Here is a 144179-nt window from a genome sequence, read left to right as displayed (position 1 = left end):
GATAGAGGCGCAAGAGCTCCGTGCACTGTGCATCGCTGCCGCTCGGCATGGCTCGGATCAACGCTTCGTCTCGGGGCAACTCGGCTAAGCTCGGCTCAACTCGCCTATGCTCGGCTCAAGTCAGCTTGGATTTGGAGCGCTACGGCGCAAGTGGGGCAGAGGGAGACAGGCGGAGCGAGCGAGACAGGCGTGAGGAAAGAGAGAGTAAGCGCTATTGCTCCAAATCGAGGAGTGGGGGGTCTGCACTCTGGTCAATCAAGCCAAGTCGTCTCTTGCACCGTGCACAGTGCATGCACCACGCGCATGCACCCTGAGAGGCCCTGCTATAAGGTATAACATCATCTGCAAATAGTCTTATCTGTGACTCAAGTTCTTTACTCATAAAACGTAAAGGTCCAATTATACCGCAATGCAGGACCAAAAATCTAAATTCGTGAATATCTCTGTTATCATAGTCGGTACGGTAAAACTATATAAGACAAATGATTTTAAAAGTTGCATTTTCTATAACTTTCGTTATGTAATATTTATCGAGTGGACCACTAATAACATAAATATTTGAGAATAAAGTTTCAGGCCTTCCGCTTAACTACCATTTCAACTAGCGTGAATACAATTATTTATAACCTACATTGTAGTGACTTATTCCCCGACTTTACAAACCCGTTTTCATTACACTCAGCCGTTTTCTCGCGATACGCGTACACACACACACACACACACACACACACATACATACATACATACATACATACATACATACATACATACATACATACATACATACATACATACATACATACATACATACATACATACATACATACATACATACAGTAACGGTTCAAATCCCGTTACAAGATGATATCTGTATTTTTATTATTATTTCATCTGTGATATTATTATTATTATTATTATTATTATTATTATTATTATTATTATTATTATTATTATTATTATTATTATTATTATTATCATTATTATTATTATTATTATTATTATGTCCATAGTATTATTATTTTATCTGTGAGATTACTATTATTGTATTATAATTATTATTCAATTCAATTCTGCAATGCTTGTCGCTTGCGTGATTGCAGTTAAATGTATGCATATATACGTGTGTGTAGTTTAACACTAAAAACATGTACAGTAAAGATTTGCTGTATATCAGATGTGGATATGACATTGCTACATTGTGCAATACTGCTGGAGTAAATGCAGAGTCATAGCTACGTCATGGCTACGTCATCGTGCTTATTTAGCGATGCGCTCACTTTCTTTGAGTAACCTAGGGAGCCCCGGGCGATTTCGCCATAGGGTGTAATATTTGTCGCGAGGTGGGAGTAGATCATAGTTATTTCTGGAAATTACGTAGGTGCGTCAACCAACGTCTATAAAAGGTGGCTGTATCTTGTAGCGTCAGTCATTATTCTACTGGAAGGAGAGGCCACAGTTGGCCATTAAGTGAACGAGATGGAGTGGCCTCAGTCAGTCAACGGTAGTCATTAGTTAAACGGAAGGTGAAGAGAGAAGAAGCAAAGTGGATGGTGAACAGTGATGGAGTCATAGAAGGATACACTTGCAATGAAGTCATACCGTGCAGACTTACCAATAAGTCACATGACATAGAGAAGAAGCAGTCACATGGATACATCACCAAATTAGGAGTGACACGTCTACAGTAAACACCAGATCTAAGGAATACGTCGTAATTACATTCAAAGTGTTGAAGGTACAGTCAAGTGAACCAGTGAGGGATATATTTCGTATAAATTTTTAAATGCCCTGTCAAGAAGAATTCAAATTCATGCCTATTTTCTTTCAGTTGCAATGCCATAATTTCATATTCTCATCTGTTTTATCGGAACAAGACCTACTATTTTTATATACAATTTCAAAAATATATTTTGTTCTATCAAATTAATCTTTCGTTTCATTTATACAGTAAAATTTCTTAACCTCAAATTTAATGGGGAAACCGAACGCCAATCCCCTTTTCCCAGAACTTACATGGTATGTTGTCAAAAGTAAGCTTATTACCCCACACCCTAGTGATAGTCAAGATTCTCATTCTATTATTGCTGCACTGAGTGGTAGCTGGCGCCCATCAAATAACGTATGTGTAAGTAAGCAGGTAAGAAGTGTGAGCACAAGGTTCGACGATTGTGTATTTTATTTAATGAATATTAATTTTCATATTTTCCATTTTAAATGCAGATATTTCATATTCAATGTAAATGCAGTTTTATATGTTTCAAAAGTTAGTCTGCGAGTTAGGAACTTCTCAATACATACATACATACATACATACATACATACATACATACATACATACATACATACATACATACATACATACATACATACATACATACATACATACATACATACATACATACTTACATACATACATACATACATACATACATACAGATGATAACCGGGCGAGTTGGCCGTGCGGTTAGGAGCGCGCAACTGTGAGCTCGCATCCGGGAGATAGTGGGTTCGAACCCCACTGTCGTTAGCCCTGAAGATGGTTTTCCGTGGTTTCCCATTTTCACACCAGGCAAATGCTGGGACTGTACCGTAATCAAGGCCACGGCCGCTTCCTTCCTACTCCTAGGCATTTCCTGTCCCATTGTCGCCATAAGACCTATCTGTGTCGGTGCGACGTAAAACAAATAGCACAAAAAAATAGGTAATGACGGAATTTTAAATGTTGCATTTCCTTCTTACTGTAGAAGCGACCGATGCAGAAATACCTTTTTTTTTTTCAATTCTGAGCAATGTACAGACCGTGTCGTCTCAAAACTCACGAGTCTCAAAACTCACATATTCCAGGAAGAGGATTAGTGAGAACAAGTTTCTCTATCTAGGCCAGTCTCAAAACTCACGAATTCCTGGAAGAGGATTAGAAAGAGTAAGTTTCTCTACCTGCGCCAGTCTCAAAACTCACGAGTAAGGCCAGTCCTTCTTTGAATGGTTAAATGTCCACCCTATTAGTGATGGGTTAATCGAATACTTTTAATAATCAAATAACTTCTATCCGATTATTTAAATAATCGAATAAATAATCAAATAAAATAATCGAATGAGCTTCAAATATCATTCAGTTATATCGCGCAGAATAATAGGATGCGACACGGATATTCTTTTCGGTTTGAATGTGGCTGGTAGATAACCGATTGAAGTAAGGGAATAGATGAACGCTTACGAAAATTAGAAATACGCCTTTTTGCAAATGAATCTCCAAATGTTGAAACTAAATGAGTGAATTAACTGGCTTAACATCTAATATCTCTAAATAAAATTCCTTTTGGCGCATTATGGAGCTAAGCCGCAGTACTAACAACTGACAGTTTCCTTTAACTAGCAGTGGGAAATATACCTACTTTAATTTTATGTCGTCCAGCTGCATGCATAAATGGTTAGCATGCTGGCCTTTGGTCCAAGGGGTCCAGGGAGTCCCGAGTTCGGTTTCCGGTCGGATGGGAGATTTTAACTTTCATTAGTTAATTCCTATGGTTCGGGGACTGGTGTTCGTGCCGTCTTCTGCATTAGACTTCATCTTAGATGGGGCCTTATCCTCACAGACGTGCAGGTCACCTATACGGCGTCAACTCTTTTTTTTTCTTTGCTGGTTGCTTTACGTCGCACCGACTCAGATAGGTCTTATGGCGACGATGGGACAGGGAAGGGCTAGGAGTGGGAAGGAAACGGCCGTGGCCTTAATTAAGGTACAGCCCCAGCATTTGCCTGGTGTGAAAATGGGAAACCACGGAAAACCATTTTCAGGGCTGCCGAGAGTGGGGTTCGAACCTACTATCTCCCGAATACTGGATACTGGCCGCACTTAAGCGACTGCAGCTATCGAGCTCGGTAGACGTCAACTCTAAAGACCTGCACCAGACCACCCCGGAGGCCACATGCTAGTATTATAAATTTATGTGAAAGGTAAGAAATGCATTATATTAACTTTAAGACAACAGCAAAATATTTTTAAAATAATGAGACTCATTAGAATGTTTACTTTAGCTACCAGATTGTAGTCGTGAGTTTTGATACTATTTGTTACTAATTATAGCCCGTGAGTTTTGAGACTCGTGAGTTTTGAGACGTAACCGTGCAGACAAAACTCAACACTTCTATAAAGAAATGGGAAACCATTGTTTGGACCAATGGCGGCTCGTGGACTTTTGGAACTATGAGTCAATGTGATCCTTCATGTCTCTTAATATTTTGGTATAAATTCCCAAATCTTCTATTCCAATTTTGGTCCACCCATTATCTTCCCCCCTTAACGAGAATCGGACATGGAAATCAGTACAATCTATCCCTTGTGACAGAACCCGTAATTCTTGCGTTTCTGTCATATATTCTACTTCTGAGTACACACGTATAATCGCTTTCGTTAACAGACTACTACCGCGTTGGGACAATGAGGGCTTCGGCTGGCCAAATTGTTTATATTTGTCATCGATCTTCCAATGAAAATCTAGTGAAGTCAGTCTCCAGAAAAAACTTCACGCTGTTCATTTTGTTTTATAAAGGTAACTTACATGAAACACAAAACGCACAACTACACTACAAAATATTTCTTCTTCTTGCTAGGGGCTTTACGTCGCACCGACACAGATAGGTCTTATGACGACGATGGGATAGGAAAGGCCTAGGAGTTGGAAGAAAGCGGCCGTGGCCTTAATTAAGGTACAGCCCCAGCATTTGCCTGGTGTGAAAATGGGAAACCACGGAAAACCATTTTCAGGGCTGCCGATAGTGGGATTCGAACCTACTATCTCCCGGAAGCACAAAATATTTCAAACAATTATATTCACTCAACATAAAAATAACACTGACTGGGCGAATTGGCCGTGCGGTTAGGGCGGCGCAGCTGTAAGCTTGCATGCGGGAGATAGTGTGTTCGAACTCCACTGTCGGCAGCCCTGAAGATGTTTTTCCGTGGTTTTCCATTTTCACACCAGGCAAATGCTGGGGCTGTACCCTAATTAAGACCACTCCCGCTTCCTTCCCACTCCTCTTCCATTGTAGCCATAGGACCTATCTGTGTCGGTGCGACGTAAAGCAAAATTGAAGACCTGAGTGCAAGAACTAGCTAATAACCAAAAGTTAAGTTCTGAGAAAAACGAGAAAAACATTTAAAACTATATAAATCCTATAATTCATTAAAGGTTTCAGTTTAATGTGAAAGTATATATGAATATACACTACTGTTTCAATTTTTAACCCTCTACTCCATTTAGAAATAATAAAAAAACGAGAAAATGTGTGATGGAATTATCCATTTCTTGCACTCAGATGTTTTAAGGAATGCGAAAACGGGATTAGAAATTGGAGAATGAATGCCATTACATGTTTTAATGTTTTAACTATGAAATATTGAGTTTTAAAGCCCAGTGTATGACATACATAATAAGTATTAAGTAAAATATGGTTGAAAACTGTTTTTAGAACTCGTGGTATGATGCCTCACTTTCAGAGCCATATTCTTCATCCTCGCGTTCACATCTGAGGTCGGAATACCATTTCATGTGTGCAGGAGGAATATACTTCTGTGCCAATTTCATCACATCTCTGTACTTCTTGTTATTCAAAGGCAGTGGAGTTTGGTACAACTTGGCGGGATGTAATATTGGAGTACGTTTCGTCTTGAACAGACGAAATTTTATATGAACAAAAGTGTTTTGACCAGCAGAAACAGACAGCTCTCTCCCTTCATAAACAAATTTATAGTACCTACTTATTCTGAATGATTCAGTACCATTCTTTATTATTTCCTTAAAATGTGACACCAAGTGATGTTTAAAATCAAATACCATGTCCTGGTGTACTTTCACCACAGCAAATGTTTGGGAAGCAGATGAAACAATACCATACCATTCCTGAGGGACAAACACATACTCTTTCTTGCGTTTTAGCTTTTCAATCTGTGCGAAGGTACGATCACAGGGCATGAACGAATTTCCACGTTCTGGAAAATGGTGATATATTTTGACAAATCTGCCCGAAGTCGCTAGTGTACTTAATTACTGAACCATCAAAATATTCTTGTTTTGCCCTGCACAGTTGTCAGTAAAAATGTGCAGAGTTTTAATTTCATGCGGAATGTAGTTCTCTACATAATGGCTCTACACCTATTTCATCCTCATCTTCACTCTCAGTTGCATTGTTTCTTGCAGCAAGCTTCTTCTTCCTTCTCCATTTAATGCTGAGATCAGGGTGCCTTCTACAACAAAAATATATTGCATTGTTGTGTGTTCAATGCTCCTACAAAATATATGTCTAAAACTAATATTTATTTAAAGCTTACCTCTGAATATTATGTGAGGTTATTAAGCCCATGAGGTATGCATCCTGAGCATTATTATCACTCATTTTGTTTAAATTCCTAAGAATTCGTTCTTTAATATCTTTGGAGAAGTTGGCTGTACATTTTCTCTTACAAAAACAATCTGGAGCAACTGTCTTTACAGGCACAAGTCTCCCTGTTGATATATATTCTTCTCCATTTAAAATATTTCGTTTCCTAACATTCCTTTGCCAGTTATCTTCTTTTCTTGTCCTTTTCTTACTCTTTACTGGAGAGGAATCAGTAGAACTTCGTAGCGGTATCTAAAAATGACAATAATTTATAAAAGCATAAAGTGTGGGCTTCAAACCTCCACATTTATTTGAATATAATATTTTGGTCTAAAATATTGTTGTATAATAAAATGTAACATTAAACTGAATATTCTGTAATATACATTCTATACATTTAGCACTAAAATGCAGCTCTTAATGGAAGCTACCTCTGAATTAAAGCTTGCATTTGCAGCACACAATAACTCACTGCATTCAGCCACCTTCCTTACTCTTCTTCAGCACGAGGGCAACTGAGAGCAAGAACTGGATAATTCCGGTTATTATCCAAGTCTTGCACTCAGAAAGGAACCAGATGAATTTTAAAGGCCATCTAGCGAGGAAAATAGGCACTTTCTGAAATTAACTTCTATAGTAACTGATAGAGGGCAGTTATGGCTACAAATAGAAGTCAAAAGCTAATTTTCGCTAAATGTGGTCATTATCTAGTTCTTGCACTCATGTCTTCAATTGTAAATAATAATAATAATAATAATAATAATAATAATAATAATAATAATAATAATAATAATAATAATAATAATAATAATAATAATAATAACACTGCACGGTAGAATGACGTGACTATGAACTTCCCACAACTCTGTTGACGGGTCGGGTGTGATACGACCAGCAGACCAGCTCGCTGCAGTGTCGCGAAGGATCGGAGAGGATGACTTTTCCCTAGTTTTAATTTTAGCGGAAAAATCGGCTTCAGCCGCTTGCTTTCCCCTGCCTCTCGACCTCAACTTACCCAAAGCTTACCGCTTGCATGTGTACAGAGAAGAAGCAGAACCCACCAGAGAAATGAGTAGGCCCATAATTAATGTTATCCTTCCGAAATATTTAAAGGTGGGGAAAGGGGATTTACATTTTGAACGATCACATTGACCTTATAAAATTTAATTGAAATTATTAATCAAATTTTTCGCCACTGTGATGTAGTGGTCAGCGTGATTAGCTACCACTCCCGGAAGCCCGGGTTCGATTCCCGTCTCTGCCACGAAATTTGAAACGTGGTACGAGCACTGAAACGGACTCCACTCAGCCTCGGGAGGTCAACTGAGTAGAGGGGATTCTATTCCCTCTTCAGCTATCGTCGAAGTAGTTTTTCGTGGTTTCTCACTTCTCCAGGCAAATGCCGGGGGGGCACTTAACTTAAGGCCACGGCCGCCTCCTTCCCAGTTCATTGCCCATCCCTTCCAATCTCCCTATCCCCCATAAGGCCCCTGTTCAGTATAGCAAGTGAGGTCGCCTGGGAGAGGCACTGGTCCTCCTCCATAGTTGTATCCCGCAATCAAATGTCTCAACCTGCACGACACTGCCCTTTAGGCGGCAGAGGTGGAATCCCTCACTGAGTCCGGGTATAAACCAACCCTGGAGGGTAAACGCATTAAATAATAATAATAATAATAATAATAATAATAATAATAATAATAATAATAATAATAATAATAATAATAATAATAGGGACGATGATTTTCGATGTTAGGCCCCTTAAAACAACAAGCATCATCAGCAAGCAAGCAAGCAAGCACAATAATAATAATAATAATAATAATAATAATAATAATAATAATAATAATAATAATAATCGTCCGACTCATCGGTTGAATGGTCAGCGTTCTGGCCTTCGGTTCAGAGGGTCTCCGGTGCGATTCCCGGCCGGGTCGGGGATTTTAACCTTAATTTGTTAATTGGAATGGCCCGGGGGCTGGGTGTTTGTGCTGTCTCCAACATCCCTGCAACTAACACCACAATAACACACAGTTACCTACAAATGGCTGATGCCACCCACCCTCATCGGAGGGTCTGCCTTACAAGGGTTGCATTCGGCTATAAATAGCCACACGAAATAATAATAATAATAATAATAATAATAATAATAATAATAATAATAATAATAATAATAATAATAATAATAATAATAATAATAATAATGATAATAATTTCACCGGAAGTACACCAACTCCACATATTTCAAACGAGCGCCTTTTAAAAGGCCATTTGTGATATGAACCATGAAACTTCTAGTGGAAGAAGTTTGAACGCTAATCGTCAGATGTCTCCACCGTCGATTTATGTGCTCCCTCTGGTGAGAGGATGAACAATGAATTTACTAAGAAATTTCTAATTTTGAGGTTCTCAGCACTGAAGAGTTGTAAATTCTTTCTTGTGTTAGGTTATTAGCACTGCTATCCGTTTCTTCTTCTTCTAAATGTTCAACCAAACAGGAATTTTTTATATTTATTTGATTATCCAATGATATTTGTGGGTGTGTCTAGGGCTTTGGCCCAGATAATTCTGGAACCTTCCTCTCCGCAATAAAAGCTGGGACCTTTGGAGCCATGTTGTCTTTTGATCGCTCCAGTTCGGCAGTAGAGTGTGTTCGTAGAGGAGGCATGGGAGGTGGTGGTGGTGGTGATTATTGTTTTAAGAGGAAGTACAACTAGGCAACCATCCTCTATATAACACTAATCAGAGGGAAAAATGGAAGGGATCCGATACTTCGAAAAATGAAGATATCGGCCAAAGGAAGACAAGGGCCACGAAGGGCGTGAAAATGAAAGACTCCCTAGCCCTCGCAAACCTAATAGCGTCGGGGTAGGAAAAGAACAAGAGTTGACCAAGGGAGGTCGGATAGGATAGATTAAAGTGAGGAGCCTGGCACAAGTAAGTGGAAGCAATGCCAGGACTCAGCTGAGGGCCCCGTGGTCGCCAACCCACGCTCCAAAGTTCAGAGCCCCTAAGGCCAGGCATGGGAGGGCTTGCCTCGTCCATCTCCGGAAGGTCCAACATCTCAGGGTAATGGCAGACATCTTTTAATCATGTAATAGTCTCAGAAAGCTAACTTGAGGGGAAGGTTCCAACATTTTTTCTTAATGTAATCCGGCCATGTAAATTTTCAATCTGGTGTAAGATCTTTATTTAACTTAGGGAATAAAGAGTGGGAACCCTTCAGCTTGGTCTTGAGGTGACTATGACTTCGTAATCTTAAAAATTTATCTTTACCTTGTAATTTAAACTTTCTCTCCATCTAGTCACCTCCGTAGTATAGGTTTAGCCTCTGTAACTTAGGGTCATCAGCTCAAATAGGATTTTAGGTATTTTTCAAGTGTTTTTCAAAGGAGTGCAAGTGTTCGCCTCCTAACATTTTGATTTATGGCCAATAACTTTAACCTTTTCCTTTTACTAAGGCCAGGTAGAATGGGGACTTACTGCCCCTGTTAAATATTCCTATTCCATTCTCTCTATTTATTGAAATGTAGACTGTCGAGCGAGTAAGGCAATTGGAAACTGGTTGTTGTTTACCTGATAGAGGTCTGGATCGTGTCAATTTTGGACAATAGTCTCCTGGAGTGTAATTGTGTGGAGCAAAGATGCACTTTTTTCTTCTTCTTAAGACGCCGTCTCCGAGCGGAGGTTGGCGATCCACGTAACTAGCTCTGATCTTGACAGCGCAGAATGGAATGCCATTTCTGAAGTACAGCAGTGCCATCTTCGAAGGTCTTTCAGCCATGAATTTCTTCTTCTCCCAACAGATCTCTTCCCCTGTATCTTCCCTTCGATAATAAGCTGTAATAACTGATACCTCTCACCTCTCATGATATGTCCTAGATATTGCATTTTCCTCTGTTTTATGGTGAGCAGTAGTTCTTTTTGCTTTTTCATCCGACGAAGGACCTCGGCATTTGAGATTTTCATTACCCAGGATATCCGCAAGAGACGGCGATACAGGAACATTTCGAAGGCATCAATACGTTTTTCTATGATTGGATCCAGAGTCCAGCTTTCACATCCATATAGGAGAACAGAAAATATATAGCAGCGGATCATACGAATTCGTAGTTGGAGACTGAGATCTGACCTCACAAAGAATTTCTTCATGGTAATGAATTGTTTCCTGGCCTGCTCAATTCTAGATATTATCTCCCGTTTGGAGTTACATTGGTCATCCAAGATGGTACCCAGATATTTGAGAGAAGACACTTGCTCAACTATCTTTTATTGTGAGATTTGTCCGAATTGTCTTCTTAGAGAACACCATCAGTTTCGTCTTTGAGGGGTTAACATATAATCCAAACTCTTCACTGTGCTGAACTAAGGAGTTTATCATGCACTGAAGGGCAGGCATGTCATCAGCTATGACAACAGTATCATCTGCATATCTGATGTTGTTGATGATTTTCCCGTTAATTTTGATCCCACCATAGTCTTCCAATGTTTCTTTAAAGATTGCCTCTGAGTAAATGTTAAACAACAGAGGTGACAGTACACAACCCTGGCGGACGCCCTTCCTGATCGAAGCAGTTTCTGAAGTTCCTTGATCAGTTTTGACATTTGCAAACTGATTCCAGTACAGGTTACTGATTATACGTAAGTCACCGGAGTCAATACCTGTTGATCTCAGAATCTCTATCAACTTATTGTGCCTGACACAATCAAAAGTTTTTTTATAGTATATAAAACAGGCATAGACATCAACATTCATATCTCTGCACCTCTGTAACAACACATTTAACGAGAAGAGTGCCTCACGTGTACTAACGCCATTTCGGAAACCGAACTGATTCTGATCCATGTGGGATTCACATTTTTTGTATATTCTAGTGTGAATGATTCGCAAGAATATTTTGAGCACGTGAGACATCAAACTTATCATACAATAATCATCGCACTGAGACGAGTTAGGCTTTTTCTGTAGTGGTATGAAGGTTGATTTCAGCCAGTCTGATGGTATTTCTCCTGATACATATATTGATTGAATAATGATGTTAAGATATTGAGGCCGGTAGATTCCTGTTCTGTTATTACTTTGAGAACTTCAGCGTACACACTGTCAGGTCCAGCTGCTTTAGCCTTCTTTTGAAGTTTTACGGCATGTACAACTTCACTTTTTTGTTATTTCAGGGCTATTTTCATTTATTCTCTCGTCAGGTGAAGGAGTATCATTTCTGTCATCTTTGAAGAGATTTTCTATATATTCCTTCCATCGTTTGAGTTTCCCTTCCACACCCAAGATGATTTCATTATTGGCATCTCTCAAAATTTGACCATATCGTCTCCGTTTCAAACCAGCAAGTTCTTTCACTTTCTTATGCAAGTTAAAATAGTCGTGCTTCTCTTGAAGGATCTCAATTTCTTTACATCTGTCTGTCATCCATAATTCTCGGGCTTCCCTGCACTTTCTGCGTACAGCTTTGTTTAGAATTTTGTATTGAATGTGATCTGTATTTTTGTGCTTTCTCCTTTCATCCATAAGTTCTAGAATTTCATCTGTCATCCAGCTCTGTCTTTTGATGTTGTTGCAGTGTCCAATTTCATTTTCCTGGATTTCAATCACACTATCTTTAATGGCGTTCCATGTGTATTCTACCTCTGATGATTCAGTGTATCTTATTAATTCCATCTTCTTTTCCAGTGCAGTTCCAACATTAGTTCTTACTTTGGGATCCAATAGTTTCTTAATATCTATATGCTTGGATAGTTTAACATTTCTTTTAATTTTTCTGAAACGTACCATTTTAAGGTCCATTACAACTGGATTGTGGTCACTATTTATAGGCCTATCAGCACCGGGATACGTCATGGATGTCACATATTTCTTTAGTTGTTGTTTTACCAAAATGAAATCAATTTGATTTCTTACGATCTTTTCGTCGTTATCGGCGGGTGATATCCATGTGTAAAGCCGCCGAGGAGGAAGTTTGAAGAATGTGTTAGAGACAAACAGACTGTGCTCCATACAGAACTGAACAAGTCTATCTCCTCTTAAGTTACGTTCACTAAGACCATGGCTGCCTACAATATTGCCTTCAATGCCAGCCCCTACTTTTGAGTTGAAATCACCCATGACCAATGTTATTTCTCCATTCTTAGTTATTTTCATAGCTTCCTCTAAGGTGTCATAGAATGCTTCTACTTCATCATCATCTTTATCGGCAGTTGGCGCATGGACCTGAATAACGTTCATGATCCGGTGTGATGTTTGTAACCTCAGCAACATTACTCTATCACTAAGTGGTTCAAAATCCAGAACTGAATTTGCGATCATTGATGAAATAAGCACAGCAACTCTATATCTGTGATTGGTGTGTAGAATATAAGAATCCATTATATTATCAAATTCTAGTATATTTGAAAATGCTTGAGAAGGATCAAGAAAAAAGAATTGGAATTTCTCCACCTACAGATAGCCCTACAACTTGTTCCTCCTCAGTTGAAGCTATAGGTGACAGCAAGGAAGTTCTTGACACACCTATATCCCCCGCTCCTCCTCCTCCTCCTCAGGTGCAAGAACAAGGAAGAACGCATCATCAATATTACACCCGGCGCAAAACTGTGAAAGAATGACAGGAGTTACTGTTCCAAAGGAAAGCAGGCTTAATAAGATTTGACAACTAGGAATTAGTTATATTTTCATCTACATTAATAATAAGAGCCGCACTGTGATATCAGGATTTCTTCATTTCGATAATTACTTATAAAATGTATAATTTTTAATTTATAAATTGATCTTTTTTCATGGATTATTAAGAAAAGAATATTTATTAGGACAATTTCTCTATGGAATATTGTACAAGTGTTTCCTTGACGACTGCTTTCTATTGTAGAAATAATTTATATATTTTCTCTTGAGTTATTTGTTTGTTTTAATCTTGTCAATCTTATGTTAATTTCAAGGACACTTCCTCTAAAGCATTACTTTGTCAATTTTTATATTTTTCATCTAAACTGTGTTATGTGGCTGAAGATGTTGATAATATACGAAACATGTACCACTTTTGACCAATAAAAATTGCCTTAGGCAATCATTGTATCGACTAGGTGGAAAATAAATAAATACTTCATTGTGAATCTATTGAAGTGCGATACGGACCATGAAGCTGATTTTATGTAATGATATTTGGGTGATACCAATGCGCATCGTACCCGTGATGTGGATTCCTGTTCGTCGAAGCGGTTAGTCAGATTAACTTTTTATGTGTCTTTTTATGTGATTGTCGCTTGTTCCATAATCTAGTATTCCGTTCCCTCATTGAGAAAAATTAAGTCACCATGGAAGTTAGAAAATAGCGCCTAAAATATCACACAGTTCGTGCTTATTCTTTCCTGGTTACTAACCTTTCAACTCGTGGTCACATTTTTAACCAAACAAAATCTATCAGCAGAAATGTCACAGAGTAACATCTTATGGAAAATGTTGTATGCTCATAGTTATATTTCTATATAAATAACGTATTTGTCAGTTAAGACTTTACGGCCAACAACATGGCTACTAGTTATCTTCGCTTCACTACTTCCACCTTTCAGCATTACAATATTACTTTACGGCCAGCATCATGGCCGCTAGTAGGCCACAGAGATAACTTATATTATTATATAAATAAGGGCTTTCCAGTGATGAGGAAAAATCGAGGGTCCATCTGGCTCCGGATGGTAGCACCCTCTAAAGGGCCCCATACATGCGCAGACTTCTGGAATACTTACCTGCACAAACTTGCTTCCGGGAGGTAGGTCGGAAGTATGCAGTTGCCCATACACGCTCAGACTAAATGATTATTTGCCGAGGAAGATGAATACGACGCGCTCAGCTGTTTTCTGCTTAAGATTGTGCGATTCGGTGGTTGAAAAGTATATACGGATTGAAATGAATTAGATAGTCCGTATGGAAGATGAGTTATTTGGACATAATGTAGCACTCTGCACGATGAAGAGGCACAAAAAAATATTTCAATTTTCATATTTGTAGGTTACCACGTTTACATTCATTGCCGTAACTCTGATTTAGCGCTTTCGTCGCAAAGTCTCTGGCTGAATTCAAACAGCGCCAGAGACTTGCCTGCATACTTTTTGTCGGCAGACTTATCGGCCATACACACAGAGACATGTCTGAAGAGACTGGTTTGCGCAGACTTACCTCCGACTAAGTCTGCGCGTGTATGGGGCCCTTAAGGGCCCCTGCCTAGGATTACTAGGTGAAATCTGGTCAACGGTCTCCAAGGCGGAAGAGAAATCCGATTCCCAACGGCGGAGAGAGTGGAAGAGCCCAGTGGAGTTCACCACGAATTAAAAATCAAATCAAAATCCAAAAGCGACTGTTCCCAACTTGGGCGACTTTTGGTCAGCGTCTGTCTCCATGTAAGGGGCGGCTGTAAATAATCCTGCGGGGTTAACAACCTCGGTTGTAACAAAAGGTGACTCTAGAAGTCACCCCCAGAATTCAAAGAATTATCAATTATGGAAAAGTGTGATGTGAAACTAATCACCCCAGGTGCACATAAGTGCACAAGCAGACGTTCGGATTCTGGGGAGTCTGCAACGTCACGCAAAGACGAATCGGAGCGCCTTGGAAGCTCAAACAAAATAAAATACAGGAAAGCAAACTACTTAGCCACTTTTAATGGAAATTCGCTTTTGAAAGTGGGAAAACTTAAGACTCTAATAGACACATTAAATGAACATAGAATCCTCTTAACGGCTGTGCAAGAGACCAGATTCTTGGATGAGGACAGCTTTGAATCGGGAAGATTCAGTATACTTAAGAGGAAGATGGGGACAAGAGTTATGAAAAATTTTCCCCATCTTGGGACAGGTTTCGTAATCGACAAGAAAGTATTAGACTCCATTACAAGCTTTGAGTCTACATCTGAAAGGCTGTCGGCACTCACGTTTAAGTCCACCAACAAAGTATATACAATTGTGAATGTTCACGCCCCTATAAACATTGACAACAAAAAGAATGAGGAGAAGGTGGAGCTATTCTGGGGTAAACTAGATGACACTGTCCAGAAGATACCCGATAAACATAACGTCATCCTTCTAGGGGATTTTAATGCCCAAGTGGGGAGAGATAAAAGGTTCAGGCATAACAGGACCAACCAAAATGGTGTCAGTCTCATCGAATTATGCCAGGCACACAATTTGGTCCTGAAGTCAAGTAGCTTTAAGAAATTGCCAAGAAAAGAGAAGACGTGGGTATCACCTAAACCTCTCCTGGGAGAATTCCAGTTAGATCATGTTGCGATAAAGCGGAAATTTCTTAAGGAAATCCAAAATTTTACGGTTCTCGGAGGGGCCAACTTCGACTCGGACCACTACTTATCCACAGTGAAACTGAAGATCATCCCCAAGAGTAACTTTCAAACGAAAAACCTTACACGAAGGAGATATGATCCGGAAAAATAAAGGAGGACTGGGATAAGTTAACCAGCGACCTAGGAGGTCAGGAGTGGAAGCAAATGGAGAAGAGTCTTATAACCAAGGCAGAGCAGCTTGCGCCTGTTACCAGGACGAAGACGCACAAATGGTGGAACGAAGAGTATGATAGACTACTTGATATGAGGAAGAAGGCCTGGCACATCTGGGAAACAAAAAAGGACGGGAGTGCCTGGCAACACTTTGTGGAAACTAGGAAAATGATGTACAAGGGGATTAAGAAAGTTAAGAAGGAACAAGGAGAACAACTACTCAGGAAGATAAATGATGATAAATGATGATAAATGATGACTTTGCAAAGAACAACATGAGAACCTATAATCGGATCTTCTGGGAGAAGCTAAACAGATACGACCACCCAACTCTCCAATTTCAGGACAAAAAAGAGAACATGGCTTATAGTAATAGGGGCAAATGTAAGATACTAGCAGAGGTATTTCAAGGAACTTCTGAACTGCGAAGAACCACGCCAAAAGATGGCGTTCGATGCTGGACCGAAGTCATCCCCAACCCTAACTCTAAACCCCCATTTATAAGCGAGATCCAGACAATACTAAATCATATGGAAGATAACAAGGCATCGGGGAAAAATCAGATAACAGCTGAATTATGGAAGTATGCAAGCAAAAATGCAATTGTCTCACTCCAAAATTTTTTGAAGAGATGTGGAAGAATGAGGTTATTCCAGAAGAATGGAAAATGGCCCTGATACACACTTTTCACAAAAAGGTTCGAAATCGGATCCCAACAACTACAGGAGGTTTTCACTGGCGGAGGTGACATACAAGATAATGTCCAGAGCATTACTGTAAAGAGCTGAACCTCAGTTAGATCGCCAACTTGCGGAGTATCAAGCAGGATTTAGGAAAGGAAGATCTTACACTGAACAGATCTTAAACCTCAGAAACATTTTAGCATACCAGAAGCAGACGGCGAAACCGTATATAGTGACTTTTGTAGACTTCCAAAAAACATACGATAGCATAGAAAGAGTCGTTGTTCAATAATTTGGAGTAGTTTGGCTTGGATAGGAAAACTTTAAACATCATCAAGGAAACGCTCACGAATACGTCCTCTAAAGTCAGATTCATGGGCGAACTATCAGAATCTTTTGAGGTCAGAACAGGGGTCCGGCAGAGAAAGGAATAGCATTAAGTAATTTAATAGATATATATTTACCAGATATTGTAATAGGAGTTGAATCATGGCCGAGAAATTATCTAATGGATGCAGAAATTTTCTCACGGACCTGGAGTGTGTATCGTAGAGATAGGATAGGAATGGTGGGAGGGGGAGTATTCATTCTGCTGAAAGAAGAATTTGTAAGCTACGAAAAAGTTAAAGATGAGACGCATGAAATTCTAGATGTAAGGCTCATTTCTAAAGATAATATATATGGTATATTTGGAGTGTACAGACCGGGAAAGGGTAGCACTGACACGGATTCAGAATTATTTGATAAGATAATCAGCTATGTGGGAAACGACATGGAAATGAATGTGATTGTAGCGGGAGATCTTAATTTACCAAATGTCAATTGGGAAGAAAATGCAAACGACAGAACGCATGGCCAACAAATGGCAAATAAGCTAATATGGGAAGGAGAGCTGATTCAGAAAGTGACGGAACCAACTAGAGGGGAAAATATCCTGGACGTGGTGCTGATAAAACCAGATGAGCTATATAGATAAACCGAAGCAATACATGGTATTAATGATCACGAAGCTGTTTTTGTCGTAGTTAAAAATAAATGTGACAGAAAGGAAGGTTTTAAAAGTAGGTCTATTAGGCAGTACCATGTGGCTGATAAAGCAGCCATGAGGCAGTTTTAAAAAAGTAATTATGATCGGTGGAAAACGGTAAATACGAATGTAAACAGACTCTGGGATGGGTTTAAAGAAATTGTTGAGGAATGTGAAAACAGGTTTGTACCATTAAGGGTGGTAAGGAATGGTAAAGACCCACCTTATTATAATAGAGAAATAAAGAGACTAACAAGGAGGTCCAGACTGGAAAGAAACAGAGTTAGAAATGGCAGTGGAAGTAAGGAGAAATTGAAGGAACTTACTAGAAAATTGAATCTAGCAAAGGTGGCAGCTAAGGATAACATGATGGCAAGCATAATTGGCAGTCATACAAATTTTAGTGAAAAATGGAAGGGTATGTATAGGTATTTTAAGGCAGAAACAGGTTCCAAGAAGGGCATTCCAGGAATAATTAATGACCAAGGGGAGTGTGTATGTGAGTATCTTCAAAAGGCAGAAGTATTCAGTCAGCAGTATGTAAAGATTGTTGGTTACAAGGATAATGTCGAGATAGAGGAGGAGACTAAGGCCAAAGAAGTAATATAATTTACATATGATAACAATGACATTTACAATAAGATACATAAGTTGAAAACTAGAAAAGCGGCTGGAATCGATCAGATTTCTGGGGATATACTAAAGACAATGGGGTGGGATATAGTACCATATCTGAAGTACTTATTTGATTATTATTTGGGTGAAGGAGCTATACCAAATGAATGGAGAGTTGCTATAGTAGCCCCTGAGTATAAAGGAAGGGGTGATAGACATAAAGCTGAAGATTACAGGCCAGTAAGTTTTGACATAAGTTGCATGAAAGCTTTGGGAAGGCATTCTTTCTGATTACATTAGACATGGTTGCGAAGTTAATAACTGATTCGATAGAAGGCAGTTCGGTTTTAGGAAAGGTTATTCCACAGAAGCTCAACTTGTAGGATTCCAACAAGATATAGCAGATATCTTGGATTCAGGAGGTCAAATGGACTGTATCGTGATTGACCTGTCTAAAGCATTTGATAGGGTGAATCATGGGAGACTACTGGCAAAAAATGAGAGCAATTGGACTAGACAAATGACTGAATGGGTTGCTATATTTCTAGAAAATGGATCTCAGAGAATTAAAGTAGGTGAAGCTTTAGCTGACACTGTAATAATTAAGAGGGGAAATCCTCAAGGCAGTACTATTCGACCATTATGTCTTCTTATATGTATAAACTAGCAAGATACCCGTGCTTCGCTACGGTATTATACTGAAATTTATAATTGAATGCTTATTGTTTCAGATACATAATCCGCCGAAATTCGCGATCTCACTCGTTTTCTGCGAGAATCCACCAAAATTCCAGATCTGACTCGTTTTCTATTAGAATACGGCACGTTTCCTCCCATTTATCAATCTTCCTTTCCAGCAATCGATTTCGTACTTACCGGGCTAGGCTCAGGTATTCCTCCCGGTCAGTTGGGTCCGTAAAGCTTTGCCATCTTTTCCTATAATCATTTTTAATATGGATAAAATCCTTCAGGAGATCCGGCGTGGTGTCATATTGGGCGCCTTGGCGGCACTGAACCCGCGGCCGGACTGCATTCTTAGTCATTACCCGTCCAGGAGCCGTTTCCAGCGCGGTCCGCACATTTGACGACGGTCCGGAACATTATTATTATTATTACTATTATTATTATTATTATTATTATTATTATTATTATTATTATTATTATTATTATTATTATTATTATGTGTTGCTGGAGTGGCTGATGACAGGGAAACCGGAGTATCCGGAGAAAAACCTGTCCCGCCTCCGTTTTGTCCAGCACGAATGTCACATGGAGTGACCGGGATTTGAACCACGGAACCCAGCTGTGAGAGGCCGGCGCTCTGCCGCCAGAGCAACGCAGGATCCTTATAAGCACATTAAGAACAGTAATATCAATTGGTCTCACCTCCTTCTACACCGCACCGCCGTTAAGTTTATTTACCGCCCCCCTGCCCCTCCCCCCCAAAAAAAAAATTAAAAGAAGGCTTGTTTCTTTATGTTTAAGGGAGATTCCAAACACCAATGTTCACGTCTATTACCTTCAGTTTTGAGATATAAGTATCCCCATAAAAATAATTTAATTTTTTTCACTTCAGTTCACACTATCCCCCCCCCCCCTAAGTGAATTTTCCCGCAAAAAATACTTGTTTCTTTAATAGTAAAAGATCATCTAAATATCAATAATCACGACTCTAACTTCTTCAGTTTTTGATTTATGTGTCCTCATGAAAGGAATTCAACTCCTTTACACTCCCGCCCTCCAAGATGGTTTCCCCCTCAAAACGCGTTTTTCTTTGTTTTTAAAGGAGATCCAAATACGAATTTTCACGTCTGTAACAACTTTAGTTTTTATTAGATGTATTTATTCTCATACAATTAAGTCAATTAATTTTTCAATTCTTTCACTCCCCCCCCTCCCTTCATTGGATTTTCCGAAAATACGTGTTTCTTTACTTTTAAAGCAGATTGCAAATATCAATTTTCACGTCTGTAACATCTTCATTTTTGAGATATCAGTAGCCTAATTAAAAGAATTCAACACCATTTTCAGTCACTTTTACCCCCCCCCCTCCAATCAAGTGGTATTTCCGAAAACTAAAAATACACGTTTCTTTATGTTTAATAGAGATAAAAATACCATTTTTCACTTCTGTAACGTGTTAAGTTTTTTTAGATATACTGTAAAAATTCTCATTTTAAAATTTCACCCCTTTTGAGTTCCCCGTAAGTTGAGTTTCCAAAAAAAAAAATCACCTATGTTTCTTTACATTTACAGGAGATTCCAAACACCCACTTTTTACGTCTGTAACATTTTACGTTTCCAAGATATTCTGTAGATATAGTCTTTCTAAAAATTCACCCCAATTTGTCACTCCTGTTTAACCGCCATTAATTGGATTTTCCAAAAAATAAAAAAACGTGTTTCTTTATTTTTAAAGGAGATCTCATATACAAATTTTCAGTTCTGTAATATCTTTCGTTTCTGAGATATATGTATCCTCATTAAAGGCATTCAACCCATTTTTCACCCTTTTACACCCCTCCTATTGGGATTTACAGGAAACAAAAAAATACGTGTCCCTTTATTTTTAGAGGAGATTCTAACTACCAATTTTTACATCTGTAAACTTTAAAGTTTTAAGATGTAGACACACTGATTTTAAAAATTTCACCCCCCTTTTCACCCCCCAATATTTGGATTTTCCAAAAACGAAAAAATACGTGTTTCTTTACTTTTAAAGTAGATCCCAAATACCAAAATTCAGGTCTGTAATATCCTCAGGTTCTGAAATTTAAGTAGACTCATGAAAGGCATTCGAGCCCTTTTTCAACCTTTTCTACCCTTCTTATTAGGATTTTCCGAAAAAAAAATATGCGTGTTTCTTTATTTTTAAAGGAGATTCTAAATACCAATGTTCACATCTATAACCTTTAAAAGTTTTGAGATATAGATACACTCATTTTAAAATATTGCCCCCTTTTCACCCCCCTTATTTGGATTTTCTAGAAACAAAAAAAAATACGTGCTTCTTTATTTTTAAAGGAGATCCCAAACACCAATTTTCAGGTCTGTAATATCTTCAGTTTCTGAGATATAAGTAGCCACATTAAAGGCATTCAACCCTTTTTTCACCCCTTTTCACTCCTCCTATTGCGATTTTCCGAAAACAAAAAAATACGTGTTTCCTTATTTTTAAAGAAGATTCTAAATACCAATTTTTACATCTGCAAACTTTAAAAGTTTGGAGATATAGATTCACTCATTTTAAAAATTCACCCCCTTTTCACCCTCCCATTAATTGATTTTTCCAAAAACAAAAAAATACGTGTTTCTTTATTTTTAAAAGAGCTCAAAAGTACCAATTTTCAGGTCTGTAATACCTTCAGTTTCTGAGATATAAGTACCGGTATCCTGATTAAAAGCATTCAACCCCTTTTTCACCCTTTTTCACCCGTCCTATTGAGATTTTCTAAAAACAAAAAAATACATATTTCCTTATTTTTAAAGAAGATTCTAAATACCAATTTTCACATTCGTAAAGTTTTAAAGTTTTGAGATATAGGAACACTCATTTTAAAATTTCACCCCCCTTTTCACCCCCTTAGCGACGGAATATCCAAAAATCCTCTCTTAGCGAGCACCTACATCTTAATATGAATATATCCCCAAAATTTAATTTCTTTATGTCCAGTAGTTTCGGCTCGGCGATGATGAATCAGTCAGTCAGTCAGTCAGTCAGTCAGTCAGTCAGTCAGGACAAGCTATTTTATATATATAGATGATTTGAGTAAAGGAATGGAATCAGAGGTAAGGATTTTTGCGGATGATGTTATTCTCTATAGAGTAATAAATTAGTTACAAGATTGTGAGCAACTGCAAAATGACCTCGATAATGTTGTGAGATGGACAGTAGGAAATGGTATGATGATAAACGGGGTTAAAAGCCAGGTTGTGAGTTTCACAAATAGGAAAAGTCCTCTGAGTTTTAGTGTTTATGGAGTGAAAGTTCCTATTTGGGATCATTGTAAATATCTGGGTGTTAATATAAAGAAAGATCTTCATTGGGGTAATCACATAATTGGGATTGTAAATAAAGGATACAGATCTCTGCACATGGTTATGAGGGTGTTTAGGGGTTGTAGCAAGGATGTAAAGGATAGGGCTTATAAGTCTCTGGTAAGGCCCCAACTAGAGTATGGTTCCAGTGTATGGGACCCTCACCAGGATTACTTGATTCAAGAACTGGAAAAAAATCCAAAGAAAACCAGCCCGATTTGTTCTGGGTGATTTCCGACAAAAGAGTAGCGTTACAAAATTGTTGCAAAGTTAGGGCTGGGAAGAACTGGGAGAAAGGAGACAAACTGATCGATTGAGTGGTATGTTCCGAGCTGTCAGCGGAGAAATGGCGTGGAATGACATTAGTAGACGAATAAATTTGAGTGGCGTCTTTAAAAGTAGGAAAGATCACAATATGAAGATAAAGTTGGAATACAAGAGGACAAATTATGGCAAATATTCGTTTATAAGAAGGGTAGTTAAGGATTGGAACAACTTACCAAGGGACATGTTCAATAAATTTCCAATGTCATTGAAATCATTTATGAAAAGGCTAGAAAAGCAACGGATAGGGAATCTGCCACCTGGGTGACTGCCCTAAATGCAGATCAGTATTGATTGATTGATTGATTGATTGATTGATTGATTGATTGATTGATTGATTGATTGATTGATTGATTGATTGATTGATTGATTGATTGATTGATTGATTGATTGATTGATTGATTGATTGAAGAGGATGGTCTTTCCCCTCTGTTTTTCAATTGTGCACTTGTAAAAGTTGTGAGTGAATGGAATGCAAGAACGAGAGGGGAAATAAGACTTGGAACAAAAAGCAAAGAAATCATGATTAAGTGCTTGGCATTTGCTGACGACTTGGCGCTGCTCGTAGAAACGTGGGAGGAAGCAAAAGAACAAATCGCCGAATTACAAGAGCAGGCGGGAAATACAGGACTTAAGATTTCTTTCGAAAAGACGAAGATCATGACGAATATATTTGACACTTCTAAGAGAATTAAAGTAGGAGCTTAAAAAATAGAGTTGGTGCAGAGTTTTAAGTACTTAGCGGAATGAATTGAATGGAAAGCAATGGAAGCGAGAAGGACCGAAATAGAACTGGCTTTCCAGAAAACCAAAAACACATACAATAAGAAAGCCCTCTCTTTGAACACTAAAATAAGGCATTATAACCCAGTAATTAAGCCGGAAGCACTCTGTGCAGCAGAGACACTAGTCATGGGGAGGAAAGGGCAAATGGAGAAACTGGAAATCAAGGAGAGGAAAATATTGAGGGAGATCATGGGTCCCAAATTCCAAAATAACAAACAAGATTTTTATAGAAACGAATCCCTCTACATAAAGTCGAAGAGACTCTCGGATACCATGAGGAAAATGAGGATTGATTTCTGTGGACCCAGTGGCGGCTGGTGTTATCTGAAGCTGGGTGTTGCACAAACATTTTCAGCGTCACATTTTTATAGCTTACAGAAATAACAAGAAACTCTATTATCGTTAAGTAATGAACTACATTCCAAGCTAAAACTGTGATATATCTGGCAATTACTACCCAAGAAATAAGAGGCTAATTATACACTGTAACTACAGTTACACTTAGGCCCGGTTTCATCAACACATGTTAAATATATACTAACAAGTAGTTAGTTAATACGGAGTTAAAATTTTAACATCTTGCTAGGTTTCTTGCGTTTCATCAAACGTTTCTTGTGAAATGTTAACTAATCGACTGTTAACTCTCCCAATATTGCGAACTGGTGCGAATCAAGGAGGCAGTGGTACGAACATTCTGTTTTACAGCGCGCTCCGATGCGCTTTTGTTTGCGTACAGCTGTAAAATATGGCGCGAGAAGTGAAACGGAATCGTAGTTCTAATTTTTTCTCCTTCGAAAAAGAGTTGTTAATTGAATTAGTTATTATATGTATATAAGTTATTGAGTGCAAGCGCACGGATGGCTTGACGATAAAACAAAAGGACGAGGCGTGGGAAAAAGTCCGCGATGGTTTCAATGGGGTTAACAGATACTTTTTAGCGGGTATCCACTGTCACCTAACAAAATCAGTTCGTTAATTGTCCAACTTCAAACTGTGCTCCGATATGGGAGTTATTAAATATTGTATTGTCGTGTGCAGAACCAGACCACCTAGCAAGTATATCCCTGATTTGGAGGTTAGGCTCATTAATCACCTGAACATTAACGGAGAAATATCCCTTCCGATTACGATATATTTCGGCCCAATTGCCTCCAGGTGATTGGATTCTTTCATGTGTGTAATCCATTGCACCTAGAACAAACACTAGGAAAACGGCTTATTTCATAGAAGTCGCGGATAATTTGCTGACGCTCTTCTACCGAAGGGAATGTAATGTTATATGCCTCCTCCTCATGGATGCTATTGCTGCAGACACTCGTCAAACAACTCTACTAACAGTGGCTTTAGAAATTCCAGCATTGTCTCCGACCATTATGTGAAAATAACCAGAAGCAAAAAATCGTAATATTATATGAATTACCTGCCATAACCAGTAGCAAAAAATCGTAATATTACCAGTACCTGCAACATTGGAGAAAGAGGTTAAGTTTCTCTTCGTAGGATATTCTAACCTCACTCGAATTTCGTCAACAACCTTAGCAACGACTATTTTCGATAACCTGTATCTATGAAGAAATTCCGCATCCGTCAAATTTTCAAAAGTCATTACGTCGCTGAACTCTTCTTCGATCAGGATTGTTTGTAAAAGATCTAAATAGAGCAATTCCGCATCGAAAGCGAGATTCACAGCAGCCATTTTGGAACAGGTTGCTAAATGCTAATGTTAGCCATTTAACATTGGAAATGGCTGATGTTAACTTTAATACGCAGTTTAACATTTGTTAATGTTAACAGTTGTTGATGAAACGCAAATTTTCTTAAATCGTATGTTAAAATGATTTAACACCTTGTTAAGTACTAACATGTGTTGATGAAACCGGGCCTTAGAATAATGTTATTGGCTTTACGTCGCACCAACGACTTTTTGCGGTTTTCGGAGACGCCGAGGTGCCGGAGTTCTTTTACATGTCAGTTAATCTACTGACACGAGGCAGACGTATTTGAGCACCTTCAAATACCACCGGACTAAGCCAGGATCGAATCTGCCACGCTGGGTTCAGAAGGCCAGCGCCTCAACCGTCTGAGCCATTCAGCCTGGCGCAGTTACTTTTGCCTCACTGAACTGAACATTTGTCGTCATGTTTTTCATTGAAGCATGATGTTGGTAATATTGTGGGTAGTCTGGTATGGCGTGGAAGAAAATTACCCAGCAATTTTGCCGTGCTGTTTGGGTCGCGTACTGTGAGCTTGCATTCGGGGTAGAGTGGGTTCGAATACCACTTTCGGAAGCCCTGAAGATGGTTTACGACGGTTTCCCATTTTCACGCCAGGCAAATGCTGTGGCTGTGCCTTAATTAAAGCCACTGTTGCTTCCTTCCAACTCCTAGTCCTTTCCTATCCCATCATCACCGTAAGACCTATCTGCGTCGGTGCAACGTAATTTAAAATTTGAAAAGTTACAAAATGGAAATGAATTACCTTTGCGAGGGGAGAGAAAATAGGAATGAAGTAATCTCCGCAGAGCGGCGCAATCTAACGGGGACAATTGGAACTGTTTCTGGGTAGGGAACTTGTAGTCTCGTGCAACTCCCTGAGACCGATACAAGCATGCTACCTGATACTATGCAGGCTTACCCACGATGGACACATATTCCGAATGAATCCTGACAGATTAACTAAACAGATCTTTGACTTCTTTTACAAAAAAGAGGCTAAACCCAATTGGTTTAAGGAAGTTGAAAAGGATCTGAGAGATCATAAGATTACCGAGCTCATGTTAAAGAATGGCACAGCCATAACCGTGACCAAAGACAAAACTAAGAGGTTCCAAGTTAAGAACAACACCAGAAAACCAATTCAGATATCAGAGGAGGAAAGGAGGAGGAGATCAGTTAAAATGAAGAACTATTTGGAGAAGAAAAGAGCATAAGCATCTAAGAAGTGATTGATCTGACGTACCCAAAAGATGGGTGATTCGAAATGAATAATAATAATAATAATAATAATAATAATAATAATAATAATAATAATAATAATAATAATAATAATAATAATAATAATAATAATAATAATAATAATAATAATATAATGGGCTTTACTGTCTAACAACCACTTTCACAGTTTTCGGAAACACTGAGGTGCCGAAAATTTGTCCGATAGGAGTTCTTTTACGTGTTTTTTTAACCCAGCGATCTCAGGGGTTCATAAATCGAACCTCCAAAAATATCCTCATAAAGAAAGTTTCATCTCAAAATCAGTACCAGTACCTGGTGAATGGAGTAGAAAAACACTCCCTTACCTAGTAAGCCTACGAGGGTGAAGTCCTATTTCAGGGTATAAATGTAGAAAGCATATCCCAAGTTGTTCTTCTTCAGAAACTGAATGATACCAAGAATGTCCAGAAATATCAGCCAATAGAATGAAGAAGTATTTCGATGTACGAGTACAGGGAACTCAAGTTACCGGGCTCGATCCCGGCTTAGTTCATCGGTATTTAAAAGTGCTCAAATATGCCAGGCTCGTGTCGGTATATTTACTGGCACATAAAAGGACTCCTGTCGAACAAAGTTCTTGCACCTCGGCGTCTCTGAAAACTGTAAAGGTATTACCCAAGCGGGACGTAAAACTATTATTGTTGTATGTATGTTTCATTTTTCTTTCTTTCTTAAAACGTGTACCTCCAGGTTTGGTTTTTCCCTCGGACTCAGCGAGAGATCCCACCTCTACCACCTCAAGAGCAGTGAGACTTTGAGTCGGGGCATGGCCGTCGGGTGATACAGCTGGGAAGAAGGACCAGTACCTCGCCCAGCCAGCCTCACTTGCTATACTGAACAGGGGCCTAATGGGGGATGGGAAGATTGGAAGGGATAGACGAGGAAGAGGGAAGAAAGCAGCTGTGGCCTTAAGTTAGATACCATCCCGGCATTTGACTGGAGGAGAAGTGGGAACCACAGAAACCCACTTCGAGGATGGCTGAGGAGGGAATCAAACTCCGCTCCCTCTCTACTCAGTTGACCTCCCGAGGCTTAGTGGACCCCGTTCCAACTCTCGTTCCACATTTCCGGAGGAGGTAGCTAATCGCACTAACTGCTAAACCACGGAGGCGGACATGTATATTATTATTATTATTATTATTATTATTATTATTATTATTATTATTATTATTATTATTATTATTATTATTATTATTATTATTATTTATTTATTTCGATACGGCCAACTTTGGGCTACGAATACACCAGCTACCTACCACGTTTCTTCCTAAACGTAATACCCTTCTCTTTACATTCTCTCCAAAGGTTCTTTAACCTTTGGCTCCTCCTTTGCCGTTCTTCCACCGAGATGTTCCGTGGTTTAGTAGGTCGTTTTTCTGGATTATCCCTCAGTTCCGCAACTTTCTGTCTGAAGATGTTTCTATTTGAATTTCTGCGGGCGTGACACCTCCTTCGTTGAAATCTTTATGAACTTCGTCCAACCAGCGGGGATGAGTTTTCCATTTTTTTTGAAGAATAATTAATTTATATGCCAGTCTGTCTGGGCTCATTCTCTTCAAATGTCCATAAAATGTAAATCCCCTCCTTATTTTGGTGGTTATCTTCTCAATCCTCTCATACACCTCATTGTTTGACCTCAGATGGAAAGTAAATTCTCCAGCGACTTTCTTTGGTCCTAACATTTTTCTTTTTTCTCAATTAATGGGTCTTCTATCTTAGATAGTGTCTCCGCTGCATAGAGACATGCTGGTGTAACTACTGTGCTGTAGTGTCTCAGTTTTGCCTCGAAAGAGAGGGATTTGGATTTGTAAGTATCCTGACTCAGTTTAAAAGCCAATTCCATCTTCCTAGTCCTTTCCTTCAGTGCTTCATTCTCATAAACTTGGGGGTAAGAAGTTCACCAAGGTACTTGAATTTCGTAGTTCTCTCGGCATCTCCATATGGTCCCACTATCTTACGGGTAGGATCAATCTTCACAGAGTCCATGTACGGTATTTAGTTTTCTCGAACGAGATCTTTAGACCAGTCTTAGCAGTTACTTCTTGGAGTACTTCAATCCGCTTTGCTGCCGTTTGTAGATCCTCTGCAAAGAGCACATCATCAGCAAAGGCCAGGCAATCAACTGTAATACCGGTAGCTTTACAACCAATTCTCACTCCGTTTTGATAGTTTCTCTTAGCCAATTCCTTTCTCCATTCCCGCACGACTTTCTCCACACGCAGTTGAAAAGTAGTGGGGAGAGGCCATCCCTTGCCTGAGCCCTGTTTTGATCTCAAACTTTTCTGAGTACCCCCCATAAAATTTATTCGGGAGTATGTGTCCGTGAGAGTCTGTTGTATCAGAGCTACGGATTTATGATTTAATCCGAATAAGTGTTGCACGGTCTACAGAATCGTATGCTTTCTTGAAATCTACAATAGTCATGACCAACCTCTTTCGTCTCATCGCCCTTATCTTTATCAGTGATTGGTTCTGTACACAAGCGTCCTTTTCGAAATCCTGCTTGGTATTGTAACCGTTCGTAGGTGTTGATGTTCTCCAGGTTCGAATATTTTCTTGGGCTACCGGCTGGTAATCAATCGGAGTACACGAAATTCCATTCAGGTGCGTGGCGTATCGACGAGAAATCGGTTACTTTTCTACATCACAGGCCATTCATCGTATTAAAATACTAACATCTTATTGACTAGTGACGCTATCGCTACGATTTACAGTTAGAAATGATAACTTCCAAATTCAAGCTTATTTGGAAAAATATTCCACATTTAATCAATTAATGTGATCGTTAAAATGATAAAATTATTCAACATCAACATGACTGACATGAAAATAAAATAATAAAAAATATTCATAATAACTAAAACATGAATTTTGTTGGCTTCTGTGAAAATACATGGTTATGTTGGTGCCTAACTCACTCTTGTCTCCAAAATTATTTTCAAAATCCAAACATAACAAGTGCTGAAAGCTTATTAAAATTAATTCCAGTTATAATTAATAATTTCACATGTTTCCTTTCTGATATATCCGTCGGTTTTATCGAAAATCGTATCCCACGCTAGACTATCTTTTCTCTTCATCGTCCTAACTAGCTGCCTATTTTGCAATCTGAGTATCATCAATGTCTAATTTGCATGGTATATCAACCATGACATCCATCTCAAAATATAGCAATCCAAAATGATCATTATAAGGAAACATTCTCTGCAACAGGTCAGCATCTTACTTCCATTGCGATTGTAGCTGAAATAAATACACCAACTACCACACATCTACCTACATATATTCAAATAATGCACTGGTTTCCAGCTACATCCGTAATCCTTCTGAAACGATGAGTTGCAATTCCTATCTACCAAAATCTAGCCTCTACAAGCATCTACGTAACAAATTAAAAGTTGTGGTTTATTTATTAAATGACTCTGTCACGTCACGAATAGGACATGCCTATATACTTGTACTCTTGTCTCATGTCTGAGGAACCCTACTATTTATCTGCAATATCATCCCTATTATCTCTACGAACTCGTTGAACCCTTGAGCTTACCATTCCATCGTTGGTCGGTCACAGCTGCTGCAGTAGAGCAATATCGAACACTTAAATCTTGGGGTCGTAGCGGGAACAACTTAATCACGATCTTAACCAAACGATAGGGTTCAGAAGAGAGCCTAACTACTTGAAATGAGGAGCAAATATGTGCTTACTAACTTTTATTGAATCAATTAACTGCACAAAAAATCATTTATATAAAATCCTTGATCAAGAAAAAAATTAATTATTTAATATTTCAAACGCAGTCACATTGGATGGCGTTAGTTTTATTAGTTACGGTATCGAAGACTTTTCTTCGGAGACAAGTAGAAATATCACAGATTAGTGGACGGCGAAACTGAAAAAGTGAAAAGAAAACCTGAAAATCGGGCACCTATTGATCCAAAAGATAACTGAGAATTAATCCACACGATCCGTGGAAAAGCTGACCTTCAACAAATAGAGTTCCCGATTTACTCTTAATTAAGGGTATCCACCAGTCAAATACCCTGTCGGATATGGAAACACCCGCCGAATGGACCCTTAATCGAACCACATTGACTATCAGTTGCTTTGGATAGGTTGCGAAATATTACTGGAAAGCATGGTGTTCATTACAAGTTAACAGCAGCATTCACAATTGAAAATAAAATTCCACCACGTATTGTCATCTAGTGACACCTTTAAGTTATAAAATAATCCCGATGCTGAAACGTGCATCACCCAAACAGCTGTTCAAAAGGAACCAACAACAACACGATCCGAGAGGATCTTACTTTACGTCGTTCTGAAGGAACAAAACTGCGAAATACAGGAAATACTTATTCATCACGCATTTAGAAGAAATGCCAAACACTGAAGTTAAATAAAAAAGTGGTAAATCACTTGAAAAATATTATTACAAAACCACCTTTCGTGTTATAAACGGTTACGTTAAGTTTAATAAATTTACAAGTCCACATGGTAAAATAAAACCAAAATTTTAGGAGTTCTTTCCTTTACAACAACGACTACCATTACAGATCAATCTACTTATTGTTTATCCCAACAAACTAGCTACAAAGTTATCGATCGACCACAATCAACTATTATATAAAAATGAAAGAACGACAAAAATTGAAAATAAAATATGTTACCGGCTGACGAATCGAACCCGCATTCGTAACTCAAGTCTCACACAAATATGCTGAGTGTCAACACGCACACTACCAAAGCAAACGGACGTCAGAACGACAAAACAATTAAGTCCGTAACAAAAACAAAATACTGAAGTTCGATGAACTCAAACACGCGTGGCGAACTGCAATAATATTCAATCACGGTTAGCTCAGTACCCTATATTGGACAACCCTCACGTTCATGCCACTAGTGGTTCCATAATCTTAGGTAAACACCTTCCAGCTGGTAAGGGCTGTGCGCTAAACATGGTCTCAATGTTACTTAACTAACACTCTTCGCATTGCAAACACTACTGCAGACACTACCATCGCTCAAGTCACTTCGCAAAAACATCTAATCTAAGACTTGAGTATATACAGCCGACATCCTAAACGTATCGTCGGGCCTACCTAATGTCTGAACCCTAACACTAACCTATATGTACATACACACACCTTCCTAAACCTATCGTTGAGCGTGTACTAGGACGTCTCATCATCAGTATACTCCTAGGGTAACATGCGACGTCCTAAATCTATTGTCGAGCGAAAATTGGGTGATATACGCTTCCTCTAGAATGTCAGGCGAAATCGTAACTTCAAACACACTCTTAGATATTTTAGCTGTAAACCTTGTCGAAACAAATAGCACACAATGAAACAAATCTTGCCACAGAATGAACGCAAGTTGGGAAATGCAACTAAGCCCCTATCTTGTTAATAAAACGTGAAATTGAAAATGAATAACGCAGGGCAAGCAATCCACAATTCAAACACGATCTCGACCTACGCAATGAAGTTTGGAAAGATAATAATGACTTTCAACACACGTCTACCATTACGTGAAGATCGCCAAAACAGTAATCATCACCACCGCAAAAATCCACACTGTAATTCTAGGGTGAGGCCCTCGAATCGCCTACCACCTCATTATTCCAAGCAAATCGTATCCATAACTATCCAGTGAAGCGAAATTCAATGAATCTACACAGCCAAACTATCGCTTTAATAACCTCCAATATCTCATCCCACAATGTTTCCGATTTAATGATAAATTATCGTCTCGTAATTTATGAAGTTTTCTGAGTGGGAATTTGTCATTACAGTCAAATAACACCAACCGTGTATTCAGAATGCTCTTCTACCCTTGAGGTCGTATACTATAATATCCATTATGCTGATTTTACGTAAACTAGTAACTTGGATTTAACTGTCAAGAGCTACAATCTTCACAGAAATTGTTTTTCATTGGGTATCTTAACTTGAAATCTTACTGTGTATCACACAATACTCATCTCGAACCAACCCTCACTCGGTCAGCTGTCCCGGATTGTAAGCGGAATATATTACAGCCTGCCTCAGAACTATCACATTTAATATACAGCCTGTCTCAAAAATTCTTCTCCATCAGCAAATATAGCCTGTCTCAAAATTCATTCCCATCGCCTCTCACGGCGGTATTACACATGAAATACAGGCTTCCTCTGCCTTCAAAATCTATACAACCCTTATCTCAACATATAAAAATTCTTCGCCATCAATCCATTTCTTCTGTTTCAAGACTTTTCAAACCTCAGTCCATTTATGACAAACAACTTTTACAAAAATCCTTTTTCATTTTTTTCTTTTTACTACAACTTTCGGACCTCGGGAATACAACAACACACCGTGATTTCCCATATCACCGACATACACGATGTCACAAAATTATCTTCCCACGAAAAATATAACTTTAACAGACTTCACTGGATTTCTAGACGAACGAAAACCTTATTGAACATAACTGTTAAATACACTTTTAACATGGAACATTTTTATCCCGCGGTAAATATTATTATTATTACTAGTAGTATAATAGGCGGGTTCGGGCGCCACCGCCACCGCAGGCTCCCAGAGGCCACCTCCACCGCCACCAGAGCCAGAGGCCTCCCAGATGCCTCCTCCACCACCACCACAGCGAGAGGCCTCCCAGAGGTCTCCTCCACCACCGCGGGAAATTTGAATTTGTAAACAAAGCCACGTGCTTTTTGACAGCTATCATCGACAACAACGCATCGCTAACCTCAGTACTGCCATCTTGACGGGCCTAAACCTCAGTAGTACCAACTCAACCTAACTAGCGCGAGGTAAACAAATCCACGTGTTTTTGACAGCCACGTGATTTTTGACAGACAACAACGCATGGCTAACCTCAGTACTGCCATCTTGACAGGCCTAAACCTCAGTAGTACCAACTTAACCTAACTAGCGCGTGGTAAACAAAGCCACGTGCTTTTTTGACAGCTGTCATCCGCCATCTTTAAACTACAGAGCACCGTGCTGCCCTCTTTATCGCAGTAGCTGCAAATTCGTCACCTGTCATCCGCAGTGCTGCCATCTTGGCGGGCCTAAACCTTAGTGCTACCAACTTAACCTCACTAGCGTGAGATAAACAAATCCACGTGCAGCTGTCATCCGCCATCATTAATCCATAGAGCACAGTGCTGCCCTCTTTAGCTACTTACCTTTGAAATGTGGTACGTCACAGCTGTCATCCGCCATCTTGCATCCGAAACCTCAGTGCTGCACTCTTTAGCTAGATACCTTTGAAATGTAGTGGTGGCGATTTGAAAAATTCTTTATGCTCTTGTTTGGAAACAAAGCTTTGTGCTTTTTTGACAGCTGTCATCCGCCATCTTTAATCCAGAAAGCACAGTGCTGCCCTCTTTAGCTATTTACCTTTGAAATGTGGTACGTCACAGCTGTCATCCGTCATCTTGCATCCGAAACCTCAGTGCTGCACTCTTTAGCTAGATACCTTTGAAATGTAGTGGCGGTAATTTGAGAAATTCTTTATGCTCTTGTTTGGAAACAAAGCCACGTGCTTTTTTGACAGCTGTCATACGCCATCTTTAATCCAGAGAACACCGTGCTGCCCTCTTTAACTACTTACCTTTGAAATGTGGTACGTCACAGCTGTCATCCGCCATCTTGCATCGCAAACCTCAGTGCTGCAATCTTTAGCTAGATACCTTTGAAATGTAGTGGCGGCAATTTGAAAAATTCTTTATGCTCCTGTTTGGAAACAAACCTATGCGCTTTTTTGTCAGCTATCATCCGCCATCTTTAATCCAGAGAGCACCGTGCTGCCCTCTTTAGCTACTTACCTTTGAAATGTGGTGGTGGTAAATTCTACACGCTCTTGTTTGGAAACAAAACCATGTGCTTTTCTGACAGCTGTCAACCGCCATCTTTAATCCAGAGAGCACCGTGCTGCCCTCTTTATGCCGGTGGCAAATTCCACGTGCTTTACAAACTCACGTGCTTTTTGACAGCTGTCATCCACCATCTTGCATCACAAACCTCAGTGCTGCACTCTTTAGCTAGATACCTTTGAAATGTGGTGGCGGCAAATTCCACGTGCTCTTGTTTGGAAACAAAGCCACGTGCTTTTTTGACAGCTGTCATCCGCCATCTTTAATCAATACAGCACTGTGCTGCTATCATGCGGGTAATTTCGTCAGCTGTCATCCGCCATCTTTAATCCACAGAGCGCCGTGCTGCTCTCTGTAGTAGCGGGCAATTTGAAAAGTTCTGTTACTTGTCATCCGTCATCTTTAATCAACAAAGCATCGTACTGCTATCTTTAGCTACATACATTTAACATGTGGCGGCGGATAATTTGAAAAAACTTCCGTTAGCTATCATCCGCCATCTTTATTCAACAGAGCATCGTGCTGCTATCTCTAGCTACATACATTTAACATGTGGTGACGGCAATTTAAAATTCTATCTAGATGCCATCTTTAATCAACAGAGCACCGTGCTGCTATCCCTTTGAATTGTGGTGACGGATAATTTGAAATTCCGTTAGCTATCATCATTAAACATTAGTGCATTCGCTAACCTAACCTCTCATCTACTATCTTGAAGGAGACTATACGACACCTCCTCTACCTCCTGCTCTTCCTCCTCCTCCTCCCCTACCACCCCCGCCTCCTCCTCCTCCCCCTCCTCCTCTGTCAAGGCATAACTTTATCGAACACGCATCGCGAAGGCAAGAGTGTGCGGCGATATGCATGTTTAGACTTGCGGATTACGAAAGAAACATAACAAGACTTGAATCGAACACTGCACTCGATGTCGTTAACTTCAACATGTGATTAAAACATTGTCTGGTGTGTTCAGAACACTACATAAGTGATCAAGACTAGAATCGAACGCTGTACTTAATACAACATGTTAGGGGATACCTTTGTTCTAAGAAGATCAGATTGAAACATAACAAGACTAGAATTGAACACTGCACTCGATGTCGTTAACCTTAACATGTGATCAGAACATTGATTGATGTGTTCAGATCACTAAACAAGTAGAACCGAACACTGTACAACATGTTAGGGGATACCTTTGTTCTAAGAAAATTAGATTGAAACATAACAAGACTAGAATCGAACACTACACTCGATGTCGTTAACCTTAACATGTGATCAGAACATTGATCGATGTGTTCAGATCAGTAAACAAGTAGAACCGAACACTGTACAACATGTCAGGGGATACCTTTGTTCTAAGAAAATTAGATTGAAACATGACAATACTAGAACCGAACACTGTACTCGATACAACATGTTAGGGGATACCTTTGTTCTAAGAAGATCAGATTGAAACATAACAAGACTAGAATTGAACACTGCACTCGATGTCGTTAACCTCAACATGTGATCAGAACATTGATTGATGTGTTCAGATCACTAAACAAGTAGAACCGAACACTGTACAACATGTTAGGAGATACCTTTGTTCTAAGAAAATTAGATTGAAACATAACAAGGCTAGAATCGAACACTGCACTCGATGTCGTTAACCTTAACATGTGATCCGATACAACATGTTAGGGGATACATTTGTTCTAAAAAAGTTAGATTGAAACATAGCAAGACTAGAATCGAACACTGTACTCGATAAAGCATGTGATTAGAACATTGTTTGATGTGTTCAGAGCAAAAGTACAACTTCAATGATTTACCTAGTGTAAAAATCAAAAACACACACTGTGCACATATCGCATAGCTATCTCGCCTATCACTTGCCCAGTATGAAAATCAAAAACACACTGTGCACATATCGCATAGCTAACTCGGCAACACTTCAAATGATTTGCTTAGTACGAAAATAAAAAAATCTATACCGCGTAGCTAACTCGTTCATCGCACTGCTAAGACGCTTAGTAATTGCAAATACACTGATATATGTCATACGAAAATCAAGAAAGCACACTGCGTAGCCAACTCGCTCGGTCACTCGCTTAGTAATTGCAACACGACTAGAACACTGATACACGTTACTCTTTTTTTCTCGAAACACACATACACGGATAAGAATGTTGCGAGATACTACAAACTTACATGTTTTAAAAAAAATAGGGGGATGAAAGATCATAAATTATATGTACACATGTTGTCTCCTCCAAGTTGTAAGACGAAATAGACGCAGTACTGCGAGTTTCCGCTATAGCTGGCGAACGGAAGTAGCATGATATCTCAGCAAAAAATACGCGTGAGCTTGCATACACGCAAGTCAGACACAATGATGGATACCGCGATTCAAATCCTGGCAACTTATGCCGTCAGGAAGGGCATCCAGCTAGATCATGTAATTACACGCTATGACGATCGAGCAGGTCCCTCGCCTAGCATTTGCTATTTTTTACGGCTTCCGACAGTAGGAGTTCGAACCCGCTATCTCCCGAAGTAGCGAGAATGATTGCGGGTACAAGAGTGTTGAGGGTGATTCATTTGTAGGATGGAGGTGATAAGCCTTGTGCAGGCTTCTTCGGTAGGAGTAGGCTATGTGCCGGTTCCAGGACATCTAGTTATAAAACCCGCTACAACTGATTTATCGCGTATACTGCGATTTAAAATCCTAGTCCTTTAACGTCAGGAAGGACAACCGACCGTAAAACAATACTGTATGATGTATGAGGCTAGATACTAATAGTTTATGCGTCAAGAAGTGCATGTAGCTATTAAACAATAGTTTGTGGTGTGGGACACAATTTAAAATCTTGTTTCTCTCATCAATAACACCCGGCTGTAAAATTAATTCTTGTGATTTAAAATCTTAGTTCTCGCGTTAGGAAGGGTATCTAGCAGTAAAACAGATTATCGCGAGTTAAAATCTTAGTTTTGCGTCAGGAAGGGCATCCGGCCGTAAAACAATAGTTCATGATACAGCGATTTAAAATCTAAGAAGAGCATCTAGCTGTAAATCCCCGATTCTCGTGTTAGAAAGGGCAACTAGTTGTAAAACAGATTCTTAATCCCAGTTCTTTGACGTCAGGAAGAGGAACTGGTCGAAAACAATAGTGTATGATGTAAGAGGCTAGATACTGCCAGTTTTGCGTCAGGAAGGGCAACCAGTCGTAAAACAGATTCTTGTGATTTAAAATCTCGCGTCAGGAAGGGCAACCGGCCGTACCGTAAAACAATAGTGTATGATGTAAGAGGCTAGATACTGCTTTTTAAAATCTAAGAAGAGCATCTAGCTGTAAAACCCCGATTGTCGTGTTAAAAAGAGCAACTAGTTGTAAAACAGATTCTTAATCCCAGTTCTTTGACGTCAGGAAGGGCAACCGACCGTAAAACAATAGTGTATGATGTAAGAGGCTAGATACTGCTAGTTTTGGGTCAGGAAGGGTATCCAGTCGTAAAACAGATTCTTGTGATTTAAAATCTCGCGTCAGGAAGGGCAGCCGACCGTAAAACAACAGTGTATGATGTAAGAGGCTAGATACTGCTTTTTGAAATCTTAGAAGGGCATCCAGTTGTAACACAGATTCTTGTGATTTAAAATCTCGCGTCAGGAAGGGCAATCGGCTGTAAAACAGATTCTTGTGATTTAAACTCTTGCGTCAGGAGGGGGCACTCGGCTGTAAAACATATTTTTAATCCCAAGAGAATCGAACTGGAGATTGCCGGGTGAGAGGCAAGCACACTAAACCAAACTGTAGGCTATGGGTTACATTTTTTTTTGTTCCACAGTCTTTGAAGTTGTATCGGCGCAGTCAGTCAGTCAGAGCGGAGTGTAGAATGCATGTGTTGGCTGAAATTGTACACTCATCTTCCGGCTGTAGTAACCTTGAACGAGGACACTGCGTGCTGATAAGCCACTTGTAACTCAAAGAGCGTTTTCTTAGCTGTGTAGCATTTAGCACGTGTAAGTTCCTAATATAAAATATTATGATTGTACGGAGAGGTTAAAACCCAGTACCAGCACATAGCCCACTCCTATCGAAAGAGCCTGCATGGCGCCGGCATATAGGCTACTCCTGTTGAAGGAGCTTGCACAAGGATTAACGCCCCCATCAACAGCCCTTACTTAATGCTGGCTTTTTGCACACCCTCGAAACTGCCTAAGAATGTAATATACTACAGTAGGGAGAGGGTAACCCGGCGCCGGCACATAGCCCACTCCTACCGAAGAAACCTGCACAAGGCTTAACGCCTCCATCCGACAGATGAATCACCATCAATATCTTATACTCACAATCATTTTTCGAAGTAGCCTGAGCAAGGATTAACGCCCACATCAACAGCACTTACTTAATGCTGGCTTTTTGCACACCCCGCCTCTTAGATCATACACCATAGTTTTACGACCGGTTACCCTTCCTGACGTTAAAGGACTAGGATTTTAAATCGCAGTATACGCGATAAATCAGTTGTAGCGGGTTTTATAACTAGATGTCCTGGAACCGGCACATAGCCTACTCCTACCGAAGAAGCCTGCACAAGGCTTATCACCTCCATCCTACAAATGAATCACCCTCAACACTCTTGTACCCGCAATCATTCTCGCTACTTCGGGAGATAGCGGGTTCGAACTCCTACTGTCGGAAGCCGTAAAAAATAGCAAATGCTAGGCGAGGGACCTGCTCGATCGTCATAGCGTGTAATTACATGATCTAGCTGGATGCCCTTCCTGACGGCATAAGTTGCCAGGATTTGAATCGCGGTATCCATCATTGTGTCTGACTTGCGTGTATGCAAGCTCACGCGTATTTTTTGCTGAGATATCATGCTACTTCCGTTCGCCAGCTATAGCGGAAACTCGCAGTACTGCGTCTATTTCGTCTTACAACTTGGAGGAGACAACATGTGTACATATAATTTATGATCTTTCATCCCCCTATTTTTTTTTAAAACATGTAAGTTTGTAGTATCTCGCAACATTCTTATCCGTGTATGTGTGTTTCGAGAAAAAAAGAGTAACGTGTATCAGTGTTCTAGTCGTGTTGCAATTACTAAGCGAGTGACCGAGCGAGTTGGCTACGCAGTGTGCTTTCTTGATTTTCGTATGACATATATCAGTGTATTTGCAATTACTAAGCGTCTTAGCAGTGCGATGAACGAGTTAGCTACGCGGTATAGATTTTTTTATTTTCGTACTAAGCAAATCATTTGAAGTGTTGCCGAGTTAGCTATGCGATATGTGCACAGTGTGTTTTTGATTTTCATACTGGGCAAGTGATAGGCGAGATAGCTATGCGATATGTGCACAGTGTGTGTTTTTGATTTTTACACTAGGTAAATCATTGAAGTTGTACTTTTGCTCTGAACACATCAAACAATGTTCTAATCACATGCTTTATCGAGTACAGTGTTCGATTCTAGTCTTGCTATGTTTCAATCTAACTTTTTTAGAACAAATGTATCCCCTAACATGTTGTATCGGATCACATGTTAAGGTTAACGACATCGAGTGCAGTGTTCGATTCTAGTCTTGTTATGTTTCAATCTAATTTTCTTAGAACAAAGGTATCTCCTAACATGTTGTACAGTGTTCGGTTCTACTTGTTTAGTGATCTGAACACATCAATCAATGTTCTGATCACATGTTGAGGTTAACGACATCGAGTGCAGTGTTCAATTCTAGTCTTGTTATGTTTCAATCTGATCTTCTTAGAACAAAGGTATCCCCTAACATGTTGTATCGAGTACAGTGTTCGGTTCTAGTATTGTCATGTTTCAATCTAATTTTCTTAGAACAAAGGTATCCCCTGACATGTTGTACAGTGTTCGGTTCTACTTGTTTAGTGATCTGAACACTAGTGATGGGACATTCGATTCATTTTACTGAATCGATTCATTTGATTCCGTTCACGTTACTGAATCGATACAGTGATCCGATTTACGGCTCATTGGTCACCGCTCCTACTGCATCTGTGTAGTATGTGCTGGTAAGACAGCAGCAACAGCATTCAGTGCTCGCAGCTGCCATCTTCATACTATGAACTCCTTTCTTAGAAAAAATGCTAGTTACTCTAATACATCGAAGGTTTCCGGCGACGCAGGGTGGGAAAGGTTAGGATTAGGAAGGTAGCAGCCATGGCCTGAATTAAGGTACAATCCCAGCATTTCCTGGTGTGAAAATGGGGAAACTACGAAAAACCATCCTAACGGCTGCCGACGGTGGGATTCGAACCCACCATCCCCCGAATGCAAGCGCATAGCCATGCGATATTAACCGCACAACAACTCGCTCAGTCATTTTTGAAAATATGTATTTTTCTATCAGCTGAGGATTTTTTTTAAATCGTCATATTTTGTATAGGCTACCCGAGATGTACAGTAGCCCACTGGTTTTCTGATTCAACATACTGTTATTGCGTCTGTCCACATATGATTGAAGTCTTGTGCAACGATGTGACATATGAACTGAAAAAATACTGAGCCGTTCTTCCCAATATAAAACAGGTACTTTTGAGTGGTCATGAGCATGACTCATAGTCATAGGGCAGGCTAGATTCGAGTTTAATTGTCAAATGTCAACTAAGTTATAATACTAAGATTCATTAAACTAATAAATACTATAACCTAATAGCCTACCTACTTACTAGCTACTTCAGAATTATGTTGTGACTACCTTTTTAACACTGCAAATAAATCCATCTATTATTTAAATCTTCCTGTAAGAAGAGGACAGTGAATGTAAATGGGTATTATTTTCAAATGAGCTGAGCTCGAGAGTCCATTATAGCATACGATTATTTCAGTGTAGCATGGCTCACTGTATGTCTCGCTACAGTGAGCCGATAAGGAGCCGTGCGTATCTCGTGTCTCACTGAGCCGTTCACGATTCTTTCCGTGTGCCATGGCTCACTGTATGTCTCGCTGCAGCGGAAGCTCGGCTCTCCGCACTGTCCCGCTGCAGCGGAAGCTCGGCTCGGCTCTCCGCGTGTCCAGTGAGCCGATAAGGAGCCGTGTGTATCATGTGTCTCACTGAGCCGCGCTCGTTCACGATTCTTTTGATGTGCCATGATTCACTGTCTCGCTGCAGCGGAAGCTCGGCTCCCCGTCAACGTCCAGTGAGTGCACCACGCAGCACTGTCCGCTGGGAGTAAGCTGAATCGTGTGCCGTGAGCTCGCCGTTCCTGTGAATCGATTCACTCGGACACTTGAATGAATCGATACACTGCTTCGAATCATGCATTCAGTAGCCAACACTACTGAACACATCGATCAATGTTCTGATCACATGTTAAGGTTAACGACATCGAGTGTAGTGTTCGATTCTAGTCTTGTTATGTTTCAATCTAATTTTCTTAGAACAAAGGTATCCCCTAACATGTTGTACAGTGTTCGGTTCTACTTGTTTAGTGATCTGAACACATCAATCAATGTTCTGATCACATGTTAAAGTTAACGACATCGAGTGCAGTGTTCAATTCTAGTCTTGTTATGTTTCAATCTGATCTTCTTAGAACAAAGGTATCCCCTAACATGTTGTATTAAGTACAGCGTTCGATTCTAGTCTTGATCACTTATGTAGTGTTCTGAACACACCAGACAATGTTTTAATCACATGTTGAAGTTAACGACATCGAGTGCAGTGTTCGATTCAAGTCTTGTTATGTTTCTTTCGTAATCCGCAAGTCTAAACATGCATATCGCTGCACACTCTTGCCTTCGCGATGCGTGTTCGATAAAGTTATGCCTTGACAGAGGAGGAGGGGGAGGAGGAGGAGGAGGAAGAGCAGGAGGTAGAGGAGGTGTCGTATAGTCTCCTTCAAGATAGTAGATGAGAGGTTAGGTTAGCGAATGCACTAATGTTTAATGATGATAGCTAACGGAATTTCAAATTATCCGTCACCACAATTCAAAGGGATAGCAGCACGGTGCTCTGTTGATTAAAGATGGCATCTAGATAGAATTTCAAATTGCCGTCACCACATGTTAAATGTATGTAGCTAGAGATAGCAGCACGATGCTCTGTTGAATAAAGATGGCGGATGATAGCTAACGGAAGTTTTTTTTCAAATTATCCGCCACCACATGTTAAATGTATGTAGCTAAAGATAGCAGTACGATGCTTTGTTGATTAAAGATGACGGATGACAAGTAACAGAACTTTTCAAATTGCCCGCTACTACAGAGAGCAGCACGGCGCTCTGTGGATTAAAGATGGCGGATGACAGCTGACGAAATTACTCGCATGATAGCAGCACAGTGCTGTATTGATTAAAGATGGCGGATGACAGCTGTCAAAAAAGCACGTGGCTTTGTTTCCAAACAAGAGCATGTGGAATTTGCCGCCACCACATTTCAAAGGTATCTAGCTAAAGAGTGCAGCACTGAGGTTTGTGATGCAAGATAGCGGATGACAGCTGTCAAAAAGCACGTGAGTTTGTAAAGCACGTGGAATTTGCCACCGGCATAAAGAGGGCAGCACGGTGCTCTCTGGATTAAAGATGGCGGTTGACAGCTGTCAGAAAAGCACATGGGTTTGTTTCCAAACAAGAGCGTGTAGAATTTACCACCACCACATTTCAAAGGTAAGTAGCTAAAGAGGGCAGCACGGTGCTCTCTGGATTAAAGATGGCGGATGATAGCTGACAAAAAAGCGCATAGGTTTGTTTCCAAACAGGAGCATAAAGAATTTTTCAAATTGCCGCCACTACATTTCAAAGGTATCTAGCTAAAGAGTGCAGCACTGAGGTTTGCGATGCAAGATGGCGGATGACAGCTGTGACGTACCACATTTCAAAGGTAAGTAGCTAAAGAGGGCAGCACGGTGCTCTCTGGATTAAAGATGGCGTATGACAGCTGTCGAAAAAGCACGTGGCTTTGTTTCCAAACAAGAGCATAAAGAATTTCTCAAATTACCGCCACTACATTTCAAAGGTATCTAGCTAAAGAGTGCAGCACTGAGGTTTCGGATGCAAGATGACGGATGACAGCTGTGACGTACCACATTTCAAAGGTAAGTAGCTAAAGAGGGCAGCACTGTGCTTTCTGGATTAAAGATGGCGGATGACAGCTGTCAAAAAAGCACAAGGCTTTGTTTCCAAACAAGAGCATAAAGAATTTTTCAAATCGCCACCACTACATTTCAAAGGTATCTAGCTAAAGAGTGCAGCACTGAGGTTTCGGATGCAAGATGGCGGATGACAGCTGTGACGTACCACATTTCAAAGGTAAGTAGCTAAAGAGGGCAGCACTGTGCTCTATGGTTTAAAGATGGCGGATGACAGCTGTACGTGGATTTGTTTTCTCACGCTAGTGAGGTTAAGCTGGTAGCACTAAGGTTTAGGCCCGCCAAGATGGCAGCACTGCGGATGACAGGTGACGAATTTGCAGCTACTGCGATAAAGAGGGCAGCACGGTGCTCTGTAGTTTAAAGATGGCGGATGACAGCTGTCAAAAAAGCACGTGGCTTTGTTTACCACGCGCTAGTTAGGTTAAGTTGGTACTACTGAGGTTTAGGCCTGTCAAGATGGCAGTACTGAGGTTAGCCATGCGTTGTTGTCTGTCAAAAATCACGTGGCTGTCAAAAACACGTGGATTTGTTTACCTCGCGCTAGTTAGGTTAAGTTGGTACTACTGAGGTTTAGGCCCGTCAAGATGGCAGTACTGAGGTTAGCGATGCGTTGTTGTCGATGATAGCTGTCAAAAAGCACGTGGCTTTGTTTACAAATTCAAATTTCCCGCGGTGGTGGAGGAGACCTCTGGGAGGCCTCTCGCTGTGGTGGTGGTGGAGGAGGCATCTGGGAGGCCTCTGGCTCTGGTGGCGGTGGAGCCTCTGGGAGCCTGCGGTGGCGGTGGCGCCCGAACCCGCCTATTATACTACTATTACTATTATTATTCCGACCGAATTTTCTGACCTCATGCGATATTCGAAATTAAGACATTCACCACGAATACATTATCGTTGTCACCTTCCTAATTTTACTCAATTTGAACAATATCGCAAAGAATATTAAAACATTATTTAAACTTCGCATTTTATACTTTCTTGGCGTGAATTTTACAGCCCTGAAGAGTTTCACACAACGACCAGAAATATAACACATTCGCCTAATCATTATTAAATATCAATTCGACATACGCACTGAAAATTTATTAGGACAAACAAATTCTAACTACAACATTGATACAAATATATTTACAGACCTGTAGTCGTAGTCGTTATCCTGGTTTTCTGGCTGCATTTATCCAGCTTGCCTCGTGTTAACCTTCCAGGGCTAGATTTGACATCATCTTCTTATATGTATATAAATTAAGCTATAGGTTTTACACTAGGTGTCGATTACCACCGCAAATACGGCACTTTCTTCGTATTTAACATGTGACGAGCACGCTTCTCAAATGGCGACTGCCACAGTTTTCCCAGGACCCTGCTGTCGTTCCCACTACTGCTAGCCAGGTGTTCCACACAAATAAGAATATCATACCTCGCGGCCAGCCTCCAGACTTCATTTTTGACAAATATTAAACGCACATAATTGTAATACGGAGAGAGAAACTCAGCTACGTATTTTAACCAAATACCTAAACCTTCAAAGTTTTCATCGGCGGCAGTTCAGGAAATTTCTATCGCTTTCTACTTTAATATTCTACTTGAACCATTGACACGAATATGAAACAAGTTACTTTGAGAACAAAACCCCGTACTTTCTTGCAGACGAATGACGTGAGCTTCGCCGTTCAGACCATCAGACAGAGTGTGTAAAATAGGCTGAGGGAGGTTTCTTTTATACCCTCTGGGAGAGACGCCACCCTCTCCACGAGGCTCGGTTGCACAATTTGTTAATTCCACATCCACTGGACCAATTTTCTTGAAATTTATTCCATAACTTCGGACAGATTTACAATTCACCATGGTGTTAATTTCATATTTTCCCATACTTGTAACGGGCGAAACGAATTATTTCTGGCCTGGAGTTTCGCGGGATTTTCTTCAGGAATTTTACCTTGCCACGTGTCGCCGATCCGCGAGCAAGAGGCAAACTTTCCTCCGGGATTAACTGCATTTATGTTTACCATGGGGATTATAACTTCACATGCGGTTTATAAATAATTTAGATCCCTTATTCCTGGATTTACCATGAGGCCAAAATCTCTCGTTATGAAGGATTTCTCGAAATGGACAAATTTTCATTATTCGAGGTCCACCAAAGTATCCCTGCATTTCACGAGCTCGCGGCTCACTCGTCACGGAGAATTCGTTCCCACGAGACAGAGAGGCTCTTGAAACAAAAACATGGCTACTCTCAAAAAGGTGTTTGTTGCTGAAATAAATATTTGGATTTTTTCATCGTAGAATTATTGGTTCATCGTTTCTGACGACCGTCCGCATGTCTGGCCACTATTCTCCAAATTGACTTTACTCAACAACGCTTGTGTACCTTAGCACCAAACGATTCATAATTTGTGATGAACCAAATACCTAACTACCATTTCATAATCATTATTACTTCGAAGATACATTGCGCACATTATACTCCAAATTCCAATTATCATCAACCGCATTCAATATTATTATATATTCACGAAGATTCGATACCCTTAACGCACACTTATACTCATCCTCATCACCATATCATTCAAAGCAACACAAGCTACACACTAGAGAGTCATATCATCACACTTACACATGCGAAAACAATCATATTTCATACTATTGCGTCGTCATTCTACAGAAATAATATGCAGAAAACACCGATTCTAAAATAGAAATCCTATTCTTAATACATGAATATCATCAACTACCGCCAAAACATTATTATTTATAATTCACCGTATAAATGGAAGATGGAATTTCACAACACTTCGGACTAAGTCAACGTAACTCCACAAGATTATAATTAAATGAACACACACGACATGGAGAACGCATATAAATTGGAAATATCTATTCAAAATAAACGACAGATCGATCACTATCCTGCGACGGTATAACACTTCATCGCAACTGTTGATAATACTCAAGTTGTCATACCACAACATGTTGAAATTGAGAAGGTCTACTCTACACTATGCAGCTACTAAATAGAATAGATAGGATACCATTTCGATATTTTTACTTATCATTTTGCTGGACAGCTCATCTTCGGTTTTACTGAGTTTGTTGGATCGTTTTGCTCCTTCATCATTTCCAGGTATTTCAGGACACCCTGTCGTGTTTATGCTTGCATCTGGATTATTTTAAACATATCCTTCGAATTATACAGAAACACAGTTAACTCCATTACCTGAAACTTAGAAATGACAATTAACCAAGAACCATAGATAGATAAGAAATGGGTGAGCCCTGTCTTCGCAGAGCTCCACACGTAGGTCTATGAAGACCCTTTGTGCCCCTTAAACAGGTTTGCCTAGTCCAGCCCTAGTGCTCCTATAAAGGATACTAGTGTCCGGATATTGGCATTTCTGATGTCTTCCGGGCTCACAAAATGTGAGCCAAGGTATCGATGTCTGGTGCTTGCAAGAACCTCGCACTGACATAACACATGCGCGGAGGTCTCCTCCTCCTTACCGCATCTTCTACACATCGGATCCTGGGTGATTTTCATAATGTGTAGGTGTCTCTGTAAGGTATTGTAGCCTGTTAACAGTCCAACTACCATTCTCATTCTGGTCCTATTCAAATTCATTAGGACCTTTTTATAACTTTGGCTAGGCCCTTTGATAAGTTCACGTGCCTGCCTTGCTATAGTTAAACTCTTCCAAATATCTAAGTGAGACTGGTTTGTCCTCTGGGATATTACCAGTCTCACACTTCGGAGTGAAACTCCCAGGAAGGGTTCTGATCCTGTGAAAGAACCTTTTGACCCTTGTTTCGCTAGTTTGTCAGCTTCTTCATTTCCACTGATACCTGTGTGCCCAGGGACCCATAATAGGGTAACTGAGCTAAATTCACACAGCTGATCTAACATCCTTTGGCATTCCCATACCAATTTTGATGTTGTTTTAACTGCACATACTGCTTTTAGTGCTGCCTGGCTATCACTGCAGATAGTGATGCATCTTCTGTGTCCAGGCATATTCCATATACAGTATATACAGCACAGGCTAGTATTGCGTATACTTCGGGCTAGAAAACAGTAGCATATTTACCCATAAGAAGGGAGAGCCTTGTCTTAGGCCCCCAGACCCCGGCGCCTGTGCCCGTCTCCGTCCGCGAGCCATCTGTGTACCATGTACAGCCCGCAGACTTAATATGGGCCCTAGCATCCGCGGCCCACTCCTCCCTTGTGGGTATCACCACTGTAAATTTATAATTCAAATTAAAGCTAGGCTTCATCAGATCCCCGATCATCATTGTCATAGGGCAAGTCTGGTGGGGCCTTGTAAGAATAGAGGCATGACCTCTATTCGGGTTTTTGAAGGACCATCCTCTGAGTGACCAGAGGTGATAGGCACTCATTTCCGCTATTACCTTAACATATAAATGTAAGGGGGGAAAACCTAGGATGGCCTCCATTGCACATAATGGCGTAGTATCCAGTGCCCCTGCTATTCCTAGACACGCAAGTCTTTGGACACTGTTTAACCTGGTGGTCACAGTTTTACTCTCCGAGCCTGGCCACCAGACTAAAGATGCGGTGACCGTGGGCCGTACAATAGAGATATAGAGCCACTGGACCACCTTAGGTCTTAGGCCCCAAGTCTTACCGACGGCCCTGCGACAGGCCCACATAATCTTGCGGGCCTTATCCACCTTATGATCTATATGTTCCTTCCAACTCAGTCTTGCCTCAAGGATTACCCCTAGGTACTTAACTGAGGTTGTCTTAGCTAATTTTTTCCCAAATAGGAAAGGCTCTGACAGTCCGTCTAGCCTCCTCCTCCTGGTAAATACCACGAGCTCCGTCTTATCGGGATTAACCGACAAGTCTGTCTCGTGGCATCATCTTTCCACCCTACGTAAAGAGCTCTGTACGAGCTCGGAAACCGTGCTGGGGAAATTTCCTACCGCCATCGGGCTTATGTCATCTGCATAGCCTTGGGCGTATATTCCTCCAACATTTAACCTGGTAAGTAGTTCATCCACTACCAGACACCATAATGTTGGTGATAATACTCCTCCCTGTGGACACCCACTGTCTATATTAGCTCTCAACATTACAGCGTTGAGGGTAAACAGAACTTGACGGCCCTGCAGTGAGGCCATAATCCATTTTATGAACATACTGCTCACTCCTCTTCTCTCTAGACTACGTTCTATGGAGCCCAAAGAGGTATAGATAAAGGCCCCTTCTACGTCTAGGAATACAACCATAGCAAGTTGTTGCTGATCCAAGGCACTCTCCAACCTAGAAACTAGCTGGTGTAGTGCCGTCTCAACCAACTTCCCTGGTTGATATGCATGTTGATGAGAATGCAGGGGAAAGTTCCTTAATACTTTCTTCCTGATATGTCTATCCACCAGTCTTTCCAAGGTCTTAAGTAGAAAAGACGTTAGACTAATGGGTCTATACCAAGAACCATACAAGTATTTGTATTCCTGCTATTTTCGTAAGACCCTCGCCTTGTCTCTTTCCGACAATCTTAAACGTGTTTACAATTGATTAATACCATATTCTTATACAATTATCCACTTAAGATAGAATTGGATCTGAAACTTTTACAATTCCGCTTCTTGGCTTTTTAACACGTCCTTTCCAATATTCAGTTCAGACAGTTCTCCTTCTTGATGGTGTGGGTTGGACTCTATGAATTTCGTCCAGTCACTATATCTGGGGTGTAAACACAAGTGTCTTGGGTACGGAATTTTATTATATGCCTTTTATTTAGAAAGTGAGATAGATAATATATGTTATGGGACCAATTATTGTAAATATTTCACACGCTTTGTTATGATTTGCTTGTATTTACCCGTAGAGGTTGGAATAAATTTTACAGTGGAAACAAGAGGCATATTTTGATTATATGAAGAAGGGAATAGCTCATCTTTTACAACTGCAATTTGGACTCATCAATAAACTTATTTAATGTATCAATTGAAGTGGAAGTGAGGGTTGACATTAAACAGGAAACACTAGTAGGAAGGGGAATGGATAAATTTAGAAGGCGTTGCATAAATTGACGACGGGGAGAATCAAATTGTGGACACTGAAATAAAATGTGATTACTGTCACCATGTGGGTGGTCACACATGCAGGTAGAGTGGTTAGAATGGTGGAAACGGCACTTATATTGCGGTGTAAGTACGTGGTTGAAATGAAGACGTATGATATTTGTGATATGCCGACGTGTGTATGATCCATAAAAAACCAAGTTTTATGATGAATTTTCGGCTGAATTTGATAAAAAGTGCCTTTTGTATTAGTGGAATATTGCCAATTCTCTTGCCACGAACTATATGCTACATGGTAAAGTTCAGGAAGGATGTCAAGGGGAGGTAGGGCTACAAGAATTGGTGCTGTATTTCGAGTACTTGCTGCCTTAGCTGCAAAATCAAATCGCTCATTTCCATAAATACCAGAATACCCTGGTATCCACACTACTGTTATGTACACTCCTGATTGTTCGAGTTGATACAATAAACACTTCACATTGCATAAATACCAATTATAAGAGACCTTGGGAGAGGTTAATGCATAAAGTACACTTTGAGCATCCGTATATATAGTTGTTCGTTTATAATGCTGTTGCTGAACATGGATAAGTGCTTTTCTAATTGCAAATAATTCTGCAGAAAATATGGAAAAATCATTTGGTAATTGGAAGGTTTTAATTATATTGAAATTGAGAACAAAGAATGCCGCTCCTACGCCTTTTACGGACTTATAACCGTCACTGTATACACTGATCTCGTTAATAGATAAGAAAATTCTATTTTTTTGATTCGGAAGGACTATGAACAGCATTGTGTTCTAAAGGAGAAAGATGAGTTGTAGAGGATATTATGATTTTAGGTTGGAAAAGTAGGCTATTATAAGGGATAGAATACATAGGAATTTTTGGCAAACGTAGAAATTTATCGCTCTGTGTGCACAACTGTTTGTATGCCTGATAGATAGCAGGGGTTCGTTCACATTTTGGGGGGGGGGTCGTATAATATTCATGTAGAAACTGAAATTTTGGAATTAATGGTGACCGGGCCAACGCAAATTTCTTTAGAAGGTATTTACCTGCTAGAGTCTTTCTTCGAATCCGCAAAGGATATTCACCTGTTTTTACAAGTGAGGCATTCGTGGGAGTAGTTTTTAATGCACCTCTATATATTCGAAGCGCTTTGTATTGCATGGTATTAAGGTGTGCTACTATGGAAGGTGCGACAGACGACGACATACCATTATTTGTCAAGAATATGGAAGCCTGCTTTTTCGTGATCTGCTCGAATATACATATTATAGCCTCTTTTCATTAGATTTCTGACATTTGAGAGTTACATATAACTAGGTTATAAACATCGAGACTGAAAGTAAAGGAACACGCTTCATATACTGTTTTATCTTCCAAAACTGTTTATAATCGATTATTTCGTGCCTGCTAGATCACAGCAATATTTCCATTTAAGCTATTCCATGGCCTTGCCAGTACATGACTTGCTAAACTCGTATATCATGTGGGGAGACACATTTACATTTCCGCCATTATACTGACCTTCACATTGATAGAATACATTCATACTACTTATATCCATTAAAAGAATACCATTATTCAACTACCACAAGGTCTCGAGTTTGGCAATTTATCCTCATGTGTAAGCTTCATTCTTTTTGTTATTTAATTTGAACAATTTCCGTAACTGTTTATTTCACATAACCTTCAATGGCTCTTTACAGTTCTATTCCGGAGACCATTGGAAGGTTAGAGTATTCACCTATCTGTTTGTCTAGATGAGGCTCCACTCTATGCTTGAGTGTTTTTGAAAATATCTTATATGCGACGGAGAGAATTATTAACGTTCTTTTTTTCCTTTCTTGTGTAGAGGGTGAATGAGCGTATTCTTCCACTCTTTCGGAATCTGTTCTGTTTCTCAAATATGTCTAAAGAGTCTTTCCAACTGTTTCACCATGTTTTAACCACCATATGTAAATAATTCAGACGTGATGAAGTCTTCCCTACGTGCCTTGTTGTTTTTCAGTCCCTCAATTATAGTTCTTATTTCCTTTCTATCAGGGGGACAGCAGTTCTGGACAATTTCTCTAGGTGTTTCAAAGCATGGTCCTTGCTCAGGGAGATCACAGTTCAAAAGTTTTTGGAAGTACTGAGCCAAATTTTCATTGTTGTTCTTGTTGCTTATGATGAGTTTTCCCTGGTCATTCGTGAAACAGATTTCTACGGGTGAAACCTTTAATTTTGTTCTTGAAAATGCGATAGAATTCTCTGGTGTTATTCTTCTGAAAATTCTCCTCAATATAGTTCAGTTGTTCCTCCTCGTATTTTCGTTTGGCATTCCTGAGGTTTCTGGCTGTGCATATTCTCTGCTCTTTAAATTCCTCAAAATTCTTACGGGTAGAGCACCATCTGTTCCATGCTTTCGATCTTCCTTGCAGTGCTTCTTCGCACTCGTCATTCGATCAGGGGTGTTTTTTCTTTTTTGCCAAGGATGTTTGTTCAGCTGCTTCTTGTATTTTTCCAGCCATTTCATTCCACTCATACGATTCCATGGCTTCAAGCTCTTTCTGATACTTCTCTACGATTTATTGATTGATCCTGAGTCCATCTATCTTGAACTTTTTGCTTTTTGGTGGAGTTCTCTTGGTGTTTCGTGGGATAAACCTGATCTTAACTCTGGTCAAGTAGTGATCAGAGTCTACATTTTCTCCTCTCTGGACCATGACATTCATTATTTCTTGAGAGCTGGAAGTTGCCACAGGGTCGATTTGAAATTCTCCAAATTTCGGGTTTGAGGATCGCCATGTCATCATCTTCTGCGGTTCTTTCTTGAATCGTGTGGACATTAGTTTCAAGTTGGACGAATTGCAGGCTTCAATCAGTCTTTCTCCATTTTTGTTGATTCTCCGGTGTCCTGGGTATCTCCCAACTATCCCCTTGAATTTTCGTTCTCTCCCAATCTGTGCGTTAAAGTCACGCATTAAAATTGTCACTTGGTGATCTGGCACTAGCATCAGTTCCCTTTTGAGAAGAGACCAAAATTCCTCAACTTTATCTGTTTTTTCTTGTTGTCCTCGTTGATAGGGGCATGGGCATTGAAGATTAGATAGTATTTGTTCCCACTTCTCAAGGTTAAGACTGAGAGTCTAGGAGATCATGAATTAATTCGATAATGACATCCACTAATGATTAGTGAACAAAGAAAGCTGTTCCCAAGATAGTCGGAGACATTATCTTCTTACCTGGTTTATTTTCTCTGATTGCAGGTAATCCTTTCAATATTCTTAAATTGCCCATCATGGCCACTTCATCTGAAATAAACCTTGTTTCTTGGACGGTCATGGGCTTATTTGATCTCCCTCTAATACTTTAACCAGTTCCATTTGTTTCCCAATCCTAAAAAGGGTATTCACATTGAAGGTGCCAAAGAAGTGTTTCTTCTTCGTTTTCAGCTTGCGGGGTGAGGGATCCTCCAACTGATCCCAGCATGATGGTGCAGGACCCCCAAAATCCGATGTCCTGCTTAGACCAGACGCTTTTTGGCCCCGGATTGTGCCGGCTGGGGTAGTTTCAAATATTAGTTTCCCCACCATGGTAGCTTGTGTGCAATTATTCACATGGGGTGGAACCCAAAGGTCCCACCGCAATTAGAACCTGACTGATAAGATCTGGAGCGTATCTAAATAGCCGACCCTGACGTGGGTACAGACGCTGACCACAACATCGCCCGTTGCGGGATCAGACATGAGTGGATTTGTATTACCACCATCTCTGCCGTTATGATTCGCAATCCTCATCCGCCGTTGAAGCTTTTGACCACCTTGGGGTCCACCAACACTGATCGGCTCACCAACCCAGTTTCCCGCTGGAATTGGTTACCCAACCTTTCATTGGGTTGCTCGGCTTAACAGGGGGCACCTCTTGTAGGTTACGTGTTGGGGTTAGAGTGAAAGAGGCAAGCTGGATTCTCTTGTTGATTCCAATATATTGCGCATTTCACTCTCGTTTGCCCAGACTCACACGGACTCCTCTCGGGTTGATTCCCAACTCCACTTCTTCTTCTTCTTCTTCTTCTTCTTCTTCTTATTATTATTATTTCTCTAGTATACTAAGCAAATGTAGGCTGTATCTCCGAGCTCTCTGGTCTGCGTCTGTGAATAAGTACAAAGAGTGAGATATGCCTTAGTACCAGTATCTCATTGAAACCACAAAATTAGCTTGCCTCTATGATATTATTATTGTCGTTTTTGTTATTGTATGTGTAAGGCATGAGGCAGTTTAAAAAAAGTAATTATGATCGGTGGAAAACGGTAAACAAAAATGTAAACAGACTCGGAAATGGGTTTAAAGCAATTGTTAAGGAACGTGAAAACAGGTTTGTACGTTTAAAGGTGGTAAGGAATGGTAGAGACCCACCTTATTATAATAGATAAAAAACAGACTAAGAAGGAGGTGCAGATTGGAAAGAAATAGAGTTGGAGATGGCTGAGGAAGTAAGGAGAAATTGAAGGAACTTACTAGAAAATTGAAACTAGCAATGAAGGCGGCTAAGGATAATATGATGGCAAGCATAATTGGCAGTCATACAAATTTTAGTGAAAAATGGAAATGTATGTATGGGTACTTTAAGGCAGAAACAGGTTCCAAGAAGGACATTTCAGGAATAAGTAATGAACAAGGGGAGTGTGTATGTGAGGATCTTTAAAAGGCAGAGGTATTCAGTCAGCAGTATGTATGTGGAACTTACTAGGAAATTGAATCTAGCAAAGAAGTCAGCTACGGATAACATGATGGCAAGCATAATTGGCGGCCAAACAAATTTTAGTGAAAAATGGAACAGTATGTATAGGTACTTTAAGGCAGAAACAGGTTCCAAAAAAGATATTCCAGGAATCATTAATGGACAAGGGGACTGTGTACGTGAGGATCTTCAAAAGGCAGAACTATTCAGTCAGCAGTTTGTAAAGCTATGCAGTAATTAAAACTGAGAGGACTTTTCCTATTTGTGAAACTCAGAACCTGACTTTTAACCCCGTTTATCATCATACCATTGCCTGCAGTCCATCTCACAACATTATCGAAGTCATGTTGCAGCAGTTGCTCACAGTCTTGTAACTTATTTATTACTCTATACAGAATACCATCATCCGCAAAAAGCCTTACCTCAGATTCCACTCCTTAACCTTATCATTTATATATATATAAGAAAACATAAAGGTCCAATAATACTGCCTTGAGGAATCCCTGAAAACAGGAAAAATCCAAAGAAAAGCAGCTCGATTTTTTCTGGGCTATTTCTTACAACATAGCAGCGTTACAGAAATGTTGCAAAGTTTGGGCTGGGAAGAATTGGGAGACAGAAGACGAGCTGTTCGACTAAGTGGTTATATTCCGAGCTGTCAGCGGAGAGATGGCGTGGAACGACTATAGTAGACGAATAAGTTTGGCTGGCGTCTTTAAAAGTAGGAAGGATCACAATATGAAGATAAAGTTGGAATTCAAGAGGACAAATTGACGAAAATGTTCATTTATAGAAAAGGGAGTTAGGGATTGGAATAACTTAGCAAGGGAAATGTTCAATAAATTTCCAAATTCTTTGAAATCATTTAAAAAAGGCTAGGAAAACAACAGATAGGGAATCTGCCAGCTGGGCGACTGCCCTAAATGCAGATCACTATTGATTGATTGATTGATTGATTGATTGATTGATCGATTGATCGATCGATCGATCGATCGATTGATTGATTGATTGATTGATTGATTGATTGATTGATTGATTGATTGATTGATTGATTGATTGATTGATTGATTGATTGATTGATTGATTGATTGATTGATTGATTGATTGATTGATTGATTGATTGATTGATTGTAAGAAGAATGTAGGCTATATCTCCGAGCGTTCTGGTCTGGGTCTGGTCTGGTCTGGGTCCATGATAAGTATAAACAGTTTGATATGCTTTAGTACCAATATCTTAGTACCGAAAAAGAAGAATTATCTACAATCTGTACAAAAATCAGACTGTAGTCATGAGGATCGAGGGCTTTGAAGAAATAAGCAGCAATCCAGAAAGGATTGAGACAAGGCTGCTATTTGTCCCCTACCTCCCTCCTTTTCAATGTTTATACAGAACAGGTATTTCAGGGATTTAGAAACAATATTTGCCCTCAAACCTACCCAAGGACAGGTGGATTCTAAATAGGTAGTAAAGGAAAACAAAGAGGAATTTGGAAAGGGAATCACAATCCAAGGACAGGAAATCAAAACCCTGAGATTTGCCGATGATATTATTTCATCGGAGACTACACAAGACCTGGAGAAATTACTGAATGGTATGGACGGAGGGTAAGGAGTACAAGATGAAAATAAATAAGTCCAAAACAAAAGTAATGGTGTGTACTCGTACGAAGTCAGGTGATGCAGGTAGGTCTAATATTAGGTTAGGAAATTAAGCATTTAAGGAAGTCGATGAATATTGTTACTTGATAGTAAAATAACTAACGATGGCAGAAGTAAGGAGGACATAAAGTGCTGGCCAGCAGAAGCAAGGAAGGCTCTTCTTAAGAAAAGAAATTTTCTCACTTCTAACATTGATACAGTAATTAGAAAGACGTTTTTGAAAACTTTCGCCTGGAGCGTGGCATTGTATGGAAGCGAAACATGAACGTAACTAGCTCAGAAAGAAATGTGGTGTTACAGAAAAATGGTCGAGGTGAGATGGATAGATCGAATCATGAATGAAAAGATACTGAATCGAATTAGTGAGAAGAGATCGCTGTGGCTAAATTTGACGAGAAGAAGTTATAGAATGATAGGACACATTTCAAGGCACCCATGACTTGTTCAGTTGCTTTTTTGAGGGACGTGTAGGGAGTAAGAATGCTCGAGTTAGACCAAGGTATGAATACGACAAGCAGATTAGAGCAGATGTAAGATGCAGCAGTTATGGTACGTAGAAATGAAAAGGTTAGCATAGTCGTTGCCTACGAGATATACAAGGCCGGGAAGTGTGCGCTACTTCTGAGCATAAAAACCGTCCCCAACCAGGTTCGCATTACCGCCGCCAGATGTCTCGACTTCGTGCTATAGTTTGCATTTGCTGTAGTGTATTAACATATGGAGAAAAATGTTTTCAATACGTTTACGTATAGATTTCCCTTATTGTTAGTGTTCGAATGTACGCCAAGTAGATTTCATATACACTATAAAATATGATATATTGTACTGAAAGTCCAATTCGTCAAAGAAAGGAATTTCTACCGTTTCCTTCCGATCCAGTTTTAAAGGAGAAGTGGAGAATTGCTATATCCTGACTGGGGGCAAATTAGGTTCTCTTTGGTCGCCTGGGACGTCATCCAGAGTCTGTAATTTACATTTTAAATATTGAGACGTCAGTTTATGGGCTACTGATTCATTAGATCACTTCACTGCCTCCGACTTCCGCATCAAAAGACACTTAAGGATTATGTCGGCTTTTCGAATGGAGAAACTGGAATATCATCCCTCATTAAAGAAAGGCTCCATTACGAAGCCATGAATTTGACATGCGTGGAGGAAACTTTAGGATCCCTTATCATAGATGAAATGGCTATCAAGCCCAGAGTACATTATAATCGTAATCTTGACCAACAACGGTTTTGGAATTACTTGATGAGATACTCGATGGTAAGCTAACTAATCAATTCGCGATTATTGTATTTTCTTTCAGACGTACCGGTACTATTTTTAATATGCCTAAGATATCTGCAATTTTTATATTATCTTAGTCGAGCAGATGTAGGATGCAATAGTTACGTAGAAATGAAAAGGTTAGCTCAGGATAGGGTGGCATGGAGGGCTGCATCAAACCAGTCTATGGACTGATGACTCAAACAACAACCGTCGCTATTGATATTAAGAATGACAGCATGCCTTTTCAGAGAAACCTGTCACTCTGGGGTTGTCTTCCTTGGGCATGATAGGTGGTTATTTTGTTCGATTTGCGGAAGAAGATTCCAATTGTGAATCATGCTTGGGACAGATATCCTCGGCCACTACTGACGGTCCACTGATGTGCCTCATTAGGATGAAATATCGTGGAGCATTACGCTACCCCTCAAGAAAATTTGTTTACTTCCTGCAAACTATGTTGAATTTCACGCGTCACTCCTTACGTTATCTGGGCAATACGAATTTAGGTTAAAAACCTTAACGTTTTTATTGTTCCAAAGTTCAATGAGGAATTCAGATGTGACGAGTGTGATCAGAGAGCACTGACTGTAACTTTCATTACAAAACTTTTAAAACCAATAGGCCTACTCGACAATGAACCTCATCAAATTACAGATGCTTTTGACTTGGAAAAGAACTTCAGGACAAAGCATTTAAGTTGGAAGATCTTAAAAATGTGAGTGATTCGAGCAGTGATCATGGTAAGTCATTTTAATGTATTGCTTTTATTATGTATTGCACCTTACTTCGCCTAAAGTAATTCCAAATATCACTTAAATGTGCTCTACTTTACATCCAATCACTCTAAATCCCATTTAGGTGGTTCTAACTTCATTATTTGTAATGTTTTTGTTCAAGATGTACTATTAATTGAATGTATTTCGCGCGAACAACATAGCACAATATCTAGACCTCTAGCGGACGTTCGTAAAACTACTTGCGACTCGCATTTCTATCGGTCCTCTTCCCGGCCTTGTATATATAGTAGGAAACGGCACAGTTTAGAGTGACATAGAGAGCTGCATCAAAACCGTTGCCTACGCTATGATACAAGGCCTTGAAATGCACTCGAGGAAACGGTTTTCTTCCTAGTTCCCCATTCAGCCGCTAGGATCGTGGTCTTGCCCCCTTGTATTCGCATGGCCGTATATGTCAATAAGTAAAGTATATCCTAAATAAAAAGAACTGAATGTTTTTGCGAGTATTGACAGTACTTTGTTTATAGAGCGGTGCTGCATTGGCTCGGATATGTCATTGAAGTTTCAAAACTTTCCTTCTGAGGGCTTCTTATCAAGTTTCAAAACTTTCTCTCTTCTACTTGAGTAGCTCAAAGCAATATTGTCTAACAGAGGTCTCAGAAATTTTCATAGTAGAAAAAGAGGTGGTTTGTCGCCTTTACACTTTCCACACTTAATTTCACTGTTGAACATGTCTTTCGAAAAAATAAACGTACACCTCTTAGTAACTCTCTTCGGGACAAGTACTGCGTAGCAGAAGTGACAAATTCCGTCGTTCACTGCAGAAGTGCCACAGACGATTTTCGGTATCTGAGGGCTCCTCGATCTTGAAAACGAATAAGACACAATGTTGGACTTTGAGTAGCTGGAGAACAGATATGTTCTAAACAGCCTTTACAGTCTGTTTTTTCTTTTGCCACACGAACCATAATGTCATTGCATTCCGCTTGGCGTCTTAGGTAGCTGAAGAAGAGCTCGATGTCATATTTCGTTACGTTCCTTATCAATGCATAATGCAAATGTATACTTATGAGGTATTTTACGCAGGCCACAGTGGACTGGGTAGTCAAGATCTATGCCTGATACATTTCTCTCATAATTCTTTTATATTTTCTCTGAATGCATTTTAAGTTTCTTAATATATGACAGGAAATCATTAATTAACCAACTGAGGAGTTCATCTTCAGTACTAAAAGAGGTTTTTTTTTTTTTTTTTTTTTTGCTAGCGACTTTACATCGCACCGACACAGATAGGTATTATGGTGACGATGGGATGGAAAAGGCCTAGGAGTTGGAAGGAAGCGGCCGTGGCCTGCGCATTGAACAATTTAATAAAATGCTCCATAAAACAAATGGTTTATTTTAAACTGTATTTTATGCTCTCGGGACAAACCACCTCCATACTTTACAAACCAGAGATTGTTTCAGGGTAAAATACAATATTTTTAGCTCTTGGTAGGCCACATTCATTTTCGTGAAATTTGTTGTTCAAATTATTTTCCTCGTTGGTTTCCTAATTTAAGATTTCTGAGTTTGAAGATGCCTCTCAAATGATTGCCGGTAACGGTAGCATAGTTTTCAAAAAGTCCAGTGACAAATTTTGGGATCGCCCGATTCTTATGACGTAACTCGGAGCAAAACTTAAGAACAGAGGCCTACTTCGATCGGCTTGAAGTCGTATCTCATGCGTAATACTTCCTCTGTTTAATGTTTCGAACATTGAACATTCACTGGAGACTTGTGAAACGAAATTCCACTACCTTTAATTTCTCGTGAATAAACCATGACTGGAACTGTGAATGCTCAACATCAGACGAATACATAATACATTCACAACCAACTCAGTTAATGAACACGCTTAAAGGCGCGAGCCTGGTAGACAGGGGGCAAGATAGCGATCCTAGCGGCCCGGCATTGAACTTCAGTGTAACCACTTCCATAGCGTTTTACGGGCTCTATTTCCAGGCCTTGTATTATAACGTAGGCAACGATCAAAACAATGTATGGACTGATGACTCAAGCGCACACTAATATCTTAATCAGTGAAACCGTTAAACCAGCTAGCCTCTATGATGTTGCTATCGCGTTACTTTAAAAAGATGAAAGTTTTCTTCTTCTACTTGAAATGTTGTGTTGGGCTCCTTGTAATTTTCGCCCAAGATGAAAGGCAATGATAATTTAGTCTGGCTCTCGGGCTGTTTACAGACCACGTGATCATAGTCCTCAAAGTTGATACCACTGTACCGTCCACTGCGCACTGTGAAGCGCCGAATACTGAAATGGCAACAAAGGAGGGGCATGTGCGTGAAGTAGAAGCGCGTTAAAAGTGACATATGCTAACAGGTGGTTCTCCTTAGTTTAAACATTTGATGATATAAAGAAAGGTAATAGAGGAAAAGGAAATGAATCATTGGAATTTCTCCGAGGTAAGTAGTAAGAGTGAAAGTCAATCATTTGCGCGATGTTATTTTGTCTTGTAGCTACATCGGGTTTACTGACGTTTCCTGTCTGTTTTGTAGAAAGCTGTGAGCAGATAACAATCACTAATTTCTCCTTTTAATAAATGAAGAAGTTTAATAAGCTTTGGATGGGGATAAAAGCTAGAAAGGTACGCAAGCCGGTAAAAGATGAAATGAAACAAGAAGATGTGGTCACAAACGCAGACAACCAGCATTTGGAGGCAGTAATACTTCCTTCTGAAATTCCATTGTTTCCATTGCCTCAACAACACCTACAGGAACATCCCGTGAATTCACTAGAAGATAACTTTCACACAACATTAACTGTGGACACCTGTAAAGTGTGCAGATTGAGAACTGACGTAATGAAGCCGATCGGTAACGAAGACATTCTCCCTGTTGAGTTTATTTCTAGTGTGGACGAAAAAATTTCCCATTTAGTTCCAGTTCAAGAACGTAATGAAATTCATAAAGCAGTCCTTGAGGACGTAAAGATCCAGTTCCCTTCATATTATGACTTTTGTGTAATTGCCAGTGACGATGATTACTCAAGAGCTAATCAGTTTAAATTGTTAGTTTGCAATGCTTTTTCACTCAGAGGGTGTATGTTGTATGATGGTTTTGCAAGATTAGGTTCTGATATCTTTCAAGCTTATGAAGAAATGATCGAGCATAGTACAAAGGTTTTCTTTTTTATTACAGATTCATTTAATGCCAATAATTTTTGTCGTCGGTTACAGAGTGGAACAGTTTTCAATTCCCTTATGACTCGTGCAAAGAAAGTACGTGAAAAGTGTGTCCCAATTTTCCCTGACTGTTCATATCAAGTACCATTAGCTCTTAGCGGTATTGCAGGCATTAAACCTCGCGATCATGATATGTTGGATCAGAGTATGCATACAACATACACAATTAGGATTAGGCAGGAGCTTGCACTGAAAAATCAAGAAAATAATAGGAATCGAGCTCTTAAATATCTTGAACTGTTCAAAGAGAGGATTGAGTATCGTAAACGGGAGCAAGATGCCCTACAGGATAGGATTGCCAACTTGGGAATTGGTGAAATGGATGAGGGTGAAGGTCAACAATTGAAAATTCCTGGTAGTTCTATTGAATCAGAGCTAGAAAGTACTTCATTTGTCAATCAGACTGGTATTGTAAAGAATTGTGTCGACCATGATATAGAGACAGTATTGCAACCAAATCTTGGCAATACTCCCAATGAATTATTGGGTAGAAGTCCTGAAAATAGAAAACGAAAGCCTGAAACTAAAACTGATGGTGATAGTTCTGTTATTAGTGAAGTAGTACCAGTACTTGAGGAGATTATAAAAGCTTTTCCTAGTGATTATCCAACATATAATATTAGCGGTAATAATACACGTATTGGTCATCAGATTACAATTAATATTTGCAATCAGCAAACTTGTAGTTGCATTGGCAGTAGTAATGCACACTGCTGTGGTAATGGAGAAAATGAAGACGATTCAAGCATTGATCCCAATGGGACAGATTCAGAGTGCAGTGCTTCAGCTGATTCTGATGTGGATTTAAATGAAAGTGTTAAATTACCTTCTAGGAAGTCTGCTGTAGAAACAGATCGAAGTAGTTCAGGTTCTGAATGCAGTAACACGTTTAGTTCAGAAATGAACAAAGTAAGGTCATGATGTGTTGAAATAGATAAGTGAGTTTTAATGTGAAATAGTTGCTTGACTTGATGGAGACCAGGGTTACGCTGTTCAAATATTCCAGTTTGGTATTCTGGAATATAAATTTGTGGTGTATTCTACCCGGGCTTTCTTACTTGTTCGGTAATTGCTTTCCATCTTTTTGCTATACATGCTCTCCATTCTACTCCTTTTAGCTGTCTTACACAAGCATTTCCTTTTACAAGGGTATTTTTTTTTTTTTTTTCCCCACCACCATCCTAGAATCTAAGCTAGGGCAACTGGCACCTTAACTCTAAAATTATACAGGCTTACCTTGCACAGTATTCACAAAGCCTCCTAAAGTCTTACTCCGCCTTCATAAAATTATCATATTACTTGGAACTTGCTTATATGCACTGTAGGCGATTTGCTCACTCGCAGCACACTTCTACACCTCGACGCTCATTTGTTGCTAGCAGCTTAGTTACTTGCATAGGTCTATACATCTCTGTCACACTTCCAACTCTTAATGACATGACTCCTGGTGGCAATTCATCGGTCTGGTCAGACCTGGCTTGTAGTTATTCTCCAGTCATGTAAAAGAGCCTCTGTGGTTATTTCAGTCATTGACTTGACTTGCTTGACTTATTTCCTTTAATTCCAGGTGGAACATAGAGCCTCGATGAAATTTCTCCAGCCTGTTCTATCTGCCGCCAATGCTTTCACCTCCCTCCATGTCTTGTTAACTCCAGCAATCTCCTTGTCTATGGTTCTCTTCCAGGTAATCCTTGGTCTGCCTTGTCTGCGACTGCCTTGTGGATTCCAACTCAATGCCTGCCTTGTGGTCTTCTCAGGGTGTGCCCGATTCATCTCCATTTTCTTCTCATTATCTGTTCCTGTATGGGACTTTGATTTGTGGCCTCCCAAAGATCTTTGTTTGAGATGGTTTTTGGCCACCACATTCTCATAATGTACCTCATACACCGATTTATAACCTTGTGGTAATGTCTTTGGTCACTTTCCAGGTCTCACTTCCATACAGTAACACAGATTTAACATTTGAGTTGAATATCCTTAGCTTCGTTTTTATACGAATATGAGGGGATCTCCATATTGGTCGTAACTGTGCAAAAGCTCCTTTGGCTTTATTTATACGACTCACCACATCTCTAAAAGCACCTCCATCCTGGATTACTATGCTTCCTAAATAGCAAAATTTCTCTACCCTTTCTATATCCATTCCATCTAGAGTCAGGCTACAATTGTTACAATGGTTTATGCGCATTTCTTTAGTCTTTTTTGTTATTAATCTTTAAGCCAACTTCTTTAGTTTGATTTCCATGTCCCGAAAACATTCTGCAAGAAGACGGAGATCATCCGCATAATCCAGTTCTTCCAATCGGTTATTTAATCCCCACTGAGTGCCACGCTTTCTATTCATTGCCTCTCTCAGCATACAATCCATTGTCATGATAAACAAGATTGGCGACAGTAGACATCCTTGTCTTACTCCAGATTTTACAGCAAAAGGTTCAGACAGCTTCCCTTTATGTTCTACTTGACAAGTATATCCATCGTACATTGCCTTTTGTGGAATTCCGAACTTTTCCATAGCCTTCCACATCTTCCTCTGGATGACAGAGTCAAAGGCCTTTTCAAAATCAATGAAAAGTATATACAGAGATGTCTGATACTCAGCCTTAGTGTGTTAATCTGATCCACAGTAGACCGACCTTCTCTGAAACCTGCCTGTTCTTGACGTAGTCTCCTGTTAACGGCTATGCTTATTCTGTTCAGTATGACTCTTGACATCTCTTTTCCCCCATATGAGAGCAACGTTATTCCCCTCCAGTTATTGCAATCTGAGAGGTCACCCTTTTTTGGTATCTTGATGAGGACACCCTTCTTCCATTCCTCAGGAAGGTGTTCTTCGTTCCAAATTAGTGTTAGAAGTGGCTCCATGATTTCTGCTGTTAAATCTGGATCTACCTTTAGGGCTTCTGGGATAATGTTATCTACACCTGGTGCTTTGCCACTCTTCATTTGTTTCACTGCTTGTGCAATCTCTTGTCGTGTTGGTGGTTCTACCGAGATGTCTGGATCCTCCAAAATGGTTTCAACTTCTTCAGTTCTCGATTCCTCACCAAGATTATTGAGTACTTCCATGAAGTGATGCCTCCATCTTTCCAATTGTTGTTTCAAATGTCAGGGCTACTCCGTTTGCATCTCTGACTGGTTTTTGCCCTGAAAAGTTCTAGAAAGCTTTCTCGTAATGGCATATACTTCTTTGCTGTTGCCGACTCTTGCTGCTTCTTCTGCTTGTGTTGCCAGTTGGTCTGTAAACACTTGTTTATCTCTCCTCACTTTCTGCTTAACCTCCTTGTTGGCCTCCCTGTATTTTTCCATTGCTACTGCTTTCTGGTTTCTTGTTCTACTGGAGTTGACAAGTGCCTTACACTCTCTTCGCTTTTGGATTGATTCCCAAGTGTCATCCGATATCCATTCTTTCCTCCCTGGCTCTCTGTAGCCCACTATCTCTTCACATGTGTCATGAAAGAGTTCCTTGACTGTATTTCATTTGGTATTTACATCTTCATCTGGTTGTTCGGCAAGGGCTTCAAACCTGTTCTTCAAATGTATCTTAAATTCATTTTGCACTTCAAGTTTCTTAAATTTCCCGGAGTTGAAACGTTTCATTCGTACTGCTGCCTGTTATACTGGTGCTGCCACCTTCAATCTAATATCAGCAATCGTAAGGTGATGGTCGCTCCCTACATCTGCTCCTCGTTTATTCCTCACATCCAGTGAATGTCTCCATCGTTTATTTATTGCCAAGTGATCAATTTGGTTTTCTGTCTGGAGATCTGTGGCAATTTTTATGTATGTGGAAACAATGATCCACCTATAACCAATCCAAAATGACTGCATAGGTCTATGAATCGCTGGCCATTATTATTTTCTTGTCCTATTCCGTGTCTACCCATGATGATTTCTCTTCCTTCATTTTCATTACCGATTTTTGCATTTAGATCTCCCATCAATACCACAATGTCCTTCTTCTTTATCCCTGCCAGTGTTGATGTCAGCCTATCATAAAACTCCTCCTTCTCTTCCTCTTCTGCTATCTCTGTTGGCGCATAACACTGTACTATGGTCACAGGTCTAACTTTGGTTGTTATTCGTACAGTAATTATCCTGTGTGATACAGGGGTCCATTCCATTATGCTATTTTTGCTTTCTTTGTGAGTAAGACACCCACTCCATTTTCTTCTCTTCCAGAGTAAATTAAGACACCTCCCTCTTCTGCCCTCACCTCTCCGTACCCTGTCCATCTTGTTTCACTCAACCCAAGTGTCTCCAGTATACACCTTTTCATTTCTGCCATTACTTCTCTCAGTCTGCCAGTTTCATACATAGTTTTCACATTCCAGAATCTGATTCGTGTCCTGTATTTCATTGCAAAAGTTGTCTCCATGAAATCCGGCCGGTGTAAATTTTGTCTGGTTTCTGTAATAAGTTTAATTCAGGTGTGCGAGTTATTAGCCCACAGCACCCTAAAGTCCAGTGGAGGGGCTGCCTCCTGTCTGCGCTAGACCGCAGGATTTTTCTGTAGGGGTTATCTCCCTTAGCCTTTAAAGATCCCTCTTTACCACAAGGCAGTGGTTTCTTCTTTATTTATCCCCAAGAAGAAGGGTTGCCTCATCCGCCAGTTTCGCCGTACCAAAGGACTCCTTCTCCGCCGTTGCTGCCGTTGAGGTATTCACCAGAGCCCCGTTAGCCGTCACTTTTCAGAGTTCCTGTAGGACCTTCACAGCTACCGTAGCGGTCATGGGGCACACACAGTCCCCACTGTACATCACCCCTACAGGCAATCCCTACTTCATGTCGTTTGTCCACCTCCCACAACGTGGGCGAGGGGTTGGCCTTGTGGGAGGCATTTCAGATCTTATGATATTTTGTTATTAAATGTATTTTTGGGGATGGGTTTTAGCCTTGACAATGAACACAACTCTCTCCTATGTGGTAAGATTTGTACAAATTACATTTTGAAGTAACGTCACTTATGCTGCAGTACATATAAGCAAGTTTTACCAGGAACTGTTACGTGCTATTGGACATGTTGGGTCCTGTTTGAACAAAAACTCCTCTTAACAAAATCATTTTCATTTCCCCTCCATCCTGTCAAGTCAGGGTGTTGATGGTACTTCTCCACAATTGCCTCTCCTTCCACCACTCCTTGTCAGTAATCATATTCCAGTCCAGTCTTCTTTTTCTTATACTGTTTTTGACAGTCTATCCATTTTGCTCTGGGCCTCCCTCTTAGCCTCCAACACTTGTTTTGGTATCCTTCCCTTCTCCATCCTCGTAGCAATACCAAACTATCTCACTTTATTCTTCTCCATCCTATCACTCAGTTTTTCTCTCCTTGTCTTCCTTAACATACTCCTCAGGAACTTCATCTCACTGGCCTGAATTTTACTCTCATCTCTTGCTGTCAGTGTCAAATTTTCTGTTGTATACTGTATTAGAGGGGTATAGTACATCTTGTATACTCATGCACAGGTGTCTGTGCGAAATCGGTACGAGTCACTCCAGGTAGAACAACAGAGGGAAGATGGGGGACAGGGAACTGTTGCTGAGATGCGTGGAAGTAGGAGGAAGGGAAAAGGTAGGAAAGGGAAATGTAGAGTAGAGGATAGGAAAAGACAGGTGGAACAGGGTCATGGGAAGGAGAAAAGGGAGGAGGAAGTAGCTTCTGCAGCTATCAGGAAAGATAGGGCTGACCAGGAGGGGAGGGGATCAAATGAGGTGGGTAGGGTTGAGGCTCTGGTCATGGGGGATTCCATCGTTAGACACGTGGGGAAAGTGTGTGGAGGAAAGGGAACCAGGGTAGAATGTTATCCAGGAATTAGGTTGAGGCAGATGTTGAGGAAAGTAGAAGAGAGGGAGGAGGGGAAGGAGAAGGTGGTAGTGTTTCATGTTGGTACCAACAACGTAAGGCAAGCTGATATAAGTACCAACATAGTTGGAGATGTGTGGGATCTGGTAAATGCAGCACGGGTGAAGTTTAGGAAAGCGGAGATTGTTATTAGTGGAATACTGTGTAGGAGGGATACTGACTGGAGGGTGATTGGGGATTTAAATGAGACTATGGAGTGGGTATGTGGGAAACTGGGAGTGAAATTTCTAGATCATAATGGGTGGGTAGGAGATAGGGATCTGCGCTCGGATGGCCTTCATTTAAACCGCAGTGGTACGTATAAGTTAGGAAATTTGTTTGGAAGGGAAACGGGATGGCGTAGGGAGCGGTGATAAGGGAACAGGGAACTGGAAATCAAGTAGGGATGACATAAAATTGTTAGTGTTGAACTGTAGAAGTATTGTAAAGAAAGGCATAGAATTAAGTAATTTAATAGATATATATTTACCAGATATTGTAATAGGAGTTGAATCATGGCTGAGAAATGATATAATGGATGCAGAAATTTTCTCATGGCAGTGGAGTGTGTATCCTAGAGATAGGATAGGAATGGTGGGAGAGGGAGTGTTCATTCTGGTGAAAGAAGAATTTGTAAGCTACGAAAAAGTTAAAGATGAGACACATGAAATTCTAGGTGTAAGGCTCATTTCTAAAGATAATAGGCAACTTGATATATTTGGAGTGTACAGATCGGGAAAGGGTAGCACTGATGCAGATTCGGAATTATTTGATAGGATAGTCAGCTATGTGGGAAACGACATGGAAAGAAATGTGATTGTAGCGGGAGATCTGAATTTGCCAAGTGTAAATTGGGAAGGAAATGCGAACGACAGGAAGCATGACCAACAAATGGCAAATAAGTTAATATGGTAAGGACAGCTGATTCAGAAAGTGATGGAACCAACCAGAGGGAAAAATATCCTGGATGTCGTGCTGATAAAACCAGATGAGCTCTATAGGGAAACTGAAGTAATAGATGGTATTAGTGATCATGAAGCTGTTTTTGTGGTAGTTAAAAATAAATGTGATAGAAAGGAAGGTCTTAAAAGTAGGACTGTTAGGCAGTACCATATGGCTGATAAAGCAGGCATGAGGCAGTTTCTAAAAAGTAACTATGATCGGTGGAAAACGGTAAATAAAAATGTAAACAGACTCTGGGATGGGTTTAAAGAAATTGTTGAGGAATGCGAAAACAGGTTTGTACCTTTAAGAGTGGTAAGGACCCACCTTATTATAATAGAGAAATAAAGAAACCAAGAAGGAGGTGCAGACTGGAAAGAAATAGAGTTAGAAATGGCTGTGGAAGTAAGGAGAAATTGAAGGAACTTACTAGAAAATTGAATCTAGCAAAGAAGGCAGCTAAGGATAACATGATGGCAAGCATAATTGGCAGTCATACAAATTTTAGTGAAAAATGGAAGGGTATGTATAGGTATTTTAAGGCAGAAACAGGTTCCAAGAAGGACATTCCAGGAATAATTAATGAACAAGGGGAGTGTGTATGTGAGAATCTTCAAAAGGCAGAAGTATTCAGTCAGCAGTATGTAAAGATTGTTGGTTACAAGGATAATGTTGAGATAGAAGAGGAGACTAAGGCCAAAGAAGTAATAAAATTTACTTATGATAACAATGACATTTACAATAAGATACAAAAGTTGAAAACTAGAAAAGCGGCTGGAATTGATCAGATTTCTGGGGATATACTAAAGACAATGGGTTGGGATATTTGATTTGATTATTGTTTGGTCGAAGGAGCTATACCAGATGAATGGAGAGTTGCTATAGTAGCCCCTGTGTATAAAGGAAAGGGTGATAGACATAAAGCTGAAAATTACAGGCCAGTAAGTTTGACATGCATTGTATGTAAGCTTTGGGAAGGCATTCTTTCTGATTACATTAGACATGTTTGTGAAATTAATAACTGGTTTGATAGAAGGCAATTCGGTTTTAGGAAAGGTTATTCCACTGAAGCTCAACTTGTAGGATTCCAGCAAGATATAGCAGATATCTTGGATTCAGGAGGTCAAATGGACTGTATCGCGATTGACCTGTCTAAAGCATTTGATAGGGTAGATCATGGGAAACTACTGGCAAAAATGAGTGCAATTGGACTAGACAAAAAAGTGACTGAATGGGTTGCTATATTTCTAGAAAATAGATCCCAGAGAGTTAGAGTAGGTGAAGCTTTGTCTGACCCTGTAATAGTTGAGAGGGGAGTTTCTCAGGGCAGTGTTATCGGACCTTTATGTTTTCTTATATATATAAATGATATGAGTAAAGGAGTGGAATCGGAGGTAAGGCTTTTTGCGGATGATGTTATTCTCTATAGAGTGATAAATAAGTTACAAGATTGTGAGCAACTGCAACGTGACCTCGAAAATGTTGTGAGGCAATGGTATGTTGATAAACGGGCCTAAAAGTCAGTTGTGAGTTTCACAAATAGGAAAAGTCCTCTCAGTTTTAAGTACTGCGTTGATGGGGTGAAAGTTCCTTTTGGGGATCGTTGTACGTTTCTAGGTGTTAATATAAGAAAAGATCTTCCTTGGGGTAATCACATAAATGGGATTGTAAATAAAGGGTACCGATCTCTGCACATGGTTATGAGGGTGTTTAGGGGTTGTAGTAAGGATGTAAAGGAGAGTGCATATAAGTCTCTGGTAGGACCCCAACTAGAGTATGGTTCCAGTGTATGGGACCCTCACCAGGATTACCTGATTCAAGAACTGGAAAAATCCAAAGAAATGCAGCTCGATTTGTTCTGGGTGATTTCCGACATAAGAGTAGCGTTACAAAAATGTTGCAGTGTTTGGGTTGGGAAGAATTGAGAGAAAGAAGAAGAGCTGCTCGACTAAGTGGTATGTAAGATAGGAAACTTAAAACGGTCCACCTTTTCAATACAAAATTGTTATAGTTTATTACAACAGATATTTACATTTGGACCGTTTTAAGTTTCCTATCTTCCATTCTCAGTTCAATACGGACAAAAATGAAATTCTTAGATTTAAATAAGTGGTATGTTCCGAGCTGTCAGCGGAGAGATGGCGTGGAATGACATTAGTAGACGAATAAGTTTGAATGGCGTTTATAAAGTAGGAAAGATCACAATATGAAGATAAAGTTGGAATTCAAGAGGACAAACTGGGGCAAATATTCATTTATAGGAAGGGGAGTTAGGGATTGGAATAACTTACCAAGGGAGATGTTCAATAAATTTCCAATTTCTTTGAAATCATTTCGGAAAAGGCTAGGAAAGCAACAGATAGGGAATCTGCCACCTGGGCGACTGCCCTAAATGCAGATCAGTATTGATTGATTGAATGGTGTCCCGACAAAAACAGTCAATACTGCCCCACTCCAGTACTGAAAAGGAGGGGAGAGAATGAATGGGTAGTGTTTGAAGGCCACTTCAGTACTGAAAAGGAGGGGAAGGGAGTCAATGTAACGAAACGTATCCATGAAATTTCATTATAATTTTTGTCCTAAATGGAAGAAAATAATTGCTTTAATACAAATTAAGAACAGAATTAGCAGTAAATTAATATATATCATTATTACAAGAGAAATATATACATACATACTTTGCTACATTATGACTAACCGGGCGAGTTGACCGTGCAGTCAGGGACACACGGCCGTGAGCTTGCATCCGGGAGATAGTGGCTTTGAATCCCACTGTTGGCAGCCCTGAAGATGGTTTTCCGTGGTTTCCCATTTTCACACCAGGCAAATGCTGGGTGCTGTATCTTAATTAAGGCCACAGCCGTTTCCTTCCAACTCCTAGGCTTTTCCTATCCTATCATCAGCAAAGACCTATCTGTGTTGGTGCGACGTAAAGCAACTAGCAAAAAAAAAAAAAAAACATTAAGACTATGAATTACAGTGCTTCATTATGTTTTCCATTCATGTAACACTTTTGTATGTGAAGTCTTTGCTCACTTAACTTCTTTGGTTTGCTCTGCTTTGCTTTGATATGATTGATGTTACTTGTTGGGGCGAGTTGTTGACTTGTGCCCATAACTCATTGAAAAAACCTACAACCTGTTTTCCAGTTATTGACCGGAATGAATGAATCAGATACAGGTTATTAGTACGATGAGCCTTGCCACTCCCAAAGTGATTTATTAATGACTGATAGATGCTATGAAATGAGAATGGAGAGTGTTGCTGGAATGAAAGATTACAGGGAAAACCAGCGTACCTGGAGAAAAACCTGTCCCGCCTCTGCTTTGTCCAGCACAAATCTCACATGGAGTGACCAGGATTTGAACCACAGCATCCAGCGGTTAGAGGTCGACATGCTGCCATCTGAGCCACGGAGGCTCCCCCATAACTCATTAACTAATATAATTATTGGTCCAGGGATCATGCTGTTTTTCTTCCAACAAAAATATTTTTTTGGTATTTACGATTTCACCTCCATTTTTCCGTTTGAATTGTCCACGCTAGTCATGATGGACAAAGATATTGAGAATTCACAGACATAGCACCATGGGCGCCCATATGACAGTTTGTAAACCTGGGGGTATGTAGTATTTTTAAAATTTTGGAAGATGAATGGCGGTAGAATAACACCCACAGTATTCCCTGCCTGTTGGTGGGGGGCGGTACTACCACTTCAACGTAATACCGACTTTTAAATCATTTTCTGGAAAGAAAAACACCTGACTACATCAGATTTTTGCCTTTCCTTGAGAGCTAGGGAGGGGCTGCGGCCCCCCCTTGCGCCTCCGGGCATGGGCGCCCTTGCATAGCACTCCCATTCATCGGTGCTAACTCATTAATTAATATAATTATTGGTCCAGGTATCATGTTTTTTTTCTTTCAACAAAATCATTTTTATGTTACAATATACTTTTAAAACCATTTCCCCGTTCGAACTGCTCGCGCTAGTCATGATGGACAAAGATACTGAGAATTCAGACATAGAATTTCTATTTGTCGGTCCTTAGGAAGGAAACCAGCACGATGAAGCGGAATGCCACAGAAGAGAGTCGTGTCTACAGCGAAATAGTCGCTGTAGTTACGTATATATATTTATCTAGTAATAATGGCATTTATTAATGTACCGCTAATTCTACTGTTGATTTGCGTGAAAGCAATTACTATTCTCCATTTAGGACAAAAATTACAATTAAATTTCATGGATACGATTCGTTCACATAATCTGAACGAGTAGTGCTGAAGGTACAGTGTTTGTATTGCTATACATCCACCACTGTGCCCATTCCAATCACGACAGTCTTGTATCGGGCTGTCTGCCTGCAGGAATGCATTAAGTGAGGAGATGGAGGGATGCCATGCTTTGTTTATATCTGGACACCGTTTCTGAGCATGCGTGTACATTATCTCTTTACATTTGATACAAACTTCTCTGTTCTACATCAAGTTCCTTATATTCTGGTAGAATGTATTTCCCACTTGTACCCTTAACAAAATATTGTAGATTAAATTTCATATCATGTCTGTTAAAAAACATTTGTTCATAAACACAATGATTTATGAAAGATAATATTTTAAATTTTATGCTTTTTGCAGTTTGAGTATAAATCTGTACATCAAGTGAGGACTGTCTCAGTTCAGTAACAAAGTTTTATCAAAATCAAATGCTGGTGTGATGATGTTATTAATAGACTGACATAGATTCTCTTCCATCATTCAAGTTCAGTAGATCTGAAACATCCTTAAACTCAAATTGCCTGCAACAAGTTCAGACAGTAAGTCGTGCATTTCAGCGTCATTTTTAATAATTACATGGCTGATATAGGACAGTAAAAAGAATTAATGTTGTGTATATCCTACAAAGCTGTGCAGAAGTGAGTATTGGATAGCATCACTAATCTAATGTGACCATATTTTCTGAAGTTGACAACGAGAGACTCGCCAGTACTGTAATCTTTGCAACCGCAACTCTCCCCCCCCCCTTTTTTTTTTCTTTACCATTTTTTTTTTTCTTTACATTGCATCGACACAGATAGATCTTATGGCAACGATGAGATACGAAAGGGCTAGGAATGGGAAGGAAGCAGCCATGACCTTAATTAAGGTACAACCCTGGCATTTGCTTGGTGTGAAAATGGGAAACCACGGAAAACCATCTTCAGGGCTGCAAATAGTGGGGTTCAGCCCACTATCTCCCGAATGCAAGTTCACAGCTGTGCGCCTGTAACCGCATGGCCAATTCGCTCTTTCAACTTCCCTTTAATTGTATAACATTGTAAGCTACATTAGTTTTTAAATTCTAAAATAATGCAGTTAGAAAAAATCATAGGCCTATTTATCTATTTACTATGAATATTACATTACCTAGCGAATAACGCTGTCTACAGCTTTCACCAGATGATTTCACACACGGTTCAGCGTAAGGGGGTGTAGGCAAGACAGAAGGGCGAGCGATAGAGAGAAGCTGTGTGCATCTTCCATCGCATACTGCATGTGGCAGAAAAATTGGGTTGGAACATAGATAAGTCTCTTCTCGGTGAATGTAAATGATGGTGTAATTTTAAAAAATGTATTTATTACTTCCCAATGTGTGGGTTGTCAAACATAAAAGTATACCATATCAACAGTGTTGAAAATAATAATGAACAGTGGTTGTTAAGTGAAGGTGATTACGAATAATTTGAAGTGACCCCTTGATCACTAATATTGGTAATGAATACCTTCATGCAGGAAAAGCAACAGTGTGATTCATATCGGAGAAAACTATATTATTACGAAGGTTGTGAAATGTTGCGAGGAAGGAAAGGCCAAAATGTGACTTCTGGAACTTTTAAATAAACCGAACAACAGAGTGGTGAAGTACTCGGCTAAGGGTCTTAAGTTCAGTGAAATAATTAATGTTGAATATTCTTGATCAGGATTTTGAATAAAGGCACTATTAACCTGTTTTATTTTAACTTAAAACAGCTCAGTTACAAGAATCATCTACATTTCTTTCTTAGCCCGTCAACAATGCATGCCATTAGGCCTATCTCTGTGGAGCAGAGTGGGAACATAAGGTACTGTTTCAGGTTCATTGTAATGGAGTGAGTGGTTTCTATAAGTGACTATTGTTTATGTATGGTCATTATTAGGGTTGGGAAGTTAATGCCAGCTTATAACCCTGAAACATGCGTGTAAATATACCCTCCACCCCTCAAATAATTGAAATATGCATAGAATTACTTACATGTGCTTATAAAAATGTATTTTGAAAAATCATTCACAGTCTTTTGCTACAGATTGAAACAGAATTTATGTAAATTATGAACACATTTTGTAATTCTGTACATTTTATTTTGCATTGAAAGCACAGAACGTCACAAGAATTTTGCTAAGATTTTCAGCTGTTAGGTAGTGTTTCCTATCAGACAGTAGCGGAGAAGTTGTATGCACCATGAAAGGAATCAAGGCTTTTAATGTTGTGAATTCCTTAAATCGTACATGGGGCAGCATCAGTCGCATTCCTGAAATATAGTAAAAATAAACATTGTATAGGCCTAGCAAACATTCAATGAATTCATCTTAAGCAGAAAATGTACCAGATGTTAACACTAGGTACACTACAACTGACTAGATAAGCTACATTCTGGACATTTGTTGGAAAATTAGGGTTCTTTGCAAGAGCTGCAGCACATAGGTGCTACACCAGTTGAAACTTACTTTGTCACACTTCACCTGTGTGTTGTTGTCGGGCTGTGATGGTTGAGGCGCTGGCCTTCTGACTTGGCAGGTTAAATCCTGGCTCAGTCCGGTGGTATTTGAAGGTGCTCAAATACGTCAGTCTCTTGTCGGTAGATTTACTGGCACGTAAAAGAACTTGTGCGGGACAAAATTCCAATACCTCGGCGTCTTTGAAACCCGTTTAAGTAATTGGTGGGACGTAAAGCAATTAACATAATAGTACCAAAGTTGAAGTAATAACTATAATGTTAATGACAGCATAAAAATCATATAGTCATTGAAATGTGTTGATTTTTTTTTGCAAGTTGCTTTACGTCGTACTGACACAGATAGGTCTTATGGTGACGATGGGATAGGAAGAAGCTAGGAGTTGGAAGTGACTGTGGCCTTAATTAAGGTACAGCCCCCTACATTTGCCTGGTGTGAAAATGGGAAACCATGGAAAACCATCTACAAATAGCAATCTTGAAACAAGAATAGGAGGAGTGGGAAGGAAGCATCCATGGTCTTAATTAAGGTACAGCCCCAGCATTTGCCTGGTGGGTGTGAAAATGGGAAGCCACGGAAAACCATCTTCAGGACTGCCGACAGTGGGATTCGAACCCACTATCTCCCGATTACTGGATACTGACCGCACTTAAGTGACTGCAGCTACCGAGCTTGGTAGAATTAATTTAGGCAATGCTTACATGCAGTACTGTTTTAAGTTATGGTAAATGTCTTTTCCATGGAGCCAAGAGCATGGTCTAAAAATATTCAGTTCAAATTGATTTCCCTCTTTTCCCCACATAATTTATGATGAGTAATTACCATTGACAGTGAAGGGAACTACAACCTATAAACCTCAGTGCAAGTGGTACAGTCATTTCTTTGCAAAACACAAGCATATTGTAATAGCAATAGTATTGCTGTTTATCTGGAGTAAATTGCTGTCAGTAATCACTTGTTTCTTTGTGTTAGCTGTACTTCTGTGTTGGTTAACGGACCTATAGTTCTTAAAAGAATGAGAACGCCTCCAAAGAAATTGTGGAAAGTGATCCATCTTCAGAGCCGAAAGATCATATGCAATGTTTTAAAATTCTTTAAAGAGGCTGTCACACAGATGGCAGTTTCTCTATCAGTTATTTACATAGTCTTTTCTTAAATGATTTCAGAGGAGTTGGAAATTATCAAATGTCTCCCTTGGTAAATTATTCCAATCACAAATTCATTTTCCTATAAAGAAATATTTGCCCCAATTTCTCCTCTTGAATTCCAGCTTTATCTTCATATTGTGATTTTTGGTACTTATAAAAACTTCAGACTTATCAGAAATGGCTCCAAACAAGGGCCGAGGCAGCCAGGGAATTATATGTAGCTGAAAGAAACAGAGCAAAACAAATAGTTGTTGAATCCAAAAATAAGTCGTGGGAAGATTTTGGTAATAACCTGGAAAGGCTAGGTCAAGCAGCAGGAAAACCTTTCTGGACAGTAATAAAGAATCTTAGGAAGGGAGGGAAAAAGGAAATGAAAAGTGTTTTGAGTAATTCTGGTGAACTCATAATAGATCACAGGAAATCACAGTAGAGGTGAAGGGAATATTTTGAACATATTCTCAATGTAATATAAATCTTCCTGGTGGTGTTGCGAACAGCCAAGCTCATGGGGAGGAGGAAAATGATGTTGGTGAAATTATACTTGAGGAAGTGGAAAGTATGGTAAATAAACTCAATTGTCATAAAGCAGCAGGAATAGATGAAATTAGGCGTGAGATGGTGAAGTATAGTGGGAAGTCAGGGATGAAATGGCTTCATGGAGTAGTAAGATTAGCATGGAATGTAGGCAAGAAACCTTCATATTGGACAAAAGCAGTAATTGCACCTATCTATAAGCAAGGGAACAGGAATGATTGCAACAACTATTGAGGTGTCTCAGTGATTAGTATACCAGGCAAAGTATTCACTGGCATCTTGGAAGGGAGGGTGCAATCAGTAGTTGAGAGGAAGTTGGATGAAAACCAGTGTGGTTTCAGACCACAGAGGGGCTGTCAGAATCAGATTTTCAGTATGCAGCAGGTAATTAAAATATGCTACGAGAGGAATAGGCAGTTGGATTTATGCTTCGTAGGTCTCGAGAAAGCACATGACAGGGTACCGAGGGAAAAGATGCTCGCCATATTGGAGGACTATAGAATTAAAGATAAATTGTTAAAATCAATTAAAGGCATTTATGTTGACATTTGGGCTTCAGTGAGAATTGATGGTAGAATGAGTTCTTGGTTCAGGGTACTTACAGGGTTAGACAAGGCTGTAATCATTCACCTTTGCTGTTCGTAGTTTACATGGATCATCTGCTGAAAGGTATAAAATGGCAGGGAGGGATTCATTTAGTTGGAAGCAGTCTGGCCTATGCTGACGACTTGGTCTTGATGGCAGATTGTGCCGAAAGCCTGCAGTCTAATATCTTGGAACTTGAAAATAGGTGCAGTGAGCATGGTATGAAAATTAGCCTTTCGAAGACTAAATTGATGTCAGTAGGTAAGAAATTCAACAGAATTGAATGTCAGATTGGTGATACAAAGCTAGAACAGGTAGATAATGTCAAGTATTTAGGTTGTGTGTTCTCCCAGGATGGTAATATAGTAAGTGAGATTGAATCAATGTGTAGTAAAGCTAATACAGTGAGCTCGCAGCTGCGATCAACGGTATTCTGTAAGAAGGAAGTCGGCTCCCAGACGAAACTATCTTTACATCGGTCTGTTTTCAGACCAACTTTGCTTTACGGGAGCGAAAGCTGGGTGGACTCAGGATATCTTATTCATAAGTTAGAAGTAACAGACGTGAAAGTAGCGAGATTGATTGCTGGTTCAAACAGGTGGGAACAATGGTAGGAGGGTAATCAGAATGAGAATATAAAGGCTAAGTTAGGAATCAACCCGATGGATGAAGCTGTACACATAAACTGGCAAAGATAAGAGGTATAGAACTAAATGAGGCCACAGCACTAGTTGCAAATAGAGGATTGTGGTGACGTTCAGTAAATTCACAGAGGCGTGCAGACTGAACTCTGAAAGGCATAACAGTCTATAATGATTATGTATGTATATATGTATGTATGTATTTCTCTAACCATACTCTTTTGTTGGAAAAACCCAGAACAAATTGTGCTGCTTTCCACTGGATCTTTTCAATCAGTTACTACTGATCTACATTTAGGGCAGTCGCCCAGGTGGCAGATTCCCTATATGTTATTTTCCTAGCGTTTTCTTAAATGATTGCAAAGAAATAGTAAATTTATTGAACATCTCCCTTGCTAAGTTATTCCAATCCCTAGCTCCCCTTTCATTAAACTAATATTTGCCCTAATTTGTTCTCTTGAATTCCAGCTTTATCTTCATATTGTGATCTTTCCTACTTTTAAAGACACTGCTCAGACTTATTCGTCTACTGATGTTATTTCACGCCATCTCTCCACTGACAGCTTGGAACATAGCACTTAGTTGAGTAGCTCGTTTCCTTTCTCCCAAGTCTTCCCAGCCCAAACTTTGCAACATTTTTGTAATGCCAGTCTTCTGTCTGAAATCACCCAGAACAAATTGAGCTGCTTTTCTTTGGATTTTTTCCAGTTCTTGAATCAAGTAATCCTGGTTAGGGTCCCATACACTGGAACCATACTCTGGTTGTGGTCTTACCGGGCGAGTTAGCCGTGCGGTTAGGAGCGCGCAGCTGTGAGCTTGCATCCTGGAGATAGTGGGTTCAAACCCCACTGTCGGCAGCCCTGAAGATGGCTTTCTGTGGTTTCCCATTTGCACACCAGACAAATGCTGGGGCTGTACCTTAATTAAGGCCATGGCCGCTTCCTTCCCATTCCTAGGCCTTTCCTATCTTTGTCGGTGTGACATAAAACAAATAGAAAAAAAAAGTTGTGGTCTTACCAGAGACTTATATGCCCTCTCCTTTACATCCTTACTACAACCCCTAAATACCCTCATAATTATGTGCAGAGATCTGTGCCCTTAGTTTATAATCATATTTATGTGATTACCTCAATGAAGACCTTTCCTTATATTAACACCTAGGTACTTACAATAATTTCCAAAAGGAACTTTCACCCCAACAGCGCAGTAATTTAAAACTGAGAGGACTTTTGCTATTTGTGAAACTCATAACTTGACTTTTAACCCTGTTTATCATCATACCATTGCCTCCTGTCTATCTCTTAACATTATTGAGGTGATTTTTCAGTTGCTCACAATCTTGTAACTTCTTTATTACTCTGTACAGAATAACATCATCTGCAAAAGGCCTTATCTCTGATTCGACTTCTTTATTACACATATCATTGATATATACTGTATAAGAAAACATAAAGGAACAATAATACTGCCTTGAGGAATTTCCCTCTTAATTATTACAGGGCAGATAAAGCTTCATTTACTTAATTCTCTGAATTCTATTTTCTAGAAATACAGTTACCCATTCGGTCACTCTTTTATCTAGTCCAATTGCACTCATTTTTGCCAGTAGTCTCCCATGATCTACCCTATCAAATGCCTTAGATACAGACGTGTGCAAGAATAAATGTTAAAACTAACAGTAATTCACTTTTGAAGTATAATTATAACAATTTATCAATATACAATGACCTCTTTAGTATTTTGTGTGCATTCCCTTGTTCTTTATAACCATTTGGATCCTCTTTGACATCCTTGCCACAAGGTCCTTGGACATTTTCTGAATTTCTTCATCTCAATGCCATATATCTATGATGTTTTCAATGAGGCCAATTCTGGTTGCTGTTGTTGTTGTTCTTTTCCTCAGTCTTGACTTCACAATTCCCCATAAATTTTCAATTGGGTTGCTATTACCAGACCAGCGCAATGTCTTCATATTGTTTTCCTCCAACAATTTCTAAACAGACTTGGCCTTACGGCATAGTGCTCCGTCATGCATAAAAATGCAATCTCCATCAGGAAACCAATCCCTGATCTGAGGCAGTGGGCGGGTTTGAAGCATCTTCTTGTATTGGTTTTTTTGCTCCATTGTGCCCTCAACAGTGTAAAATCTACCACATCCATGAACTGACATGCAATTCCATACCATCACCGAAGTTGGATTTTTAACTTTCTGTGTGAGTTTGAAGAAAGCGTCTCATCAGGGGTCCTTCTCACATACCGGCTGCTTTCCTCGGACACTGCAAATATGGACTCATCAGAAAAGATTACTTGCAAGATATTGAGCACTAATTGGAATGACTTTTTCAACAGAATGTTTTGAAAGTATAAGAAAATAAATCAGTAGACTACACCTCTGACTGAATTTTTGAAAAAATCCACTTAACCCGTGAGGTAGTGATGGGACATTCGATTCATTTTTCCGAATCGATTCATTTGATTCCGTTCACGTTACTGAATCGATACAGTGATCTGATTCACGGCATATTAGTCACCGCTCCTACTGCATCTGTGTAGTATGTCCTGGTAAGACAGCAGCAACAGCATTCAGTGCTCGCAGCTGCCCTCTGGTCGTCATACTATAAACTCCTTTCTTAGAAAAAAATGCTAGTCACTCTAATACATTGAAGGTTTCCAGCAATGCAGGGTGGGAAAGGTTAGGATTAGGAAGGTAGCAGCCATGGCCTAAATTAAGGTACAGTCCCAGCATTTCCTGGTGTGAAAATGGGGAAACTACAGAAAACCATCTTAATGGCTGCTGACGGTGGGATTCGAACCCACCATCCCTCAAATGCAAGCACATAGCTACGCGATACTAACCGCATGACAACTCGCTTGGTCATTTTTGAAAATATATATTTTTCTATCAGCTGAGGATATTTTTAAATCATCATATTTTGCATAGGCTACCCGAGATGTACAGTAGCCCGCTGGTTTTCTGTTTGTGGCATTTCTGGCATTGTTTTTGCCCATTCCAGTCGTTTCTTAGCCATGGTAGGAGTTATTTTAACTTTATTTGGTTAAGTTATTGCGTCTGTCCACATATGATTGAAGTCTTGTGCAACGATGTGACATATGAACTGAGAGAATACTGAGCCGTTCTTCCCAATATAAAACAGGTACTTTTGAGTGGTAATGAGCATAACTCACAGTCATAGGGCAGGCTAGAGTCAAGTTTAATTGTCAAATGCCAACTAAGTTATAATAGGCTACTAAGATTCATTAAACTAATAAATAGTATAACCTAATAGCCTACCTACTTACTAGCTACTTCAGAATTATGTTGTGACTACCTTTTTAACACTGCAAATAAATCCATCTATTATTTAAACCTCCCTGTAAGAAGAGGACAGTGAATGCAAATGGGTATTATTTTCAAATGAGCTGAGCTCGAGAGTCCATTATAGCATACAATTCTTTCATTGTACCATGGCTCACTGTATGTCTCGCTGCATTGGAAGCTCGGCTCTCCGTCAACGTTCAGTGAGTGGGCCGCTCAGCTGGGAGTAAGCTGAATCGTGTGCCGTGAGCTTGCCATTCCTGTGAATCGATTCACTCGGACACTTGAATGAATCGATACTGTTTCGAATCATGCATTCAGTAGCCAACACTACCATGAGGATGAAGTTACTTCTTAGCAAACAGTAAATTATGAGATATATCATGTTGCTTACCTTTTCCCAGTTGTGCTTTAAGCTCATTATGCACTGTTTTCGCCCATTCCAGTCGTTTCTTAGCCATGGTAGGAGTTATTTTGGCTTTATTTTTCAGCCTTCTTGCAGGAAGTCCTGCAGCACAAAGATGTCTTCTGACAATTGATGGAGATATTTCAACTCCCTAGTTCTTCATTTGATTGCTCAAGTCCTTACTGGTGCTTCTTCGATTCATCTTAGCCATTTTAATCAATTTTCATTGCATATGGGGGCTCATTATCGGTTTTCAACCACATTTCCCCGTACGTTTGACTGCACGGTTCTCCCCTGATTTCAATGCAGAGCTGATTCTACTAGCTGATGCTTGCGAAAGATTCAATTTCCCAGCAGTATCTTGTTGGGAATATCTACCTTCCTTTAATAAACCTTCAGTCAATGCCAATTTACAGGGAGAAAGATCTGCTTTCTTACCCATAATCTCACTTTTGCAAGAAGATGCAACTTCAGTTCACCACTTCAAAAACTCACTAGGAAACAAATCCAAAACCCAACTTTATCCCTAACTTGGATTACACATACATATATAAAAAATATAAAACACTTCTAGGCTTCAATTGTGGCATACGAACTCAACATTCAACTAGAAAAAGCTACAGAAAACACATTCAATAATTGTCACAACATCAGCTGATTTGATAAACGGTGTTAGAAACCTCTACAGAGAGGGGAAATAATTTTCCCTCAGATATCCCAAAGGGCCATCAGTGGACTACATGAACCAAAGAATACATAAACAAGTTGAAACATACTTTTACATTCATATGTATTATGCTAATAATTTGCACACGTCTGTAGGTCAATCCAATCCAGTTCTTGAATCAAGTAATCATGATGAGTCCAATACATGAAACTACAGTATACTCTAATTGGAGTTTTTTAAGGTAATTTCACCCCATCAGCACAGTAATTAGGCTGATGACCTCGATGTTAGGCCCCTTTAAACTACAAGCTACTACAAGCACAGTAATTAAAAGTGAAGGGACGTATCCTCTCGAATCTTAAAACCTGACTTTTCACCCCATTTACAAACATACCATTATCTGCTGTCCATTTCACTACTTTGTCAAGATCTTTTTGCAGTTGCTCACAGCCCTGTAACTTATTATTCTATACAGTACAGCATCATTTGTAAAAAGCCTTATCCGTGATTTCAGTTTTTACTTGTATAATTTACAGTATATATAAGAAAACATAAAGGCACAATAATCCTGCCTTGTAGAACATCCCTCTCTTAATCATTGCAGGATCAGGAGCATATACTCTTTCTCAGAGTTCTATTTTGTAGAAATTTAGCCATAACTTAAATTCCATTAAAGGTATTTTATTAGTCCACCTATTCAATGCTGTCCATTTATAAGTGGGACATGTTTCGCCCTTTCTATAGGGCATCTTCAGCTTTAATTCAATCTTAAAATATTACTCTTAAATATTAAAATAAGAAGCTAGAAAATTAGCCTTGTAACCTTATGTACTTAAAATTCTGGTACACTAAGTGTGATAAATGGACAACAATAAATAAAAATTGTGATAAAATGTCATTGGAGCACTATCACTTAGTCATTCTAAAACCATGGGTTCCAAGACTAAAACTAGATCTTCTTATACAAACTTTTGAAGTCCTTATAAAATGTCTCATTGAATTGTCTCCTATTTCTCCAAATGCAGTGTTAAAAACATATGTTCTAACAAAATAAAGTGATATCATAAGCACAGGAACTATGTCTTGCGAAAGCCATGGTCAGGTTATTAAATGTTAAGGTAATTTTAAACTCTCGTAGGGTAGTTGTAAATGAGGTGTGAACTGGAACCTCTGTACATGATCGTGAGAAATGCAGAATATCATATAGTCACATTGTGTGTAGGGCTGCCTTGTAGAGAACATTCAATAGCCTACTGGACCATTTGTTCTCTGTAAGGAGAAGGAAAGGAAATCTTAAAAGCAGAAATCAAAAAGAGAGAGAGAGGGGTATTCTATTTGACTAAATTAGAGCGAGTACTTACATGTTTGCTGTGAAATGTTGCACATGACCTTCCGTTACAATGGTATTCACTTGTCTGTTAGCTCTGTTCCTCGTGTTGTATCTACAACTATCCTAGGAGGGTTGAAAATTACCTTCACATTTAATAACAACAGTAGCAACACTGACCACGTCTTTTGCAAGACATAGTTCCTGTGCTTGTCATATCACTTTTATTTTGTTAGAACAGATGTTTTTATCATTGCATTTGGAGAAATAGGAGACAGTTCAATGAAACATTTTATAAGGCCTTCAAAAATTCATATAAGAAGATCTAGTTTTAGTCTCGGAACACATGGTTTTAGAATGACTAAGTGATAGTGCTCCAATGACATTTTATCACAATTTTTATTTAGTGTAGTCTATTTATCACACTTAGTGTACCAAAATTTTAAGTACATAGCGTTACAAGGCAAATTTTCTAGCTTCTTGTTTTAATATTTAAGAGTAATATTTTAAGATTGATTTAAAGCTGAAGATGCCCTATAGAAAGGGCGAAACATGTTCCGAAGGTGTATGTTATCGTATATATTTGTAACCACTTATAAGTGGACAGTATTGAATATGTGGGCTAATAAAATACCTTTTTTGAATTTTAAGTTATAACAACTTTCAGTATGGAATAATCATGAAATTTAAAACATTAAATTTAGCCACCCATTCAGCCACACTTTTGTCTAGTCCAGTATCCCTCCTTTTCATCAGTAATCTATGATCTACCCTATCAAAAGCCTTGGATAGGTAAAAATGAATGCAGTTCTTCTGACCTCTTGAATCTAAAATACCTACTATCTTGCTGGAAACCTACAAGTTGAGCCTCAATGGGATAACCTTTCTTGAACTCGAACTGCCTTCTTTCAAACGAGTTAGTAATTTTATGAACATGTCTAATAAAATCAGAAAAGAATATTTGAATGGCAACACTTCATTAATTACTGGCTATTTACAAACGTCTCTTGTCCTCATGGCAGGCGACTGACAGGTTTCAACTTTCACGTTCACTTCCCTTTGCACATTCATGTAATCAGGTTGAAATACACAAACGTTGGCTGCCACTATTCATCTCAGTGACCCTGAAAACCATGAATTTAACTCTAATATAGATGGTTTTCAATTATTTTTATATCTCACTCCCTCCCCACTCCAACCCCAGGGGTGCTAGGTGTGTTTTACTCCCACAGTATTTCTCTTCAAATAGTATTAAGTCATATGTGTACCAAGTTTGGTTGAAATTACAGGTTTGCCGGTAGTCATTGTCATTTTTAATCATTTATCTTAGCTTCGCTGATATCTTTACTTAAAGATATTACTCCTTAAATGTGTGCAGCCTGCCAGGTATACAGAAAGTATTGCAGGTTAGGGTAATCCTTCACCTGCAATTACTGGAGTCATCATTTAATGATTTGATTTTATGATTACTCTAAGCTGACTGAACTTAGAGACCTATCAATGCCTGATGATTCACCAGCAGGTAATTCCAAAGAGAATAAATAATAAATGAAGCAGATTGGTCCAGTAGAATGAACGGATTGGACAAAGCTGTTTTTAGTACACACATTTTGTCAACTGGGAACCTCTGGTGAAAGCAAATTGAAGGAATTTTCATTCTTCTCTTCCAGGATGCAGCCAGAATACAAGCACTCTAGTTTTGCCTTCCAGAAAATCCATGGGCAAAACAGATGAAATAGATAATTGAATCTGAGGTTGTTACATGCCCACAGACCAGCCAGCAGCTTACCAGCCTGACTTGCTCACTCATCCCTTCCAGGAAATGCCAAAGAAGGGCTGACAGTCACATTACTATTGATCAGTCGTCTTCTTTGGCTTTTCCTCGGTAAGTCTCCAATCAGTCCAGATGTTCCACCTTTATCTTCAGCTCCATTTATGCAATAGATTATGTCATTTATTCCCTTTAGAATGTGGTAAGGGCTTCTCATCCCTTCTGGAACTTGGGGGACAAGCCTTTCATCCTTACGGGATTGTACAGCCACACTAGGTCAGACTTGTATTACCCGGTAGTGTTTGCTTGTTGATTTTATTGTGTCTCCATTCGGTCGCTTTCTATCCTCAGTTTCTTCTGGGCAGTGGTGTGTACGTTCTTCAATTTCCTTGCCAGGTCCAGGAATAATGGTCGATCGGGTCGGTCAAATGCGTCAGTTGCCGCTCTTTCAAGGGGCGTGTCCATGTTGTACTTCTTCATTCGACCTTTGTCTTCATCTTCTTCCTTTGCTGGTTGCACACTCGTTGCATTTTATGTGGAAGTCTTCCATGTCCCTTCGGCATCCTGCCCAATAGAACCTCTCCCAAATTATCCCAATTGATTGTGACGTGTCCTCCATGAAGCTCCACTCTGAACTTCGTTCAAGAATTCCACCTTCACACCTTATAGACAATCACCTGCTCCCCGAATGTCATCTTGTTGCTGCTTTCTCAGATGTGATTTGATTTGTTTATTTATCATCAACAGAGTTATTACTTCTCCAATTATAGATGATATAATACTTCAAATTATAACATCCCTTATTATTATTATTATTATTATTATTATTATTATTATTATTATTATTATTATTATTATTATTATTATTATTATTATTATTATTATTATTATTATTATTATTATTATTATTATTCTGGCTGCATCCTGGAAGAGAAGAATGAAAATTTCTTCAATTTGCTTTCACCAGAGGTTCCCAGTTGACAGAATGTGTGTAATAATAATAATAATAATAATAATAATAATAATAATAATAATAATAATAATAATAAACAACAACAACAACGACATTTTAAGCAATATACAATATATACATATTTACAGAACACATACAGAAGAAAAGAACATGAAAACATAAAAGTGTTCATAAATTTGAAATGACCGATAGATAAAAGAAGGAAATATAACTTTCAGTCACCAAATACAGGATACAAGTAACTGTCTGTCTATGAAGCATCCATAAGATGTCTATGAATTTCACTAGCTGATGAGTGGAATACATCCACCATCTTGCTAATTTCATTCAGGGATCTTAGGGCCTGCATAAACCAAAAGTTCCTGTATGATTCAGCAATGCATACTTGGTCACCAGCGTATTCCATTGTGAGCATTAAGACCTAGTCTTGGGGCTGAGATTACTGACGTGTTTCCATCCAGGTCTTGGAACACGGGCACTTTTCTCATTATCTCCCTTTGCTTCCATTCGAGCATCACAGCTCCAGTAGTTTCCCTTGACCTACACAATGGTCCTTCAGCAGCGAACTCAGTAAGGTGCCAATTGGTTCAGATGCTCCACCTTCATCTTGCATCTTGGGCTCCCTTGTATGCAATAGACAATGCCAGGTTCGAAAACACAAATGTTGACTATCACAACACACTACTATTGTTCTCTTGGCTTGACTCCAGGCAAGATGGATAACGTGCACAACAAACTTACACGATTGCTCCACACACCAAACTCTCAGGTCACAACTCCCAACTAAGTACTCATCACACTAACCCACCACCACTACTACCACCACCACAATAATACCAGGCACTCCTGTTCAAGGTGAGCCTGCTGTTACATACCTGGTGATGGAAGTTCTAGTATCATCACAATGCGGCCATGTTATGAGTGTTGTAATTTTGCCTTCCAGAAAATCCATGAAGACACCAGATGAAACAGACAGTAGAAGCTGAGGTTGTTGTGTGCCCACAGGGTGGCTGATACCTACCCAGCCTAACTCACTTAAAAAAATAATGTTTGTATTTACTTTTAAATTAATTTTTGAATAATCCTGTTTAATAAGTACTTTATTTTATTTTCATTTTTGTTTCCACTTAAGTTGCTCAGAGAGTATAGTTACTTAGTTGTACTTCCTCTTAAAACAAAAATCACCACCATTACCACCTTCCAGGAAATATTGATAGGCGCTTCAAGAGGGCTGTCAATTGCATTACCATGAAACAGTACTATATCCCAACCTACTGCCTTAATATATCCCCAGAAATCTTATCAATTCCAGCTGCTTTTCTAGCTTTGAATTTTATATCTTTCTGTAAATATCTTTGTTATCATAGGTAAATTTTTAGTTCTTTGCTACTGTAGTACTACTCACCTCCCCTACCTGGACATTGTCCTTATATCCAATTATCTTACATATTGCTTACTAAATACTTCTGCTTTGTGTTAATCCTCACATATACACTCATTTATTAATGATTCCTGGAACCTGTTTGTGTCTTAAAGTATGCATAAATTCCTTTTTTTTTTCAACTAGCGAATGTACCCGTGCTTCGCTACGGTATTCTACATTGTATTCGAATATCGAAGTAAATAGTGTACATGCAGCAAATAAGATTGTTTTAAAATTGCATGTCTCTTAGCGTTATCCGAGAAAGAGTATGGGGAGGTCCCCGTACGTTGTTTCCAATGTAAAGTGTTTGTTACGGATTTGTGATATAACGGCAGGCTTACTTGCCTACTGCCATTCACAATCGAGTTGGGAAGTTTACATTATAATTGCAGGCCCCATTGCCTACTACGCGGACAGAATAGATTTGGGGAGTTTTCGTTACAATGGCAGCCCCCTTTCCTACCTCCAGACAGATTACAGTTGAGGAGTTTCTATTATAATGGCAGGCAATTACCCTACTATCACTCGAAATTGAGTTGTGCCATTATCATTATAATGCCAAGCCCATTTTCCTACTGCCAGCCAGCTTACTGCCAGTCACACCAAGTTGGTGAGTTTCCACCAAAATAGCAGGCCACTATGTCTAATGCCAGTCACATTTTAGATGAGGACATTTCTTTATAATGGCGGGCACCCTTGCCTACTGCCAAACACAATCGGGTAGGGGAGTTTTAAACAAAACTGCATGCTCACTTGCAGAAGGCAAGTCAAATCGAGAAGTGAACTATTCATTACAATTGTAGGCCTTCTTTACTAATGACAGTTACACAGGAGTTGGAGAAGGAACCCTTTCCTACTGCCAGTCAAAGTCGGTGTGGGGAGTACTGATTACAATAGCAGACCCACCCTTTCTCGATCGCTACAAATCGACATCAGTGAATATATATAGATCGACATACGAAAGTATATGCATGTTTACAATATTGAAGACCTTCATTTACAGATTAACTGCTACTAAACGTACGTCATATCAACAAAGGATTATACCATAAGACACGCCGGATTTAGTGGCCTAAATGGCTGGTCCTATGATATGTCATCTATTCTTGGGTCAGATTGAGTTAGAAACGTGGAACAGGGTAAAGGTTTTGTAAGATTATCTCACATTACATTACTTTTCGGATAATTATGTGACAGCTACATACATAGCATTTGGCTCACATATGGCTACTGGGTGGGCCAATTTTCGTGAAGAGTTTGATGATTCTGTATTTGATATAAGTAATTGAAAGTATGAATTATGCATGTGAAAATTCCAAATTGACTTAACATCGATTAATAGAGAAAAATCAAACGTAAAAGGGATACAGATATGGCAAAAGTCATAAGACCAAGGTTGTAGATCATTCCAAATTGAACGGAGATTGTGCAATCCGTTATGTGATAGGAATTTCCGAAGGTCTGCACCATAATTAAAATTGCCTGCATATTTCGATATTCTTCGTGGATAAAAAGTGAAAAATTTAATGATCTTGGATGTTTTCCGTTCGTTACAGGCTAAAACGTATAATTTTGTCAAATTTCAATTATCTTCTTTTTCTTCTGGCAGATTATGCCGCAATCTGGATTTTGGGCGAGGCGGGTAAAAATTAGAACCTTCAGGAAACTAAACCAGAAATTATGGTGATGGTCATTATTACCCCTTAAACGGAAAGCTGTACGAAAATTTCGCCAAAATAGTCAGTGTAGAGGCACACAGTCGTTACGATTTGATTTATATAGATAAGGAATCTGCTCCATGTAAAACACCTTTTGGGCTATGTCCGCTGGACTTAACCTGCAAAAGTGACCATTCATGATATCTCCCTTATTAATCCTCTTGACGAAAAAATGCACATGAAAAAAAGGTTTAGAAGTGGAATTCCATCACGTTTGGTCGATTTCCAGTCAGGTTGGTCTTGTTCTGTATATATTGTGGAAGAGTAAAATCACCATTTCGGTTCCCTATAAACCGCCAGTCTATTCCGGAACATGAAATGTTATTTACTTTTAAAACCTACCTTTGGACAGGTGGATGCTAAATATAAATTTTGGTTCGAATGTCTTCAGTAGTTTTCAAGTTGTAAGGAATACGCTTTACACGCACCCGCTCGTGAGTTAAGTCTCCCTTATTAATCCTCGTATCGAAATGATGCACATGAGAAAAAAAGTTTAGAAATTAATTTCTACCAAGGTAGGTAGATTTCCATTAAGTTTGGTTGTGTACATTTTGTGGAAGTGCAAAATCACTGTTTCGGTTTCGTATAAACCCCCAGTCAGTTCAGGGATTTAGAAACAATATTTGCCCTAAAACCTATCAAGGACAGGTGTATTCTAAATATGAATCTTGGTGGAAATACATCCAGTAGTTTCTAGCACTCGCGTACATACGGCGTAATTAAGGAAGAAAATAATACGGTTAAGAAAGTCGAAAGTAATAGAAAATGGATTATAACTGAGGACAAGCGGATAACGACAAATATGTAAATGCCAAGTGAATGTATTGGAAAATCAAATGCCCCTCAATAAATTATGCTAGTGTGAGTTATGGATATAATAAAGCGGTAACAGGGGAGAAATTTAGGTCCAGTGATTCTTAGGTAAACAAATAATAAGAAGATGACTAATGGTGTTATTACTTAATCTATTCGAGGGCGGTTATAACCTCCAACGATATACCGCCAATATCCCGCAGATAGGCCGATTGACGCCTCTATTGCCTTCTACCCAAGGACAACCACGAATTTAAAAGCATGATGAGGAAAATGGCAATATGTTACTTCCCTGCTGGCATGCAGTCAGTGACGTTGCCATGGTAACCTGTAGGTTCGTTGTCGGTCTGTCGGTCACTCAATGCAGAGCATGGTACCAGCAGAAAATTGTAAATTTCTCCGTCATGTGAAGAGTAAGGTAAATTATGAACAAAACGAAAGTTGTTTATAATGAAGAGACGTTTCACGTACAGTAAACGAAGTTTACAGAAAATCAATAGTATAAGAGAAAATGGAGGAACCGTCTATTCAAAGATTTTAAAATGATATGTATATCGAAACCTTCCACGGGTTGAGTATACTCTAAATATGAAGCTTGGTTGAGATCTATCCAGCCGTTTCGACGTGATGGTGGAAAAACCATTCTGGTTTTCCTATAAACCCCCCGTCTATTCAAAGATTTTAAAATGATATGCATATCGAAACCTTCCCCGGGATGAGTATACTCTAAATATGAAGTTTGGTTGAGATCTATCCAGCCGTTTCGACGTGATGGTGGAACAGACAAACAAACAGACACGAAACGTAAAAACCACCCATTCGGTCTTGAGTTGACCTAAAACGGATAAATATCTGAAAAATTGGCAAAACAAAAGAAATTACAGACAGCGGACCCCCTACAATTTTATTTATATAGATACTAAAGTTCATATGACTGTCAGTTATGCTTGCCATCATGTTATCCTTAAGCTCACTTCTTTGAATTCAATTTCCTGGTCATTTCCTTCAATTTCTCCCTACTTTACCATTTTTTACCATTCCCTACCACCTTTAAGGGTACATATGTTTTCACATTATTTCCACACTAGCTTTAAGCCAATCCCATAGGCTGTTTACATCTTTTTTAAACCATTTTCCACCAATTGTAATTACTTCTTTAGAACTCCCTCATCCCTGTCTTATGGTAATGCCTAATGATCCTGTTTTTACAAACTTTATATCACATTTATTTTTATGGTAAAAGCAGCTTTGTGATTACTTATAACTGCCTATCACTTCAGTTTTTGTACAGAGCTCATCTGGTTTCATATGCATCATCTCTAGAATATTCTTCCCTGTAGGTGGTTCCATAATTTTCTGATTCAGCTGTCCGTAACAAATTATCTTATTTATCTTATCCCTGGTCTTGCTTTGTGTCATTCCCATTAGCTTTCCAGTTAACATTTTTGTTAAATTGAGATCACCCTCTACATTCATGTTCTTTTCTCTGTCATTTCTCACATAGCTGATTATCATGTCAAATAATTATGAGTCTTCACCCCTTCTACGTTTGTATACTCCAAGAAAATCAAGTTGCCTATTATCTTACGGGAAAAGCCTTACACCTAGAATCTCATGTTTCTCATTCTTAACTTTTTCATCGCTTACACATTCTTGTTTCATCAGTATGAATACTCTCCCTCCTATCGAATCTATCCTGTATCTATGTCTAACCTATAGTTTAGTTTTCTGATACAGGGTGAGGGATCTATCCTACTCAGTACGGCATACCTATGACCAAACAAGGACGAGCAGTAACTATTTCAGTGAGTTGAAGAAAAAGTGGCCGTTCATGCAAATTTTGAAATTATGCTGCCTAAACCATTAAAAATTCATCTCTACTATGAGGGTAAAAATTGTTTGGTATAAAAAGTTCTACAAAAATGTCTGACAGCCCACTATAAGTAATGATTTAAATGAAGCAATAATTATTCATCATACTTAGTTCTTCAAATAAGTCCAAAACAGCATATGTCTATCTTTAACACATAACCCACTATAACAGCTTTTATGTTACAGTTTGCAGGAAAAGAAAAGTCAAATTTAAAAGCAAATTTTTAAATTTAGTTAATCCTTGAAAATCCACAGCCTGTTTCCAGTCATTCAACCGGGTCAGAATGAAATGAATGAAGCCCCCATCTATCGGCAAGGATAGGAATTGTGCTGGCTGCCGAAGCCTGTCACACTCATCTGGGGCAATGATTAATGACTGACAGATGAAATGAAATGATATTGGAGAGTGTTGCTAGAATGAAAGATTACACGGAAAACTGGAGTACCCAGAGAAAATCCTGTCCCACCTCCACTTTGTTCAGCACAAATCTCACATAGAGTGACCAGGATTTGAACTACAGAACCCAGTGGTGAGAGGCTGATGCGCTGCCACATGAGCTACAGAATATTAGTTAATCGTTATAAAAATAAATTATGTATTCCTCTCAAGTAACTAATGTAGATTAAAATATAATTTACAGTATGTTATTTTCATATATACTTTTGGAGATATCATAGTGTTCATTTTTTTTGCGCAATCTCCATTCTGAAATATAGAAATGTAAAAGACCGGCTTCAGAGTGACTGAGTAGATTGCAAGCCAGCGCGCGAGCTATCAGCTACTTAGGCCTGCATTCGTTGAATATCATATGCTACGATACAATAATTAATATTTTTCAAATTATTTTTTGTTATCTATATAAAATTTATGATAACCTATCATGCTGCAACAGGAAGCGAATATAGGTCGTAGTACACTGCATTAGAAAAAGTGCGTTTATCATGTACAGTGGAACTGACCAACAAGGGGATTCTCGAATGTGACATGACAGAGAAAGAATGGCTTCACAAAGACAGAGGGGGGCCAATGACCTTAGATGTTAGACCCCGTTAAACAACAAGCATCATCAAGCACAAAGTCAGAGGGAGTCTCTCCAAATTCACTGCAGTCTTCAGTGAAGATGATGTTCATTGCCCTACAGAATTTCTAAATTCTTTAGATCCTTCCAACTTGCCACACAAGCTGATTTTGAAAGTGGGGGTACCTATTATATGGTTACGTAATCTACACCCACCAAAGTTGTGCATTGGGATGCAATTTTTAGTGGAAATGTTGAGAAACTGTTTTACTGAAGCTACTAATTTAACTGGCTGTGACACAGGAGATGCAGTCTTAATACAGACAATCCCTATGATTTCCTTCAGATTTGTCTTTAGATTTCAAAGAAGTCCAATTTCCATAGAATCTGCTTTGGCATAATAGTAAACAAAGCCCAAGATCAAACACTTGGCGTGGCTGGTGTTGATCTCAGTGGAGAATGTTTTTCTCGTGCACAGCTTTGTGTGTCCCTTTCGCATATTACATAAAAACAAAATATTTTTGTGTTCATTACTAATGTCATATACGAGGAAATCGTATGAGTCTTCGGTTAAAAATAACCTATCGTCTTAAATTTGTAACTGCTCCTGTACGAAGCTGGGGCATGTAGCTAATCCTAATTATAAAATAATATGAATAACAGAGTAGTACAGTAAGTGTAGTTTAAAATAAATATGTAGTTTATTACTTTTGTTCATATGTCCTACCATGCTCTAGAAGTGAAAACTGTGTTAAATGTTGAAATATCAAAAGGATGACTTAAAAATAAAATAAGCAAGTTACTATCCAATAAAATAACTACACTAAAACTCTAAGCTGTACTTAAGTATGTCCTAATTACATGTTAACTGAAAAAATAGAAATGCGGTTAAAACTAAATATGCAGACAGATTTTTCTTTTCTGCTATGCACTAACAAAAAATAAAACTGCCCTTAATTGCTGAAGATGTCTAGAAAAGTAACTATGCCAGAGACAAGCTACAAATATAAATATATAGGAATCAGCTGGTCAGTATTTATTTGTCACAATTTCTCTTATATATATACATTTTATTTTATTTTTTTCTGCCTCTGTGGATCAGTAGTACTGTGTCAGCCTCTGGATCCCAAGATAGCGAGTTCAAACCTGGCAGAGGTAGTCGGATTTTTGAAGGGTGGAAAAAAGTCCATTCAACACTCCATGTCATACATTGTCAGCATGTAAAAGATCCCTGGTGACACATTTGGTTTTTACCCGACAAAATTAATTAAATCTCGGGCACAGACGCCCAAGAAAGTTTCGGTTTACTTGGTCTGCCATCTAGTAGGCCTAGAGTAAAACAAAGCATCGAAATTGACAAGCAGACAGCCAGATGGTGTCAAATTGAAATGTCTGCACATGGTAGCTTAGGCCATATGATGATGATGATGATGATGATGATGATGATGATTATTATTATTATTATTATTATTATTATTATTATTATTATTATTATTACTAGCTGATGTACCCGTACTTCGCTATGGGATTCTAAGAAAGACTGTCTGTGTGGTTTTCCTAACTACAGTGAGTTAACTTAGGCCATTACAAAAACGTCAGTAGGAATGTAGGGATTAAAAGCAATGTTATCACATAAAATACTCGCTCAAATGAAAAACATTTTCTCACTTTTAACGAACAGTACTATGATGCCGATCTAACAGTCCAAAGTTCCAGTGCTGGTACGACAGCAGATGGCCGTGAACACTCCTCTGCTATTGTTCTATTAAATGTACACACTGCTCATTCCAATCAGTGCCTCAGGGTAGGGATTCAATAGCTCGAATGCGATGATGAACCAGTTTGTTTCGAACCAGTAGTATCAGAAAATGTATGAACCAGAGGAAAGGCATGCTTAAGAAGAAAGTTATCTAACTCCCCAGGTACTTCCCGCCATTATTCAGACAGGCTGTTATACTCTGTACGACCGGGCGAGTTGGCCGTGCAGTTAGGAGCGTGCAGCTGTGAGTTTGCATTCGGGAGGTAGTGGGTTCGAAAACCACTGTCGACAGCCCTGAAGATGGTTTTCCGTGGTCTCCCAGTTTCACACCAGGCAAATGCTGGGGCTGTACTGTAATTAACGCCAGGGCCGCTTCCTTTCCACTCCTAGCCCTTACCTATTCCATCGTCGCCATAAGACCTATGTGTGTCGGTGCGATAAAAAGCAAATAAAAAAATACTTGGTATACAGCAGTAATCCCATCTATTGGACATGACTGGCAACAGAAGACACAAAGCACATCAAAACAAACAGTGGTCAATGTAATGTTATTGGTGTTCATTGTTAGAGCTTTCTGTATTGTAGGCCTTCACATTTAGTTTTCTTTCAACTCTGTGATATTAGGGCATCTTACAGAATTATTTATAGCATAGACTGTAGTTACTTATTCCCAGACTTTACATAATGATTTTCATCAAATTCTGTCTACCCATTTTCTCGTGACTTTGCGCTATGATGGACTTAGCAACAAAAATCCAAATTCATGAATATATCTGTTATCGTAGCCGGTACAGTAAAAATGTATAAGATAAATGATTGGAAATTTAATACTATATAATTTTAGTAATGTAGTACTTGTCGATAGGACCACTAATAACACAAATATTTGAGAATTAAATTTTAGGCCTTCCCCTAAACTACCATTCCACTCAGTGTGAATAAAATTATTTACAGCTTAGATTGTAGCGACTTATTCCCTGACTTTGCATACCGATTTTCATTAAGTAGGACCACTAATAACATAAAAATTTGAGAATTTAAGTTTAGACCTTCCCCTAAACTACCATTTCTCTCAGCGTGAATAAGATTATTTATGACCCAGATCGTAGCGACTTATTTCTTGACTTTGAATACCGATTTTCATTAAGATAGGACCATTAATAACATAAACATTTGAGAATTACATTTTAGGCCTTCCCCTAAACTACCATTTCTCTCAGCGTGAATAAGATTATTTATGGCCTAGATTGTAGTGACTTATATCCCGACTTTACATACCAATTTTCATTAAATTCTCTTCAGCCGTTTTCTTGTGTACATACATACAGACAGACAGAAATTACGGAAAATTGAAAAATGCATTTCCTGACTACTATGGACACCACCGATACAGAAATACCATCCTTTTTAAATTCTGAGCAATGTACAGACAAAACTCTTATTTTATATATATATATAGATTATTATTATTTGAATTTTTTAACAAGAACATTTCTATATTTATAATAATGTTAATAGATCTTACCAACAACCCTACAACTGGTTTCTAACTACAGTATAAACAGTGCATTTATGGACATGGCTGATTGGGGTAAAAAGTAAAAACCACATTCCTTTTCAACTATATACATTAAACTGGTAGGATTCATGCTATCATATTGAAATTCTTATGGGCCAATGATCCTGTATTAATAACCTCCTTCCTTTGACGCAGCTAAATTATTAAAAAGGGGGCCTGCATTTGGAGCTGATAAATGTTTGTGACCTTGAGAAAGAACAATTTCAGTTAGATCTTTTAAATAAAAAAATACTTTCCTTAATAATACCACTAGACTCTGTTCTTGTGATACTGTCCATTGAACGTGACTTCATCATGGCAATCCTTCAGTCTGAAGATCATTGAGAAGTTTGCGAACAGCAAAGAGAAATGGATGGACTTTCTGTCTAATAGGTATTTGTATAGTTAGTCATTTTACTTATCAAATTGTGTTCTCAGCTATAAAGTTTTTAAGTCAGCCCTCGAAAATTGTTGGTATTTCTCACTTGCCAGAAATCCAGGGGTGGGGGAGGAGTCAAAAATATTTGATTTAATGTTTAACATAAATCAAAATATATCATACTGGACCATTTATTTTACGTTTGGTCAATTTGCATTCTTTTAATCCTCTTATCAAGTTGAAGATTAAATAATGCTGATAAAAAATAAATTAAAAATTACTTTGAAGGCCTAACCCTCGCATCGTGCCTAACTGGATTTGGAGTAATTGCTCTTGTAGCCCAGGGACATAGTCAGTTGGGAGTTACTAGGGAGTTAGACCCCTGCTCCCATGGAATTTTCACAAAAAGAAAATAAACAGAAACTGACAAACTAAATAAACATTCAGAGACATAATTTTAGAACCAACAGACCTGTAATTCACTTCTATCACTGTCCTTGTAATGACAAGTCATGCATGCACCTTCATTGTGTTCTACCATCATTTTTTAACTAGAGAAAAAAACATCGGCCGATTCTGGCTACGCTACTGTTCTAGCCACTGACATGGCACAGTCCTGATAAGAAATACCACTTGTCTGTGGTATGGGCTGAAGTCTTAAACTGAAACCTTGTTCACAATATACTGGTTTTACCACAATATACGTAACTCCATAAAACACTTTCTCAACTCACCTAAGCTCTCAGAAAATTTGTATGTAATTTTTTATAGATCTTCTAATTCTTTTGAAAATATATTTGCTCTTCTTTTGTCATCATCTTACCAGGCAAGTTGGCCGTACGGTTAGAGGTGCTCCGCTGTGAGCTTGAATCCGGCAGATAGTGGGTTCGAACCCCACTGTCGGCAGCCCTGAAGATGGTTTTCCGTGGTTTCCCATTATCACACCTGGCAAATGCTGGTGTGTACCTTAATTAAGACCACGGCCACTTTCTTCTTACTCCTAGGCCTTTCCTATCCCATCGTCACCATAAGACCTATCTGTGTCGGTGGAATGTAAAGCAAATTGTAAAAGAATAATCTTCTTTAGAAGCCATTCTGGTAGCAAAAAATCCTCATTTATATCATCAACTATTAAAAAAAATGCACTAATTGAAGAATCTCATTTCCATGTGTGGTTAGGGTGTTATCTTGAGGGCACAAGAAATCCAGAACGTGGCACTTGGTGCCTATTTCATTCTCAGTTTTATCAGGGCATCAATTTCATTGTGATTCTGATCATCTTATTATGAATCAATTTGTTTTCTTCCTCCCCTTGAGATGTGTTTGCAAGGACAATTCCTTGGTCACCCTGCACTTCAAACAGTTCCATTTCCATGAGTCTGTGGTGTCGGAAAGGAATTATTTCGTGCTGGATCCTTCAGAGAAAAGCAATAACTCCGTATCATTTCACAGTTATCATCAGTGATGTTTGTACCCGTGACTACTGTAGATCTTTCAACTGTAAAATCTGACAGAGTGGCTATAGTTTTTCATACAGGTTAATCAAAAATATGTCATTACAAACTTATGAAGGAATTTTCAGGTAGCATTTCACTCTTGCTGCATTCATAGCTGCTCCTTCTCTATTTTTCCAATTTGTCATGTCCTGAAGATGGACGAGAAGAGGTATGAGATCGCGACGCAAAGCTTCTGAAGCTACACAGCAACCTTTCTTTGAATATCTCGTGAGTTTTAATAGTTCATTTTATAAAAATTTGGTTTGTTTTTAAGCTCATGGAGATGTTTTGATGATTTTCTGTTAGATTTTAATATAGGGGCCGATGACCTAGATCTTAGGCCCCTTAAAACAACAAGCATCATCAAGATTTTAATATATCCTTCAGAGTATTATCAAGCTTTTCCATGTAAGGAATGTAATTAGTAGCATTAATAATGGCCAGTTGTAGGTGATGCATGGCAGAGTAAATGCTAACTGAATGTGGGGCGTTTTCTTTTAAACACTCTACAAAACCCAATTTTGATCTAGCCACAGACAATGCCACGTCAGTCGCCATGTGCTTTTCTCTTCTCCACTCAAGCTCCTAAGCTATCCACTAGCCCAGTAACAGCAGCAAAATATGAATTGGACCTACTGCTTTCAAGGGCCTAAAAGGTCTTCCCATTTCTCCCCATCAAGCACGTAACTGAAACATCATGCATTAATCAGTTTCCCACATCTTCTTGTAATGGTTTAGCAATGAAATGTTGGCAGATTTTATCATTATACATATATTGTTTTATCTCTGTATTTAAATCCAGTTTGTTACAAGGGCAACTTGCTTAGGGAAGTCTTTAAAAGGTTTGTCACTGGTGCCTATAAAATAGGCTATGTTGAATAAAATTGTTATAGGCTCAAACATCGAAGGCTCTATCTTCCTAATACATTTGGCAAGTGGAGCGTTTCCTGATTCTGATTTCAAGGAAATTGTATTCCTCTGTTAAAAGTAATCAGCCGGCCCCGTGGTGTAGGGGTAGCGTGCGTGCCTCTTACCCGGAGGCCCCGGGTTCGATTCCCGGCCAGGTCAGGGATTTTTACCTGGACCTGAGGGCTGGTTCGAGGTTCACTCAGCCTACGTGATTAGAATTGAGGAGCTATCTGACGGTGAGATAGCGGCCCCGGTCTAGAAAGCCAAGAGGATTCGTCGTGCTGACCACACGACCCCTCGTAATCTGCAGGCCTTCGGGCTGAGCAGCGGTCGCTTGAGAGGCCAAGGCCCTTCAAGGGCTGTAGTGCCATGGGGTTTGGTTTGGTTTGGTTAAAAGTAATCTATCACCTTGAATGAATAACTGCTACTGTGTGAAGCTGGCGAGAATAGCTAATCCTAATTATAAAATAATATGAATAACAGGGTAATTGTTTGCCTCTATAGCATAATGGTTAGAACTAATAGCTGCCGTCCTTAGAGGTCCAGGTTTGATTCCCGGTACTGCCAGAAATTTAAGAGTGGCAGGAGGGCTGGTATGTGGTTAAAATGGTACATGCAGCTCACCTCCATTGGTGGTGTACCTGGAAAGAGCTGTACCACCTCAGGATGAGGACACAAGTTTACTTATTTTACAGGGTGATTGAAAGTAGGCATATATGCAGTAAGTGTAGTTTAAAATAAATATGTAGATAGTTACTATTATATCCTACTATGCTCTAACAGAAATGGAAACTGCATTTAATTGTCCAAATGTACTTGACTTTTACATGAAACTCAGTTTTCTTTTTCAAGGAAATAGAAGATCCTACTGCCCATTTTAAGTCTCTGTTTTGCAGGTATTTAGTGCACGTAGTAAATTCTATACACAGTCGGAATCGCATATTTAACTATGTTCTTTGACATATTTGTTTTCTAGACGAATGATGAGCAGACCTTGTTCCTCTGAGATTAGCATTTTCTACATTAGGCATTTCAGTTTCCTTACTAGGCCCACCTCTTGTATCTCTATTACAAGTGATAAATTTCATAATGCCAGTTATATTGGTCAAATTGGAAGAAGTTTTCTAACTCAATATAAAGACACAACAACAACAAAATTTATTCTTGTGATGTGCAATAATATGACTGAATATAACCATTCATTTTCTTCTATAAACCAAGATCTGGATATCATACACATAACTAACCAAAGTACCTTTCTTAACATACTTGAAAATATCCATACACATCTCAATCAAAGAAATAATCCTAACTTCAACCTCAATGAAATCTCAGAAAACGTAAGTATCCTTTTCAGTGAAATTATAAAAATTAATTCACAATAGCAAACAATAAGCCTTTCAAAACACGCATCAAGCAAGCCGCTCCCTTCCCCTTCACTGTCATTTCAGGCAGTCGCCTGCCAGTACTCATTCAAACATCAACGCGACCTGACAAGTGTCCACTTTATGAGATTGGAGGAGGGGGAGTGAGAATTTGCCTTTATTAACTCACCCAACTTTTTTTCTTTTTTCATTAGTCAGTTTTTTGTTAGCATACTATTCAGTTTCCTTATCTTTTATCTACATATCTCAATCAATGTTGGGGAGAGTTTACCAACAAAATTGAGCAAAATAATCGAGGAAATCAGAAACGATTATACAGAGTAATAAAATTGAAAAGAAAAATCAAGGCATTAGAGAGAGAAGATGGATCCATAGTACATGACGAAAAGGGTCTTCAGGTGATGGCAAAGTATTTTGAAAAACTTTATAATGAGGATGACTGCTCAGAGGAAGAAGGAGATAAGAAAATGGAAATAATAGATGGAGAAAAAGAAGAGAACCCGATAACATGGTTGGAACTTGAAAGGCAATGACCAAAGGTAAAGCAAGTGGGGAAAAAAACCTAATTCAATGTTGGTATGATTAAGGCAGCAGGAAGCATTGGACTGCAGTGCCATACGGAAGGATGAAAGGATACCTGAAGATTGGCAACAAGAAAGCATTGTACCACTGTTCAAAAAAGGGAATACGAAGAAATGAGAAAATTATAGAGATATAACTCTATCACATGGGCTAAAAATAATGCAGAATGTCATAGACAAAAGACTGAGAGATATAATAGAAACACAGTTAGAGGAAAAACAATATGGCTTTAGACCGAATAGATTAACAATAGACTTGATATTTACAGTGCGAACGATAATGGAAAAACATCTGGAAAGGAACAAGGAAATCATCTTCGTACTTTTGGATTTGGAAAAAGTTTATGATACAGTTAAGAGAAAACAGGTATGGGAATGCCTACTGAAAAGGAATGTGCCAAAATCATTAATTAACAAGATAAAAATGTTGTATCATGAGAGTAAAAGCAGTGTACAAGTGGGGAGTGGTGACTCTGAAACATGTTATACAAAAAAGGTCTCAAACAAGGAAGGGCACTGTTGCCATTATTGTTTATTATATTGATGGATGAAATCATAAAACATGCAAACCATGCAAATATGTAGTATCAGTAGTGGAGAAGTGAATGCTTTGATATTTTGCAGATGATGTGATGATTTGGGGAAAGGGAGAAAAGGATGTACAAAGGAGACTGGACATTTGGAATGGTAGTTAGTAAAAAAAAACTGTAGTCATGCACTGTGGAAAAAGAGAAGCAAAGTGAACATAGACGGAGAACGATTAGAGAATGTAGAACAGTTTACATATCTGGGTAGTAATGAAATCAACCTTGAAATGAATAACAGACTAAGTAAAGGTAAAACATTTTATCATCAAGTCTGAGAGCTTTTATGGGATGACAAAGTACCCAAGAGAACAAAATTAACGTTATATAAGCAGTATTTCATACCAATTGTAACATACGGACTACAAATGCTGGTAACTAATAAGAGACAAGATAGTAAGATCCAAGCAGTAGAAATGACATTTTTAAGAACATCGGTTAAAAAGACAAGAAAAGATAGAATTCAAAATATTAAAATCAGAGAAGAGTTAAATATAGAACCGTTAGTACAGAACATACAGAAAGCCAGACTGAGATGGTTCAGACATGTAAAAAGAATGGGAAAGGAACAGGTAGCAGGAAGGGGATTGGAAAGAGAAGTTAAGGGAAAGAGACCAGTTGGAAGACCGAGAAGAAGGTGGATGGATCAGATTTGGAAGGACATTAGAGAAGCTGGATTGGATGTGGCAGAAGTAATGGAGCAGGAAAAGTGGAAGGACAGAAAGGAGTGGAGGAGGCTTGTTAGCCACACCCAGGTGACTGGAGTGGGGGACATTGATGATTATTATTATTATTATTATTATCTCAATCAAGTCACAATAATATCACATTCACTCCCAGCTCTATCCATGGGTATTTAATCGTGGAGCCCGTCACGGGATTTTTAAAATTTTTTTTTAATGCCACCCTGACTTGCTAAGTAACGTCTAACACATGACTTTAACTTAGTATTACTCCTGTATTATAAACCCTAAAAATGTATACATGCCTTCATAAGATCTAGTATGGTTTTTTACTTGCCTTGACTATTCGTTTTATCACTCAATGCCACTTGAATTCCAACCACGCACTTCAGAGAAGAAGAAGTTGTTTTCTAACTCAATATAAAGAACCTGGAAACACAAAAAAAGACCAGTAGATTCTTGTGATGTGTAATAATATGACTGATAATGTGTTTGTGTAGATCACACATCCCACAATGTGTTAAATTACCCCTAGCTGTAGTAAATTGTTCGTTTACCCACTGTCTCCTGGTAAAATGATCTACTGTGTCATCTAACGAACATTAAAACATAAAAAGTTGGCATGATTTCAAATCAGAGTAGGTCAGATACGGTATTTTACTCACATGAAACCTAATCCGAACCTGACCGGCTATGGGAGTGAATGTATTACTACTACTATTAACTAGACAATATATTCAGTGTTCCAGCTTGACGTTTTATGATTGAAAGCACTGTCAGATATCAGGGTTCACTGCATGAGATAAAAGAGAAGTTCCCTCTATCCTGTAATGACCTTTTAATTAGCACTTGTTCTGCCTATTATAATGAGACTTTCGCACTGGCATTACTGACCAACTTGATTAAGAAGATATACTCATGACAAAGAATGACGCTACATATTTGCATGGTTTTTTTTTATTACTAGCTGAAACCCATCAAGACATGACTGTCAATGGGCTAAATATTTATTTTAAGATATCCTTATATACGACATTCCTTGTGCTTGTTTTCTTTTTTTAAATATATATCGCACTGACACAGGTAGGTCTTACAGCGATGATTGTATAGGAAACGGCTAGAAGTGGGAAGGAAGCGACCGTGGCCTTAATTATGGTACAGCCCCAACATTTGCCTGATGTGAAAATGGGAAACCACTGAAAATCATCTTCAGGGCTGCCGGCCGTGGGGTTCGAACCCACTATCTCCTGAATGCAAGCTGATAGCTTCGTGACCCAAACCATGCAGCCACTAGCTTGGTAAATTTCTTGTACTATTTATTTTTGGCACTGTTACAACTTTAAAATATCCCTCTCTTGACATTGCAACATTTAACTAGCAGAGGTAAAGGGGGACTTTCATGTCCCTTGAAGTTTATCAAACGGTATACAAAATGCTAAGTGAATTGGAAATTGATGCTTCTTGAAAGAAAAGTGGAAGTGTTTTATCAGATGTTGTTAAGCATTAAGTCAGTTTGAGGGATTAGAGCTCTCTGTCCAGCTTTATCTCCACTTATTATTTCCAAATCTAAACAAGTTTCTTACATACTTATTTACAACGTGGCCCTAATCTGGTTCCGTTTAGGAGCTGTTGGGAAACACACTATGGAGCATAACTATGGCTCCAATTTTTACTGTAGAATAAGAATATGTGGAGGTAAACCATTCATTCCAAGGAATTCATCTGTTGACACTGGTGTATAGTTTTGAAAAAATGATGATAGTCTCTTGTAACTACCAGATATAAGACGAATGACTTTCAAATTTATTAAGAATGACAACTTTCGAGGAAATTATGACATCTTTTGCAGAAGCGAATGTTTTGCTATAAATCTATATGTCATCTGATGGCCAGGCAGGCATCAATTTATGGTAATGAGACAAAGTCTCTCATAGTGCAGTGGCACTGCCGTTGGCTCCAAGTAGCCTACACATTGGCCTCCATGGTATGCACTAGCCATGCGTCTTGGTGGGTGTGCTGTTTTCCAACTGATGAGCCAAACTTAGCACACTGGAGCGAAACGCTGTCGACCAGGAATTAATGTCCAATAACGGACCATTTATATTGGTTTTATAAATTTACTCATTCGGGACAAATATTTCAGGTTCCCTATGGGAATCAACATCTAATTCATTATGAGTACCATGTCGGCCAAATCAAAATTGAAAATTTGCACATTAGTATGACACGGAGGGTCGACTCACTTTGCACAGCCTGTGTTAAAATTATGACACAAAGAATGGAAGACGTCTGACTGCACATTCATGCTTACCCTTTTCCACCTCCTCTATCATGCCGCATGCCTCCACGCTCTCACGGTTCAGGCAGCCTTGAAGTACTGGCAAGTGCTTTGGCCAATCAGATTGCCACATTTTCCTTTAATAATTTAAAAATATACAGCAAGACATTTTTATGCTTTTAAAGAGACACTGCAAATCTACAGGGCAAGAACATCAGTATGTTTTACCATGTCAATCGGTTCAGCTGCTCTCTCAAATTGCAGTCACAAGAATCAGTGTAGTGTTGGAATTATATAGATTTTTAATGTGTTAATAACATACTTGATGAATTTTAAGTTGTCTTCACTGATAATTTATTAGCTGAAGATGACCCAGCAAGGGTTGAAACATAGTAATTTTAATATGACGATATGTACCATTTAGATTTCACTGGATAGTTTAAACTTGTATTGAGCAGATGGACCATTATAAATAAATTCTGATTCTACCTAGCGCCTCACATTCAAAAATATGTGTTCAGCTGATTCCTCTGCTTCATTGCATTTCCTACATATATTGTCTCTTATTACTCCAATTCTATATAGGTGTTTCTTCAGATGGCAGTGTCCTGTCAACAGTCCTACTACCCATCATATATTTTCTCTGCTGAGTTTCAACAGTTCTTAAGTATTCTTCTTGTTTGGTCCTTTTATCAGTTCCTTTGCAAGCCTGCATCGTGGAGTATTTTTCCAGTTTTCCCTTTGTTTCTTTTGTACCCATTTTCCTACGTACAGTAGTGTCGGGCTTGTCCATAGGAAATCCCGCATACAGGTTCTGGGCCTACAAAATGTGTTTCTGCCCCTTTCCTGGCCAGTTTATCTGCCTTTTCATTTCCTTCTTTACCTGCATGCCCTGGTACCCATATTATTTTGACAGTGTTGTACTTTGAGAGCTTCAGGAGAAGTGAATGGCAGTACCAGACAATTCTGGATATTATTCAGACTGCTTCTAGTGCCTTAAAGGCCGCTTAGCTGTCCATAAAAATGAAAATGTTCTTATTCCTGTAGTTCATTTTCAGATTTTCTTCAAGACATGTTGTGATAGCTATCACTTCCGCTTGAAAGACTATAGTGTGTTTGCCCAGGCTCATGGATTGATCTCTCAGGTCTTCCCCCGTTGATGCCTCCTCCTTTGCCATCCCCCGTCTTTGAGCCATCAGTCCACCACACTATATCTTCTTTTTCAGTATTCCATTTTTTGATATCCGTCTTCTTCCTTTTTTTTTTTTTTAAATAAATATCTGGATCTCAAACGGTTTTTCAAAGTTGTACTTCGGTATCATATGATTAGAAGGCATGTGTAGAACTTCCTCTGTTAATTTTACAGTGACCTAGATTGGGTCTTTGTGCATTCCAGCACTTTGATTGTGCCAGTCTATATGAACTCACTCTAGCCTGTCCTTTTACGAAATTGCATAGTAATGGGAGGTCTAGTAAAGTATTCAAGGCTTCTGTTGGCGTAGTTCTCATAGCACCAGTTATGGTTATATATGCCATTCTCTGTAGGCTATCCAATCTACTACTGACTTTTCCTTGGCTTACTTTTTGCCATCAGATGATTGCAGCATAGGCCATCAATGGTCTAATGATCATTGTATATATCCACATTACCATTGATGGTCTTAGGCCCGCTGTCTTCCCGACGGCTCTTTTACATGCATACAGCAAGTTCTTGGCCCGGGTTATGTTCCTTTCTATATGTGGATTCCAGGTTCGATTTTTATCTAACACTACACCTAGGTCCAGTGCCTGTTCTTCCATATATCTTGCCCAAAGAGCTTCAGTGATCTCTTTCCCTCTAATTTCCTCCTCCTTGTAAAAGGGACCAGAGTTATCTTGTTCGGGTTGACTGATAGTTGTTCTTCCCGACACCAGTTCTCCACAAGGTTAAGTGATCTTTGCATGAGATCCTGGATAACACTCATCACCTTACCTTGTACCACAATCACTAGGTCATCTGCGTATCCTTGTGTATAAAAACCTTGTTCGTTGAGCATAGCTAAGATTTTGTTCACGATGAGGTTCCACAGCAGAGGAGAAAGAACTCTTCCCTGAGCACAGCTTCGGGTGGCCCTAAACATCAGCATTTCTTCAAACAGGGTTGCTTTTATCTTCCTTCCGTCTGACATGAATTTAATCCATTTGATGACGGTTTTACTCACCTTGCTCTTTTCCAGTGCTTTGATCATAGTCATAGGTTGTATTGCTAAAGGCTCCTTCTATATCTAGAAATGCCACTAGTGCAATTTCTTTATATTCTACACTTTCCTCTAGTTTGCAAACCAACTGGTGGAGTGCTACTTCAGTGGATCTGCCAGGTCTATATGCAAACTGATTTTCATGTAACGTTGAGTTCAGTTGCACCATTCTTCTGATATATTTATCCAGAATTTTCTCCATTGCTTTCAGCACAGAGGAGGTTAAACATAATGGTCTGTATGCTTTGGCTTGGGCATAATTTGCCTTTCCAGGCTTAGGTATGAATATTGCTTTAGCTTCAGACCAAGATTTCGGCACGTACCCTAAAGCTAGACTAGCTCTGAAATTGACGAGTATCTCCCGTCCTTCCTGTAGGAGTATCGGAAGTATCTCATCTGGCCCCGAAGCCTTTATAGGATGAAACGTGTCAATTGCCCATTTTACAGGGTTATGTTTTATTATTCTGTTGACACAGTTCCAGTCTGCTCTTCGAGCTCCGGTCTCTGTTCCAACCATTTCTTCTTCTGTCATCTCCTCAGCCTCAGGAAAGTGACACATCATTAGTATCTCCAGCTTGTCCCTCTCTGCCTGAGTAAATGACCCATCTGGTTTCTCCAGGGTCCCCACTTGATTTATATGGCTTGCTTTCAGAACCTTCTGGAGCCTTGCTGTTTCAGTGTGTGATTCCACTTTCTCACAGAACAGTCTCCAAGATTTTTTTTTTGCTTTCCGTATCTCTAGGTTATACTCGGTGAGTTTCCTATGATATACGTCCCACATATCATTTCTAGATGATATTCTATACAACATCCTAACCTATTTTTTCATTTTGACTAGTTTGTTGTTCCACCACCTTACTTTTTTGGTGTTTTTCTTTTCTTTGAGAGGACAGTTTTCATGGAATGAGTCTATAATGGCCTCTTCTAATAGTTCCACTGCCTCATCCAATTCTTTCTGTCCTCTCATGTTAGTTGGAATTTTTTGTACAGCCTTCCCTAGAACTTCTCTGTATCTGTCCCAGTTAGTTCTTTTCATGTCTCTGTACATCTCAATCCCCCATAGTCTTGCATCTATTGCAAATTGGATGTGCTGGTGGTCTGCCAATGATGGTTCCTCCAGCACATTCCAGTCTTTAATAAAGTTTGCAATATGCGTAGTGCTTAGTTCCAGTAATAAACTCTAGTAAAGACTCGCCTCTTGCATTGCAGTTCGTGCTGTCCCATGCAGTGTGGAGTGAATTTGCATCTGCTCCAAGGACTAGGTGTTCACCTTTCGTCGTTGCAAATTAGGTTCTCAGCTTCTTCTGATGGCAGCAGATTAGTTGAGTCATATGGGAGGTATGCAGAACCCATGGTTATTTCTCTGGATCCCTCCCAATTTCCAAGTTTAATCTTGGCCACGGTTAAGTCCCGTAAACAGTGTTCCTGCAACATGAGACATTTTAATTTCCTGTTCACTAGAAGACATATTCTGGGTATTTCCGATGTATCATACATCAGCTTACCTCCAGATTCCGCCAGTCCTGCTACTCTGCCTTTGACTACCCATGGCTCTTGAATAAGGACCACGTCAATAGCTTCGGACTTGAACTTCGTGGCGAAATTGGCCACAGCTGTTTATTTATGCTGAAAATTGGCCTGAAGGACCTTCAGCTCCATCTCTATCAACATTGGGTTTCGTTTTTCCCCTGATGACTTGAAACTTAATCTGCCCAAGTCTGAGCTTAGCCTTAAGGCTTCTCTTTTTGAGCTCTTCAAAGTCTCTTTCATCAAGCGCTAAAGCGACTGTCCTACCTGTCTTATTGATTGAAGTGGCATTCAGCAGTCTCCACCCTTGTGTTAGAAATTTAGTATCGTGCTGCTTGATTCTGACAGCAGTCTGTCTGCTCTACTGGAGCTTCTGTTGCCATTTCTTGTTTTGAGTCGGCAGCAGCCTGTCCAATTGGGACTTCTGTCTCCATTTTTTCATCTTGGGCTTGCTCCCGGATCTGCTCTACTGGAGCTTCCTTGGCTTCCCTTGATGTCGAAATTTTTGAAATTGGTTCTGTATGAGCATCCATATTTCAATCAGTCATAGGGTTTTTGCCCCTTCTAGGGTCCTGAGCGTCGTTCTCACCATCCGTGATGAGGCATACAGCCAGACATTATCCTCCTGCAACTCAGGCTCTCCGTAGCAGAGACTACGCCACTCAGTCATCCATCCAGCGGTCCGCCCCTGGCCCGAACCTAACCAGGTTTGTTCCCCCTTCAGTAGGCCTACTCACGTGGCCTCCACTTGACATTATCATGACTGAGTTCACAGCCATGACTTTCCCCCTAGGTTGGGATCACCCCTTTCCCAACCCGTGGCTCGTCCACACTACGTAGAACAAAGTGATGTGTTGGTTCAAGCACCCTGCAGTGAGCCTTCACCTCAGTCACCAGCCCCACTTCACCTGAACCACCGTATCACCCATGTGGAGGAAGCATAGATGTCTCTCTAGCATGTGTGGGCGAGGCCTCCGCTTCCAAGCCTTGACTTGGGCTAGTAACAATCACAATGCCTCAAGATGTTTTCTGGCAATACCTGTTTTTGGTATTTTTTTCCCCTCAGACCATCCAGACAAGTCCAGAGGGCCTCCCTATCTGCCACCTGGGACACGCCCGATAGGGGAACAGGTAAGAAAACCCCCACGGGTTTGTCCAGTTACTCTTGTTTTATCTTTAAATTATAATGATCTTCTAGTATCACATAACCCTGATGGTTGTCAGGGTTATGCAAAACTGTTGTAGACATTCTGAAAGAGGCCTTCAGCAACTTAGCAGTGCAGATTTCAGAGAGAGATAATAAGTAACACAGGTGTTTATATACCATACATCTCATTACAATTAGGAAAATTAATTTCACAAAACAAAACAAACATCCTGGACCAGCAGTACAAGTAATTAACAAAACTAAATCAAAGAATTTCACGAGAGCTAGAAAATCTAGCCTACATGTTATGAAACATGTAACAAAAAAAAAAGATAAAGCACAGTGCCCAAGTAAAGAAAGTCGTGTGCAATGTATATATGTTTTCATGTTATAATAATAATATTTACTAATGGTTCCCCAAATTTACTCTTGTTTTAACTTCAAAACATTGTGATCTTGTATTTAAGACACACATAAAGTATCAAATTTTACTAACACTAATGTGTTCTGTAACTACAGAAAAATCTACAGTATAACTGATAGTGTAAAGTTTGTTTATTGTTAGGTTATTTTCTTAATAGCACTTAGTGTATAGAATATTTAATTAAAATGTAATGTTACAAGTTGACTAACCAAAGAGCCAAGATCTGTTATGGTGGTTTATAATCAGTTTTGTTGTACTGTGAAAAGTTTATTTAACATTTTATTTTGTTCTGTTTTGTTTTAAGATTTTGATTCTTGTATGAATGAATGTGTTGTTTATAATAATGTTGACTGTGTTGGAACAGTTAACAGAATGGTTAGAAAGTCCCGAGTCATTGTAGAACAATGTTGTGCTTCTCTCCCCATTTAATTGAACAAAGAGTACCTACTGTAAATATTTGTATCTGTTTAATGTTTTGCAATTATTATTGTTTTTAAATTATAAATATATTTAAAGAAATAAATATATTATTGAAAGCAAACCAGCCCTCCTGGGTTCATTTTCTTTATAATTTCCAATGGGTTATCATTCCTTATCATGATTTGGTTTGAGTGAGGTACAGTAGGGATAAAACTCTTCAGACACACTTAGTTTTTTATGATTGGAAAGTAAGTTGAAGAAAATGCCATAAAACTCCATGTAGGGACAAAAGGATGTTTTCTTTTGATGTAAAATATGTAAGTTGCAAAACTAGTATATTGGTTCCACGTAGTCAATACCTATAAGTTTATTTACAATTCAAAGTTGTAAAAACATCATATTAAAATAGCAGGACATGTTTCGGCTGCATTAGGCTATCTTCAACTGTCTATAATTAACTTAAAATGAATATACTAAAAGTTACAAAACATGAATAAAATTCACACTCGTATGATATACAGTATTTATAAATTAAAGTAAGTGTATTTATAAATTAAAGTAAGTGCATGTTGAATCATCATCAGATGAAGTTGCTAGATGTAGTGTGATCAAGTCAGAACAGTTCTACATAAAATGACGATGATGTAAGTAAAAAGGTTTTTCTGTCCTTAAAATTTGTTTCATGCAAAAATAATGACGGTTGATTCAGTAAAATTGTTGTTCCACCTAATATAAAAACTTCTAAAATGCTGGTTGATTTCCACTCAATGGTCTGGCTGGCGTTAAATCAGTTTGTTATACATTTGTGAATTTGTGACATTTTAGAAGTTTTTATATTAAGTGGAACAGCAGTTTTACTGAATCAACTGCATCATTTTTGCATGAAACAAATTTTAAGGACAGAAGAAACTTTTAATTACATCGTCATTTTATGTAGAACTGTTTTGACCTGATTACATTACATCTAGTGATAGGTATAAAGATTAGAACTTTCCACCTAATCAACACTTTATTATGAAGTATCAGTACTATTATGAAGTACTTAAAACATTTTTACATTGTCCATCTAGTGACTTCATCTGATGATTATTTAACATGCACTTATTTTAATTTATAAGTACCATATATCTTATTAGTGTGAATTTTATTGATGTTTTGTAACTTTTAGTATATTAATTTTAAGTTAATTCTGGACAGCTGAAGATGGCCTAATGCAATCAAAACATTCTGCTATTTTAATATGATGCTTTTACAACTTTGAATTGTAAATAACCAATATACTAGTTTTTCAACTTATATAACATAATTGTCAATACGGATCCAAAATAAAATTTATTTAAAATAAAATATATTGTAATCCATCAGAATACCTATTCTTGTATTTACCATAATTCAATACATCCTTCATTAGAAGCTGCTCATACTGTTTTTTGAACCTGTTCTCCATTCTTGAGTTCAGTAGTGAAAGCCTGAACAATAGTAGCATTGCAAATAGTCATTTGGAAAAACAGAAATTGCAAGAAAACATTGTTGAATGCATTTAGAAACAAATTGTCCTATGAGGCAGCAACCAACAAGATTTCCTCTTCAGAAATAAAAAAGCCATCTCTTAAAACCAACCAGTAGCCCCTGTCCATTGCCACTGTTTTATTCTTATCTGGACACTGCAAGCTGAAATTTCTCAACCTCTCCTTTACAAGCACTGAAACCACCATTCTTAACGAGAGCTAGAACATGCTCCATCTGAGGCTGTACGTAGTGAAGCATCTTGTAAAAAGTTTCAAAAAAATTTATTAAAAACCACCAATCCAATACTTTACAATCTTTAATTTAAGATACAAATATTACATAGATGTTAAAATGGGACATGTTTCGCTTAAGCTTTGCAAGCATCTTCAGCCACATTTAATCTAAAACTACGTCAGGGCCCTGCTTTTAATACAAGATAAAACAGTCATAAAAAATCTAGTCTGTGGAGAAAGTGATGCTTAAATGTAACTAAAATTCAACAATAAACTCATCATAGTATTATATGTACATGGAATGAATACTAGTGTTTGTCTAAAAAAGTACAAGTTGGTTATTTGTAGAACGAGACATAGTCATAATGAATCTACGTTAGACAGCTCACGACTACGATCTACAGTATTACAAAGATTATTCTAGAAGGAGACACAACACTTCTATACTGATGCTTCAAGCGCCTTTTGACCTTATCATGCAACCACTTGGAATCAATAACCCTACTGCAATTTCTCATTCAACAATGTTCGAAGATTTATTTTTCGATATTTTAATTAATCCACGCTTCATTAATATCAAATAATTTGTACAATTCAATTGTATGTCAGATCATTCTGACTATGTCTCCTACAAATAACCAGCTTGTACTTTTTTAGGCAAACACTAGTATTTATTCCATGTACATATAATACTATGACAAGTTTATTGTTGAATGTTAGTTACATTTAAGCATCGCTTTCTCCACAGACTAGATTTTTATGACTGTTTTATCTTGTATTAAAGCATATATTATACTTTAGTGAGGAACCTAGTTCAGGGCCCTGACGTACTTTTAGATTAAGTGTGGCTGAAGATGCTTACAAAGCTTAAGCGAAACATATCCAATTTTAACATCTATGTAGTATTTGTATCTTAAATTTAAAGATTGTAAAGTATTGGATTGGTGGTTTTTAATAAATTTGAAACTGTTTACATTCTGTACTCAATACGGCTATCATAATGAGACTCATAACATGTGAAGCATCATGTCAGAAAATGGCAGAATTTGTCTGTTAACACTTAGGTGTGCACCAGCTCAGTGATGCTTGCCTATTCAGCTGTCCATGTAGCAATAAAAGTATTTTACACAAAAGGACTCGAACGCCATTCCAGCATGTACCACATCTCTAACGTTCCTAGTGTACATGTTTTCTTCCATACTATTTCTATTTAAAGTTTTGTAATTATTGTATGTACATTAAAAATATACTTAACCATCAACTAACATGGGATAGGAATAACATGTTGCTGTCTCGGAGGCCAGAAATAAATATATTTTTAACAATTAAAGGGCTTGGTGTAAAAACCAGGTGGCTTCACTTTTAGGCAGAACTGAGTTACACATTGATCCCGGCAGAAAAAAAAAAAAAAAAAAAAAAAATCCTCTTTCTTTTGGTGATTGGGGATTTAAATGGGGAGTGAAATTTCTAGATCCTAATGGGTGGGTAGGAGATAGGGATCTGCGCTCAGATGGCCTTCACTTAAACCGCAGTGGTACGTATAAGTTAGGAAATTTGTTTGGAAGGGTAATAGGCAGGTACATTCCGGGAAATGGGGTGGCCTAGAGAGCGGTGATAAGGGAACAGGGAACTGGAAATCAAGTAGGGATGACATAAAATTGTTAGTGTTGAACTGTAGAAGTATTGTAAAGAAAGGAATAGAATTGAGTTATTTAATAGATATATATATGTACCAGATATTGTTATAGGAGTTGAATCATGGCTGAGAAATAAAATAATAGATGCAGAAATTTTCTCACGGAACTGGAGTGTGTTTACAAGTGTGTGTTTTAAATTATCCTTGATATCTATGCCTAACTGGAGTGTGTATCGTAGAGATAGGATAGGAATGGTGGGAGGGGGAGTAATCATTCTGGTGGAAGAAGAATTTGTAAGCTACAAAAAAGTTAAAGATGAGACACATGAAATTCTAGGTGTAAGGCTCATTTCGAAAGATAATAGGCAACTTGACATATTTGATGTGTACAGACCGGGAAAGGGTAGCACTGACACGGATTCAGAATTATTTGATGAGATAATCAGCTATGTAGGAAACGACAAGGAAAGAAATGTGATTGTAGCGGGAGATCTGAATTTACCAGAATGATGTCAATTGGGAAGGAAATGCGAACAACAGGAAGCATGACCAACAAATGGCAAATAAGTTAGTATGGTAAGGGCAGCTGATTCAGAAAGTGATGGAACCTACCAGAGGGAAAAATATCCTGGATGTGGTGCTGATAAAACCAGATGAGCTCTATAGAGAAACTGAAGTACTAGATGGTATTAGTGATCATGAAGCTGTTTTTGTCGTAGTTAAAAATAAAAGTGATAGAAAGGAAGGCCTTAAAAGTAGGACTATTAGGCAGTACCATATGGCTGATAAAGCAGGCATGAGGCAGTATCTAAAAAGTAACTATGATCGGTGGAAAACAGTAAATAAAAAATGTAAACAGACTCTGGGATGGGTTTAAAGAAATTGTTGAGGAATGCGAAAACAGGTTTGTACCTTTAAGGAAGGTAAGGAATGGTAAAGACCCACCTCATTACAATAGAGAAATAAAGAGACTAAGAAGGAGATGCAGACTGGAAAGAAATAGAGTTAGAAATGGCTGTGGAAGTTAGGAGAAATTGAAGGAACTTACTAGAAAATTGAATCTAACAAAGAAGGCAGCTAAGCATAACATGATGGCAAGCATAATTGGCAGTCATACAAATTTTAGTGAAAAATGGAAGGGTATGTATAGGTATTTTAAGGCAGAAACAGGTTCCAGGAAGGACATTAGAGGAATAATTAATGAACATGGGGAGTGTGTATGTGAGGATCTTCAAAAGGCAGAAGTATTCAGTCAGCAGTATGTAAAGATTGTTGGTTACAAGGATAATGTCCAGATAGAGGAGTAGACTAAGGTTAAAGAAGTATCAAAATTTACATATGATAACAATGACATCTACAATAAGATACAAAAGTTGAAAACTAGAAAAGCGGCTGGAATTGATCAGATTTCTGGGGATATACTAAAGACAATGGGTTTGGATATTTGATTTGATTATTGTTTGGTCGGAGGAGCTATACCAGATGAATGGAGAGTTGCTATAGTAGCCCCTGTGTATAAAGGAAAGGGTGATAGACATAAAGCTGAAAATTACAGGCCAGTAAGTTTGACATGCATTGTATGTAAGCTTTGGGAAGGCATTCTTTCTGATTATATTAGACATATTTGTGAAATTAATAACTGGTTCGATAGAAGGCAGTTCGGTTTTAGGAAAGGTTATTCCACTGAAGCTCAACTTGTAGGATTCCAGCAAGATATAGCAGATATCTTGGATTCTGGAGGTCAAATGGATTGTATCACGATTGACCTGTCCAAAGCATTTGATAGGGTGGATCATGGGAGACTACTGGCAAAAATGAGTGCAATTGGACTAGACAAAAGAGTGACTGAATGGGTTGCTATTTTTCTAGAAAATAGATCTCAGAGAATTAGAGTAGGTGAAGCTTTATCTGACCCTGTAATAATTAAGAGGGGAATTCCTCAAGGCAGTATTATCGGACCTTTATGTTTTCTTATATATATAATAATGATATGAGTAACGGAGTGGAATCAGAGGTAAGGCTTTTTGCGGATAATGTTATTCTCTATAGAGTAATAAATAAGTTACAAGATTGTGAGCAACTGCAACGTGACCTCGAAAATGTTGCGAGATGGACAGCAGGCAATGGTATGATGATAAACGGGGTTAAAAGTCAGGTTGTGAGTTTCACAAATAGGAAAATTCCTGTCACTTGTTGATCAGGTGAAAGTTCCTTTTAGGGATCGTTGTAAGTATCTACGTGTTAATATAAGGAAAGATCTTCATTGGGGCAATCACATAAATGGGATTGTAAATAAAGGATATAGATCTCTGCACATGGTTATGAGGGTGTTTAGGGGTTTTAGTAAGGACGTAAAGGAGAGGGCATATAAGTCTCTGGTAAGACCCCAACTAGAGTATGGTTCCAGTGTATGGGACCCTCACCAGGATTACCTGATCTAAGAACTGGAAAAAATCCAAAGAAAAGCAGCTCAATTTGTTCTGGGTGTTTTCCGACAAAAGAGTAGTGTTACAAAAATGTTGCAAAGTGTGGGCTGGTTAGAATTGAGAGAAAGAAGGAGAGCTGCTCGACTAAGTGGTATGTTCCAAGTTGTCAGTGGAGAGAAGGTGTGGAATGACATTAGTAGACGAATAAGTTTGAGTGGCGTTTATAAAAGTAGGAAAGATCGCAATATGAAGTTAAAGTTGGAATTAAAGAGGACAAACTGGGGCAAATATTCATTTATAGGAAGGGGAGTTAGGGATTGGAATAGCTTACCAAGGGAGATGTTCAATAAATTTCCAATTTCTTTGAAATCAGTTAGGAAAAGGCTAGGAAAACACCAGATAGGGAAGCTGCCACCTGGGTGACTGCCCTAAATGTAGATCAGTATTGATTGATTGATTGATTGATTGATTGATTGATTGATTGATTGATTGATTGATTGATTGATTGATTGATTGAACAGCCACACAGCTGGAGAGTGAAAGGAGCTGCCTGTTTCATTTATTTGGTGGAAGATACAGACAGCTCCTCGAGCATGCGTGATAGCTAGTAGTACACCACTGCCACAGCGCTAGCAGGAGCCTCCTCCACCAGTTAGTTGTCATTAATATGGCTGGTATTAGTGATGTGAGTGACATTTCTGCTTCAGAAAGTGAGTTTGTACCTTCTGAGCATAGAAAAGAAAGCGCAATCCAAGGAAGTGGGCTAGGAATGTACGAAAAATGAAGGGAAACAAAGGTGTGGCAGGCAAATCCATTCCCACCCATACTACAGGGCCATGGTGTATGTGTTGGAAACAGTGTCTCAGGACATTACCTGCTGGCATGAAGAATGAACTTCTAGTTTCATTTAACAAACTAAGCGATAAAGGACAACAAGATAAGTATTCGTGTGGATTAAAAACAGTACGCAATATATTTCGATGATGTCAAATATCTGGTGTAAGAATCCTTAGGGGGCACACTTTCTTACACAAGGTATCACCTATAAGAAAGAATATTCTCCACTCTCACACGGTGTAATAAGGAGATCTTTGGGTTATAATATTCTAAGATTTCTCTCTCTTTTCTTAGGTGTGAGAAGGAACTGTGGAACATGTAGTTTGCAAAACAGCACTCTGCAGATTACATGGGATTGACAAAAGCACAGTTGAACGTCTTGCAAAACACTTAGCAAAGAATGTAACAAGCCCACTTGACTTGCGAGTATGGGAATCTACTACACACTGTTTCAGAGACCTGTATAGCTCAAGTTGACTAACATATCAGAAATTTCCCCAGGGGGCAGTCCCATTACAGTCATACAGATAATGTAAAAAAAGTACTATGTACTATTTGGCAGCAGACCTGATTGTGAAGAAGATGTATTCTTTGTATTTGCAAAAGCATGAGCCAGAGGAATATTTGAAGTTTCAATCAGGTTCAGCAATGAAACCAAAAATATCGTACAGCTTTTACTACAGATATTTTGTCTAATTTTAAAATATCATTTGGAAAACCACATACGGATATTTATCAAACGTGTGACCATAATATAAAAAAATTAATGTCTGCAGAGTCCGAAGAGGATAAAAGAAAACTTAAAACAGAAAAAAAAAAAAAGAGCTGCATCTCCAAAAATCAGAGTTATTTTACAGTATTCTAAAAGAAAAGTCAAAACTAGCGAAAAAGAATGATCGTAGTTAAACAATACGTTTTGAATACCAACAAAATCTTGAATTTTCATAAGTTTCTGCAAGTGATGTCTTTTATAGTCATCAACTGTGGGAGTACAGTTTCTTCATTCATGTCGTTAGTTAAAAAAAAAACTATTTTTATATGTATGATGAAAGTATTGGAGGAATGGGTCAGAATGAAGTTGTAAGTTTCATGCATCATTTTGTAAACAGTGTAAGTTACACTTAACAATAAAGTCACTGACCTGCTGATATTTTCTGATAACTAGCCAGGCTGAGTGGCTCAGACAGTTGAGGCGCTGGCCTTCTGACCCCAACTTGGCAGGTTCGATCCTGGCTCAGTCCGGTGATATTTGAAGGTGCTCAAATACGTCAGCCTCGTGTCGGTAGATTTACTGGCACGTAAAAGAACTCCTGCAGGACAAAATTCTTGCACCTCGGCGTCTCCGAAAACCATGAAAGAATAGTTAGTGGGACGTAAAGCAAATAACATTATTTATTATTATTATTTTCTGATAACTGAAGTGCTCAGAACAAAAACTATATGCCCATGCAGTACTATTTGACGCAAATGCAACAGAGAAAATTAAGGAACATACCAAGGAAGAGAAGGTAATACAGTGGGAGAATTTGGATTGGGACAAAGGAACGAAAGAGGCTGGTTGAATTCTGCACTGATCATAATTTAGTCCTTGCCAATACTTGGTTCAAACACCACAAACGACGGCTGTATACATGGACGAGACCTGGAGACACCGGAAGGTATCAAATAGACTTCATTATGATTAGGCAGAGATTCAGAAACCAGGTGTTGGATTGCAAAACTTTCCCAGGAGCAGACATGGATTCTGACCATAACTTGTTGGTCATGAAATGCCATCTGAAGTTGAAGAAATTGAAGAAAGGAAAGAATGCAAAAAGATGGGATCTAGACAAGTTGAAAGAAAAGAGTGTGAGGGATTGTTTCAAGGAACATGTTGCACAAGGACTAAATGAAAAGGCTGAAGGAAACACTATAGAGGAAGAGTGGAGAGTCATGAAGAATGAAGTCAGTAGGGCTGCTGAAGAAATGTTAGGAAGGAAGAAAAGATCAACTAAGAATCAGTGGATAACTCAGGAGATACTAGACCTGATTGATGAACGACGAAACTACAAGAATGCTAGAAATGAACAGGGCAGAAAAGAATACAGGCGATTAAAGAATCAAGTGGATAGAAAGTGCAAGGTAGCTAAGGAAGAATGGCTGAAGGAGAAGTGCAAGGATGTCGAAGGCTGTATGGTCCTGAGTAAGGTAGATGCTGCATACAGGTAAAATCAAGGAAACCTTTGGAGAAAGGAAATCTAGGTGTATGAATATTAAGAGCTCAGATGGAAAGCCACTTCTAGGGAAAGAAGACAAAGCAGAAAGATGGCAGGAGCATATCCACCAGTTGTATCAAGGTAAAGATGTAAATAATTTGGTTCTGGAACATGAAGAGGCTGTTGATGCTGATGAAATGGGAGACCCAATTTTGAGGTCAGAGTTTGACTGAGCTGTGAGTGACCTCAATAGGAACAAGGCACCTGGAATTGATGACATTCCCTCTGAATTACTGACTGCCTTAGGAGAAACCAGCATGGCAAGGTTATTTCATTTAGTGTGCAAGATGTATGAGACAGGAGAAGTCCCATCCGATTTTCGGAAGAATGTTGTTATACCTATTCCCAAGAAAGCCGGTGCTGACAGGTGTGAAAACTACCGCACCATTAGTTTATTATCTCATGGCTGCAAAATTTTAACACTATTATTTACAGAAGAATGGAAAAACAAGTAGAAGCTGAGTTGGGAGAAGATCAATTTGGCTTCAGAAGAAATGTAGGCACACGTGAAGCAATCTTGACTTTACGTCTGATCTTAGAGGATCGAATCAAGAAGGACAAGCCCACGTACATGGCATTCGTAGATCTAGAAAAGGCATTCGATAATGTTGATTGGACCAAGATATTTATGATTCTGAAGATGATAGGGATCAGATACCGAGAACGAAGAATTATCTACAATCTGTATAAAAATCAGTCTGCAGTGATAAGAATCGAGGGCATTGAAAAAGAAGCAGCAATCCAGAAAGGAGTGAGGCAAGGCTGCAGTTTGTCCCCTCTCCTTTTCAATGTTTACATAGAACCGGCAGTAAAGGAAATCAAAGAGAAATTTGGAAATGGAATCACAGTCCAAGGAGAGGAAATCAAAACCTTGAGATTTGCCGATGATATTGTTATTTTATCTGAGACTGCAGAAGATCTCGAAAAGTTGCTGAATGGTATGGATGAAGTCTTGGGTAAGGAGTACAAGATGAAAATAAATAAGTTCAAAACAAAAGTAATGGAGTGCCCTGAAAATGGTTTTCTGTGGTTTCCCATTTTCACACCAGGCAAATGCTGGGGCTGTACCTTAATTAAGGCCACGGTCGCTTCCTTCCCACTACTAGCCCTTTCCTGTTCCATCGTCGCCGTAAGACCTATGTGTGTCAGTGTGACGTAAAACAACTAGCAAAAAAAAAAAAAAAAAGATAAGCTTTTGTCATGTCAGAAGCCCAATAGCTTATCATCATGTCTACAATTATGGGCTGTGAAGGCACCAATCTAAATTCTGATATTACTAAAGATCACGGTTCAGTTATTAAAAGGGAAGATGTATTCAACAAATACACACAAAAAGAAAGAAATTAGCACATTCAATTTTCTATCAGTAGTACTCAAGTTATTCGGCACATTATTTAGTACCAGCAGCAAACTTTTGAAAAGGCACTTGAATTGTATAATAGTGAAAATAAAACATCAGTATTACTCAGTACCTTTTTCAATAAAGCAGCCATTGAGAAAAACGAAGGATTTGAACAAAAATTAAGACACAAGAAAATGGAGACCTTGAAATTAATGTTTGTACTCAAGAATTTTGCAAGTTTTTGTGACAGAACTGGCAGATCTGTGAACTGCACTGCTTGCAGATCGGCTTCTTGCACACACACACACACACACAAAGAGTGAAAAGTCTTCCTCTTCTTACGTGCTGGACTAATCCTGCAAGTTTTCGAGCCTGAAGGCCCACATCAGCTTCCTCAGCTTCTGGCAGTGCATCAGATCCGAGAACATGATGAATTGTAAGCCGCAACTCTTGTGGGAGCCTTGCATTCTGAGCTTGCTTCTTCATGTGTTTCAGCACGAGACAGCGAGCCAAATCTTACAAGAAGCTGCCCCGATTATTGGAAGGCTAGGAATTTCATTATGGTCCGTATTGAACTGAGATCACAATTAAAATTAATAAAATTATGTAACGGTTCCACCTTTTCACTACATGTAAACTTAGTAATGTAAGGTTACATCACTAGTTAATCTTAAATAGTACCGGTTTCGACCCAAATTCCAGGTCATCATCAGCCGATCACTTTTAAGTGATGTAACCTTACATTACTAAGTTTACATGTATTGAAAAGGTGGAACCATTACATGATTTTCTTAATTTTAATTGTGATCTCAGTTCAATACAGACCATAATGAAATTCTTATCTTTCAATGAACTTGTTAACCAAGCAAAATGTAAAGCCTTCTATTATATGGGATTAAGAATTAAGATCGCTAAGTTGGGAAGGGACATTGACTTTCTAAAACAATGCATTACATTCAATCTAACTCCTAAATTTCTTCAAGGCAGTGTCAGTAAACATCATTCTTCTTCTCATTCCCTAAAAACCCAAAAAATAACCAACAAAATTTGGTTGAAAAATGAGATCCATTTTTTTTATATAAAATCCTTTTTTAAATAATCGATTATCGAAAATCACCTCGAAATAGCTAACCTACTTCCAAGCGCACAATGGAACCTTTTCCAAATCCAAGTTGACGATAGATTATTTTACGAATTATCAATAAAATAACAGATTTTAGAGAAAAAGCTTAACCTAAAAAACAATTTCTCTCCAGATAAAAATCTTGTCAAAAAGAATCAAGTACCTGACACAAGAACTGAACAATTCAATCCCCCTGTTATTAATTTATCTAAAACCGTCGTAAATGATGATGAAAACTTGATTCTATCCAAAGGCCTCAAACACAAATGGCCTAATCTAAACACTCTCAACATAGTCACCAATTTAGTAATCGAATCCGAGATAGCCATCGGTAAAATGCCGCCAGAACAAGATGAAATAAGGTGTGACATGAAAAGGAAACTTGGAAATTTTTTACTAATAACAAAAATGCCCTTCCCCCCAATTAATAATAATAATAATAATAATAATAATAATAATGATAAGGATTTCATCTCTGACCGTAAATGTATCTTTGATCTTAAAAAAAAATGAATGACATTGACCTTATCATCACCAAATCTGATAAAGGCAATACCACGGTCTTAATGGATGACTATGTCGCTAAAAACTAAAGATTTCTTTAATAATTATTATTTTTCAATAGTTAAAAAAAGACTCCACCCAAAAAATCCAACGTCTACTCAAACTTTAAAAAACACCTCTTTTTCTCTTCACAGATCCCAAAATTCATAAAGCCATCATTCCAATTCGCCCAGTAAACAAGTACAGACCCAGTCCATTATACAATATATCCAAATTCATCCAAAAAAATTTATTAAAAATTACCCATTTTTATCCAACAAATCTATCAGAAACTCTTCAGAATTAATTGAAAAACCGAAGAACTTTGACATCGAACCAAATCTTTTTCTCCATTCATTTGACATCGTAAATATGTACCCCAGTATACAAACCTCCAAATTATTCCCCATCATTGAGAATAAATAAATTCAGTCATCTGAGTAAACTAGAAATTCAAGACTTGATCAGTATTTTAAAATTGGTCATCAACAATAACTTTTTCACCTTTTATAATATTATATATCAGCAGTACATTACAAGCTCGCACGTCAAACACAACTCAGCTACACCAACAGCAATAAACATAACATCATTGCACAGCTACAAATGGGAAAGGAGCCACTACTTTGAACCCAATGTCATCCAAATTTACGGACGCCACAGGACAACATGAATTGGTTCCAATAAAAGGCAACACACACAGCAGAGCTGAACATATTTTAGTTGAATTTCATCCATACATTTGGCACTTTTTTAAAATTGAAAGTGTTTTATCCCACATATACACATGAAGACAAAATCTTTTACCCATGCAATTTTACAAACTCCAAGAATAGCAGCTGAAGTGTACAACTGTAAATAAGACTTAAATACGGAAGTTAGTCGATGTATTGACCAACAAGCAAAAACGAATGTTCATATGCATGAAGTGCTTTTATATATTGTATTTATCTTGTACATATATATGTTAGTTTAAGTAAAGACATATTTTATACACTAATTTTAAGACCTTCAACATAATATTTTAGACATACAGTTGCAATATTGTACAGAATGACATATACGCCAGTTCACGCTAATACTTGCCCCATTTGTATGTGACTAAATGTACATCATCATCATATAGCATTCCTTTAACAACACAATCTTAATCAAAGCTTCATTATATAAATATGTATGTATGGTTCAGCTGAAGATGACCTTGTATATGAGATTGAAACTGGTCCTGTAGCTTAATATATGCAATAAATAAGTATTGATTGGTGGAAATCCTCTCCTATTTTTAATTGTGCAATTCGTCAATACGGAAATGAAGATTATAGATTACGAAGACTCATCACATCCACAAGCACAGCCTAGTCATGCCTTTAACACTCCAATGTCTAAGAAAGACTTAAATAATGAATTAAACACCATGTGTACTATCACCAAATGTAACGGTTTTAACAACTCTTTTATAGACCGAATAATCAACAAATTCAAGCACCGTCCCAAGACCACATTAACAAAAGAAAAAATCAAAGCCTCCGCATTTTCCACTTGTACCTTCAATAAAGACACTCATAAAGTCACCGATATTTTTAACAAGCGCAACGTAAAAGTAGCTTTCAGAACCAATAACAAAGATGTAGATATCTTACAAAACTCTAACTTGGTAAACAAATCTAATGTATTTTTCAAAATCCAGGGTCTACAGATTCAAATGCAACGACTGTAGCTCTTCGTTTGTTGGGCAAATCGGATGTAACTTTTCCATCAGATATTCCAAGCTTTAAAATACAACAAGTTCTCTGCAGTAGGACAACATATACATGACTCTAAACATAACTTCATCAAAATAGAACAGGACATGCAAATACTTGAAATAATTAAAAAAGGCCCCTTAACTGAAAATTGTTTCATTCACCTTGCCCAGTAGTTTAACCCTAATTTCAATTTAAACAACATTTCTGAGAAACCTAATATTCTTCTCGATTTTCTTATAATAATTTTTAAAAATGTTAGATCTTTAAACTCGAACTCGATTTTTCACGCCTTGCACAGTTCCTACCCATGTCTTTTACCTCCAATACCTCACCCACCTGCCCCGCCTTAAACCTACTACTCCTCCCTTATTTCCCTCTTCCCTCTTTTCATCTTTCAATCAATCAATCAATCAATCAGTACTGATCTGCATTTAGGGCAGTCGCCCAGGTGGCAGATTCTCTATTTGTTGTTTTCCTAGCCTTTTCCTAAATGATTTCAAAGAAATTGGAAATTTATTGAACATCCCTCTTGGTAAGTTATTCCAATCCCTAACTCCCCTTCCTATAAATGAATATTTGCCCCAGTTTGTCCTCTTGAATTCCAACTTTATCTTCATATTGTGATCTTTCCTACTTTTATAAACGCCATTCAAACTTATTCGTCTACTAATGTCATTCCACGCCATCTCTCCGCTGACAGCCCGGAACATACCACTTATGATATAGATGTTGATTCCCATAGGGAATCTGAAATATTTGTCCTGAATGAGTAAATTTATAATACCAATATAAATGGTCCGTTATCTGATGGCCAAGCAGGCAACAATTTTTAGTGATGAGACAAAGTCTCTTAGTGCATTGGCACTGCCGGTGGCTCCAGTTAGCCTACGCAGTGACCTCCACGGTATGCACTAGCCAGCGTATTGGTAGGTGTGCTAGGTACCAACTGATGAGCCCACCCTAGCACACCAGGGCGAAACGCTGGCAACCAAGAATGAGTTAGCAGGAAAATTTATAATGTCCAATAACGGACCATTTATATTGGTATTACATACCACTTAGTCGAGCAGCTCTTCTTCTTTCTCTCAATTCTTCCCAACCCAAACATTGCAACATTTTTGTAACGCTACTCTTTTGTCGGAAATCGCCCAGAACAAATCGAGCTGCTTTTCTTTGGATTTTTTCCAGTTCTTGAATCAGGTAATCCTGGTGAGGGTCCCATACACTGGAACCATACTCTAGTTGGGGTCTTACCAGAGACTTATATGCCCTCTCCTTTACATCCTTACTACAACCCCTAAACACCCTCATAACCATGTGCAGAGATCTGTACCCTTTATTTACAATCCCATTTATGTGATTACCCCAATGAAGATCTTTCCTTATATTAACACCTAGATACTTACAATGATCCCCAAAAGGAACTTTCACCCCATCAACGCAGTAATTAAAACTGAGAGGACTTTTCCTACTTGTAAAACTCACAACCTGACTTTTAACCCCGTTTATCAACATACCATTGCCTGCTGTCCATCTCACAACATTTTCGAGGTCACGTTGCAGTTGCTCACAATCTTGTAACTTATTTATCACTCTATAGAGAATAACATCATCCGCAAAAAGCCTTACCTCCGATTCCACTCCTTTACTCATATCATTTATATATATAAGAAAACATAAAGGTCCGATAATACTGCCTTGAGGAATTCCCCTCTTAATTATTACAGGGTCAGATAAAGCTTCACCTACTCTAATTCTCTGAGATCTATTTTCTAGAAATATAGCAACCCATTCAGTCACTCTTTTGTCTAGTCCAATTGCACTCATTTTTGCCAGTAGTCTCCCATGATCCACCCTATCAAATGCTTTAGACAGGTCAATCGCGATACAGTCCATTTGACCTCCTGAATCCAAGATATCTGCTATATCTTGCTGGAATCCTACAAGTTGAGCTTCAGTGGAATAACCTTTCCTAAAACCGAATTGCCTTCTATCGAACCAGTTATTAATTTCACAAACATGTCTAATATAATCAGAAAGAATGCCTTCCCAAAGCTTACATACAATGCATGTCAAACTTACTGGCCTGTAATTTTCAGCTTTATGTCTATCACCCTTTCCTTTATACACAGGGGCAACTATAGCAACTCTCCATTCATCTGGTATAGCTCCTCCGACCAAACAATAATCAAATAAGTACTTCAGATATGGTACTATATCCCAACCCATTGTCTTTAGTATATCCCCAGAAATCTGATTAATTCCAGTCGCTTTTCTAGTTTTTAACTTTTGTATCTTATTGTAAATGTCATTGTTATCATATGTAAATTTTATTTCTTCTTTGGCCTTAGTCTCCTCCTCTATCTCGACATTATCCTTGTAACCAACAATCTTTACATACTGCTGACTGAATACTTCTGCCTTTTGAAGATCCTCACATACACACTCCCCTTGTTCATTAATTATTCCTGGAATGTCCTTCTTGGAACCTGTTTCTGCCTTAAAATACCTATACATACCCTTCCATTTTTCACTAAAATTCGTATGACTGCCAATTATGCTTGCCGTCATATTATCCTTAGCTGCCTTCTTTGCTTGATTCAATTTTCTAGTAAGTTCCTTCAATTTCTCCTTACTTCCACCGCCATTTCTAACTCTATTTCTTTCCAGTCTGCACCTCCTTCTTAGTCTCTTTACTTCTCTATTATAATAAGGTGGGTCTTTACGATTCCTTACCACCCTTAATGGTACAAACCTGTTTTCGCATTCCTCAATAATTTCTTTAAACCCATCCCAGAGTCTGTTTACATTTATATTTACCGTTTTCCACCGATCATAGCTACTTTTTAGAAACTGCCTCATGCCTGCTTTATCAGCCATGTGGTACTGCCTAACAGTCCTACTTTTAAGACCTTCCTTTCTATCACATTTATTTTTAACTACCACAAAAACAGCTTCATGATCACTAATACCATCTATTACTTCAGTTTCCCTATAGAGCTCATCTGGTTTTATCAGCACGACATCCAGGATATTTTTCCCTCTGGTTGGTTCCATCACATTCTGAATCAGCTGTCCTTCCCATATTAACTTATTTGCCATTTGTTGGTCATGCTTTCTGTCGTTCGCATTTCCTTCCCAATTGACATCTGGCAAATTCAGATCTCCCGCTACAATCACATTTCTTTCCATGTCGTTTCCCACTTAGCTGACTATCCTATCAAATAATTCTGAATCCGCGTCAGTGCTACCCTTTCCCGATCTGTACACTCCAAATATATCAAGTTGCCTATTATCTTTAGAAATGAGCCTTACACCTAGAATTTCATGTGTCTCATCTTCAACTTTTTCGTAGCTTACAAATTCTTCTTTCACCAGAATGAACACTCCGCCTCCCACCCTTCCTATCCTATCTTTACGATACACACTCCAGTGCCGTGGGAAAATTTCTGCATCCATTATATCATTTCTCAGCCATGATTCAACACCTATTACAATATCTGGTGAATATATATCTATTAAATTACTTAATTCTATTCCTTTCCTTACAATACTTCTACAGTTCAACACTAACAATTTTATGTCATCCCTACTTGATTTCCAGTTCCCTGTTCCCTTATCACTGCTCCCTAGGCCATCCCGTTTCCCTGAATGTACCTCCCTATTACCCTTCCAAACAAATTTCCTAACTTATACGTACCACTGCGGTTTAAATGAAGGCCATCTGAGCGCAGATCCCACTCTCCATCACACTTTCTGTTCTATTATTCATTCCTAATTCAACCCGTTACTATATACAGGGTGAACAAAAAATGCCACACTTGAAGGTCAGCATGCGATTCCTCATCCCATTGCAAGACAAAAGTTTCTATAGCCAAATCGGATCTGGTGCTGTTGGAAAACAAGTCGAAAACGAGAAGCTGGCAACACTATCACATCCTGCAGCACATCGTAATGTAATAGAGAAACATGCATCATCCCGCTCTACCATACCCGCCGTCACAGCTCACTGAGTAGACAGCTGGGTTATCAAACCCACATGCATCATGGAGCTACGGCTCAAATCTACGTCAGATTTTTTTTTCTTTTATGTGTATGACGTCAGTTCCCTGGTTCCTGTCGTGTAACTGCATTTGTAAGCATGACATCCTGTTGCCATATGACAATAGTCAAACACACGACAGTGTGATCCATTCAACTAAATGCATGAGTCAACTAACCATGCAGTGCACAACTATAACTGGTCCTGTCAAGTGCATATAGGGCAGCTTCCTGATGGAGTACACAAACTGCGAATACATTGATTTGCTTTTAATGTTGGGTGCATCCGATAACCAAGCTTCTGCTGTTACTCGTGATTATGCAGCACGGTACCCTTAAAGGCGCCATCCTGATAAGAATGTTTTGTGTCGCCTTGAGCAACGCCTGCGGGAAACCGGTAATCTTTATCCACAAGTAGTGGACAGAGGTCGTCCAAGGACTAGACATACTTCACAAACAGAGGACGACATTCTTGAAGCCGTTCACCAATCACCTTGGCGAAGTATCCATGATATTGCAAGGCATTTCCAGGTATCTCAAACCCTGGTTGTTACGTGTTGCATGACGAAAAACTGCAACCATATCATTACACGCTAACTCAACACCAGCAGGCAGAAGACCACATTCAATGAGTACAGTCGTGTGAATGGCTTTTGCAACAAGTTGAAGATAACGAACATTTTATAAAGAATCTGATATGGAGTGACGAATGTAGCTTCACTCGAGAAGGTATTTTCAACTATCAGAACAGCCATTGTTGGTCTGACCACAACCCGCGTGTCACCTGTGAACGTGGCTTTCAGGCGCGCTTTGGTATAAACCTGTGGGCTGGAATCGTGGGAGGAGTGCTTTTAGGCCCTGACCTATTGCCGGACAAGTTGAATGCACCCCGCTATCGTATGTTTCTGGGCAATACTTTGCCTGACGCTTTAGAAAACGTTCCACTTGGTGTTCGGCGACAGCTATGGTTTCAGCATGATGGTGCACCGCCACGCTTTGGAATGACTGAACGTAACTGGTTAAATGAAGTATTTCCAGGGAAATGGATTGGTCGTGGAGGTCCAATGTTCTGGCCTCCACGTTCCCTGGACCTTAATCCACTAGATTTTTATTTGTTGGGACACTTAAAGGAACATGTTTATAGTACTCCACCCATGGGTGTACAAGACCTAATAGCTCGCGAGTATGCTGCATCGGCAATGGTGGATACAGGTGTGTTGCGTAGGGTCCGGCAAAGTATGCTCCAGCGAGTGGTGCAGTGTTTGCAAATGCAAGGTGGTTGCTTTGAACATCTGCTGTGAAGTGAACGTTGCTTGTAAGTGTACGTGGAGGTTAATAGAAGCCAAAATAGGAGGGGATAGACTTTAAAAGGCAATGAAGTAAGCAGGTAAAGTATAGTATATAGTACGTATTGTATAGCATCATACAGGGTGAACAAAAAATGCCGCACTCGCATTTCTATTAAACCTATTGGTGGGACTAGGTTTTGCAAGATAAACTTTTGTCGTGAATTTCGACGAGGAACCACATGCCGACCTCCATGTGCAGCATTTTTTGTTCGCCCTGTATAATGCTATACAAATTGGTGCGAATGCGACTCAAACATCGGCGTGTCCGCACAACGGCTCTGTGAAGATGGATGTCACACGTACACTATGGAATTATTGTGCATAGCATAATCGGCAATCCAGTGTAGCCTACCTACTGTACTGTATTGTGTTTCCTTGTACCGCATTGGATAGAGACGATGTTACTGTATCCACTATTATGTTCTACGTATTGGCTTTATTTGTGCCATGGATGAAACAAAGTGGTCATTTACATCTGTTAGAAGTTCATGTTATGTTTGACTGTTTAAATAAAGGTAACTGTAATGGTAAGACAGAACATAGTGTATTGCATAGTGGAGGTGTACATTGGATACAATTTGTTACATTAACTGAAAAAAAAAATTGGCTCGAACGCGACTCTAACATCGGCGTGTCTGCACAACCAGCATTTATGGCATTACCCTGTCTCACTGAGCTAATGAGACAGCTCCAGCAGAGCGCCGAGTTCATGCGATCTGTGTTTGGCCATGCTGCACGCTGTTACAGCATTGCTAGTGCCTTGTTTTTTTAACTCTCATTTCTATTAAACCTATCGGTGGGACTAGATAAACTTTTGTTGTGGATTTCGACGAGGAACCGCATGCCGACCTCCACGTGCAGCATTTTTTGTTCACCCTGTATAATGTTATACAATGCATATTATATACTAGATTTTACCCACTTACTTCATTGCCTTTTAAAGTCTATCCCCTCCTATTTTGGCTTCTATTAACCTCCTAATTTCTTTCTCTTTCTGCATTGAACTGGGAATTTAAAATTTCATTTTTGGTTCAGATCAATATGACCTTCTAATTTATTCTCTTCGCCACCTCAAAAACTACCTGAGCACTCTTCTTCAAGAAACCTTCATTTATCAATTGCGATTGTCACTTGTTCTAATACTGCACTTTTTTACTTATTTCTCTTCACATTTGTTTTTTAATGTCATCTGTTCTACATTACAAGACTACTCAACTGCATCTTCATACATCAAGCATACAGTTACAATACTGATCCTCGAGCTATTTATTTTTTTCTTCTCTCTAAGGTTTTAAAAACTTTTAAAAAATAGTGCTACATTCATAGGTTTTATACTGCTCCACAGCTACTTACATCTGGTAATGATTACGAGATTGTTTCCTCAAGATATTTATTCTTCTCTTCAAGATTATAAAATCTTTTAAAACACAGTGCCATAGTCACATGTGTGTTACACTGCTCCACTCGAACTTACATCTGGTGAAAAAATTACACATTACTGATTTTTCCCGTTTTTAAGTGATCGGCTGATGATGACCCGGAATTTGGGTCAAAACCGGTACCGTTTATGATTAACTAGTGTTGTAACCTTACATTACTAAGTTTACATGTATTGAAAAGCTGGAGCCATTACATAATTTTATTAATTTTAATTGTATAGGAAGGCTGATGTGATGCTCTTTGGAATATAACATACACGTTTATTGTACTGATGTCCAGCAGACGGTAAAACATTCACACATTGACCTCCATTGACTGGAGGTATACACAGAACATTTTTTGTCAATTTCATTCACACCTCCCTTAATTGCATTGTAATACGCCATCATTTCTTCTTTTCCAGAAGATAGATCTTTACTACCAAGCGAGTTTTCCATACAATTAGGGGCACGCAGCTGAGAGCTTGCATTCAAGGAGATAGTGGCTTCGAACTGTGTTGTCGGCAGCCCTGAAGATGGTTTTCTGTGGTTTCCCATTTTCACACCAGGCAAATGCCTTTACACTCCTAGTCCTTTCCTATCCCATTGTCACCATAGTGCGTCGGTGTGACGTAAAGCAACTTTTAAAAAATCTTTACCGGCACTCTGGTGCATGGATGATGCAAGAATAACTGCTCTGTTCTTTCTTGGGACATGCGATAGTAGGGTGATGTCCTTCATGTAGCTGTACAAAGACAAACCAACTGCCCCACTTTTATTAGGAAGGAATTTTTGTGTAGTTTCTCTCTGATTTTCTTTAAGAGTTCCGATGTATGTAAGTCCTCTCTTTGTCAGCTCCTCAGTAGATTCAATGGAACTAAACCAGTTATCGGCTGTGATGTTACAATTACTGCTGTAAATAGGTTGACACAATCGCAAGATGGATTGGGTTGGTTTTAAGAGTTCTTTTTTGTCATCACACAAAGTTTCACCATCAGAGTTTCTCCCAGCGTACTAATACCCGTTAGAGAAATAACTGGTTTTCGCGTTGCACAAGGTTAATATTTTCAGTCTGTACTTACAAGGCTTTCTAGGCATATAGACAGTGTATGCCTATCTGCCATGAAATGGAACAAGCTTCTCATCCATAGTTGCATAAGTACCAGTTTTGGAATATTTCTAAGAAATTTCCACAATTTTCTTAAAAAGAAAAGGTATAGCAGCCAGTTGTCATCTTTCAGCTTTTTCTGGCTGGTTGAAAAGTCAAAAACTTCAACAATTCAGCAGCATCAGGAAATGGTTCTTTGAAATAACCCATCTGAAAATCTTGTGGCCAGAACCATCACTTGCGAGGATAAAATTTGCATTTTCGTGGTTCAATTTAAAAGCAGTTGAATATATCAAAAGACCCAGAAAAGCCATATCTAAGATTTTGAAGTTCAGCTTTGGTATTGTCTGAATATTTCTGCCTAATGCATTCCATTTTACCATTGGTCCATTTGAGAATGTGATTTAGAACTTCCTTATAAAAAAATGTATTCTACAGTGAAAACAGGCCCATATTATGGTCAGTCTGACCATGATAGATATTTGAATGTATTGTACTTACATTACAAGCACTAGGGAACAACGGTTACCTCACTGTCAATCAAAACACAACTAAACACGAAGCTAGTGAACGCTGAAGTCAACAAAGAGAGGGGAAGGGGGAGTACTGTAACAATACATAACAAACCAGCCCTCTTAGGTTCCTTTTCAAATAATTTTCTATGGGCTACCAATTCTTGTCATCTTAGACATAGTGGTCATTGTGCAGCATGTGTTGCATTGCGAATGTTCACACTTGTATGCTACCAGAGACACCCACACACCATGAGAAATGCAACATTTTATGTTTATATGAGTGTATATCTTTAGTTGAGAAATACCTCCTCCAACTTCTCCACAAAATAAGTTCTAATGTGAATGAAGTGAGACTTTGTTTTCTTCTTTCAGGTGGATTCGTAATGATATGAATAACAATGGCGGAACAAGGCAATTGCCTTGGAATTCTTGGCAGGTATCTGTGGAAAAAATCAAAAGGCAGCAAGGATGATCCCAATTCAAGCTGGTACTTAACTGCTGCTGCTGCTGCTGCTGCTGCTGCTGCTGCTGCTGAAAATGACAGTGACCTGCAATATGACACTTGGCCACATGATAAACTTCGTTGCACTATCCATCATCTAATCAGTGCTGCTGGAATTAAGGATCTCGATACAGTTTCACGGATGGAAACTGAGATAGAAATAGAGTTAAATGATGAAGTCCCTCTTGAGCATCTAGAACAATTTGATTTTTGTATAGTATGTCCTCAGATTGATTTTCTTCCTGCAAAGGCTATTAAGGAGAAAATCAGTGCTGAGTTTGATCTAGTTGGTCATGTCTTATGGGAATCTGTCTCTCTTGGTGCCGACATAAACGAGACCTTTGAAGATTTATTGAGAAGAAGTACAAAAATTGTGTTTTATGTGACAGAAAATTTTGATGAATATGATTTTAGTTGCCATTTAGCAAGAAATTATTTGCTGGAGCAAGGCAAGACTGATGCTGAACGGAGTGTTATTCCGCTCATGAAAAACTATGACACTGAGGTTCCTGAAAGCTTGAGGCTTGTTGATCGATTAGTATTTACCAATGATTTTCAGTTTACATTTAGGTTTCCAGCCATATTTACAGAAGAAATACGAGAGAAGAAAGAACTGAGAAAAATTCAGTATGAACAAGAGATTGATAGTAAAAGGAAAGCAGTTCTTGATAACCTAGTGCGTAGAAAGGTACAGACCATTCTCCAAAAGACCTCTCAACTTTAAGCAATAGTTCAAAGTTGGCTGGCAGTAAGGGATTTGCACTTTCCCACCAAACTAGATGACAATAAATAGTTACAGTATAATGCTTTAAAAGTACTCATCTTCATTTTAACTTGGATCCTTAGTCACCCTGCTTGTGAAATAACTGCTGGGCACCTGTCTTTGCATGTAGTAGGTGCAACACATAGATGATTATGACGGTCTTACTCTTCACCGTTAGAGAGAAATATTCTTGTAATGTTCCATGCGTACCTACATTTTATCATAATACTGTAGTTTCTTTAGGAGACTACAAATGTTATGGTGCTAAAAATGTGTGAATAATTAAAAATCTTATTGGTTATGATGACTGTATACCTTAACTTTACCGGAGATGGTAAATAGCCTCCTCTTTCCCGAGAGGACTTACTTCCTGTTTATAAATACACCACAGTAACCACATTTTCTTCCTGTTTGCAGACTCAAACTCAGTAATATAGGCTTACCTGTGTAATCTGCACAAATTACTTGTACAATTAAAAATGTGGTTAAAATATTATCAAATAGACGTGAATTGAAAGCAAACGGTCCTTACAAAATAAGTCGAGTAATCTGTTCTTGCCAAAGTCCAAAGTTTAAAAAAAAAAATTTGTGTGCAAATAACTTTGCACAAAACATTAATTCATTTTTTCCCAGGCAAAGAGATGCATTTGAAGATTCAGTGTTCCAGGCAAATGGGAGGCAATTAACATCCACCTTTTTTTTAGCTAACTGAAAGCTTTTGCATGTCATACATATAAAAAGGTAAACAACCACTTTGGGGGCAGTTTACATCACCCCAACTTTGCAGAGTTAATTGCACTGCCAGCACATCTTGGGTAACAACTATGCAATTTTTTAAAATGTTTACAAGCTTATTTTTATATGGTAAACAGTACTGTAGAGACTAATGATCCATCCTCTATTCTTTAGGGGTCCCAGTATCTTCCTCAGAATCTTTCTCTCTACCAGTTCCAACTTCTCAACCAAACCTGCTTTTTATCAGGTTCAAACATTCAGCTGCATATGAAGCCTCCAGATGGATCACTGTCTGGTAGTGTCTGCATTTTGCATTTGTCAAGATCCTCTTCTTGTTGTAAGTGTTCATAGTTAGTTTATGTGCCAAGATCATCTTGTTGATTTTTTTATAACAGTGCCTCTTTTTCTGACAGGTAGTTGTCTAACATACAATAAAGGAGAGTACAAATTATCCACCTTATATCAATACAAATCCATATATATATACCATATATACATATCAATATCAAATCCATAGTTTTCAGGACTGCTGGAGTGCTCTCTTTAACATGGCGGTAAAGTGCTTTAGTTTTTTCTCCGAGTGGTGAAATGTTCGGTAATAATGTGTATGAAGTGCAATGGATCTATTCACGGAAGAAATACTAGTCTTATAATAGTCTGAATGCTTCTTATGAGTGCGTATTTAAGAATACGTTTGGTAGCGAAGTGTCGGATCCGGTAGACGATCTCGTTTCCGATAACCTCACTTTGGACTCCTCGCATTTGAGGTTTACAATAAGAGATCCAAAGATGAAATAATTAAAATGTTACCAACGGATCTAAGAAATGCTCTGCTGGAATTGAAGAACTTTAAACAAAATAATGTTGAAGTGTCGAGACAATACGAAAATGATTTTAAAGAGGTTAAATCGAAGAATGATAGGCCTAACCGGAAACATGTTGCATTTAAAGATTATGTAAATAATAATTTAGTGACACAAAACAGTTTTCAAGTGTTAGAATCTAAAGATCATGAGGCAAACATAGAACATGACTCAGCTGCAGTGTCGAAAAGATTTTTAAAAAAATCGCGTCGGCGACCGGTAACAAACAAGCCCGTACAGTAATAGTGGGGTGACTCGATAATAAGAAATGTTGGGCCCGAAGTTGAAGAGGGAATTGCATACTGCTATCCAGGCATGCCAGTGGGTCAACTTACAGAACATGTAAACAGGGACAGTACCTATTAAAGAAAATCCTGGAAGCCCTGATGGTTCATATTGGCTCAAATGACCTTCATAATTTCTCAACACCTAGTGACATAATGGCCGAAACCGATATGCTTATTAATGCGATAAAAAGGATTCCAGCGGAAAAGCTTTGTCTCAGTGGCGTTTTATATCGGCATGATACTGACTATCGCTATATAGATGCTGTAAACTCCATTCTTAACTGGTTATGCCGTAATGGAGATGTCATTTTTGTCGATGCTAATAGTTGGCTTAGAGGTAGTGATTTTAGAAAAGATGGGCTACACCTTAATAGAAAAGGAACTTCTACTATCCGCGCACTTTTTAGCGACAAATTAACACCCTAGTGCTCAATCGGTCGACCTCGGCAATCTTCGAGATTCGTACTGGCAACTTTTGAAATACAAACTATGAATCGCTTATGCATCGCTGTGCGACATCTGGCGTACACTTTACGTACTAGTACTGTTATTTACACAGCAAAGTTAAACTATAGAATTCACTCTAGGAATAAGATTCGCATCGAGAAATGTTATATAACGGTGTGTGTGACACAGTTGTTGGCTTAAGATAACAAAGCTTTAGAATATTCATATCGATCGATCACATTATCGATTCAATTCAGATTTCATTTCCATTAATTTGGCAGTATTAACGGAATCAGAAGTGATCCCTCCCTACTCCTCAAACCCGTGCACAAATCTATCGCTAAAAAGTGCGCAGATAGTAAGTTTGGTAAACTTTTCAATAGAATATCTAGTAGAATGCTCTCAGGAAACTTGTGTATCTATTAGAGCGTAGTACTAATAATAATTTGTCTGAGCATTTGGCTTTGTTGGTAATCTTTGAGTACAGTAGTTATTGCAAATTTCATTCCTGTTTGTGCTTAGTAGTGACACACGGTACCGGTATTGTAAGTAGGATACGTCTGAAAGTAGTTTAAAATTACTGTAGTGTACTGTACAGTAGTGTACGAGTAATATCCTATTAGAATTTAGTGTGCTTATTTTATTACTGTAAAATATTTGTGTAGTAGAGGTATACGTAGAAACACTTAATAAAATTCTGTTGTTGTAATTAGGATAGGCTTAATTGCAGTTTGGAATTGTGTAGTTCTTGTGTATTTCTTTCGATATTCAGTATTTACAGTAGTTTTTATTCTGTTAGGGGTTGTAGGATAAAAAATAGAGTACGACTAAGTAGTATTGTAGTGTAGTCGTATATTAATTACATTATTGTTGTGTGATCTTTGAGTACTATCCCAGAAAATATATCCCTCCGTTCATTTATTTTTTGAAGTTATTTTATTTTTTAGTTTCATTTTTTCCGTAAAGAATGGCTAAGGAGCACGAGTGTATGAACTGTAGGTGTGGCGAGGCATTAAGGGGTATGAGGGAAGAGTTGGAGAGTTTGAGGGATAGAATTAGGATTCTCACAGAACACAGGAAGGAAGATAGGGCTCCCTCAAACAATGTACAGGTTACAGTAGGTGTACAAGAGGGAGGGGAAGGAAAGGGGGAGTAGTAGGAGACAGGTGGTCTAATGTTCTAAGGGGAAGGAGATTGCAGGCTAAGGGCTCTATTCAGGATCAGAATTCAGGACAGGTGTCTGTGCGAAATCAGTACGAGTCACTCCAGGTAGAACAACAGAGGGAAGATGAGGGACAGGGAACTGTAGCTGAGATGTGTGGTAGTAGGAGGAAGGGAAACGGTACGAAAGGGAAATGTAGACTAGAGGATAGCAATAGACAGGTGGAACAGGGTCATGGTAAGGAAAAAAGGGAGGAGGAAGTAGCTTCTGCAGCTATCAGGAAAGATAGGGCTGACCAGGGGGGGGGAGGGGATCAAATGAGGTGGGTAGGGTTGAGGCTCTGGTCATGGGGGATTCCATCGTTAGACACGTGGGGAAAGTGTGTGGAGGAAAGGGAACCAGGGTAGAATGTTATCCAGGAATTAGGTTGAGGAAAGTAGAAGAGAGGGAGGACGGGAAGGAGAAGGTGGTAGTGTTTCACGTTGGTACCAACAACTTAAGGCAAGCTGATATAAGTACCAACATAGTGGAGATATGTGGGATCTGGTAAATGCAGCACGGGTGAAGTTTAAGAGAGCCGAGATTGTTATTAGTGGAATACTGTGTAGGAGGGATACTGACTGGAGGGTGATTGGGGATTTAAATGAGACTATGGAGTGGGTATGTGGGAGACGGAGTGAAATCTCTATATCCTAATGGGTGGGTAGGAGATAGGAATCTGCGCTCAGATGGCCTTCACATAAACCGCAGTGGTACGTGTAAGTTAGGAAATTTGTTTGGAAGGGTAATAGGGAGGTACATTCAGGGAAACGGGGTGGCCTAGGGAGCGGTGATAAGGGAACAGGAAATCAAGTAGGGATGACATAAAATTGAGTGTTGAACTGTAGAAGTATTGTAAAGAAAGGAATAGAATTAAGTAATTTAATAGATATATATTTACCAGATATTGTAATAGGAGTTGAATCATGGCTGAGAAATGATCTAATGGATGCAGAAAATTTCTCACGGAACTGGAGGGTGTATCGTAGAGATAGGATAGGAATGGTGGGAGGGGGAGTATTCATTCTGGTGAAAGAAGAATTTGTAAGCTACGAAAAAGTTAAAGATGAGACGCATGAAATTCTAGATGTAAGGCTCATTTCTAAAGATAATATATATGATATATTTGGAGTGTACAGACCGGGAAAGGGTAGCACTGACACGGATTCAGAATTATTTGATAAGATAATCAGCTATGTGGGAAACGACATGGAAAGAAATGTCATTGTACTAGGAGATCTGAATTTACCACATGTAAATTTGGAAGGAAATGCGAACGACAGGAAGCATGACCAACAAATGGCAAATGAGTTAATATGGGCAGGAGAGCTGATTCAGAAATAGATGGAACCAACCAGAGGTAAAAATATCCTGGATGTGGTGCTGATAAAACCAGATGAGCTCTATAGTGAAACTGAAGTAATAGATGGTATTAGTGACCATGAAGCTGTTTTGTGGTAGTTAAAAGTAAATGTTATAGAAAGGTAGGTCTTAAAAGTAGGACTATTAGGCAGTACCATATGGCTGATAAAGCAGGCATGAGGCAGTTTCTAAAAGGTAACTATGATAGGTGGAAAACGGTAAATAAAAATGTAAACAGACTCTGGGATGGGTTTAAATAAATTGCTGAGGAATGCAAAAACAGGTTTGCGCCTTTAAGGGTGGTAAGGAATGGTAAAGACCCACCTGATTATAATAAAGAAATAAAGAGACTAAGGAGGTGCAGACAGGAAAGAAACAGAGTTAGAAATGGCTGTGGAAGTAAGGAGAAATTGAAGGAACTTACTAGAAAATTGAATCTAACAAAGAAGGCAGCTAAGGATAACATGATGGCAAGCATAATTGGCAGTCATACAAATTTTAGTGAAAAATGGAAAGGTATGTATTGAACCCATGACCTTTGTGCCCTAAGAACATTATGCAAAAATCGACAATCATTTAAAAGTTGGATTCTTGATAGCATGGATTTGACACGTGACGAGGGGGTGATTACCTTCGGTCCCACGCTCTGGGGTACGTGACGTCAGCCACACGTGTCAACGGCGGAAGAATCTCAAGTCATTTTGTGAACTATTTCAAAGCGCGTGTACATGGCGTGACCAAGCCAAGACAAAAAAATATAGTGCCTATCAAAGGGGGTCAATCATCTCACAAACTGAACCCGTAAAAGTTTTAAATGTCCATGAACACTACCGCCAGAAATGTAGCAAGCATGTAGTCACTTTCAAAACTCTTCAAATTACAGTTTAGGTAAGTCAGAAAATTTATAGAAATTTTCTTGGCGGCAAAGGGAGAGATCCGAAGAGAGGGGGTAACTGCTATAAATACGAAGGCACGCCATGACGAATTCTCCTTCTCCGGCATCTGTGATACAAAGCGGACGAAAAATTGTTGAGCTGCTCTGCGAAATCAAACAACGAAAGTAGACTGAGTTCAACTGCAGATTTCAGCCAGTGTGGCTAGGTCTTGAGTCCATGAGGGGATAGCTTTCTTGAGTGAAATAATTGTACCAGATAGGACGGTCAAAGTACTGAGTAAATTCTAATGTGATTAAGTAATTCGTGTGCGGAAACAATTATAGTCCATCGTGTGCGCTCAACAAACAAGTGAAGGGTATTTTCTTTTTTTATGCTTTATTCCACGAAACCTGAAGAAAATAATAATAAACTGTGAAGCCATGAATGTAAAAATGGCTAAATAAAGTGCCAGGGTCGTAGGTGAGCCCTATGACGAACACTGGCGTGACGACATGAGGTAGGTGACTTTCCATCTTACTACCTCTTATATCTTGTCTCGTGATCTCTAAAAGTGTATTTGAATGGGGATATACGACGCAGTGGTCACCCCTACTAAGTTTTGTAAATGTGAGAGTACGACTAAAAGAGTCATTTGTTTTATTTTCCACTTGGATAAAATTTTGAAGTCTTGCGAGTGCCGTATAATGTTGTAAAAAGTTATTGAATAGGGTTCCGAAGTGATATCACGTCCAATGTAGATCGTCATCCGTGTGAAGTGTACTGCCTATATTTTGTGATGTCAAATTAAGATGTTCATTCGACGTAAAATTTTTCTGTCTGCAATTTGACGTTAATAATAATAATCCATGGTTACTCATTTTCAATCGAGTGGAAGCGCGCTGTCGGGTGAGAACCTAGGGTGATGAGTTTGGTCACGGAGAGAAACGTTTTTTTATGCCCATTTTTAAACTGTGTCTGACTGACAATAAAATGATCTAGTAGAATGTTTCAGTCATTTCTCGTAAAAATTTAGTTATTAAATACGATATCATTTATGCGAAGTTATTCATGATTAATGCATTGTGCGATATTAGACGTCGAGATTTCTAGTAAGGATTTTATTCCAGTTCTTTGTCGATGATAATTGTGGAGCTGGGAAACAGAGGTTAGTTCTGTTGATATGAGATTTGTGAATCAGGTTGGACCTGTCATTGAAGCCGGGACACGGAAGCCCGAGGAATGTTTTATATGAGTTGAGATGAGATGTGCGAATCAGGTTAGAGTCCTGTCATTGAAGCCGGGACATGATAGCTCGAGGAATATTTTATAATGTTGAGAATGGAAAGAAATTCATAGAAATCCATAGAGGTATCAATTGGCGACGCGTATAATTAGTGTGGGCATCTTGAAGCATAATCTGTGCATTTTGTTGGTTAGAATATCGTATTTGTTTAATTATGTCGGCATAGTTTAAAGGGAGCATTTTGAGAAGCCAGCCAACTGTGAATAAACCAGGTGTTTCATGTAACTGCCAAGCGAGCTTGGGGGGTGAGAGACCTCAACTATGATAACGGGACAGGCGTGGAGTTGAGATTGTACTGTATTTCTCGGCCAGGGAAAACGTTAAAATGCTGGATTTAGTTGAAATTCATAGCCGGTAATGATCTGAGTATTGTGAAATACTGTAATTGGGGACGTAATGAACATTTGAAATCACGAACTTTGAGTATAAGGAGCAGAGTAACCAAATTCAGGGTTGTCCAAAATATAGAGCGATGGCTGTGATGATCGGTTTGTCTGTGAGGGGTGTGCAAAATTCATAAATGGTAATGACGAGATATGACATCGTAATTATATGGCGAGTTGTTTGGTTTGTACGTAGGTTCATAGGATATCCAAGTTTTAATAATGGTTAGGACTAGATTAGATTTTAAAGTGTGCAATCACGAGACAAGATATATAGCTGGACATGAATTATGTAACAAATTCTTTTCCAGCCAGATAAACATCGCAATATTGAATTTACATCACAGCTGCGTAGGAATTTGTGAAGAAACCAGAGTCCACGGAGATAAAATTTACTGATCTTTAACATTTCGTTAACACGTTGAGTGCCATGCGACCCCATATGGGTACGTGAGAGTAGTCAAGTTTTTGAACTTCACGTCCCCATATGGGGTCGTACGTTCGCTCTAAATCGAGGACGGTGCGAACCCATTTGGGTACGCAGTAAGTATGTGTTTCGAAGATGTATAAAGTCTCTTCGTGCCATCTGCTGGTCGTCTATTTATGTACATGCGTAGTCCACCTTCCATTCCTCAATTCCTGTTTTGGCGCGACCCCTTATGGATACAAAAAGAGTGCTTTGTAGGGTGACAAAGTGATTGTCTATACCGCGCACGAATTTTTTATGTAAGTGTGCAATGCTCAGAGTTTCCTTTTCTTTTTTTTAAGTCATTACGAGAAAATCGAGCAGTAAAAGACTTAGTGCAGATAGTCTGGACGATATATCGAACAAGTCGAACAATGCTGATGTAGACGAAGTATATAGTTACAGTGATTTTGAAGCCAGTATAGAGCAAATAGCGATCTCGCATGTTCATCCACATTGATGAATTACAGTCTTCAGCATACACAACTTCACTGTACTCCGGGTTTCCAAGCTAGATGTTGCAACAATTATGACTGTATTCAACGATATATTCACTGGTTTCCCATGTTGCACAATCATCACTGCTAGGTTATCTTACTCAAATTAAAAGTTATACAAAATTATATACGGTACTTATTCAATATTCCGTAACTACTAATTCTTCTTACAATATTGTTCTGTTACATCCTTATTTACGAAATTCACATGATTTTCACTACATTATGTAACTACATTTTATACGAAAATTTCCTAACCTAAAATCGGAAGATCGTCATTTACAAATATTTCCTGACCTAAAATCGGGGATGGTACATTTTTACGGCTCCAGTATGAATAAGCTAACATATCTATCAAAATCAACAGCATATAACGCGTCCCTGCAAAGGAAAGTGCAAGTATGACCGAGCGTCGGGACAGTAACTACTGTATAAGTACGACCCCATATGGGGGCGCGTGTACGTGTACAGTTCGTAATGACCAATACAACCCCATATGGGGTCGCATTATTTTACCTAATATACATAATAAGTTAACGTAATATATCATGAATACATCATAATTTCAACGATCATTTGCTTGGTTAAGCCTGTGAACGTTTTGGCACCAGGGAGTAACTCGATGTTATTAGCTCGCGGCACTAGACGGCAATCCTATTAAATTCGGTCTGGCACTCAACGTGTTAAATCATTTATCAATATCAATATCAATCAATACTGATCTGCATTTAGGGCAGTCGCCCAGGTGGCAGATTCCCTATCTGTTGCTTTCCTAGCCTTTTCTGAAATGATTTCAAAGAAATTGGAAATGAATTGAACATCTCCCTTGGTAAGTTATTCCAATCCCTAACTCCCCTTCCTATAAATGAATATTTGCCCCAGTTTGTCCTCTTGAATTCCAACTTGCATTGAAATCTGTAGGCAGTATGTTATGGACTGAATGAGTCCGATAAGATCGTAAATGTAACAATTTTGTTGCATTACGTACTGAAGACGGTGAAATACCACTTTCCTGAGCTACTCTCCAAAGCGACTTATGTGGACTGACCTAGAGTCTTGCCTGTATAATTATCTTCTAACCTCTCCCGTGTGAGAGCTGTTCTCCTTTGCTTCTTTTTCTTATTGCTTACGGAACTAGTACTACGCCACTTGTAAACGAGCTGATGCATGTAAAGTTTTGATGGTACTGTCGCACCGGGAAATTGTCTACGGAATTTTCGAAGGCACCTTTTAACCGGTTTCTTTTTCTTGTGCAAATAACACTCGACCAGAAATATTCTTTGCTCTATAGTGTATTTAACCATCATGATGATAACCTCACAACACACCTTAAAAGTCCAATAGTTTCTAGCGAACTGAGGGACAGAGTGCTAAACAGCTGCGCGCTGGCAGTGAACACTTCTTATCTCGTCAGTGTTGACAGAAGCCATATGGCGCTCGCTCGGGACTTCCCACGGCATGCGAACAGAAGTCTGAACACTTAAATTATTCTCCCTGTGTTTTGGAACTATTTGTCTAGAGACTACTTTCCTGTTATATCTTTTCTCATTTTCTTATGTTTTAATTAATTTATCTGAGAAATAACTTGCTTCAGATAATGATTTTGTATGGGTTTTTGAACCTAAAGAATTGAAAATTTACTTCATCACATCTATTATTCTTTTCTTTCGGCCGTACGTTGCTTAACATTTCTGCATGCCAGATCTTGCCTTTTCTTCCATGTTTGTTTTCTTGGACCTCAGCTCTTTGTTTTAAAAGGGGGCACTGCCCTGTATGTCTTAACGTGTTTATTATTACGGGTATTTTGTTTTTTGGGAATTTTATGAATGTGAATGATGATGCGATCATGATTAACTTCGAACGTGCTTATTGTAGTTTAACTGATGACTTATAACACCTCTAATTAATTTAATGTTTCTATTTAATTGAATTTCCTTCACCTATTTGTTAACCTAAATTTGGACTTTTTCATCAAATTTTATTACACGATGCCTATTGGATCTGGTTTTAATTTTCAATTTCTTTGGGTTTGGGACTAGAGAATCTTGTGATTTCATATTAGCAATCATTTTATTCTAGGTTAATTTTACCTAAAGAGAAGATTTTTCTTCAAGATTTGATTTCAATTTTTGTTTAATGTATTTATATTCCCTCAGATTGTACTCTACATATAATTAATTAATTTAATTAAAACGGACATTTCTCCTTAAATTGGTCTTCTTATTTTAGGGCATCTCTATTTTTCTTTTTCTCTAAGTAGCTCTGATC

The 144179-nt window shown here is 38.8% G+C and overlaps 1 protein-coding gene across 3 annotated transcripts; it reads left to right on the top strand.

The window, feature by feature from the left end:
• Positions 1-60065: 60065 nt before the first annotated feature.
• LOC136858619 (uncharacterized) lies at positions 60066-134394 on the top strand. Of its 3 annotated transcripts, XR_010858654.2 has the most exons (3): positions 60066-60254; positions 109223-109287; positions 132600-134394. XR_010858654.2 is itself a non-coding variant. In XM_067138317.1 (2 exons), exon 2 carries the CDS (start codon positions 60392-60394, stop codon positions 61952-61954), a length of 1563 nt encoding a protein of 520 aa, XP_066994418.1. In that variant the 5' UTR covers positions 60066-60254; positions 60348-60391; the 3' UTR covers positions 61955-62063. The 3 variants fall into 3 exon arrangements, 1 of the variants encoding a protein (XP_066994418.1); XR_010858653.2 differs by lacking the exon at positions 109223-109287; XM_067138317.1 differs by lacking the exons at positions 109223-109287; positions 132600-134394 and adding an exon at positions 60348-62063.
• The last annotated feature ends 9785 nt before the right edge of the window (positions 134395-144179 follow it).

Source organism: Anabrus simplex, chromosome 1 (assembly GCF_040414725.1).
Source record: "Anabrus simplex isolate iqAnaSimp1 chromosome 1, ASM4041472v1, whole genome shotgun sequence".
Classification (NCBI taxonomy): domain Eukaryota; kingdom Metazoa; phylum Arthropoda; class Insecta; order Orthoptera; family Tettigoniidae; genus Anabrus; species Anabrus simplex.
This window is presented reverse-complemented; position numbering and strand designations above follow the sequence as displayed.

Coding starts and splice junctions, on each gene's coding strand:
- LOC136858619 (XM_067138317.1), top strand. CDS start 60,392: ATGAAGAAGTTTAATAAGCTTTGGATGGGGATAAAAGCTAGAAAGGTA.